Genomic DNA, 143,440 nt, shown 5'->3' with positions numbered 1-143,440 from the left:
CTGGTGAGTAGGACTTGTCTTTCCCAGGCTGTGCTTCCCTGCAGGAAAAGGGGAATGTAGAGAATTCTCCCCGAGGATGGATATGGGACAGAGATGGCCCCTGTGTGTTTGGGGCCAGAGTTTTTATTTGCACCATTGCGTAACTGAGTCTCCATAGAAAGAGATGTGGGTTAGTGGCTTTGCAACGCCACATAGGCCACAGGCTTGCGCGTGGCCATGGTCTGCCCCGAGCCGACGTGTGCTAGCACTGCATTGTGGATGTACTGATGCCTCCCTGGGGTTGTCCTGGAGATTCAGGACAGAAGGATCTGCTGTTGCCTTTGGACCTCGTGCATTGGCAGCCTCTCTTGCGCTTGCAGGGCCTGAATTGACTGACTTGCAGTAAATGTTTCCATTTGTGTGCTCGCTGTCTTTTGCTAAATGATTGCTAAAAAGTATTTGGGCCAAAAATAATCTACACTGGACAAGAAGATGCCAGCAGCATGTGCAAATTGCATGCTGGAGTTACTGTCCCAGCTACTAATTCAAACAGAGCTGCACAGATGTGGATTAGGAAAGTCCAGACTGCTGATTTTAAAATTTCCAGTATTTCTGGTAATGGATGTTTATGTGAGCTGCCTAGTCCAAAGACCCAGGAAATGAACTGGTGGTGGTCTTTGTTTAATTCCTGGTATACAGATGCCAAGTGTTATGCTTTGATTTCCTACTCTGTAAACTCTTCGGGGCAGGGATCAGCATTCAATTACTGAGTTTTGAAAAGCCACCTAACACACTGTGGAACCGACCTGCACAGCACTACCTCAGTATAAATGTTTAATTATAACTATCTTCTTACCCCATAGTGGAGCCTTTCCAGATACCAAGGTAGAGGCATGCTGGGAACCTGCACTGCTCCTGCTGAGGTGTCTCCTTATAAATAGACAGCTTTGGTTGCAAAGCAGCATTTGGGCAGCTCTCATAAACGCCTGCTTTGCACGTGAGGGACAGATTATTTACTGATTTCTTTTCTAGGTGGTATAGGTGCAAGTATATACACATGTTCAGGAGTCTGCCTCTGGTTGTTTGGTTCAGAAGCAAATACATTCCTAGCTTTAATATGTGTTTTAAAACACCAGTCAAATCACATCCTTCTCTCTCCTTTTTGCTTTAGGTCTGTACATAAAAGGGACAAATATCAGGGTTCTGAAATTAGGAAATTAGAAGGAGAAACTGGGAATAGAAAGATGTTACCCCTTCAGTGTGTCACCTTCCCAAGACTGAAATGAAGAGCAATTGCTGGCTCTTACCATTCACAAAGTAATTTAATTCTGTTGCCTTGAATGACTTCTGTTGTAGTTTTAAACTGAATTCTTAAATCATCCCAAAAGTGATGTATGTATCATTCGTTAAGTTTATATAGCATAAAACTATATGGAGTAATGGAAACATCTATAAATTAGACCTCCAGAGAAGACTCCCATTTTAATCAGGTTACTTACTTGGATTAATCCAACCCAAATTTAAAACACATGGGCTCATGTACTAAACTAGTTGCACTTTCAGCACTCCAGGGGTCTGTCTGGGAGTTTATCGGTGCATTGCTGTAGTCTGTTCCAGCCAGCTTTGCAGAAGCAGTTTGGTGTTACTAAGGTTGGAATAAGCTGATGTCAGATTTTTGTCCACAGTGCATAGCAAGTAGAGGTCAAACACTTGTACAGCCGGTGATACTATGACTTGTTAAGAATGTACGCAGCAGGTCGCTTTTCAAAACATCTTTTGAAAAGCAGCCTGTGAGAGCAGTGCCATGTAGGAGAGACATGCATCTTCCTCTGGCATCAGCAAATGGATGCATCCTATCACATTGGACTGCTGAGCATGTTTAGTCATGTTACTGTAATAAGCTCTGGGAACAGGAATGGGTTCTGCCCTGTTGTGCTTCGGGAAGATTTGAATGAATTTGACTGGTTTGTTCCAGGGAAACTTGTGTTTCTATGTGCTGCTTTTGTGCTCGGTACAGAGAAGTAAGGAATCAAGTTTGTTTTTGTGGCTGAAGGAGTGTTTCTTTGCATTACAGGATTGCTAACATTACAGTACCTAAATTCTTATTCTTTAGAAGAGATAAAACTAAAAGCATAAGTCCCAGAATTATCAGTGTTTCTGGTGCTGGTAGTGTACAAACCTGTTTGCTTTTGGGACTCCCCTTTGCCCAGATAAACTTGAGTATTAGGGACCTTTCTTGTGCTTCCAGCCATAGCCGTCAGGCATCTCTATTTTTTCTGCCCTGGTGAATCATCCTCCAACATACACTCATGTAAATTTTAAACACGCCTTGGTGGGGGTTACCATCTTCATCCTTATTTTTTTTTGTCTTATCCTGTTAGCTCTCAAGGTATTTTTCTGAATTTGCTGGGGGGTTTGTGTGTGTGTGTGCATATGTCAGCGGCAAGTCTAGATTGAGCCAAGCACTGATCCTGCAGACACTTTAAACACAGATACAATTCTGCTTAAGCAGATTGTTCCTTTAAAGTCAAAATACTGGCATGGGCAAAAGTTAGGGGAAGTGTTTCGGGATTGGGGCCTGCCTTAAACTTTAAGAAAAAGTATTGGTGACACAAGCCAGAATCTTTAACCCCTGTGAGCCACATCTCCAAACTCACTTCACCAACTTCTTCAGGAAACATTGCTCAGCCCAAGGAATTGCCACAGCTCTTGCAGCCTGAGAAGAGCCAGTTTTGAAGAGAAGTGGCCAAAAACGTGGCCATGAACCCAAACTTCTTCAATACACAGTGTGTGCAAGAGTTAAATGAAAGTACTCCAGCAGCTCATGTGCTCTCTGTGTGCGCATACTTTCCTAATCTTGACATGGGGTCTGAGCTGCAGGCTCTGAGGGTGTATGTGAAGTTGGCTTGGCTGTCACCTTTTCACTCCCTGGATCTGGCTGTGGCTCAGCACAGGGACGCACCCCGCCGCTGGGATTACTGGCTGCAGAGAGCCTGCTACCCAATATTCCCTGCATGGGACAGGCTGGGCTGAGAGGTGCCCTGGCACACCTCTCCTGCCCTCGTGGGGAGCAGCAGAGGGAAGAAAAAGTGCTCCTTTTCTGCACCTGGAAGATCTCTTGCACCCGTCTTGTGTACTTGGGTCGACCTGGATGAGCTTTCTGCTCCTCTGCTATCATCATTTGGCTGGAGAATTTCTGCCTCCATGCATGGGTCGGCTTTAAAAGGGGAACAGCTGTACAGAGTGGTTTCCATGATGTTGGGCTGCCCCTGCACGTGGGGAGAGGAAAGGCAGAGCACGTGTTTTTCTCCTCTAGATGACAAAGTCCTAAGGGCAACTTGGTCTTTGGCTCTCCAGGAAGGGAAGCTGCAATTCTTTGAATCCACAGCACGCTGTCAAAAATCACTGAGCATTTCTGACTATAGGCTGGAAATGAAAGCTGCCAGTCTTTTTTTCCACTTGAGTTTCTTCAGAGAGGCTGCCAGTGGCCACCTTGCCCCACCCTGCAGACGTGTGGGCAGGAGTGGGGGTGGCCGGCAGGAGGGAACATCACCAAAAAGGCAGAGTGATTTGGCTCGTGGCCACACACAGGAGCAGGAACAGCTGCCTAGATGGCCCCCGGAGCCTCACTGATGTCAGCAATAACCGGTGCTCCTTAAAATGCAGCACCGTGTGTGGGGGGTGACAGGGAGCAAGGCTGGGAGCAGCTTGAGAGGGTTAAGCAGTACGTAAAACCACTTCCACAGTTCTTTTTTTCACCCCCCCCCCCCCTTCTAAACAGACCTCTACTTTCTATAGGAATGGGAAGGGTTTGGGTGAGTTCACAAAACTAAAACAAGTTATCAAAAGCAAAGAACAGAGGGAATATGCATTTTAAGACTTGCATGTGGCTGCAGTCTGTTTGCTTGGGTTTTTTCCTTTTAAGAGAAGTGTGGCTAGGAACAGTTTGTCACTGTTGGATAAATCTGTCAGTGCTGTTCCCTCCTTTGTCCCCTATGTTGTCTCTGGGAATCTCTCACACTGTGACAGATCATACTGTCAAAGATCATACTGTGTTTGAAAAGTATCTGGCTTGCCTTGGGATGCTGTATGAAATACAGCAGGATGTGGCATCCTGCAGGGAGCATGTCATGTGCGCTTGCTTGGCCTCCTGCGCGTGCTTGAGCAGAGGAAGGGAATGCACATCAGAAGAGCACAGTTGTTCACAGCTTCCTTTCACTCCCCTTGCTTGTTCCAGAGAGGCAGCACTCCATGAATGGAGTCAGAGAGGTGTCACCCATGAGGTTTGCCAAAGCTGTCTTTCCTGGTGTGCTAATAACCAAATTCCCTGATGGAGATGCCTCTGCATTGTTAAGGGTGGGAGGGGGCTCTCTCATGACTTCCATGATGTGGGATGCACAGTGCACAGTGCAAAATTACCCCTGTCATAGGTACTGAACTGGATGAATGTGAGTTCCTCTCAGACCAAAGATGGCTTTTTCCAGTTTAGTAGCTAACATAGCAGTTTCCAGAAGTCACAAGAGAATCTGATGTGTAGCTGGAAGTGCTGAGGGAAGAGGATACCAGCTTTTCCAGACCTGTGCAGCTCAGTCACAGAACGAAGTTGGACTGGACATGAAACTGGATTCCAGGGTGACGTGGTGATTGCAGTCTCTGCTGGCTTTGCCTCTTCCCACAGCTGGGGAGTTGATTCTCCCAGTAGGCCCGTGCCAGCATAGTCCTGCTGCTAGTCTTGTGGTGTTACCCCAACACAGAAGTCGTGCTTTGAATAGCTTGCAAAGTGGTAAGCAGCACGTAAATCTAGGCGACAGGGGTGAGCCAGCCTACCCGGGCTTCTTGCAAAGCTGAATTTGCAAAATGCTGTCTCCATCAAGGGCCATGTAATAATAAGTTGCAGAGATTCTGTCTTGAAAAACAAATAGTGAAACACAGGCATTGGGGGAGGAGGGTGTTGTGCTCTTTTATAAGGCTCTTGCTTTTTGTTAACTCAGGTTAACTTTATCAGCTGGATTAACTTTTCCGTATCATTCCAGAATTATTGTAGTAATTAGGAAAAATTACATAGGGTCATGGCCTCATACGTGGCCAAGTAAGCATCTAGTCACATTCTTTTCAACTGGGACAGTGGCATGAAGAATTTCTTTACTGAAGGTCACAGAAGGAGACAGTAAGAGGTGCAGAAAAAGAGCCCAAATGCTGTGAATCCAGTCCTGTGTCTCCACCATTAGATCATGCTTCCTGTCTAGGCTGATGAACCCACATAAAAACCTCGGTTCACAAACAGATGACATTCAAGTACTACCAGCATTGTAAAATACGGCTAGGACTAATATATTTGCTCTGACTTTCATCTTGAGTGCCTAGTGGAACACCTGTAAGTATTTACATTTTAACATGAGCTTTTGTGCTTGTGAAAGCAGACAGTTTGACAGCAATGACCTCTCACACAAAAGCCTGAATAAGTGATGAACTTCCAACAAATCCATGACCTGAACTCTGCTGGATGCATATTGAAGGCGACAAGTTAATATGGCCTGTGGCAGTACCAACAAGAGGCCTGGCTCTGTGCTGGGCTCTTCTGGTGGAGGTGGTCCACAAATGAGCTGCTAACGACTGTCCCTCTCCAGAGGCCTGGAACTAAGCATGCCCGGTTCACTGCCTGGGTGAGAACCTCAGGCAGATGTTTGATGCAGAAAAAATTTAATTTTTTTCCAAAGGTTTCTTGTCCTGTTGGTCTGACCCTGGATGAAGGACTTGGGTTTATGTTGCAGAGGAGGCAGAAGGGTGGATGTGTCTCCTCCCAAGCAGAGCACTTCAGAGTTTGCTGTGTTTGAATTGAATTGAGTGGTAGGTAGTTAAAACTTCAATTATGGGCATCTCTGGAGTTGTACGTGTCTCTCCTGCAAGCACAGTAACCACTGGCCGTCAGACAGGGATGACAGCCCTGGTACAGTAACCTCTGAAATCACCCTGACCTGAATCACGTTGAAGCTTTGGCTCTGGTGACATTTCCTCAGGACTGCCCTGTCCTGGAATGAGCAGTTCCTGGTACCTGCTTCTCCAGTGAAGCTTGGATTCAGAGCAGAGAATGCTTCCTCGAGCTGACAGAAATGCCTCTGGATCTGTTGCAGGAGGTGCTTCAGTTCTGTGCTAAATTCTGTAGAGTAGGTCATGCTGTGTTTTTTGGTTTTTTGCCTACAAAACTGAAAATCAGTGGGAATCCTGATTGTGTCTTAATACCAAGTCAGACCCAAAGCTTGCCATGCCCAAGATGCTGGTCAATATGGATTTATCAAAAGAGAGTATGGCAAGAGGGCACCTGTTAGTGATGCTTTCCTAATGTAGCCTACCAGCAACATGCTTCTGGAATCCCTTGAGCCAAGGGGTATTTGTGTAGTTAGAGTATTTAGTTTCAGGAATCCTTTCTTTGTGAGCTTGTCCAGTGGCTTTTTGACCCTGTACTGACTCTTGGTATGTTGTGATGGTGAGTATTGCAGTTTTAACTGCATGCTCTGTTGGAGAGGAGCTGAAAATTTGATTTTCTGAACCTCTCATTTTATGCTTTCACTTAATACCATTTAAGACGTGTACTAAGGGAAGTAGCAGATATTCATTTGCTACCAACTTTCTCCACACCTTTCAGGATTTTCTGGACCTCTGCTGTATCACCTCTGTGGCTTTCCTCCCAGGTTGGAGTCCTAATCTGAGTATCCATTATTATGCAGAAATTGTTCCATACTTCTGATTACAGTGTTCATCAATGCTTTTAAAAGCTTTGGTTTGCCTTGTTAACATCTATCACAGGCACATGCCAAAAATACTTTATTTGCCTAGATATTTATTGCTGTAAGACATATACTTGGACAGACTTTAAAGATTTCCAGGTGCTGCCATGATTCTGCAGCAGCTTTTTTGTGAAACTTTCTCCATGTTGGCAAGTCACAGTCAGAAGATGATGATTGGTGAGGTTGTTTGTAGGTCTGGCTCAGTTACTTCCATCCTGATTGCTTGAGGACTGCCTGTTTAAATGGTGCTTTTCTTCCTGTTTTCCTTCCCAGATATACTGCTGGTTTCCATGAGCAATGTCCCTGTATCCCCCCACTTAATATGCCCCCCTGCTTCCTCCCTACAAATGGCAGCCTGAAGCATGCCCTGTATATTTAAAACCTTGGTGAATACAACTTACCAGAGACAAGGGACATTTGTCCTTGCTCACTCTGCGTGTTTCTTTAGGTTCCACTTAAATGGAGAGATATTACCCACATTAAAGTTTGCCCACTTCCTATGCTTGCCTGCTGATTTGGGATGATGACTAGGACTCATCCATCAGTTTATTCTTGGCCGGTATCAGAGGAATTGTTTTGAGTTGACTGAAGTAAAATTAGCAATTCTGAAGTAATATTCTGCAATTCTACTGTTTCTCCATCCCCTTTTTTGTATTTGCTAGTTGTGAACCCACTTGTCCACCTGTAGAACTAACTGGTCCATGTTGGTGGACTTTGAGATTTTATTTTTTGCAAAGGAAACGATTTTGCTTAATTGCTAGGCATAGTGCTAGTATTTACTTAGTTAGATTGCTTTACAAATCAGTGCTTACAAGGCTGCCGGAATGCAGCTGCTTGTGGAGAGTGAGGAAGGAGAGGTTTGGATCAGGTCATGCTAACCCCTTTCTTCCTCTGTGTGCTGCACATTCTTCACTGCTGACATGGCCTAAAAAGGAACCTTGCCTTTTAAAGCTCTACCTTAACCTGCCCACCAAATGAGGTGTACTGCTTGATTTGTGTTCAGCTGTTGAAAACTTTATTCCAAGGTGCCTGAATTGGGAACTTGGTTGCAAGGGTGACACTAGTGATTTGAAACCTTCTGGGAGGGAAAGCCTTCCATAGTGGGAACTCACTGGTTCCCACTGTGTTACTTACTCTATGTACTAAGCCTCTCAGGACTGATGAAATGTAGTGGTCTTAGGAGAAACAAGCCCTGTTCATCAGGTAGTTCTGATTTATGATGAAAATCTTTGAAGGTTTCTGTGTGTAAAACCATTCAAAATAAGCTCTTCAACACTTAATACTGAGCTCTGTAGGCTTTGTGAATTATATAGTATTTGAAAGTAGCAAGCATATGTGTTTGGAGAAAGGGGGCAGGGGCTATTCTTTTAAACTATCAAGCTGTGGTTGTAGGTCTGATTGTTGGATTCAAAGCTCCTCTTGTATTGTTCTGCTGCTGCTCTATGCATTTAGTGGCTTAAATTTAAATTTCATATCGTAAAGGTCATATGAGGAGCAAGGAATGAAGCCCTAGCATGGTTTATGCTTTGCAGGTGTCTCTCTGCTCTTGGGTGTTAGATCAGGAAAACCTAAAAATAAACATAAAATAAAGTCATTGTGTATGTGTAAGCAGGAGGGCATGTTTATGTTCCTTTAATTAGAAGTGTTTTCTTGACTGCTTGTTTTCTTGGGGTATGTATTCAAAATAATAAATATTTTAAATACCTTAAAGGTATGCCCTAAAGTGCTTGGCCAGAAAGCTGATAAGAACTTTTTGTATTTGTCCCTCTGTCTTTTCAAAGTTCAGTTTTGGCTCAGTCAGTTCTCTTAGCAGACTTACTGTGCCAGTGATGTAGTTGTGCTGGAAGAAGGAGGTGGGAGAAGAAGAGAGGATGACAGGACTTCTGATTGCAGTACAGGTAAAACAGATTTTAAAAGCCCAGGCAACCATTATTAAAAAGACCATTGCTCAAACCATCAGAACCATCATGTCTTCCTAGTCAAGCAAGAGCCAGGATGAAAAGTGGAAGAATCAAGTGGAATGCCTTTTTGCCAGTTTATCTTTGCAAGGTCCTTGAGTCAAACGTGGATGCAACAAGATGCATTGCCTGGTAGGATGGATCCTTGATCCTGGAATCCGTGCTGCTAGGCTAATGAATTCCTGCAGACAGAGCCTAATTCAAGTTTGCTCCATGGGTGGGGGGTGATGAGCAATGTTTGTTGTATCTGTCCTTGTCTATAGGAACTGCATCTGCTGTGTATGTTGGACTTAGTATCTTTGCTGTCTCAGAGTTGTGGTGTTGAAAAACCAGCACAGTCATTTTGCATTTTTTTAAAGATGCTTCATTTTTAACATGTAGGTTCTTAGCTGCCCTCAGCCTACTTGAAGGTGAGAATGAGCATCCCCTCCATGGCTACTATCAGTTCATGGGTGTCTCTGCTGTGATTCCAGTAACTGTTAAGAGTGGCAGGCTTATGTTAATAGAGTCACTTTCCCCCTCCTCTTTTCCTTTTCCCACTTGCCTCTGTCTTTCAGGTACATTGTGGTGTTTGCTTTTAAAGGTTGTGTTTGACACCACTTGTATTCAAGCATCTTCCCTCTACCACTTCAAGGCAAGTATTCTTCCAGGTATGTGACTGCAAACAATGCAAAGGGAAACATCTCAATGGAGATCTGTTCTTGATGTTTTTTATCTCTTTGAAGATGCATTTTTTAAGAGTCTTTTGATATTTAGGTATTTCCTCCCAGCTTTCCCTTTTCTGGTGTGTCTTTGCCTTGGTAACTAAAAAAAAATTCATAATAACATTGAATTAGTGACTTCAGAATGGATTCCTTGGCAACTTAAATGGGCATTTGACATCATAGGATGGAGAAGTGGTAAAACCAGCTTGAAGAGGTTTGGTTGTTGGGGTTTTTTTTTTGTAATTTGTTTGCGCCTCACCTCTAGCAGTTCACTCCTGCTGTGTAATCTTCTGAGATGCTGATACAAGTGTTTGTGGGGTTTCACTGTAAGCTTTGTCTCCAAAACATTTTGAGTAGCCAGTCTTCTTTAATTTTTTGTGACTTTGAACAATCATACCTCACCAACTTTTGTTTGGATCAATAAAGGGGAGGCAATCATAGGCTTTCCCTGGCATGGAAATGAGCAGCTGAAGGAAGGGAAGAGCTTCTGGAGAGATGTTGACCCTCAGTGCAAGCAGCACAAAACTATGTGCTGTTTTTATCAAGAGGTTTGAGAGTTTTGGCTGCAGAGATAGCCTCATCTTCCCACCTTATCACACATTCTTTGTTTTTTCTCTTGATGGAAATCTTGTTACTGCTTTAGCTGTGTAAAAAATTCTGTAAATCAGGTCTCTTTTAGCTGTTCTTTCTGTTTTCAAATTAATTTCCATCTTGAGAGAGTATCTTTCTTAATCATGCTTGATATTGTGTAAGGAAATCATGTTTCATCATGTAAGATTGTGGTCCAGGTTTTGTTCTGACTGGACTGGTACAAATCTGGTGCAGCTTTGCCAGTGTTGGTGTCTCTTTTGTGAAAGAAGTCAGTTTGAGTAGCCGGGGACAGAGTATCAATCACAGCCCAGAAATACCAGCTTAAGAAAATAAGAGTGAAGACTGATGTAGGTTTTATTGGAATGCCCAGGCTTCTATTATAAGATGTGAAACTAAACATATGCTAAAAGCCAAGTAAGTACAAAGACTGCAACACCACATTTCCAAGAAAATTGTCTTGTTGCAGAGGAACATGGACTGTGAAAGGGCCTTATGGCATCTGCACATTGAATACAGGCTTTATCAGTAGCTATCTTTGGTTACAATAGTCTCACTTGTTTTTAGATTTCTGCAGGTTTGTTTTTTTTGTTTTTTTTTGTAACTGTTTGGGGGAGTAGTATATAAAACAGGGCAGCATGTAGAAATCTAAAACTCCAGCCAAAAGACACCTCCTTTTTGTGTCTATGTGTTGCAGCTGTCTATCTCTTGGCAGCAGGCAGCCTGTGTAGAATGTGAAGTTTTAGCACTAAAACGTGGAAGAGAGAATTAAGGAATTCTGAACTTCAGTCATTCTGTTCTAGTGAATTTTAGCCCTCACCATTGCTTAGTTATTTGGAGACTGTAGGGTTGGTTTTTTTCCTTTCGGTAACTCATGTTCACAGTAACAGGAGTGTCTCATATAAACTGAGACAGGTTGCTAACTCTTCACTTTCCTCAGTTCTGCAGTTTAGTAATCAAATTAATTGGAGCCAGTTGCATGGATACCCAGCTGGGAGGAAAGGCAAAAAAGAATGCATGCATGTATTTTGTTATAGGTAGGAGAGGAGTAAAGGAGAGACTTTGCTTTTTCTGCCATGAAACACTTTTGTATAAGCCAAATAAATGCTTTGTTACAGGGATGTCAGTATGGGACATTTTGTTTCTGCATAAATTATGGATTACATCATAACACCTAGGGCATAGTTACACCTTTTAATCTCTCCTTGTTCCACCTGGAAAAGCAGAGGATTTTGTGAGATGAGCCAGTGTAGGAGCTTCCCTCAACACTGAGTTTTTGCATTTTGGAGGAAGCAGATGCATGCTTTTATACCAGGCAAGCAAACTGAAAAGGGGAAAGTATAATAAGACACTGTGAGACTTTCCACTAAAACGTATTTTTTTAAAATTACTTTGTGCCTTCAGTTTTGCAGATGTTGTCAGAATAGAGAATGGAAACTGTGTACTCAATGCTCTGAGAAACACGGTTTGGGTGCTGATCTCCATCTTCCTTGTCGACTAAATCCATGCCTTTTGCCCAGGGTTTTCATTATTCCAGCCTGGCCTGAGATGCGGTTTTCCTTTTAGCCGAGACATTTGTATTGCTGTGGTTGTTACATCTGCCCTGGGCAAGCAGAGAAGGCCAGCACAGGCAGTTCCATGTGCTGGTGGCACTGCTGCCTCGCTGGCACCGGCTGGGCTGCTGCTCTGACTGAGAAAAGTACGGGTAAAGTTGTTCAGCTTTTTAGTGCACGGATGAAACCAGACTTTTCTCTTCGTAGACAGTGTTCAACCTTTCTGAATCATGTAAGTTCTGGTGTGCAAAGGCCGGGTGGTGGTGCTTGACCAGGTTTCATCTTTGTTTTTTGTTGTTGTTGTTGCTGCTGTTGTTCACAACTTTAACACGCAGCTTTAAAGGCCTTGCTCTTGGGGAGGCTGGTATTGAAAGGAGTGGAAATCATCCCGGGGAGAGGAAAAGGACAGGCTAACCTTGGCACCTGGGGCCTGGCTATTATGTTGCACTTCCTCTGCGGGGCGGCGCGGGGCGCGGGGCCGCCGGAGTGATGTTCTCACAGCAAATGGAGGAAGTTCCTCCAGCAGTAGCAGCACAGCGCTTCTGGATCTCCTCTCGCCTGGGGGATGGGGCAGGGTGGTGAAAGAGGGCTATACAAAGCACCGAGGGGAGGGGGTGGGAAAAAAAAAAGAAGCCAAACAACAACCCGGATCCTTCAGCTTACGTGCAAAGCTCGACAAACTTTTCGGAAATGTGAATACTTCGCGTATTCACCGTTTTGGGGAGGGCTTGGGGAGCACGAGAATGTTTCTTTCCCCGGCGCTGCTGGCGGCGGGGAAGGTACCACGGGAAGGAGCCGGGAAGGATGGAGGGGGGCGGCCGCTCCTCTCTCCCTGGTTGCTGACTAAACAGTTCTGTCAGCTGGCAGTCGGCGCGGCCTGGGGATTTGCGATAGAGCTCCTGGAGGGTGGGGGCGGCTGCGCGGGGGAAGGGAGGGAAGGGCCGGCCCTGCTCCAGCCGCTGCTGCTCCCTCGCCCTCGTGGCAGGGAGGCCTGGCTCCCCTGGGTACGGCCACGGGGAGTTTTGGCGGTGATGCCCGAGCGAAGGGGATGTGCCTGCATCCCTGTTTGTCTGGGCAGCGGTGCGGTGCCTTGAGTAGCAGCCCCAGCCCACTGGAAGCCTGTCCTGTGCAGGAGCGTGTTCCTGTCCCGCTGGTACCCGCACCTCCCTTGCCAGCTGTGCCAGAGCCCTCTGGAGTACGTGCCTCTGCCAAAATTGCCAGAGCCGGCTGCTGAGGTGCGGGGAACACGCTCCCATCCCAGCTCAGAGCAGGTTGTGGATGCTGGGGCAGAGGGCAGCCCTGTGGGGCAGAGCTGTGTTTGCCCCTTGGCCAGGCTCTGGCTGGCACTTGCAGGGACAGTGCCAAGCACAAAGCAGGAACAAGGCTTGGGCAGTGCCCTCCCTGTGCTCTGCCACAGGTAGAGACTGCCCTATCTAAGCGTGTTAGGAAGCAGACAGTGAATCCTGGCTGCTGTTCAAGTTTAATGTTTCCTTTCTCGGCCTTGAAGGCAGATGGAGCCCAGGGTAGCCCTTGCACAGAGCAGGAGGTATTTACAATGATTCTTTTAGGTCAGTAATGTTCAAATCCTATTTTTCTGCTCCTCTTGTTTTGTTTTCCATAAATCGTGTGCTGTAAAGTTGGAACAGCCTTGGAACAGCTGCGGCTTTTCACCCATATGCTTCCCTCCCCTCCACCCCCTATTAGGAGTAAGTGAAGGATGGGTTGTATGTGAATCACCTCCATACATATTTCACTTCTCCTGTCCCAGCAGTGCAAGACAGAGAAGGACCCTGTCCTGACAGGCAAAAAGGGTGTGTGTCTCAATTGTTTGAGGTCAACTGAGTTAGCCGAACACAATTAAAAAAAAAAAAAAAAAAGCTCTCTTGATGCTCCTTAAGGTACAGCCTACCATGTCCAAAGCTGTGTTTGTGGCTGTGCAAGACCAGTTAATGTGCTAACCTGCATCTTAATGAACATTTAGGTAGGTTTTTAGTAATGTTAGTCTGACTCAATGGAGCTACCATGGTTGTAGTTGAGAGTGAACCTGTCCAGCCCAGATGGACAAGCTTGCTGGAGGCTTTAGTTTGCAGGACAGCACCAGACACTGTTTCTGACGGTCTAAAGGTGATCTGCCTTTTTTTTTTCCCTTTTTATTTTGCCAGAGTGGAGTGTGCTGTGAAAGATGAGTGGAAGGCTATAGAAAAGTGTTTATATTGTGATGTGGAAATCTACAGATCTCGCCCAAGAGCTGCTTTGTTGTACCTTTGTACAGCTCTCATCACCTCAGTGCAGTTCTGAGCAGGGTGTGTTGTGCCTGGCACTCCTTCACAGCACACCTGGATGCCCTTTTATGCACGAGTCAAGCAGCAGCGTGGTTTTGTAGGGCCTTGCAATCCTTTGCTAAGTGGCCATACGGACGAGCTGGGCAGCTGGACTGCTGTCAGTTTGCTCTCAGCAATGTAGGTGTCTGTGAGCCGGTGTGGGAAGGTTGTAAAGCACTAAAGTATCTGAGTGACACTTCAGTCTCCATTCTGCTTTAAACACCCTGCTTGTGACAGGCCACAAGAGCAAACTCCTTTGTGAGAATGTGTTTAAACTGATAAAACTTGAATCCTTAAATATTTAGCTTTCCACTGTGGTTACTGTAGGTAAAAAACGCTTCTTTGGTGCTGAGGATTTTTTTTTTGAGCAGAGAAAAAAGTCTCCAGGAGACAGGAAGACACTGAGAGGTTAGTGTAAAGCCAGATGTACATCATCTGTATTTTAAAGCAGGCAGACTGTCTTCTGAAAATGGAATTATTTTGAGAAGAGAGGAGTATATAACAGTTGGAGTGCTTAGGCATACGGTCTGAAATACTGAATAACCACAATCCTCGCTAGCTTCACAAGGAACGCTTCTGGAAACGGCTCTTGATGCATTGGGTACAAAGCACTACAAGTGAGGGTAAACAGTTCTTTAAAATATTTTGGCACACTGAGAAAACTTCAGAGAGTGCTACTTGGAAGCCGAACACTTGACTTTTCGTGGATAAGATCAGTTTAAATAGGTGTGTTTTTCTTCCTTCTGTGTGTATGAGAGAGGGGAACAGGAGGGCAAGTAAAAAAATCAGAGAAAAAGACCTCGTTGCTGACTGGGGAGACTTGTTTGACCTTCTGAGCCCTGTGCACTTGTCTGTGGTTTGCAGCCAAAGGTTCTCACTTTGAGAGCGCCTTGCTCCTCGTGCTGAACTATTTTTTGACGCAGTGAATGAATGCAATATGTTAACACTCCTGTAAGTCCCAGAATTGCTTGGCTGCCCCTTGCCCTGCCTGCCTTGCGCTGACTGAAAAGGTACCATTGTTTGTTCTGCAAACAGTGGGTGATGGTTGTTTCCAAGGTGACAGCAGCACTGTTGCTGCCCTCTAGTACAAAAAAAAAAAAAAAAAATTGTCATTAAACACCTGAGAGCATCCCACTGTCACCAGACAATGGGAGGGAGGCAGGAGCTGTCTGTAAGAGCTCTCTGGGCTGGAAGTTACAATACAGATGGAGAAAATGCCAGTAGGCTAAGAAGGGGCGATGCACACATTTAGTCTATGCTACAAAATATTGCTCCTAAATAGTGCACGGATACAGCTGTTGAAACTGCTGATTGTTTCTAAGTCTGTCTCTGCTGGGAAGAAATGATGATAAATTTAAAGTCTCTGAATAATACTGATCAGCTGGTAGTTGTAGTTTGAGTTTACAGTAGTAATATTCTGCTTTTTCACTTAATTGATGTTTTGAAGACTGTTCAAGCCAAGGGTGTGTGGACTTCTAGAGCAAAAGCTAAAAGAAAACACTCAACAGTTCTGCTAGACTTGGAGGTTTTCAGACTGTTTTGAAAAACAATTATTTGGGGGTAAAGTATCTATCCCCCAGAAAGAGAACCCTGGTAGTTATTTCATTCCTTTTGGATATCCTTGAAAGGCCTGTGGTACTAAGAACAGGGACTTATTTTGAAGTGTCTAGGTGGATGGATTTGAAGAATTTTTTCAGTCTTCTCCCTGAGCTGCATGCCCATCTACTCATGCAGCTGTTTAGTGGGAGTGGGATAAGTTTAAAGAGAAAAACAAGCTAAGGCTTCTTTTTAATTGGTCATGGATGCTGCTAGCAGAACTTTGCCTCCCCCTGCATCAGGTTTAGTACAGTTCATACGCAGGTTTCAGTAAACATTAACCACTTTTATCAGGGCTCGCAGCATGCTGAATGGTTAGCAAAGAGCATGTACTGAGAGAAACAGAGAAAATGAACAAGTCCAAGGTCAAAAGGATGGTAGATTTTCTTTTATTAAAATAAGGGGTGGAGAAGGTTGACAACACTTCGTAGAAAAAATAGGCCTGTGAGAAAACATTATTCTTGTCCTTAAGCTTTCATCTGGGTGAGAGTATGTGGGGGTACTGCAAGGAGGATGTGCATCTTGAATTTTTCTTCTGCTCCAGTGAGATGACCAGAACAATCAGCCCTCCTTGCACTCTTGCTGACTGACAGCTTAGCTCCTCGTGACTGAGATCAATCCAGAGCAGAGTATAAGCTTTGCTATTGCTTGTTGCATATTTTTAGGGGCCTGTTCCCACCCAGCATCCACAAAGATCCCACTGACTTTTGCAGTGCACAGCCAAACAGAGATCACAGTTCCCTCCCTTCTGTGCCTGCAACAATACAAAGCCATCCTGGTTAGGAAGGGTGGTTAAGGAACTGTGGTTTAGCATTTTGCCTCACCTTTCTTTCTCTTGGATGTTTCTTTATTGCATTTGAGGGCTACAGTGCTACTAACTTTCCTGCAGAATGAATTGCTGTAGTGATTAAAAAATAGTTGATCAGCTTAACAGTGAAAATGAGGTAATTGTGGCTAAATTAATGAAATGATTTTACATTGCGGTCTGGAAAAAAGGCATTTTGAAAAGAGCATGTAATCTGCCCTAATGAAATTTGTTGAAGCATCTGATGCCACAGTTCAAATTGTAAGTTATTTTTAATTGTGCAAATCAGCATATCCTGTCCCTCCTAGCTCCATTCAAATAATACTTTGCAACAGAAGCAGCAGCATTCACCTACGTATTTCCTAGAAAACAGCATCACTGAGAGGTTGTACCTCATTGGAAAAACACAGATTTAGTTAAATGATACATCAAACACAGAAGAAATCCAAACCGTGTGTGGCTAGTCTGACAGTAGTTTGAGAAACACCCTACACTGCATGCCCCTCAAATCAGAAACGTGTGCGCACAGTTAAAAATCTCATCTTTGTGGTGACACAGATGATTCAGTGCAGGAAACGAGAGGAATTTCTTTCAGCAGTTAAGCATTTGTGGGGCGGGGGTGTGAGGAGGTCATGATGTTCAACACACCCGGTTAGAAACCTTCAGGCTCCTTTCCCTACTGCGTTTTATTGATTCAAATCAGGGCTGATACTGGAAGCATCAGCACGAGAGGCAAATTCCATCCTGTTTGTCCCACCTGGATCAGATGGGAAGTAAAAGAAAGAAAGGAAGAGACTTTTTTGTTGGTTTTAAATTTTACCTACAGACATTAGCCATCCTACTCAAAACCATCCCTTGTCATGGGAGGTGCAAGGACTCACTCTCGCATCCTGCTGGAGCTGAGCTGTGGGGTGGCTGGGCCAGCACATGGAGGAGGGTCACCAGCAGGGCTGCAGTGGTGGCCCATGTCCTTCCTTCTGCAATGGCTGCATGGTCCCAAGGCAGGCACCGGGACAGCTTTACATGCAGGCTTGCCATTACAGCTTCTTGAAAGATGCCATAGTTCATCTAAATATAAAATACGGACTGTGGTTTCGGTCTGAAATATTTGTGGGATTTTACAAAACCTCTACAAACAAACAGTGTAAACAGTAGCAAAAAAGTGACACATTTCAGGCAGGATTTATTTTTCCTTTTTCTTTTGCAAGGTGATGCGGAGACTTGTATTCTGTGATTCAGTGTTCAAAGGAAGGACATTTCTCAAATGGATTACATCTTTGTTCATCTCTTATTCAGAGACTTCCTAAAGAGCTTTATATTAAAGTTTTTCAGGAGGCTGGGATGTAATTTTCTTTTCAGCTCTGTTGATGTTCTCCCACAGTTTCCCAGTTTGTTGCCTTCTCCAAATTAAAAACTAACAAACAATTTCCTAGTAAGTTGATCATGTGTTGTATTAGAAGCTTTTGTAAAGCCTATGGAGGAAAACCAAATCATGTGTGCCACTTTAATTCTAGAATGCCGAGGGCAGCTTTCATGGGAGCATGTACAAAACATTACATGTATGTGTAGACTTTTGTGTTGCCTGGAAACTGACCAACGAGTAAAGTCAGACAGTTTTTAGATTGCTTTGATGCGTCTGTAAAAACTTTTGCAGTTTTGTATTTGCTGTAGGTCTCCAGCTGATAACTGGCATTAATGAAGTGGCTTTTTCTACAGTTTTATTGAAATTATTTATGCAACTACAGTGCAAACTTTCTTGCAAAAGCAGTCATTTGCAGTGCACAGCTGGTAAGCAGAAGCATTACTGTTCATTCTCCAGTACCTTAATAGCTATGGCTCAGTTCTCAGCACTGTAGCTTGCTGTGCATGCTCCCAGTGTTTATTCCTCAACTCCAGTGGACCTGCAGGATTTGGCTGCTTTGGCACAGAGGTGCAGGAATGGCTGTCTCTCTCTTGAAGAACCACTCATCCTGTTTTGCGTTTTTTTGGTTGGTTGCTTGCTTTCTTGCTTGGGTTTTTTTAAACCTCAGTGGAAAAATACTTTTACTGTCAGTCTGTGGGACCACAGTCCTGTTCACCTCTGAAATGGTTTCATAATAGGCTCTCAGAAGACCATTAGGTGCACTGGGGATAGGAAGAGTTACGTGCATCCCCTTTTTAGATACCCTTGCAAAGGCTTCAGTGCCAGAGGACTCTATTAATAATGTCTTAAAACACACACTCTCTTGATAATACAATGGAGGGACTCATTCTGTCAGCCACAAAATTTTTGTCATCTCTCCTTCAGCTGGGTTTGCCTTGGCTGTGGAAGTGTCAGTTCTCCCAAACTGTTGAGATAAATTTTTAGGAGAAAACTTCTACTGGGTGAGATATGAGACCTCTATGCTACATGGGTGCCATGAGGAAATAAGGTGCACAGCCTCAGGGCAGCCAGGAGTGGTTGGGGAGAGTTGTTTCTTATTTCCTGTCAATGTGCGGGTGGGACTTAATTCTTTTGGTGTCTTACAGGAACTGCCACTGACTCTCCCACTGAACTTCAGTTATGGTGTATGATGTGGGGTTTTTTTGCTTTATTGCTTAGCTCAGTAGAAGGGAGCAGGTGACAGGTATTCATTAATAAGCCATGCTGGTTAGCTGCTTATCTCCAAAGGGAGCACTTTTGCATAGACTTGCATGGATGTGCATCTTAGGGACAGGTCAGAGTTGCTTTCAGAGATGTCAGGTGTGTTTGGGGCTGATTGCAGTGTCTGGCATTTCAGCTTCAGGAGCCAGAGCTCCCTCAGCCAAGGGCAGACTGGACAGCATGTTCTCATTCTGCAGCAAGACCTGGACATCCGTAGATCTGTTCGGGCTTCCCAGCACAGGGTGCTGTCCAGCTGAACTGTCCAGATGGGCTACACATGGGTCAGAAGCTGTGAACTGAACATCCCCAGAGTGAGGTGGCAAGGGGCCTGGAGAAGGGGCTTAGTGCCCACCAAAGTCACTGCTCTGGGCAGCTTAAAAGCCAGGATTTTTTCCAGTCTTGAAGCACTCGCATAGGGTCTTACATTCAAAGCACTAATGATTTCCTTGTTGGGATTCAGACTCTTTAAATTTTTATTAAAGGAATTGTCTGTGGTGACATTTAGCTAGCACCAGATGTTGGCTTTTAGTTACCAGTGTGGAGGTGGCATAGCTAATAAAGGCAAGGGTAAGAAACTTGTGAGAAACTGCCTGTCACATGCAGCTTTGTGTAGTGCAGCCTGCATGATGGCTGTCGCTTCTTCATGGGCCAGCATTCTACAAGAAAGCTTTTCCTTTTCTTCTTTTTCTTCTATACTCTTGACTGGCCAAGTGTTTTCTAACCACATGTCTTTTCAGGTGGCCTTGCTCTTTTGTTAGAGACTAGCTAATGGAGGGAGACTGCAAAGGGAGCTCAGTGGTAGATTTGGGTTTTCTTCCCTTACATTTTGGTATTTCATCTGAACATAACTTTCCTGTAGATCATACTTCTCCCCCTCAACCTCTTTTGGCCATATCCTCCCTCAGAAATGTCAGCAAGCGATTGTTTCCTTTGCAGAGCTGCGATCCCCTAGACAGAGGCTTTTCCAGTTTTATGAATGCACCATTTGTTGCTGAGGGCACAACTGTTCGATATAACTGGCTGCATCCCACTCTGCTTGGGCCCAGCATGCACTACAGCCAGGCTATGCATAAACCAGATTTTTGTATTAAATGGCACCATTTTGTCCACAGCAGCAGTCTGTCTGTCTTTTGTGTGTGCGTGTGTGAGACTTGCAGTTTTCAGAACAGGAGTTTTGCAGAAATACGTGCTACTCAGCAAGTATATCATGCTATTTTAAGGCTTATTTTTCTTACGGAGCTCTTGATGAGTGATATTTCTTCATTATTTTGTGTAGGCAGGCCAAGGCAAAAGCATATTTTAAAATATTTTATAAAATGGATGCATGGTATAATATTACAAATGTAGTTGTTTTGTTGAGGACATACTCAATTATAACTAAACAGAAATTACATGTGGCACTTTGAAAGAGGATGTGCTCATTTATGTTTTATTGTTTGTCATCAACCCGCTGTTTATCTCCCCCACCACTACCTTTTCTTGATCAGTGTCACAGGGCTAGTGACTGTATAGATGGAACCACTTAAAGATGCGCTGCGCTTTATATTTTTAATTATGTCTAGGAAATGTCATCTTATGCCAAACCTGGCGCTCTTTCTCACCACCTGCCCTGCTTACCCCCCTTCTGAGGTCAGCAGAATTTACTGTTTTCAGCTGAAATGCTGTGCAGGAGGGGCTGCTGTGCAGGGCCAGGATGTGTCGGGGAGGCCGGAGGGGCTGCACATACGCCAGGCACAGTTTCCATCCCAGCCGGGGTTTCTGAGCTCAGTTGTCTACAGCGTGCACACACCTGTGATGTTTGGTTCACAGCTAAAATAGTGCCACAGCAGCCCTCTGGCAGTCTGAGACGTGCATGAGTTGGGGGTTAGTTGTTGTTGGGTACTGTGCTGATTGAATGCTCTTTCTCTGTCATTTCCCTCTCGGTCCTGGAAAGCAGCTTTTGGAAAGTGCCATCTCCATTCTTAGTTATGTGAGTGCAAGCTGTAAGGAAGGGAAGTTCCATGAGACTCTGGTCCCAACAGCTGAATCACAGCTTAGGGTTTTAGTCAACACTGCCTGCCTCATTTGTCCCAATGCCAAGAGTTTCTCTTTAGAAGCACAGTACTCTCTTTTTCCCATCTCTCTTCTCTCATACCTGTTGAATCCCCTCCAACAAATAAGAGCACCTCAAAGGCAAGCCCACCAGTTTAGAAATTACTCATTTGTGCTTTAGTAAAAATATTTTCCATGCTCCATCATCATGGTGTTTAAGAAATGGGGAAAATTGGAAACACCTATGATTTTCCCTCTTGAATGAAGGCAGCACTGAGTAGAGATTAGGATTCCCCACTTCACTCTCCTTTGGGTACCCAAACGTGTCTGGGCATCAGTCAGGCTTGCCTGTAATATCCATAATTCGTCCACCAAAAAGAAATAATAAAATGCACAGCTATGAAACCTCCTTTCTGTGGAGGCTTCTACACATACCCCCCAGCCTCACCATGTTCCTTCATATATTTACTGCCCACATAATGTTACCCGTGGGATGAGGGTGGGAGGGGGAAGCTTGTTCTCTTTCATGTGACTGCAGCACAGTTAATAATTGTACCAGACTTCAGGCGCTCGCGTGACCAAAGGGGTTGATCAGGCTCATAGTCGAACAGTTTTTTCAAGCCCATCTTCATGCCTCAGCATCCCGGTAGATTCAGAGAAGGAGCCAGATCTGCTTACTCTGTGATTGTTCATTTGTTATGAGCTGGCTGGCATATAGCACAGAGACAAAAGCCTCCCTGGCCTGAAAAGCCCCCAAAGAAAAGCAGGATAGTAAATACATCTGTAAAACGGTGTTCAGGTTTCAGATTGCACATGTCTCACATGCTCTTGCTTGTTTGCTCCATCTCCCTGCCCCCCACCTTGCTGTCTTAAAAAAGGGATGGCAAAATATTTTGATAAATGCATCAACTGCTAAATGGTTGATGTGTTTTTTTTTAAAAAAAGAGGAATCTTTGCTCAAGCATATGTTTCCAACATTTTAATCTTTTATGGACTGCATACTTGCTGTGGGAGTGGAAGGGGATGTTTCAGGCTTGCTTTCAGTGTACTTGGGAATCTTTCCCACAGCATGCAAACTCCCCAGAAAACATGTGAAACAACGGCCTGGAAACCAGGAAGTTTCTGATGCCTAGCACTCATTGCTCTGAGGGATTTGCTGTGCTCTGGAGGTCATGGAATAATCTTTCTTCTTTGCTGGCTTCTCTAAGTTTATTTAGCACATGACAGAGGAGTATGTGTGTGCTGCTGAGCTTTTAGGGGGTCCTCCTTTCTGAAGCATGCTTTTGCCTCTGATTCTTTTGTTACTGCATTCCCATGATTAATGTATCTGCTGCTTAAAATGAACTACTGAACCACCACCAAATTCTTGTCACTTGTTACTGATCCTGTCAGAAACCACCCAGCACTGCTTGGACTTGATGCTTTTGTTGATCAGCAGGTTTATTTCTCATCTTTGGGCTGCTCATTAACCCTGTGAATACTGTACACAGTGAAGGCATCAATCTGCTGTGGTGGTGATGGTATGTCCTGGTGCTGTGATCACTGCTGCTGCTCCCGCACTGCACTTTGGTTAGATTTGTGTGGCACGCAGTCTTCCAGGTGTGTGTTTTGAGGTTTGGGACTTTTTTGCCCTTTGTTTTTCCACCCCTTATCACTTTGTGTAGTTAAAAGTTTTTTTGATGAGTTGCTAATGTTAAAAAGCAGTGATGAAGGTGAGAAGTCTGGCACCTGAGGGCTGATGGTCCTGGTGAGCTGACAAGGAAGATCCAGTTCCCTCCAGTAAAGAAACTCTGCATCCAGTTTCAGTCTATGATGAACTCAGCATTTTGTTTTCTGGCATCTACGTTCTGTGTGCCCATGTTTGTACTGGAGTGTGATGGAGCGTGAAAGGAGTCAGAGGAGAGAAGGGGCTGCAGCTTGGCTTTGGATGCCGAAAGAAAAACAACGAACAACCTCGACCAAAAGGAGAGTTAACCGGAACATGCCACAAAACAGGTTCGGCAGGACGCAGAAGCCAGATACGAACCTTCTTCTGCGCTTTAAGGCATCTTCAGTACACCCTCCTCCCTCTACCCTTTCAGGATTTTCCCCCCTCCTCCCCCTTATGAAATAGTCCTGTGCCAGCTGGGTTTGGACGTGGGGCAGGCGGATGGATGGTTGCAGTGCTCGCTCGCCTGCTGCCAGCTGTTTCTTAAGAAAGAGAGGGTGCACTTGTCTGTGCCCGTCATCCTGTTGCAGAGGCAGTGCTCAGTGCGGCATGTGCCTGTGAGTGCCTTCATCCCCTCCACTGGCTCCGCTTCCCCTGCAAACAGTCCCAGCTGAAAAGCAGTGGGGGAGGAAGAGCAGCAAGGAGACAGGGAATGCTGGCGGGTGGAGCTTAGAGGGCTGATCCTCCACGTAGTTAATCATTACTTGCCACATAACCTGTTCCTGTTTTCTAGAGGTTTCACTGGCACTCTCAGCCAGAAGCAGATGAGGAATATGTGAGACTGCTTTCTGAGCAGGGTGGCTTGCCTTGCAGCAGGAAGCCCAGCATCTAATACAAGACATCATTTCTTCTGTAACATGTTTATGCCTAATCATTCAGTAAACATACCATATATAGTCTGTTTTGTGCTTGCTCTAACACCCTGCTGCAAGGCAAATTTGCTGGTACCACACAGATTCCTTAGCTCCTGGTAACTGCCTGACAAATAGGATGTTGCCATATGTAACATAAATATTCCACACAACTCGGTTTTTTTACTCTCCTGCTCGTGGCATGCTTTTCTGACTGTGGCAGTCTTAAGTCTGGCACTTATAAATGGAGAGGATTACACAAAACAAGGTAACGTATCAGAGAATGGACCAGATCCCACATGTGCATTTTTTTGCACAATAAAGGTTCCACGCTTCCCCTAAACATCAGATGTTTGTGTTTACCAATCAATTTTTTGGGGACATATGGGTTTTTTTTCTTTTTTCTCCTCTCTCAACTTTAAATGCCTGCTTCATCCTAGGTTATGGATCCCAAGTTAAAGCTTTGGTTAACTGAGAACTCTCTCTTTTCATTCTAGCATCTTTTGTAGAATTTCTCCCCTTAACTCTTTCTCTTGGCCTTCTTTCTGTTTACCCTGTGCTAGCAGGGTACTAAGCATGGCAGAGGGCACGAAGAGCAGCACTGTGGCTGGATTCACAGCTAATCAGGTCTTACATACAGTTTGCCTTCAGGTTTTTTTGTTTGTTTGTTTTTAACGTTGTGAAATTACTTCAATAACATCTGGCTATTTCTGTGCTAGGCAGAAGTAGCTCAGGAAAATGATATTGAATCCTTCCTACCTACACCAGGGTGGGGTTTTTCTTTTTTGTGCCTTCTACATCTTGTCGTTTGTTGATGTGTGAGAAGACAGCGCAGTGGTGTGGACCCCAGGTAACCTTGCACAGAGCATTCTGGCTGTCTGCTTGGTGATGCCTGTTAGTGCCTGAGTTCAGCAGTGTGGTGACTAGCAATGCCTCCTGTACCACTGAGATGGTTGCTTAATCAGGTGGATTTGGATGCTCATTATGGATGCTCGTACAGGTGGATTTTCTTATAGAGGCTTGCTCCTTATTTAGGCAGTGCTTCCAGAAGGGAAGCCTTTGCAGGGGGGAATGTTTGGGTGTTACATAAATGAACAGGACATGCATTTCTGGGACTCGTCTCTCATTGGCCTGGTCAGAGTGAATTATGTCTGACTGCTTGGCAGTTAATTGGACCATCCTTCCCATTTCCTAAGCTGATAAGCCCCTCACTGTCTGCCTCAATCAGGCTTCTTTGTTTGAGAAGTTACTAATGCTGCAGAAGAACAGAATAACTACTTTCCTGTACCAAGTGAGGGGCTCTCATAGATAAATCGATGAAGATTCACCCTATTTCTTCAGCAAAATCCTTTCACGAGGCTTACTTGTACACCAGTAGCAGTTGACAGGTACTGAAAAGTAGGTATAGCCAATGTATTTCATACGTACCTTGTCCCTTTTTGAAAGATTGATATTTGTGATTAAGCGTTCCTGCCAGCACCTTTATTCTGGCAGATCCAGTAGCTGTGCTGAGTACCAGGGGGGTCTGTAAATATCTCTGCATCAGCATCGGGTCTCGGAAATGGCTTTCTTTTACCACAAAGCCTTCAGACTGGGACTGTCTGTCTTAATGTGTCTGGATGGTGCCTAGCTTAGAGTGGGTGTTGCCAGAAGGTGAGTAATAAATGGTGATTAATCGTCTCTGAGCTGTGGATGTTTGTATGAAAAAGCACTTGGCTAAAGGCTGTGCTTCAACAAGCTCATCAAAATTAGCCACACTGAAGGCAGTAGTATAGCATCCCAAAGGCCTGATTCTCCTGTCTCTTGACTTGTTTTGTTTTTACTTTTGTGGATTTATTAAATCTGGTTGAGGGAGAAACATGGTCCCTTTGTCTTCAAATATCAGTAAATATCAGTTGAGTGATATCAGTGTTACAGATTGCAAATGGGCTGAGTGATACAGAATCAGGGTGCACTGAAAGTAAACACCCTTTTGTTAGACTGCTCAGTAATCTTTTTAATGCAGAGGTGTGGTTACGAACCTTACAGGTAGGCATCCTTGTGTTTGTGCCATAGAGTCTATGATACAAATACATTGGAAAGATGTAAAGCTACCAATTCCGGTGTTAATTATATATTGAAGTTGAAGAGTAATTTTCTATTACAGGAGACCATTTATCCTTTGCAGTCAAGCCAGTAAATTATTATAAAACCTAAAGCCATAGTGATTTTTAAAATAGTTCCTGTTCTGAGTTTTCATCCTTATTTGAGGAATGCATTGCATCTGCGTGATTGTACAGTTATTTCTAAAACTTCCTGAAAAGAGAATTCATCACAAAAATCTTCCTTCTCCCTCCATCCTTCAGCTGTTTCTGGCAGCTTTCAGGGCCTGAAGCACACAAGGCAGGTATTGCAGGGTTTGTTCCTTGCACAAAAATTAGGACTATGACTTTTTGTTCTTAAAAACCTTTCCAAAACGGGGTTTGTTTTGACGTAGTCAGAGAGGATGTACTTCCGAGTTGGTAGTGTTGAGCCCCAGGATGTCTGTGGCATCGCGGCAGGGTGATACGAGGACATGGTCACTGTTGAGTTGGGGTGGCTCTTACTGGTGTTCTGCAATTACTGTGTGTTATGCCTGAGAAATGTAGGAACCCAGGAGAGCTGAACACAGGGCCTGGTCTGTAGGGCAGGACCTGCTGGAGGATCTGAAGGAAGCAACCACCAGTGGTGGCTGGATCACATCCTTTCCTCTCAAGGCAGTCATCAGACCCCAGGCAGGTAGCCAGAGACTTCTCCTACTGGGACTTCTTTTATTAGTGTTTTTACTGCCTGGCAGCATTCAAGGTGATGGGTGGAGCCATTTGCATTTTGGATTTTAAAGTTTCTGGAAGAGAGTTTGTGATGTGTGCCCTAACAGACACTCATTCAAAGGCCTTGCCGTCTACTGTGGGATCAGTGAGCCTCCAGCTTTCTGAGCAGAGGCGATGAGGAAATGAGGGTGAGGAGGTGTCTTTGTCCTAAAAAAAAAAAAAGAGTTGAAAAGGAAAAACTGGAAAGCAGGCAGTTTGTCACTGAATTTCTCGTGAAGAAGGGATCTGTGTACGCAGCGGGGGCCGTGATGGCCCCCGTGTGCGCAGGGACACAGCGGCGTGGTTAGGGCACAGCAGCACGGATAGGCCGCGCTGCAGTCCTGCCCTGCCAGCAGGGAATGCAGAGGAAGCAGAAGGCAGCCTGCCTTCCCTCAGACAGCCGTCAGGGATGCACAAGTTTAGGAAGTGTTCAGCCTCAAAATTAGGGCGACTTGAAGGTGATTTAACTGCTGGGCCTGTAAATGAGCTGTGTGTTCATGTGTGTATAGGACCTTAAGCACAGAAAGGTTTGGGGTGAGTCTGGAAAGGGTCCATGTTTGAGGAATGTAGTTATTCTGGCTTCTGAGGTACTTCTTTTTTTGTGTAGACAGCATGGAAAACGATTACAAAAACAAGTATTGCAAGACACTTACTGAGATGGGAAACTGGTGGTGTTAAGGTTGTGGCTCTTGGGCTTATGTGACTGTGAGAGAATTTAAGCTTTTTTCTGCTTCCGTTCTCCAAACATTTTCTGAGTTGTGAACAATCTCAAGTGGAGTTTATCCTGTGGGCTTAAAGTCAGCAAGCCCAAAAACACATTGAAAGTCTCTCTTGACTTTTAGAATGAGGGTCCATGACAGCAACTGAACTCGAGAAAAGAAGGTACCTTTAATGTTTGCTGCCAAATCCACCAGTTTAGTCTCAGACCTCATCTGCTGAGATATCACACTGTCTGCTTTCACCATTTTGGAGCAGGGGTGACTGGGGCTAACCAGACCAGTTTTCAGGGAGCTTAGTCAGCTTTCAAATTTCCAGGTGTAGTGAGAGAGTCATCAGGGAGAGGAATGGAGAGAGAATGTCAGTAAGTTCAGTCAGAATCTGGGCTGCCAGGAGGATTTCCAATTGGAGATCACCAGGCAGCTTTATTACTGCCCCTGTTTTCTCTTGCATGTGGCTCTACAGAGCTTTAACCATTTGTGCTTAAACACTGCATGTCAGGTGTTTAGCTTCAGGCCACATTTGCTTTTGAAAGAAAAGTAAGTAGTAAAAAAAATTTCTTCAGCCATTTCTGAGAATAAAGATGAGAGAAAAGTGACTTCAGGCTTTGAATTACTTTCATGTTCCCCTTTTTCATAGAAAATAGAAAAAAAACAACAGCAAACTTTGAATCCCTAACAAAGGGGAAAAACATTGACCTGTTTTTCAAGTTCTCAAAGCTATAATGCTGGGGCATTGAGATTTGAGAAAGACAAAGTGGGTGGGAGATTGGAATTGTAGCCATCAATTGAATAAGTTTTTTGTTATCATCGCTGATAACAGCAATGGTGATTTCTCCAGTGTGGTCTGGTCCTAATGTCTTTTGTAATTCGGAAGTAAAAGGGGCTGTGCATGATCCAGTGGAAACCAAGCATCCCCATGTTTGTCTTGCTTGCAGAGTGGGTAATTTCAGCTCTGTAAAGACTGAACTTGATATCCTAGTCCCACATCTTGAGTAAGCACTTTAGTGATGTTGTACATATATCTCTGTATTTGTCCACTCTTTCAGGTGCAAAACATATGTGGGGAATGCGTGATTGTTTCTCTTGCACTGTGATGTACAGGTACAGGTATAGAATTCCTGGTAGAGGGATTAGTGTGAGATGAAAACACTGTTCTTGTGAAAGTGCTTTACTCTGTAGGCACTTCTGCTCCATGTGGAGTAAGGGTAGCTTGAAAGTTGTTGGACAAGATTTGCACTCCTTGCCAAACACCACTGGTCTCCTAAATAAAAACAAGGGCCCAGAAGATTGTAAATACTTGTGCATGTGATGTAAACAAATTTCCTGATTTAGGGACCACTGCTGAAGCTAATGGTTCTCCTCCACAGAATGAACCTATTAGTATCAGTTCATTAGCAAGACTGAGGCCTTGATTTGTAATGAGCCCTTAAATGTAATTTGCAGTAGCCTGTTGACTGTATCTTACTAAGCTGCTGTGGGTGCAAGAGGGAAACAGATTGAGGCTGGAGTGATACTTACCTTTGCTTCCAGTCAGAAGTATTTAGAGCAAAAAAGAAATGTGCCACACCTCTAGGATCTCCAGTCAGCTTTCCTGCAAACCTTGACCAGAGAGAATGAAATACCCCTGGTGGTCAATACACAGGGCAAAGGCTGCTGCTATATTTAAAAATACGTGTATGAAAATGGAACTGGAAGTTACTGCAAAGCTGCATTTGCAGGTATCATGGCAAGAAAATTTTTAGAAACCAGACATGAAAGAATTTACAACAGAGAGTTTCTCAGTATACTCCCTGTCATTTCTCATTTGCTTTGCTAAAGTGTTAAAAGAACCCCTGGTTTCTGTAGTTATGGCTAGCAATAAATTACTTTATGGGTTTGTTTTGATTATATATCAGGTATATATAAAATATATTTTTTTTTGCTTGATTATGGAAGGGGGGACTGTGGAAAGAGAATTTTAAGTTCTTTAACGAGACACTTGATTGAAGTTATTTATTCATGTTAAGCACCCCAGAGCAATATTGAATAGTTCTATCCTCTTCTGTTTTAAAGAACTCCTCAAGATGAAAGAAAATCCCTTTTTTGTTTGTTTTCCAAGAGGGAAAAACTGAATTGAAAAATGGTTTAAACAGTTCAGTGATTCTTATTCCATTTCTAGCAAACTTCTCCCTTGCCCCTGAGCCTGACCTCTCTGCCCCTCTCCACTAGCCCACAGAATTACCATGCAACTAATTTTAGAGGTGGGTTTACACGTTTGTTTAAAAAATGCTGCAGTCTCCATCTCTGGTAATCCACCAGGTGGAAGCAGATGTGTAGAATATCTGTGCATGTATTTGTAAATCTGGGTTTGAGCAGATTTGGTGTTTGTGAGAGGGCAGTGTGTGTGCAAAGACAAGGGAACCCTTGGCAGTGTAATACCGTCAGTAAAGCAAAAATTTGCAGTAAGCCACTAGCAGGGTTCATTGGTGGTTTTTGTTCATGCTGGGTGACAATGTATTAGCCAGTTCTTCTGGTGCGTGGTTAGACATCACTTGCCTTGCTGTTCTGAGTTACAGTAGGGAGAAGGGTATCAGGGAGGGGATGGGGAGAGTAGGAGAAAGTGGTTTCTTAGAGATGGGTGCTCTTCTTGTGCTAACAGAGCTTTTGGTCTCTTAACCTCAAGTGGCCTTTTCTGACCTACAGACTTGTTCATCACTTACTGATGTCTTCCTCGTGTCCATCTCCCCATTAACCACCTGGCATCCCAGTACCTCTCTGCTCTTGCAAAAAGTAGCGCCTTAGAAGTTCGGGCAATATCCCTGTAGTGTTTGGCCCTCACAGTGATTTTGCTTTGAGTGCATCTTGGTTGGGAAATACACTAATAGTGCTAAGATTTTTATTTTATTTGGTTGAGGGATAGGTGGGAGGGCAGGGTGAGTCCACATGGTGTCCAACAGGAAGCTTGAAGGTGGCCTCCTTGAAAGCATCCCTCCAGTCTGCAAATCTTCTAAAGGCAGTCACTTGGAAAGGGCTGTGCTACCCAGATTTGCAGTGTCTGCTGTGTTTTGTGTAACAGAAATGCTGCAGTTGTGTACTGCTGTAGGCTTTTGTTGTCCTTCTACAGGTTTGTTAAAGGCTTCTCCATTACCTGTTGCACTAAACTTCATGTCACTGCCTGACAAAACTGGGCTCTTAATAATTTAAAGTTTACTTACAGAGCAAAGTCTGGACAGTACAATGTATTGAATGTATATTGGATAAAATAATTTCCTTACTGACTTGTACTCTTTGAGCTTTGCTTAATTGTGAGCATGTTATAGAAACAATCAGATTTCCTGAAAGCGAAGATATTTGCATTTTAAGTCTAGAGTTGCAAAACTGAGTCCTGTGGATGTTGGGACAAAAATAAAATGGAGGAGAATCTGAAAGAAGCCTTTTGCATCACTTGAGGCCCAGTGGGAGCTGAGGGTCAGGATCACTCTGAGAATTAATCAGTTCACTAGAGAATATGATAATACAAGGAAATGATGGTATTGCAATAATTTTTTTATTAGTAACAGAAACTTTAAAAATAAAAAGAGAGTGAGAGAAAGCCTGGGAGCAGGAGTAGCCTGAAGGGGAAATGACCAAGATCAGCTGAGAAATGCAGAGAACCGTGATTCAGGAGTTGCTGCTTCACTGCATCTGTGAGAAACTTCTGGCTGTCTTATGAAGGGGGGTGAGGGAGATCACAGTTCTGTGCAATCTCACTTCTTAATGCAGTTTTGAATAACATGAAACAGTTCTGGGCCTTCACTTCTCTTGCAGACTGAGGATTTTAAACAGGGAATGCCAGTCCTGCAGTAAAGTGACTGTAATCACAAATCTGAAAGCAGCATGTGACCTTTCTTGTCATTTCTAACAAGCCAGAACTTTGCAGAAATCTGCCCAGGCAAACTTTGGGTCCTACTGTGCCCCAGTGCAATAATTATAATGCAGAAACAGCTGATGGGTCACGTCTCCAGGCCTGCACAGCGTTATGACTTGCTACCTACATTCCATGTTTAGCTTTGAGAGATCAGATGGTGCCAGCAATGTGAGCTAGCAGTGCCTGAGGACATGCTCAGGGGCAACACGTCCTGTCCCTCTGCAGCTTTGGTTTCTTTTCTCTACTTCTGTCCCATCCTATCCCCTTAAGGTGATGCATTTTACAATAAACACCAATCTCTCTAGGAGGTGAGCTGCCCCTGTGGAAGCATGTGTACCATTCCCACTGTGCTGTATGTTAAATCCAAGGGCCCAAGGTTTGTAAATATTGTTTCTAAAGTATCTGGGGACTCCAGGTGAGCTGCTTGCCCTACTTGCTGGTGGCTCTGGAGCTGTGGTTGGTACATGTGGCACACGGTGGCAGGCTGTTTCAGCATTGTTACTGATGTGATTTAATGAAGCATGAGTGGTATTGGAGGGGGTAAATTTTGTCTTTGTGCATGGGGAAAGGGTCATTGACAAAAGTTTACAAACAAACGAGTTTAAAATTAGGCTTAGTTCAGCCATGTGCGGGAAGGGAGGTGGATATTTTCGAGTTGTGTTTGTTTTGTGCTTAGCACTGTGCAAAAGTTACACCCAGTTCTTGATGTAGGAAAAATTGGATAGGTAAGCAGAAAAGTACTAGCTCATTGCCTAAGACTGCTCTTGCTCTGTTACTCTCCTCATCCAGGGATGCCATGGGAGAGGTGCGGTAGAGACATTTTAATGTGGTAGTTTATTTTGTTGTGAACTTATTTTCACTTGGATTAATCAGAAAACTGAACTTCATGTATATTTTTAGATGTTTTTATGGCAGAGATGCTGCAAGTGAGCTCTGAGTTGGAGACGAGGGAGGGAGGGGGGAGCGGGAGGAGGGAGTCTGGAGATGGAGCCGGTTGTGGGTTCGTTCCACTACATCTTTTCATCTTTCCCTGGTACTGCAGCACCGCAGGAGTAGAGTTACCGACAACATTCTTGCTCAGGTCTCTCATCTCTCACTCAAATAGAGGGTGTAATTTGACTATGTCTCAGCTCCCATGTGTGAAGGCTGTTGATGAAACTGTATGTATGTGCATTTTTAAGTACAAACAAAAACCAAACACAGACAAACACAAATCTCAATTCAGATCTGATCCATGCTCCTGGATCACCATGTGGTTGTTCAAACTCTAGAACTGGCATGAGGCCGGAGGGAGAACACGTGGCCAGAGCTGTGGGGTAAAGTAAGGACTGGCAGTCTGTCCTTCTGAATGACAGCTGTGGCTTACATCAGGTTAAATCAGTCTGTACGCTGCAGGCTGAGGCAAAGCAGAACGGACTAAAAGCAGGTTTTCACTTCTAGCCTTGAGTTTCCTGCAATCCTGCATCAGCTTGTGGGGGTGCATGTATTTCTGCATCCCAGCTGCCATGGAAAATGAGAGACATCTTCTTACAGGACAGTTCTCACAGTCAGTATTTACTGAAGTTTTCCTGATTCGAATGGCCGTGTCCACAGCTCTCATGGATAGATTGTGAATCTGGATTTTTACCTCCTGCTTCTCCATTCCTATCAGCTGTTTCTGGCTGCTCACAGGTTAACAGTGAGGCCTGCTGGGCTGCTTAATGGGTGGCCTGGTGCTGCCTTTGGGCTGATGCAAATAATTTCTATTGGCCAAGGTTATCTCCTCCTGACCTTGTAGGCCAGACTTCAGCCTCCCGTTGGCACGGTAATTGTGAAAAGGAGGGCTTCTGAAAGAATTCCTGTAGGCTGGAATATCCTTTCTGGTTTTGTGAAAACCGTGGAGTTTTTTCATCACTGCTCTGGATGGCAAAGGAAAGCGCCTTAATGTTAAGTTTGCAAATTCAGAGAAGTTTGTTATACACAACCCAACCTTTAGAAAAAAGATTCCTTTTTTTCTAAAATCCACAGTGGAGACTATAAATTTAGTATGGCAGGAGGCTGCTGTACTCAATCCACTTTTGCTGCTGTACTTTCTTGGTTGCTTGCTCACTGCACGCTGTTAGATTGCTGTACAGGACACATGGCATCTGATTTCTTCCTAGCTGTAGCCTTTTGTACCAAAATGTCTTTTACCTTGGTTGCAGTTGGTTCAGTTTACAGGACTAAATGTGTTTGCATGCTTTTGGGATGAACATGGACTTCTGTTACCTACGTAATGGAGTGAGGCAGAGGGATTAGTGGGGAAAATGGGGAGAGAGGGAGGAGTTGAATGGGGTTTCTTTTCTCTTCTGGAGTCAGGAGACTCCTCCCGTAGCAGAGAGGGAGCATAGTACATGGAACCTGAAGACCTTTAAAGTACATGCTGAAATGGATGCTGGGAAGATACAGTACAGTGCTTGGGCACAACTCCAAGGCTCCCAAGGCAAGTAATATTTAAACAAGCTGAACAGCCCCTTTCGGCAAGCAGCAGGAAATCCAGCACTGAGCTTTGTGTTGTTGCATGGTCAGCAGAAGATAAAAGCTCAGGCTATGCAGCTGGGGTTCCCTCCTATCACTGGATGGCAAACTGTTAAAAAAAGATAAAAGAGCAGAAAAGGACAGGGGGTCGCCTAATTGAAAAGCATTCCTTCATATTTTAAGCCATCGAAGTACTTTGAAATACATTGAGCCTGATGTAAGTCAGGAATAGCCATATTGGGGTGTGTTGGAGCTTTTACATTGGTTGGCAAAAGATGAATTTGTCCCTCTGCTTCATCAGAGATAAAGATTTAACATGGGTAGGACTGTGATATGCGTAGGTGCCTCACCACAAGCCCCACAGCAGGCAGGAGCTTCCCAGACATTTTTTTTGGGGAGCAAGGCATGTAATGGTGGGTCTGCTGCTGACTTGGGGTCTCATTCTAAAATTCAATCAGCATTCAGCCATGTATAGCCTTTCCAGGACCCACTTTCTGCAGCTCATCCTTGGTTAGGAACTATTTTAACAATGAGGAAGAGAATTTAATTGAATGAGATTGCTAGTTCAAATCTTCTAATCAGTATTTACTGTATTCCTCCCCTCCGTTCCTCCTCCTTTTTTCCTGCATCACAGCACTAGTGTCTTGGGAAAGAACTAGCTTCAGAGCATTTGTTACCAATTTAGCATCAAGTACGTGCTCAAATTTGGGATTTCTGAGATCTGTGTGTGCCATATGTAGGCAAAATGTAGTACTTGCAAGTTCCAGTAGAAGGGAATAAACACAAATTTGCAGTTCTGCAGATAGTGTTTCTTTAATCTAATGAGACTTACATTTGTGCAGCCTTTTTGTTTTGGTTAGACGGTTAACCGTCCTCCCTGGGGTGCCTAATTGCTTATCATGAACTAATCAGTCCCCTGGGTATATGAAGGGATGAAACACTGCCAAGATAGAGCCTGTGACTTCCCCAGAGGTGTGATAACCCTCCCAATTACCCCACCCTTCAGGGAGCTTGCTTACTGCTGTTTTAAAGACCTTGTTACATCAGAAATTGTCCATGTTTGGAGATTTTAGCAAGTTTAAAGGGGTGTATTTACTGAGACTCTTTTGAACCTGTAAGCTGTCATATTTTTTTATGTCAAATTTATATTGAATATTGTTTCAAGTTTGGTGTGAAAACGCTGAACATGTTTCTGCTTATGAAAGTGCCTACCTTCATAACCCCCATGGCATGCCAGACCCTAAGAGATAAGGAAAGGGCCAGTTTCTGTCTTCAGCTCTTACTAGATAGGGATGGCAAAATCTTCTAGCTTCAGAAACCCCATTTTGAAGTTCACATGAAGAAATGAATGAAACAAATCTGGTGGTAACTCTTTTCTAATTTTTGGTAGAATGATAGTTGCATGTTACTATGTGTGAAATGAGTGGGTAGATTAGGAAAAGTTTTTACCTTACTGTAAAAAAATAATTCATTTAACTAGTGGTTTTGCTTGCATTCTCCTTTCAGTTTCCTGTTTTAACTCATTCATAATATATAATACATGCTTGTCTGCTGTACAGGTTGAGGTAGCTACTGATTGCCTGAATTCTTCTCTTGTATCTTTTTGTATTGAATGGTTGAGTTCCATGAGACATATAAAACTTACTACAAAGAAGTGGAAGTGGAAAACAGCTCCTGCTATTTAGCATCTGAGTGAAAATATGAGTTCTTGTGTTGAGGTTTCTTTGTCCTTTACTTTTGCTCTGAATGAACACGATTTTTGTGTGAAATTTGGAGGATTGAATCTCTCAGTTGGGTAGAAATAACAGTTTGTTCCTTGAAAGAGTTATAACGTAATCAATTAATAATATCAGGGTTTTTTTAAATTTTGCGGTTCTTTTAAAATACTTAAGGTTTTTTTCACTTCTGGTTGTATATTCTAAGTGACCTTAGCAATATCGATGTAAATAAAAATATTGTTATAGTGTATATTGGCTTAAAACTTTAAAGGAAGGCAGTTTCATACTTAGAATTAAAAGAAGGTGGCTGTGTGGGGATGTATGTTTATATGCCTGAGAAAATGTAAATGTGGAAGCATCACTCCTCAAAAGAAGTGTGACTTTCAGTATCATAGGTCTGATGATGATATTTCAATGTTGCTTTGCTATATGTGCATATTTGAAAGTGATTAGTCAAGTTTCCACTGGCAGACTCTTGCTGTCCTCTTGCAGAAATTGGGGTAGGTGCACAGGCCACTTGATCACTTTTGTTGCTGTTTGTTCATTTTTCTCTGTTTGCAACTACTACTTTATCCAGAATTGGATTGAACCTGTACATAGTTCATACGAGTTTGTTTCAGGCTAATGCTTTTGTTAAATATTTATCAATGGAGTCAGAAGAAGGAAATTAATTTCCCTTTTCATATGTGAATTGTTTCAAGAATTGTCTGTATCATCTGTTTCATGGAAAAGTGTGAAGCACTAGCAGTAGAATTGGATTTTTGGAAGGAGAGGGTGGTTTTGGACTAGCAGCAGACGTTTTTGGCTCGAGGAATAGCAACTTGAAACTTCACTTACTGAAGAAACCTGTTCACAATTTTGTCTGTTCTTTTTTTTTTTTTCCCCAGCGTTCCTGAAATAAACTTCCTGCAATTCTTTGCAGTGTGCAGGTGTCCAGACTCCCCTTTACTCATGGTCGCCTGTGAAACCCGTCAGGCAACTGAAGGCTGTACCTAAAATTCTGCTGGCAGTGCAGCACACTGCAGGGGCCTTGATATAGTTACGGTGGACACCTTGTGCAGCAGCCACAGCTGTAGCATCCCCTCGTAGTCCGAACAACTGAGTATTGCTGTCCAGGAGTCTGCACGTGTGGAGGACTGCCTGGAGTAGAAAAAGGAAAGCTGCAGAGATTGTAAGCTGCTGCTTGATCCGTGTGGCTGTTGTGCCGAGGAACATCAAAACTTTGCTGGATGGATCCGACAGCTCGTTGCAAAGTAGAGGGTCAGTCCTGCTGCTTATTTGCAGTTATTAACCTTAGTGGATTTTAATTTTTTTTTTATTTCCTTTTGTTTTATGTTTTTCTCTGTATGCCTAAGAGGATTGTGGCCTTGCAACCAGAATGCTCATGTTCAGGAAACTTAAGGCTGTTCCTACTGAAGGGCTTTGAAGATCAGCAGGCATTTCCTCCAGGGTTTACAGCATTGTTGGAGGAAACATTCCTTGCAGAAGTCTTCAGGCCTATCCGCCCGACTTTGGTCATTTCTTACCTCACCAGCACGTGGATTATGCTGTTTGCAGACTGTCTAAGCTGCACGATGACCTTCATGGATTCCTCATGAGCTTTTACAAGGCCAGGCCAGTGTACTTTGTGAAATCCTTTAGAAATGCCTGCTAGGCTTTTAAAGTCCCAGAGCATAGACTATAGTACAAGGAACTCAGAAGGTCAGCAGCTGGATATGGTTGTGGATGAAGGGGGATGTGTGTATGTGTGTGTGTGTGTGTGTGTGTGTGTATGCAGTTCTTGTTTTGAAAACACATATTTTTTCAGGTCAGATAGAGATATATTGTTCCTGAGAAGGCTTCTTGTACTCTCTGATAAAGCTGAGTGACTTCTGAATTCCATGAGAAATTGATGAACCAAGATCCCTGTGCCCTTTCTTTGCATGTGTGTTGCACATTCATTTTGATGAACAGATGCTGTTTCATTTTGTCAGTGTGCTGGAAGCACCTCCCACAGGTTACTTGCACTGCATCTACTTCAAAATAGAAAGAAAACTCATACTGAAGAGTACCACTGGCAAGTAGCTCTGCTGTTTAAAATTTTTTAAGTGGCTTTCCTGTGTGAATCTCAGCTTGGAGAGTCTTGCCAGCACTATCTATTGTTGTAATTAATTTACCTAACTAAACCAAGAAAGAAACCTTGTATTTCAGAATTTAGAGCTCTGTAAACAAGCTCAAAGGCTACTGGCCAGTGGGTGTAAGCCAGTGGGTGTGCTCACAAAACCTGTGGCACCTTGTTCATAGGTGGTGGGAGAGAGCTATTTTTCTGAAGGCTGGATTTCTCCCTCACCTGGACAGAGCAATAAACCTCAGTCTGATTGATCTTTGGTGCTTTAGCATCTGTGGCAAATACATATCTAGAATAACCCCCTGTAAAATTTAAACCACTAGTTTGTATCTTTTAATTCTGGCTCACAGTATCAGGACAATGTCAGCTGATGGTTGTCTGTGCTTAATATCACATGGAGATTATGTAGCTGGTTTATATCTGTTCCTGGTCCTTAGCACACTGTAGGAGTTGGCTGGCTTGAGATCTGCTTGTGCCTCTTATGGTGGGGGGCAGATGTTGGCTTTGGCTTGTGGGCCTGCAGAGTCTGCTTGGCGTGAAGATACAATCTCAGAAGGAGTGCTACCAGTTATCTTGCTCATGAAAAGCTGGGTAGGCCCTTGGGATATTGCAGCTGGAGGCTGACATTACAAGTGCCTCCTAGCATGGGTGGGAGAGGGAGGGCTGTACAGCATGCTTCTGAGTCTCTTTGCTCCAGCATCTCTCTCTCTCTCCTCCCTGTGGGCTGTGCTTTCCCTCTGAAAAGCTCAAGCTAAAACTCCCTAATTTAAAAATGTATTTCAGGGGAAGAGGGTAGGGATATGATTTCTGTTTCTGAACTTTTAAAATTATCTTGGTTATAGATTGTTGTTCTTGTTGTTGTTTGGAGGATGTGATAGGAGGAATAGTTTCTGTGCTGACCAGAAACAGAATACAGGAAGATATGATGTTAACAAGGTGGGGGAGAAAAGGAGGTGTTTGTTTAGAAAAAGCCTAGTCACTAAAGCCTGTGGGGCAGAGGAACCCTGCTGATAACACAGATGAAACGGTCTGCCTCTTTCCTAACTTTAGAGGAGTGGAGCTTTGTAATAAATGGCTGCCATGTGGCAGCTGTCTGCCAGCTTCGTGAGCCTGGCAGTAGTTAATCCTGTCAGCAAGTCATGCTCCCTGGAAAAGAGCAGTGAGAAGAGCTTCAAACTCTTGAATCATTCTATCTTCAAAATATTTACATGTTAAGTCTGCTTAAAACAAGTTTGGTAATTTGATGTAGGTTTCCATCTTTAAGTAACATTAAAGTGCAGCTGTGTTGGCTTTTAAATAAAATGTTAGAAACATGCTGAGATATTGCAATTTTTTTCTCTCTTTAAAAAAGTCATTTTAGTTTTAGAAGGTATATTTTCCAGAGTACAAAATGTACTGCGTAGAGAAGGGACACTGTGTTGCTATCCCTGTATGTTAAAAAATTACAGGTTGAGCATTTGAGATCATGGTTATCCTGAAAAGCTTGAGGCTTTAAAATTAATCTGTTCATTTCAGTTTGCTTTTTGTATTTTGCTGAGCATGTAATGTTTTTGTCCTTTTTCCAGAAATCAAAACACTAGAACTTTGGCTTTAAAAATTTGAGATTTTGTGCAGTAATGTAGCACCATCAGATTTTACAGGCTCATGATAAAATCATAATGGTTGACAACACTACCACCAGGAAATGGGTTTAAATCCCTGTAATTTCTACTTTTTCTTTTCTCATTTTGCTGCGTTATCTTGTGAAGCACAAAATGTTTTGGCAAGCTACCTGGTACAGTGCTCCAAGCAGAGCGTGCGCTGGCATCTCCTGCAAAGACAGTGTGGTTGGGCTGCAAAGGATGAGTTGGGAGCTCTGCAATAAGCAAACTGATGCTCTCCCCCTTGGGCTTGCCTGTGTTTGCTAGCATATGGATGCAGTTAGAGTGGTGAAACACCATGTGGGACATAGCTACTCCAAGAGGAGTTTTTTCCTGGTCTCTAGCTTATCCTATTTTCAGAATGATTTTTGTAAAGTTGCCTGTGCATTCAGTTCCTCTGTGAAACTCTTCAAATACTCATCTTGGAGGAAGAGAATTGCAACCAGAGCAGCGCACAAGAAGCAGGGCACTAGCACAGAAGATTTTCTGTGTCTTCCTCAGTGTGATTCATCCTGCCTCTGTAATCCCTGCTGAACCCGTCCTGCACACACACGCAGCTCTGGCTACATGTGAAGAGCGAGTGTGAGGGGGTGAAATGTTTGCTTGTTTCTCCCTCCCGAGATTTGCTTTAAACCTTCACCTTGAGTGCTGGCTCCGAAGCTGCCCTTGGCTGAGCTGCTGGCCATCAGGGTGAGGGACAGAGATGGGGACAGGGACAGGCCCTCCCTCCCTCCCCTCCCGGCCTCCCTCCCTCCCGGCTCCCCAACAGCTGCAGGCACCAATTGCCAGGGAGCAGCCCGGCCGCATGGTTTCGTGGCTGTCTTCCTCTCGTTACTAATGTGCCTGCTTGTTTCCGTGATGCTGTGCAGAGGAACAACCAGACGGATTGTCTCCTCTCGGGGTGGGTGCCCAGGCATCTGCACAGCCAGTTGGTATGGCACAGGAGCCCCTGTTTTTTCAGTGACACTAGGGGCTATTGATGGCAGGCTGGGGCTGTGCTGCTGCTGCTGCACAGATGCTTGCTCTTGGCCCACCTTAAAAGGACAAGATATCCCGTGGTTTAGACTGGCCATATATTGTTGGGGATGTCAGCATCTCCGTCACAGCTACCCAGCTGAGCCCAGTCCCTCCTCGCCCGCCGTGCGTGCCTGCAGCCTCTCCTAAGTCAGAGAGAGGGGTGCTGTAACTCAGAGTAATTGAAGGGGGGGGGGGGGGGTCCTCTTTTCTTCTCTGTTACTCAGAAGTGTTTTCCATCTGACTCTCCTAGTGCAGTGCATCTAGCTCACCCATTGGGCTCTCCGACAAGTATCTCATTTCCTCAGCACAGTCTTGCTTAGGCACACAGGTGATGGGACATTAACCTATAGCTCCCCCCACATCCCCTCCAGGATTTTAGGTCAAGTGGGTTTGTCAAGGTAGCGTGAAAAGGAAGAAATCCTCCAAGCAACAAACATAAAAAGCTACATTTTGATTGTTTCCTCATTTTGCAATCCCCTCTTCCTTGTCTGAGATGGCAGCAGCAGCAGGCGATGAGGTTTTGTCTCCCAGGGCTATGCTTCCCTAGGATTGCTCCCCTCAAACAGGTGCATCTCTCTTTCCTCAGCCTGTTGGGCATGGACACAGGCACGGTGGGGTTGCCCACTCATCCTTGCTTCAGCTTCCCCCTGCCCTTCTGCTCTCTTGCCTCACCCTGGGCTCCTTCAGGATGTTTGGGCAGTGGTTTTGGCAGGCAGTGTGATGCCACTTGCCTGACCTGTCCTGCCTTTGCAAGATACTTCCATTCCGCCTTCAGGGCCTTGCTCCAGTCTCTGGCTCTGCTCTGGAGTCCCACCCTCTCCCACAGCATCTTCCAAGGCTGTCCCCTTGGCTAGTGGGATGTAAGCCAGCCCTGGCCCAAGTGAAAGATGCAGCAGCTGGACTAGGGAAGACTGGTAGTGTGGGGAGAGACCCCAGGCCGTGTCCCAAGGAGTGTTGCCCTGCTACAGCCAGTGCCAGCTCAGGGGAGACTCAAAGGGACTTTCTCGTGTCGCCACTTCAGCTAAGGCAAATAAACTGGAGTTAAAGCCAAGAAACACATTGACTTCCTGGAACTCTGCGAGCCGTCCGCACAGCTGTCCCCACTCCCTGAACACATGCAAAGCAGAGCTTATAAGGACAGACAGTATTGCTTTTGTGTCCTTCCTCAGCCAGTGGGGAGGGCGCAGGGGAGGGGATGTGCTGGGTAAAGCCCAAGGCCTGTCTTGTTCCATGTTCCCCCTACGTTGTCGTGATTCCCAGTGCTTGGGGGAAGCCAGACTCCCTTCCACTGGCCTCCTCACAGCTGTGGAGGCAGGCAAGGATGAGGATGGAGGAGTGTTTGCAGTTGTCAACATGGGAAGGAATGGATGGATGTCTGCTTAGAGCCACTTGTTTTACTCTCCTGTTGCCCTGACTTTTTTTGTTGCCTAAATGTGGGGTTCATGGTCCCAGGTTTATTAAGCTGTATTCAAATCTCAGTATCCTTTTTGCTTGAGCAAACTCTTCAAAGCTACCTGCAGTTTTGTGACAAAGGCTTCCTGGAGGGTCAGGTACTCACCAACAAGCTGATACAAACAGCAGAAATGAGGAGCAGCTCACAGATATGTCTTTGGTCAGGGGAAAGAGCGCTAAGATATTAGAAAAGTCTCAAAATTCAGCAGCAGCTGCTGATCGTAAGTGCAGCCGTAGGTTATTGCAGTTCTTGCAGTGCTGTGTGTTCTGTGTGGCACTCTTGTCCCCAAAGAGAGCAGTGCTGGTCAGGAACTCAGTGCAAGCTCAGATCAGACTCTATGAGGTGATTACCAAGTGTGCTGGGCTTTCCTGTTGGGAGCCAGGGGGCCTTCAGGTTTCACTTTCGCTTCACTCTTGGTGCAGGAGCAGATTTTGCCTGAGTTCTCTTTTCTGGCCTAGCACGACCACAGGCTCTTGTGTGAGGGCTGTTCCCACAGCACACAGCACTTGCAAAAGGTGCAGACGTGGCTCCCCTCTTCAAGTTAGCAAATGGAGCACAGAGCCAAGAGGATGGGCATGAATTCATTTTGTATTAAAGCTGCCCAGTAGCTGTGTGCATTGCTGTAAACCAGTTGGACTGTAAAGGTGAATTTTACCCAGGAAACCCCTGCTTTGCTAGTATAGTGTCTCATTGTTATATTAGTACAACTTCCTTGTTTCCAGTGTATTGCACCGATGTAATGCCAGAGTATCGTGGTGATTCAGTGCTGTTCACTAAAGGCATTACCTAAGTTCAAAATCTGCTAGGATTTTGGAGAGAAGCTTCTGGTCATCTGAGCCAAAGTCCTGAGGAGCATTACTAGTCCATAAGTCACCAAAAAGGGATTTTCAAAAGCTACATAAAAACTGAACGCACACATATATCCCGTTGTGCTTGCAAGGAAATAAAGCAGGAGGAGTAAATATGTTTGAATATTTAAAATTTAGCCTAACTGTTAGGTGTTATAGCAACAGCATGCAAAATAGTCTGGAAATAGTCTGGGATCATCTTGTTCTTGTTTAGCGCTTCTTCCCCTGTCCCGCTCCCACCAGAAGATTGTCCAGAACTCAGTTTTAAGGCATGTCCATGAGCATGTGGTTCACTTGTTTATTCCATGTCTGGGTGTATCTGTCTGTATACAAGTTAGACATATGGATGTTGTAGACTCACATGGTTATTTCAAGAGGCAAAGTATTGTACCTGCACTAACACAGGTAAAATGATTGTTTCACTAATAGCTCAGAGTTTATAGAAAGAGTCTGTCTTCTTTGATGCTCAGAGAGTACCCTTCAATAGATGTTACTCCTTTTGGTTGTTGGTTTTGTGTTTGGTTTTGGTTTTTTTTTGTAGAGGAAAATGTTACTTACAGGAGCAAGTTCAAAAGCTTTGGGGTAGCATTCTTAGTTTTTACTGTTAAGTGAAAGAGCAGCCCCCAGATACTGTGGTGCTACTCTCTTTCTTTCTGTGCTTGTCTTCCTTTTCCCATGGGCTGCCCTGTAGTGGTGCTCCAGCAGTGGTGATGGTGAGGTGACGCTCCCAGTGTAATTTTCTAGTGCTGGGGTGCAGAGTCAGCACCAGCACTTCAGTAGCAAGGGCAGAGTTGGTATTAAAAAAGGTCAGTTGGGAAAACTTTGTTCATTTGGTTTTCCTTTGCCTTGAGGCAGTGCTTTGAATAGTGTTAGCTCTTTTTTCTTCCCACACGATGCCTTTTCACCCTTTTTCCTTCCTGCCAGCTTTGACAGAAAGTTATGTTCAAAAGGTAGTGCGGGTGATAGCGCGCATCACTTTTGGGGTGGGAGTGACCATTTGTGCTTGGGAGCGTTTGTGCTCTGGGAGTAAAATCCTCTCCTCTGTGTAGAAGCTTAGTAGGAGACCAGTGCATCAGAAGCAGTTTGGAGTGCAGTGTAGCGATTCTTAGGTATTATAATCTCAAGGGTAAACAGTAAACTTTGTTTATTCAAATGCGCTATCTCTCTTTGAAGTTCTGTTCTTGTCCAAATTTGTATACTAGCAGGTCTGGCCTTCATTTAAATGATCCTTGGGGTTTTTTCATGCCACTTAGAACAAAAAACAGTGGGAAAGCCTTGACTAAGCTAATAGTGTTGCTAAGATGGAAATGATGAAGAAGGCTCAGGATTCCTGTTTGGACCTCATGGGAAAAAGTAGTTTGAAATGCATGGTGGGGGGGGCTGCACGTTGCTAAACCTGTCATTTCTTTTCCCTGTTTCTTCTCCCCCGCTGTGTTCTTTACTAAATACTACAGTATGTTTAATGAAACCAATAAAACTATTTGGCCAAGAGTGTTAATCTTTCCCTGGCCCAATTAGTGCATGGCTTCTACTTTTAACATTAATGTGGATTTTTTTCGGAAGGCAGAACAATAAGCAGCTTTGTGCTGTGTGTACCAGGTTTTCCCCCTTCTTGCCTGTATTGTGCGTTTCTTCCTATCTATTCCAAAGGGAGAGCTCATGTGCAAAGACAGTGGAGCAATCTGGAACAGAGACTTGTACCAGCTCCCAGGGGCCAGGACGTGCTGCTCTGTGCTTGTGTAGCTGCCTCTCAGTTGCAAGTCAAGTGACTGTGACTCTGAAGACTCATCATTTTTTCTCCTTCTTCCTTCTCCTGTGGCCTGTGTTCTCCTTTTTGCTTCATCCATGATGCTCTTCACCAGAAGGCGAGACAGCTGTAGCTATTTAGAGTTGTCTTAAAACAAACAAAAAACCCCAAATAAATAGACATAAGCAAAGTGGGGGGAGTAACTGTTGATCGGTTCAGCTTTAACATACAGTGGAGTCACACTTTATCCCAAAGGAGGAAATAGGTCTAGCAAGTGTCTTCCTGTACAGACTGAATGGGAAGCAACAAGGTGGTGGATTTTTTTTTTGTAAGCTCTGCTTTTGCAGTTTCTCTGCCATTAGCTGGCTGTGTGGGGCATCAGGGGCGAACCACTGTCAGAAGCAGGAGCTATAGGCCCCTCAGGGCTCTCTGTGGGATGGAAGTTGCCCCAGTTTCAAGTTGTCAGCAACCTCATCAAGTGGAAGGAACACATTTCTGCAGAAAAGACAGAGGTCTCTTGGTGTGGCCGTGCAGAGAGGGCTGCATTGTCTTGTTTGGTCCTGTCCCCCCTACCATTTGTCAGCACTCTTGCTTAGTCACTTGCTCTCTGCTTTTCCTCCTTTTCACACAGGATGAATGTGACACTGGGGGGTTTCTTCAAAGTAGAAGATGACTTGAATGCTTGTGACCACTTCCCTGTTTCCTAGAGGCTTTGGTCCGATGTTGAATGTAACCTGAGGCTGCACTGTTTCTCAGCTTATTTCCTGTTTATCCTTTTTCCTGGAGGTCTTTGTTTTCTTTTGGGGAGAGGGAGGAAGGAGGCTCTGTCAGCACAACCTCTACACTGGGGCATTTGGTGTGAGCTGGGAGGGTTTACAGTCCTGAAGGCAGTATGGCATAGGGCATCTGTGCTGGTTGCTGCCTGTCTGATTCCCTGAGTTTCATAGGTGATGTAGAAGAAAATCCCAACACTTCCCCATCCTCAGTGATGCAGTTTTTTTAAGAGGAAAAAAAAAAAGCAAAACAAAAAACCAACCAGCCCAAAGCAAAAAAAAAAAAAAAAACAAAAACAAAAAAAACCCAAAAAACAACCAAAAAACAAGGCTGCAAGAGAAATCTCTCAGTATGTTCCTGCCTGAAGGCACTCTGCCACGGGTTTTCCCACAGGAAGGAGTGATTTGGCCCAGCGTTCTTATTGTTTCTATATCCTATTGCAAATAGAAAGTTATGCTTCTGAAATTGGTGTGTGCTGCTCATGCAGTTGTCTTTGTTTTGGTGGTGCATTTTTGTTTCATGCAAGAGAATGGAAAATACATAGGTAAATAAAAGCATGCAGCAGCAGTTCAGTTGTGATCTCTAGACTGCTTTCAAAATTGGAAATTTTTAATATGCAGAAAATGGTTTTAAGGACAAGATCTCTGACTAAATATATTCCTTGCCTTTGGAGGAAAATATTTGGATTCAGAAAAGAAAAATAACTGTTGGCTCATGGAAACTATAAAAGGCTGTAATAGTATAATACATAGTTTTCCTTGTGAAAAAAAACAGAGAGCAAGGTAGCAGGTTTGTATGAAACAGTAGGTAGGGTTTTTTACTGTGCATATATGCCTGCCTGTTCCACAGGCTCTCTCTTGAAAGTGCATTTCCCATTTTCCATGTTGCTAAAAGCAACACTAGGAATTCTGGCTGTAGTTCTCTGGGAAGCAACTAAGCTGTCTTTAAGTTACCTTGGCAAACACAGGAGTCTTCACAGTTACACAATAGATTTTCTTCCAGGATGTATCAGTGGTGACATTAATGTGCTTAGGTATTGAATGAAAGAGGAATGAATATGTGTATTTTGGAAGGAATTGTGTATTTTGTTTATTTAGGGGTTTTGTAAGGACTAAAGCACTTACTTTTTGTAACAGAAATACTTCAAAATAGTTCAAACTGGTCCTTATTTTTGGTAGTGCTAAGTAGAGGGAGCAAGCAGTTTTAGATTTAGGCCAGTCTTGAAAATAATTCTGTTGCTTATTTTATTCAAAAGTAAGTCAGCTACCACATAAGTGATTGAAATAAGATGGGGGCAGGGGGGAAAGAAATAATTATGTTGCTCTTGAATGAGATGGACCTTTTTTAAAAACAAACAAAATAACAGTAAAGTTACAACAGTTAAAGCAAAGCCAAACAAATAAATGGCTCCCATAATTACTAGAGGAAACACAGAAGGATGGGTGCTTGGCCTCATTTTGGAGCAAGAAATCCCTGTGTCACAGGGATCACTAGTATTTTCTTAACAGAAAAGTACAAAAATAATTAGGGAGAAGTTATTTTGAGTTGTTCAGGTTAGTCTGTTTTTCTGGTTTTGAAAGTGCAGATGGAAGGCAGTGTTTGTTAAGAGGTTAATGTTTTCCTGAGCCTTGCACTACCTGGGCTTAGTCAGGTCCCAGGTTTTGTCTCTAGGCTGCATCTGTGTGCCGCTCCTTAGAAGGTTGGCACCTAAATGTAGGAAGGTTGAATCCACTGCTGTGTCTGGCATGGTGTGAAATGAGGAACCACTTGGCACAAGGTGGGCCCTTTCTTTTTGCCTGTCTGTTCTTGGGCACTCCAAATTGTTGACAGTTGGGGTAACACAGTCATAGATTGTTTTCAAATGCTGTTCAAACAGCATTTGAAAATGTGTTGCATGGCTGATTTGCATGTTATCCTTGAGAATGTAATTTTTTTAAAAGGAAGAAACCCTCTTAACTGTGGTTTGAAGGCAATTGTCTCTGTTCCCTTGATAAAAGGAAAACCTGTATTGAGCTTACTGGTTGTGATTTGTAAATCTGAGATGATGAAATGTCCACGGTGTGTTTGTTTTCATAATGAAATAAACATTTTGCTTTTAAGGTTATAAAGGTGTATTTCTCTGTTAAAAACCTATCAGCAGTTTTCCATTTTACAAATAACCTTTTCCAGAGGCTATAGCCATGAGTGCTGTGGGCAGACAACTGTTTCTCATGTGTTGATCATTCCCCATCACTTCTAAAAATGATGTTTAACTGCCCTGTCATTCTCCAGAGAGAACAGGCACCCTTCCTTAAACCCCAATGATAACATGATAAGTTTGTGGTTTCAGAAAGGGGTGTGGAAGAATTCTCTTGGTACATACAATGGTTACTTACATCTTCAACTTGTGTGGGAACCTTGGGCAGTGGATGTGAGGAATGTGCCAAATGGTCCCAGAGACCTCTGTAGTAATTTTACCACTGCTAGAAGGAAGAAGGTGGCCACCATGAATTCATGTACTGGAGTAAATGGTAGTCTTCCAAGGAGAGAGAAGGGGAGCAGTGCATGTATGAAATTGAATCACCTAAATTCTCTAGGTGCAGAATATTCTTCCAGCTTCTCAATCAAATGTCACAACTGTCAGTGACATGCTAGCTTGCTCCCTCTTCCTCCATTTTTTGCTGCCTTAATGCTGCAGACTAAGCTGGTGGGGGTTTCTTTATTTGCCCAGGTTTTGCCCCTGGTGGAAGCAGCAGCATCTCCCAGCTCAGTGCCAGGGCACTCATGAGAGTGGGTGCTTGGCTGCACTGGTACTGCTGGAGTGCTTCTGTCATCAGACCTATCTGATAGTCAGGGGAGCCCTCAAAACAAAGGGCAGTAGTCTTACTTTCCTAAAATGGCTTCCATAAAAGCTTACTCTCTTTCTCTTCTTTTCTTCTCCCTCATGTAGTGCTAGAGGGTGCTGCTGAAGAAGAGGCTGAAGAGCCAGACGCAACTGTACATACTACACTAAGCGAGGAGACCAGCAATCCTGAAGAGAGCCACAGTCAATCAGGGGAGAAAGATGAAGGTAATTGGTTCAACTAGCTCTGCGACTCTATAAATTAGAGCATTGATTAAGAATGTAGAAACATTTCTCACCCATCCATACACCTTGTTGTGTGAAGAGTATAAGATATGTTGAGCAGAAGCACTGGTGCATACATTTCTTTTCCCATCCCTAACTTTTATCTGTCTGAAAAGTATAAAATAGGTTGAACAGAAGCATGGGCACATAAATTCTCAGCTACCACTGCAGGCTTCCAAACAAAGATTTTCTTGGCTCACAGTAACTTGGCACCACATAACTTAGCCTCAAAAAACCACCTGTTTATAATCCTCAAACTTATGTTCCAAAGACAGTATTATGCAGAGATCAAGTGTTCACAGACAAACGTGTTCCTCCTTGTTCACCCTCACATACTCTTCTGTTGCAGTGCCTTTCTCACAACACATATTAAGATTCTGTGCTTTCTACCAGCGGTGACAGAGCAGTAGACTTACAGGGTCTTCCTGTTTCTTAGGGAAACTTCTTGTAGGGAAAAGGAGTGTCTAATTTGAAAGCCTCTTCCATTTCAAACCTGTAAAGAAGAAAATAGAAGGCCTTTCCTGTGTGTTTGACATGTCTGTTTGTTAAGAAACCAGAGATTCGATTTTAGGTGTATTGGAGATAGAAGCATCCCTGCTGCTTACAGCATGTGATGGAGAAGTTTGAACCTTGACAGCTTTAGCTGTGACATTAGTCATGTATGTAACACATATTCTCCATGGACTACTATGGCTTGGCATACCAAAATCACATATGTGCCATCTGTGGCAGTAAAGAGGCAATATGGGGGATACAGGGTTTTGTTTTGGTTGGTTTTTTGCTACTTTAGCTTATTCTGTATACAGAGCTGGTTTAAACCATGCTTAAAAGGGAACCCAGTACCCTACACTGTGTTACTAATGCCTTAATTGTGCAGTCCTGTTTAAAACACATACCTGCTTGAATGATTGCTGCTTGCCAGAGTGTGCATTCATCAGTACTGCTCTTCTAGTTCATGGTGATCACAAGGTACCACAAATAATTCCATTTCACAGCAAGAGAATATAAAGTAAATCACTCTATAAGCTCCATATTGAATTAAGGTTGAAAACGAAGAAAATGGGAATGTCCTTTGAGAAAAATGTACACTTTGTCCTATGCATTCCAATATGAGAATCTTGTCCTGCTACAAGAACTCCACTTACTATGGCCTGTTGCCTGTGCTCCATGATGATCCAGCAGAGCGTGATGTGAGTTACAGGCAGCTGAAAATACTGTGGGTTGTTTGGGGTTTTTTTTAAGATAGCCTAGGAACTCCTATGTGTGTTTTTGTTTTTAATTCCAGAGAAGCAGCTGGAAAGCTTAAACAGCTATAAGGTATCACCAAGTTCCCCAAACAGTTTGGACGGAGCAGACTTGTCCTCCATTGACGCCATGATGTCAGCAGTGATGAATGTGGGGAAGATTGCTGAAAACGGTGGGAATTCTCAAAATGTCAAATCCCCCTCAAAGTCTCCTGCACCAAATCGGATTGGCAGGAGGAACCAGGTACATAAACCCAAATGCAGGGAGGGCAAAGGGGAGACAAGCAGCAGCCTGGAAAGTGATAAGATGTAATTTATGTTTCTTTGACTGTCTTTTTTCCCCTCAGCAGTTGTTTCTTGCCCCTGCCATTGTTCCTCTCTGTATGTTTTCTGGTATCTCTCCAGACCATAACTTAGAAAACTGGGAATGAGAAGGGTCCACATGCTTGGACTGACACATAAAAAATATTTGAGCATAAGCTCCAATGCCATGCAATGTTGAGCTGGTCTAGCAGATGCCCCTAGCAGCAACAAAGTCACCTAAGAATTGCCATTTTGTCCTGCTGCATCCTTTCTTCAGGCTCTTGCATTCACATAATCTCATGAGGTGTGTAGCTGCCCCATGGATTCAAGTAATTTATGGTTAAAGATGGTTCTGAAACAAAATATTCATCAGGATGCTCAGTTCATATGTGTAGTGTAAGGTGCCCTTAACTTCCTTGTTAATAAAAGCCTGAAGAGCTAGTGCAGAATGCCTTGTATGAATTTTGCAGAGTAAATATATGTAGCTTTTATCGGGTTTTTTCCATTTACCTGTTGATGGCACCAGGTGGTAGCAATATTGATCTAAATAGTGAAAGGAGAGAGTCGTATCAGTTAAGCTGTAGTTATTTATATCCATGTTTTTCTCCTGCTGAGCCAAGCTCCACCAAAGAAGGTGCTGTAGAATATCAAAAAAAAACCCCAAATCCCTATGGGGATTTGACTTTAGAGCTTGAGGTGAAGCACACAGACTTTGTAAATGAATCAAGATGTAACAGGGACCAGAAAGGTTGAGAGGCGTGACTCATGTGATGTTCCTATAGTAGTTTATTAATAGCTTGCTGAGTAGCTGCCCAGTTGACAGACTTATGACTTGTCTTGGATTTTTTAGCATGAAAGGAGTTAAAAGCCATTAGCTGTAGATGCACATCCTTTAATGAGGAATGGGCAGTATACAGACAGCTGTGTTTGTGGGATTCTCTTGATTAGCACCTGGCTCTGAGGTGTATTTACAATGTTCTCACTTAGGGGCTGCTCTGGTTCCTTGATTTCATCATGTGAAGTGAGGCACTGGAGTCCAGACCAGTCTCAGGGCAGTGCTGTTACACAGCTGTCCACCAGTACACCATGTGGTCTGGCTTCAGGGAAGTTTATTAGTGTTGGTGACCTTTATTCCACCTGGTATTTCGGTGGGCATCGAATCAAAGGAAGCTCTAGAGTAAATGTGACAGGATTAAGAGGGATTTTTACAGCATAAAAATAAACAAATACATCGAAAACATAGTAAATTGCCTATTTGTCTTTAGGCTGAAAGATTGTTAAAGCCAGAGGGGCAAATGGCTACATTACTGAGAAAATAGAAGTGAGATGTGAAATACTAAGCGGGTATCAATCTTGTTAGCAGGCTCTAATACAGCAAATTTCCACTTCCAGCTAGTAGAATGAAAGCACTGAATTGTTTTAGTATGTAGCAATGCAGGGACCTCAGATTCTGGTCAGAATATGCCCCTTATTATAATTTCAAGGATAGTAACAGCTGATTTTCTGGGTCTGACTGCTGTTTCCCACGAGTTGGCAGTGAAACATTTTGCCCTGAACCTTTGTCCCAAAGTCTATGGTTCTCTTTATAATGCTGACTTTATCTTGGCTGCCATCTACCCATAGTCTAAAAAGCATGTTCTCACATCAACCTGCATATATGTTAACGTCTCATGCTTTGCTCTTGATGAAAATAAAAAACGTAACAGAGGTGTTTTTTGGGCTGGAGAAAAACAGACAGACTTAAAGCACAGCTCCAAAAGCATTTGCCATCAGTTGAATGCAGAGCAGTTGTGCCAGATTGACTTACTAAAGGGAGAGTAGCTGACAAATGAGCTGCTAATTTTATCTTTCAGTTCAAGAACTGTGTTTTCACCAACTTGGCTCTGGTGGGGTAGCTGAATGCTGTGTTTTAAATTGGTGAATGGGGGTACTCTTACAGTAGGGATGCTAATGTTTTTTGGCCTGGATTGGGTTAGTCAACGGATTTGCTTGAGCTGTGTTACGGTATGCAGCTTGTAGCCTGTCTGACCACTGGAGAAAGTTTGGGTTTTGGTTAATAATAAACCCCAGATTCAATACTAATCAGCTCTGGCTGAGCTATAGTGTGTTTCTGATCTTTGCTTCAAGGTGAACTAGTAATTACTCTGTCTTCTGTTAATTTGCTGATTTGAAGAGAAGGCAGTCTGGAAAGTAGGCTTTGAAATCATCAAGTGCATCATGTAGAACTGCAGCACTCGTTTAAAGAGGAGGGGGACAAAAAACCAGAAGGGGGTTGATAATTTTTCAGAAATAGCCTGGGGATTAAGCATCATCTAAACTGTCAGCACGTATGCAGGGATTTTCCTCACGGCACAGTGTGTTTGTGCTCTGTCTTGAGCCAGCTTTTAACAGGATGCAGTATAATTGGAGCTGAACGTTACTCCACGGTCGGGTTGCATGTAGTAAAATTAAAGTTGTATTAGTTGGATGGAATGAATGTTTGTGAATGACACGTTTGTATATAAAAAATTGGGGGAGGGGCACTGAGATAATGCATTTTAATTTTCTTTAAGTGTTCAGACTTCATAATGGCAGCCTTTCTTGCTTTCTTTCTAATGTTTTGCAAGTGCTAGTACATTAGACCTTGGCCTGTATGTGTGGCCTACAGTGATTACCTTTGGGATGTAGAGGTTGGAAAAACATGTACAAGCAAAAGAATGGGGAGGAGTGGGAGAACCTAATCCTTTCATTTTAGAAACAAAGTCTCAAGACTTGTTTTCTTCAGAACAAATGGTAACAGCTCTTCATCCATGTCCACAGGTCACAGAAGTTATTGCAAAATTATTATGGCCCTGTTTTTGAAAACAAAATATAATACGGGTACTCTCTAGAATGGTTCCCCAAATCATGCAGGAGGGAATATTGCTCTTAATGAGACATAAAAAAGAACTTTCTCTAACTCTGTGTCAGCATCTCACCGTCCTAATGTGGCAGTGAATTTGTCACAGAGACTTGGGTTAGTCATTCACAATGTTCTTTGTGAGTGCTTGTGTCTGACAGCCTGGAAATGGTTGCTTCTGAGTTGATGACTTTGGAATATCACTGGGGAAAGAGAATTGTGTGGAGAGAGGAAATGCATAGACACACTCATATCCATCAGCTTGCAGCTAAAGAAGGGCTGAAAATGGGTTCTGTTTTTTGCTTGTTTTCAAGCTTTTACTAATGATACTTAAGACAACCGCAAAGAACTTCAATGAAAATGTCACTTGGCATACAAATTATGCTTACCCACTGGTCGTGCAGAGATGGTTTTTGTACTGTCTTGTCACTAGAGGTGTGCATCATTCTAATTGAAAACTGAGGTTTAATTTTGAGTGCCAAATCATCTTCCTTTTAATATACAGGCGTTGGTGCATAAGCCATGCCTGACTTCTGGTGAGGTTGTGAAAATGCCCTTTACATCATCCAGTAGCCATCCTTGTGGACAAATTGAGGCAAACAGCTTTGGTTCCTGCAAGTGTGTCATTTCATCCTTGGCTGGAAGAGTGGTGGCTTTGCTCTGTGTCTCAAGGGCATACTTAAATCAGGTTTAGCTCTCCTGGTCGGCTTCATTGTTTGTACTGTGGTTTGACGATCAACTCCTGATTCTCACCTGGGCAGAGAATGATGGGGTTCATAATGGGTTTTTTTGGAGTCACGTACACTCCTGCATTGTCACCTCTTTCTTGCTATGATCTCATCAGATCTTGCGAGCTTCAGAAGGGTGGGGCCTGGCTGGTGTGCCTGGATGGGATGCTTCCAGCAGAAACACAGGATGCTGAAGGAAATGGTGCTGATGATTCAGTAAATGCCACTCTTCCTTCTGAGTCAGCCATGGAGAACATGCAGCTCCTACAAAAGGGCACCAAGATAGTGCTTTGCCATCAAGATGAGGTGGAAAATCTGAAGTTCTGACAACTTGTGCTATTAAAAATCTTCGGGAAAAATAATGATGTTTGCCCATGTATTCTGATGATGTTCCAGGAATTATTTTCTAGTCAGCTAAATTCCTTCTGGCAGTTCGAGCTCCTTGCAATTGCCTTCACTTCCTGTCCTAAATTACTACTGCTGAGTATCTGTGTGCTGTTAAAACAGCTGCTGTACTTCTGTGATAGTTAAAATGGCCCCTGTTTATAAATTCAGAAGTTTCTGAAACTTGCTTGAGGGATCTATCACTTGATAAATGTATAAATGTGAGTTATTCTTTTAGCAGTGGCCTTTTGCACTTGGGATGGATTATGTTTTTCCATCTTCATCACTGACAGGTTTCTAGTCCTTTTACATTGATATTCCTTCTGATTGTTTTGTTCTCTTTTGTCCACAGGAAACAAAAGAAGAGAAGTCTTCCTATACCTGTCCTCTGTGTGAAAAGATTTGCACTACACAGCACCAGCTAACTATGCACATTCGTCAGGTATGCAGATACCAGCTCTTGGTTTCTTACTTTTATTAAGAGTGTTTCCTTTGCCAGGTTGCATTTTGCAGTGGTGTAAAACAGTTCCATATGCAAACCAATGAAATGCTTCCATTGTTTCACTTTTATTTTAGCCTTCTCTTGCATTTTCTTCAAAAAGCACACCCCACAAACCTAACCCTGAGGTGGGTAATTTTCCTCCCTTCCTTGCCTGGCATTCCACCCCCCCCCCCTCCCCCCAGTGGCTCAAACAAGGATGTGTGTCCTGTTCTGCATTGCTTAAGGTGTCCCAAAGATCCGGAAAACCACTTCCATCATGAGGCCTAAGTCCTGTTTTATTATCCTGTTTGAGTACAGATCTTTTTACTGGTCATGCAAATTAAGAAGCAGGAAGACATAATTTTTAAATCAACTCAGTGTAGAAGAGACTCTCAGTCTTGAGAGGCTTTTTTTTTTCTTTTTTTTACTGGATAGTGCACTTTTTTGTCATCTACAGGCCTGTTCTTGCTCCTCCTGAAATATATGCATACTTAATAAGGAGGTTTGCCCTTTTCTCTAGCAGAAGGTTCTGCTTTGGATGCTAAGGTGTGGTTGATGACTGGCTTCACTAGATACTTATTACTTCAGTTTTTCCTCCTGTACTGCAACTGTTACTTAGTTATTTTTTTCTTACTCTCCTGGTGTTTTTTGGGGAGTTTTTTGTATGTGAAGAAATCTTCAAGTCTCTGAATGCAAGTGAGAAAGAGTGGTATATACAGCACTGTAGCTATGGCCATAACTTGACCTTGTAATGCATTCTCATGACCATAGAAGTCTGCATGTACACTCGGAAGCAGTTTAGTTTTGTTGTCTTGCTATGCAGTAAGTTAAAAATCATTATCTTTAAAGAGAATTTGTTTTTAAGTGTCTATCTTCTGCTGTGAAGTTCATAATTCCATCCTCTTTCCTTACCACTCATATGGCTTCAAACCACTGCACAGCTTAAAGTATCCCGAGGTACCAGTTGTCTGATGGGTTGTTGCTGAGTTCCTCTGTATCTTCTTTTGCTGCAGACCCAGCAGAAATGCTGCATTGCAGGCTGTATGAAACAGCTACTTGTGCTGGTGCATTAAGGGGTTAAAGATGAGGGGGGAGGAGGGGGGCTGTAGTTGAGGGAGGAGGGCTGGGGAGGAGAGGTATCTACAGGGCACACCCTCCCTCATTTAAGGTGTTGTGCCAAGTAGCTCTTTAGAGCTGCTTAATTTAAGATGTTTATAGTTCTTGCTGATATTTTACTGGCACTTCAGAAGGGGCATTCAATGAAAAAAAAAATCATTGCTTTCTCCAGCATAACACTGACACTGGAGGGACAGACCATTCCTGCAGCATCTGTGGAAAGTCTCTGAGCTCAGCGAGCTCCCTTGATCGCCACATGCTGGTGCACTCAGGTGAAAGGCCTTATAAATGTTCAGTATGTGGACAGTCCTTCACCACCAATGGAAACATGCACAGGTGAGTGCTGATCGCGTCCCAGGAGTTTAGAAAGGATTACAGCGCAGGGGGCTGTTTTGTTTCCTTGGAGGGACTAGCAAAGACACTTGGACAAAGTGTCTTTGGCAAAGGCCAAAGACACTTGGGCGGGAAACGTGGAGTATCTGTGACCTACAAATGTGGTATAACACACACTACAGCTACTAGGATGCTTAAGTAGTGGGAGGAAATCAGAATTGAGTAGTGGGAGGAAATCAGACTCGAGAAAAATGTTTTTGCTTTCTTTAAGTATTATCAAGAGTTGTTACAGCTTTTTTTTTTTTTTAGTAATAGTAGTAGTATGACAAATGGATAGTATGACAAATGGATTTTTCTCAGGGGATAAAAATATATAGCCCAGCTATATAGTAACTTCTAATTCCGTAGCTTCAGAGTCATGGATTCAAGTGGTTGTAGTGGAACATCTGGGGTTTTGTTGGTGTTACGTACTTAAGTATCCAAGTGCCACCAGGAAGATGCCTTTTTGGTATTTTTATCTTGTTTCTAAATACATACATATTTGTTTGCACTACATACAACTTATTTCACTATAGATCTGGCAAATTCTCTGCAGTCCAAATTTCCAAATGTAGTTTCCTTTGTAGGGATGTAGCAATATGTACAGTTGTCAATTGGGGAAACAAAATGTTAAAGTACATGGATTTTCCTTCCCCTCCCTCATCCCTTGATTCAGTATTCATTTATTTGCATGGGTGGAACATCTCAGAACTGATTAAGACTTCATGTATTCCCACATAGCTTTAGTCCCCATTTCAAAGAGTTTACAACCTATAAAGAAACAGTAAGACAGGTGGGGAAAAGAATATTGCTTACAAGCAAAAGGGCAGGAGTGATGGTTACAGACTGTTTCTGTGTGGAAAGGAAGTCTTGTTTTCCTGGTTATTACTCATAATTTTCCAAGCAGTGTGTTATAGGTAGAATGAAAAGGTGATTTTGATGACAGTAGGAAAGATAACATAGTCCTGCACAATAGGAGCAATACCTACTTGCAGCATTACCTTCTCTGTATAGTTTTACTCCTGTTAAACACTTGGGTGAAAAGAGAGGGAATGCAGTTTTGTGATTCCATATTTATTTAACTTACAGTTGATTGGAACTGGGGAGAGTTAGCAAGAGAGATAAAAAATGAGAAGGGGAGAAGACAAAGAGATACTGGCCTTGGGCACTGAATAAATCACACATCTGACTCATCTGACCAGAGGTGTTGTGAGCCATGTTTGCCAGGTCGGGTCATTACTCTGCATGACGTGGGGGAGGCAGGGCCATGCTGAGTTGCAACTGATGCCACTGTCAGTATCCAAGGGTGACTTGCAGTGGTGGAACTCTGGGATGGTCAGTCATTTGTGTCTGGGTGGCTTGCTGAAGGACTGCTTGTGTGGTTTATTTGAGTTTTTGCTCACTAGGCATGTCTTATGCTCTTCTAGAAGCAGGAAAGAGAGGCTTCACCTGAAACTTGACTCCAGGCCTATAAGAAATTGATGTAGTCACCTTTGCTTATACAGGTTTCCCCATATAGAAATTCTTAGCATGCTTTTGTAGCAAATTTATAGCCAGAATTGCCAGACTCAGTGACTTGCCCAAAAGAAGTAGAAATCAGTACCTTCTGATGAGAAAATAGTTTGGTTTTAATTTTTTCTCTTAACAAGATGATGCCTGAAGTTACCAGCATGGCGTGTTGTATTTACTGACCCCACTAAGAAGGGCCTAAGTTCATGAAAGGAAAATCTTGATATGAAAAGTCTTTTTTTCTGATGGGTACCCGTTGGTTCTGTTAAGCTCCTTCTTGTGCAGGGCTGCCCTGCAGCAGCAGAAGGCTGTTCCTGAGCCTGGTATCTCTGCAACGAGTGACCCCCGACCCATGACAAGCAAAATCCTGAGCACACTGAAACATGCTGGTTCTGCTGAAGGAGAGTAGTGTTTGGCAGACTGTGCCTTCTGGTCTTTTTCAGTGAATAACCTTTTCTTGTTGCTGTAACTGACTGTAATACTGGATCTTGTTGCTGAAGGAAGGCATGAATGTGCAAGTAGGCAGATGAGGATAAATGCAAAGTGAAATCAAATTTTTTTATCTGATGCCATGACATACTCACAAGGAAGACATTCATTTTGCCCACCAGTACCTCCTTCTGAAACAGGTATTTCTGGTCTAAGATGGTGTGAAGTAAATTTCTTTTTCAGGCACCTCAAACTTAGCTGTAGCATCATGTCCAGTAGACTGTCAATGCTGTGGCTGAATCCATCTCACATCTCATTCAAAACTGCTTCTGCCTCAGGATTCTAGAGCAAGGACCTGTTTGCCAGGTCCTGCCTCATGTGTAACTCCTGCAGGCCACCTCTGTGGTGGTGACATGTCTATTCTTCTGTACCAGCTAGATGATACCACAACTCCATCTTTCTCCTCTTTTGTGTGCAGTTCTTTTATAGTTCTCTATTTTTGTGCTACAGTATCTAAGTAGTGACAGATGTATATGTCCAAACCAGCAAAAAAAAAAACAACAAGAAAAAAATTTCTCATGTGCCCCTGGTAGCCAGCAAGGTGGTATCCCTGGACCATTGCACAGCATGGGGTCAGAGAGAGGAGTTACAGGTTCAGCAGAAACTTGTGATGTGCTGGTAAAGAATCAGTGTAACTTGTGAAAGTCCTGCAGGAGTTTCCCAGGATTTACTGCACTTACACCAAATACGCTTATTTTATAGGAGATGAGCAAGGGAGAAGTTGGTCCGTTGGTATCTGAATGGTGAGAAAAATGTGTAGGCTTATGCCATGTCCATCTTCCCTTTTCTTTTTCCCCCTGCCATGTGCTGGCTCTTATTTAGTTGCCCATACTATTTTAAAATCCAGACTTTTAAAAGACCTTTTAGGGGAAAACGTTCAATGGAATGGTTTTGTCCAGGGAAATTCTGTGCCATGGGAGTACTTACTGCTGCTGTTCCATCACAGAATGAAATTTCTGATCTGTCTTTCAACCTCAAAGCAGCCACATCATTAGGCATTCAGCTGAGTAGAGGAGGGAAGGAGACAAGTTTTGGTTGCTTTTTTGGGTTAGAAAATTATTACCAATGCTGTTACACTCTCAAGTGTTGACCATCTCCATCAAAAGTATTTTTTCACCACCTTCACTTTACCAAGGGAGAAAAAAAACTCCAGAGCTCTTACTTGATGCTCTTTTGCATTACAGTAAAACTACTGTGCAACAGATGAACTTTTGTGGTGTGAGTGAGAATGCTGTTTCCTGCACATCTCTTCCTTGAGTTACTGTAGCTGTGCTAGGGTGTTGCATGTACTCTTCACTTGTGAAATCGATGCTGGCCTTCCTGACTCCCACAATACGTGCAACACTTCATTTCTAAATGAGTCATAGCCTCTCATATGAACTCCAATTTCTTTTTGTTGTACTGTTTGGCTCCTCATCAACAAGTTAAGTTGAATGGGCACAGCAGACTGGGGTGGAGTGGGAAGGTTCTCTTGTGCAATACTAGTAAGAAAAAGAGGTTAAAACCTGCTTCCCTTTCTGACCAGTGTGACTCTTGGCCAGGATTTTCAACAGGGAACCTTGAGCCCAGGGTATCTCAGAAAACTCTCTTACTGGCTGCCAGGATGTTCAAGAGTGACCTGAGCCTTCTATGGGGACAGTCACATTTGGAGAGAGCAAAGGTCTCTGAAGAATGCTCAATGTCCAGAACAAAAAACTGTTAATTCTTCCTGATGTGCTGTCAGACTGTCTGCTGCCATATCAGTGCTGCTCCTACCGTTTGTGGAGGGTTGGTGCCATCTGATACAACAGCTGGAAGATCTGTTAGTGCCTGGTATCAGCATCAGGAATTGCTCTGGAGAAGAAGACTTGGAGATGATGCTGAGTTTTTTAGAGTTTTGTTTTTGACCAGTATTGGAAAGAGCAAATCTTCTTGGAAATAGCAAGCCTCGTAGAATCAGGAGCTGATTAGAGATTTGGGAGCATTGTTTTCTTGGGGCTTTTTAAGAATCTGGAGGAAAGAGTTAGATCATGGTAGTTTTGAGTTCATCATTCCTGTAACTGGCACTGTAATGATCAGTACATAAGAAAATCTGCAATTTAGGATATGCCTTATCCTCACCCTTCTTTGCTAGAGAGACAGACCCTGTGGCTTTCTCTCAGTCACAGTGAGTTAAAGTTGAATACTCATATCTCCATCAGGAACAAAGACTATATGGGAGGGGAAGGGGGTGTAGAAATTGTTTCTGTAGCTGTAGAAGAGCTGGGGATTTCCAGTGTACTGTCTCCACTCAAAAGATTGCAACTACTAAAGATTTTCCAAAGGTTTTCCATCTGTACTGTCATAGTAACTCCCTAGGGAGTTTATCTGTGAATAATGCCAACTCTGAGGAGCCCTTTTGCATCTAGACTCTGACACCAAATAGGAGATTTCAGTCTGTTACTCCATCTCTACCACTGCTTCTCCCCAAAATGCAGACAGAGGAGTTAGGCTGCTGCTGTGGTTGTAGTGGTGGTGTGTGAGCATAAGGAAAGGACCTTGAAGTAAAGAAAAAAATTTTCCTTGACTTACTGTGTTACATTCAAATAGAATGTGAATCAGCCTTCAGTGGGAAGGGTGATGCCTCCACTTTGCTCCAAAAGTGTTTCCTTTGGGGGTAGGATACTTTGCCAGCAGTTCCTTTTCCATTTCTGTGACTAAGGATAGTCCGTGCCTATCACTTTAAAGTCACATTTTCCTCCCTGCCAAAGACATGCTCTCCATGCAAGTAGAAAATGTTAATGGGGTATAAATGCCAAAAGGGAGGCGAGAAATGACCTTCCTGCCAGTTTCCAGTGGGAAGCTATTAAAGGCTCTGTGGCAAGTCTGACAGGAGTAAAGGGATAACACATGTGTTTGAGCCACAGCTTCCCCAGTTTGGTAAATGAAGGAGCATTGTCCATGGCTGGTTTTCTCCAGACTGTCCGTATAAGTCTAGTAATGCAAACTAACTGAAGTGTCTCATTTGAAACTAAAATGTAGAAAGTATCTACTACCTTCTTTCTCATCTTCCATTCCTTGCCCCATATGTGACAAAAATATTTAGTATGGCTTTTTATTTACATCCTGCTTAGGTACTTGTGGGCTGTTTATGTAGCATCTCTCAGGAGCAGGTCTCAAAGTTTGGGGATTTTTTTTTTTTGGCACATGTGAAACACCACATGCAACAACCACATGCAGAAGTCTTTGAAACTCAGATTGGAAGATCTGGATCGCAGAAGCTATGCTTTGAAGCATTCTTACAAAGGCTCCTATCAAAGAAGGTATTTCTTCTTTTAATTAAGAAGGCACTTTCATTTCTCAGTCTTACTTTCAGTACTAGATAGTTTTCCCAAACTTCGGATTTTAATACGCTGTGGAGAGATAAACAGCTGTCTTTTTAATCAAGATATGGTAATATTCTGATGTTCAAGTCTTTCTGAAACAACACTTTATATGTGCACCTGTGTGTTGCTGGCTGAGTTTCTTGAGAAAGACAGAAAATGCACATGCTGGAGGGTAATCTGTGAATTTTGACATTTTAACCAGCCATCTTTGCTGGCACATGATGAGCGTGCAAGTCTGGAAGATTGTAATGCACTGCTCAGAAAACGAGTGTTGGATCCTGATAAAGGCATAGGGATTGGGATGCATACACTTGAAAGGTTTCCCTGCTGCCTTTAACAAGAGTCTGTGTGTCATGGGCATGCATGCACACAGGCCACCTGTGACTCTGCAAATGTCCAATGGGCAAAGTGTCCTCAAGATCTGGCTGAATCCATCCTCTCCCTGCATTCCACCTGTGAATCGCTCCCATGTTATTTATGGCATTGGCCTGCTTCCAGTTCGCTGTGTTTGCTTTGTGGGGTGCAGCACAGTAACAGTGCCCAGCCTCCAAGTACAAATAGGATCTCTGTAGTCCAGCACGTGCAGGCTGGCATTTGCTTAAGATGGAAGTTTTGGAGGCAGAACAACATAGCCAAATGTGATGAAGACCTTTTTTTCTTTCCCAGAAGAGGAGAGGAACTGCCTTATTACAACATGGTTGGCTTTCTGGTGGTTTGCAAGTGGAAATTTGCTGTAGCTTTGAAAAACTCAACCTACAAGATATTGAAGCTAAAAACAAATAGCCAAGGAGCTTGCCACACAGAAAATGATTGACACTTCAACATATGAAAAGGCTGTCTCTCATTGTCTTGCACAATAGAAATGTCTCTTTGGTCATCTCCTAAGGAGCTTTTATTTCAATGTAGTAATTGGTAAGCAGTGCTCTTAAATATTAAGAACAAGGCTGTACTACAGGCTTTTAAATCCATTCCTTATATGTGGGGGAATGATTTAACCACTGTCAGCATACTTGTGAAAGATAAGCTTCAGCAAATGCAAGTGCCCTAATTCTTCATCAGGGATAATGAACACAAAGGACTAACTTCTGCTTCTAGTAACTGATGACTGTAGTTGTGGGATGCAGGTGAGATGGGATAGCTGTTTTGGCTTTCTTTGCAGTTAAGAATATTTATTACATTTTTTGCTAGTACATTTTGTAAATAAGGATGGAGAAACAGGTGGAAGGAAGCTTTTTGGCCTCTCCTGTCAGCAGATAATACCCAGAATATGTGTTTGGTACTCTGCTGGGACCCCCATGTTTTGAAGAAGGTTAAATTAGAAAGAGAGAAAGAAAGCCTTTTCAACAACAATAAGGCAGTAAGAGAAAAGTATGTTTCTCTGTGTCTTTGATTCGAATTAGAAGTCTACAGTATTTTTAATTGTTCCAGGAAGAAACTTTTGTCTGTCTCACTGTTGCAGATTTACTTCTGGAAAGACTATATATAGACTTTTATTTAATTAACATGGCTCACAAATAGGGTGCTCAAAAAAAAACCCCTCCACCAGTATCTTCAGCAGTAAAAGACTCTGGATGACCTCCTGTGCCACAGAACCTCTGTGAGCCCTCAGAGCTGAAAGGAGATGCCACGATTTCAGATGTGTTACATGCTGCTTTTAGGCTCGGACAGTATCCCCCTTCAGTTATCATTAAAGAACAGCAAAGGAAGTTAGCACAAAAACATGAATGCTGAGATCTGATTAGAATCAAGCGAAGCAAGGAAGTGCAGAGTTAAGATTTATATGCAGACCTTAATTAGCTCCATTGTTCTTGAGAACCTAAGTGTACACAATGAGGAACATTATTCTTGCATCTCCAGAGCTCCTCAGTACCTAAACATGAGACTTCAGTGCATTTTTCAGTCATAGATTTTCTCTGTGTGTTGCCTCTCTCTGTGTATGCCTCTACACAAGTCTAATCTTGTGCACTGTAAGGCTGTGGGTTCTTATGTTTTGGTTTTCTGCAAGGCAAAAAAAGGGGACAGTCTTAATGAGTTCAGGTTTCTGGTGGGATTTGTGTTGAGGAGAAGGTGGTCTGACGTGGCAGGGTGATGCCGCCCTGCTCAGGGGCAGTAACATGAATCTCCTGCAGAACAGAGCGTATTCAGTGTGGCTTAGTGCTGCTTTGTTACCCGTGTCACAGTTCAAATAAGCACAAGCCACTTGACAGATTAGACTCTGGTCTCAGAGCACATGGCAGTGCAAGACCTTGATCTTTCCACATAAGTACCCTTTCAGGAATATCACCTCCTCTGAAGGTCTAGTATTCTCAGGGATGTTTCCTCCCCTTCTCACCTTGAAGAGCTACAAAATAAATACAAGCCTTAACTTAGCAAGCACTAGAAAATCCAGGTGATCTTTGTGAGGAGTTGAGGTGCTTTTAGTCCTCTGCCATAAACCTGACATGTGATTCTTGTGGACATGTTAGCTCTCAAGGTTAACAAATAACGTGTTGTTTTGTTCGCTTTTCGGTTGGTGGTTTGTCTTGTAGCTTGTACTTTGGTTGGCTGATTCTCTGTAGAAAATGCTGGTGGTGAGAAAGTTTGCTGAGAGAGTAAGAAGGTAATCTTTGTTCAGCCTGTTGTGCATGCATATCAGAAATACTTGCATCACTTCTGTTATGAGCATGTATTCCCTGTCCTCCTATCCCCTGAAAAGATTCCTGGGCAAAGTACCCACGAGAATGAGGAAAAAGTCTATCACAAACTGCATTTGTGGTTGCTGTCATTCCACCTTTAATGTATGTCTTCCAGCTTTACGTTTTTTCCCCCCAGTATCTAACCTGCTCAACCTGTTCTAGTTCAGCATGCTGGAACCAGCAAACAGCAGAACATACCCCCTCTCAGGGTCAGCAAGTTTTTTCCTTTTTCTTTCCTCCCCTCTTTTAAAAATAGGCTATTCCATAACAGTACATTGACAGCATTGGGGGAAGCTTCTGTAGCTGTTAAAAAAAAATAATTAAAAAAGCAAGGGGAATCTGTCTTGTCATTTGGACTTAGCCAGCTCTTTTCACTCGGGTTGTTGAGTCTTGATGCTCATATGCACGATGTACACAGCTTAGGCAAAGACACGGTCTTTAAAGTGGTAGTGCCATTATACAACTGCTAAATAGCACACAATATGCAAATATTGTTTTCTGTTTCTTGAGGGTATCTATAGATATGCCAAGTTGTTCAGACTGGTCTCTTAGTTGAAGTTTGCTAAACACTCGAAGTGATTTTTTTTGTAAATCCTCCGAGTCAGCTTTCCAGTGCTGACTCATGTGGAAAGATATCTTGAAATAGAGAAGGTGCTCAACTTCTGTGTGGCTCATTTTTTACACCAAGACACTTCAGTGGTATCTTTTTTGACAGTTTCAGACAGAGAGGAGAGTAAGGTGACAATTGTTCATGGACTGTATGAATTCCACTTGAGGGCTAAAGTTCTCAAACTCCTGTAGCCCAGTCATGTGGGGACTTTTATTTCCAGTTTGACTAAACAGACACGTAACAAGATGTGAAACTTCTTCCTTGTGCTTCTCTCCTCAGCAAGGGAACACTAAGGAAGGAGGACCACATGTTCAGGAACAGGAGAGGAAATGGGCTGAGCATGTGAAACCGCTTTTGCTAGGATGCCATCCTCAGTGCTGGGAAGTTTGCAGTTTGTGTGTGTGCAGTGATAACCTTTTACTTCCTTGCCCCTTGAGATACTTGGTGGCTGCTGATAGCGGGGTAATGTGGAGAACCTGCTTTTAAGGAAGATGTGCTTCCCTTATCTCGTGCAGCTTCCTTGCGTGTGTGCGTCTGTTGTGTGTGCGTTCGTGTGTGTGTGTGTCGGGGAGAGATACCCTGCTCCATCTGCACAGCGTCCCCAGCAGTGCTGGGGCCCTCTGTTTTCCTCCTTGAGCTGTGTGACGCAGCAAGTTGTTCTGTGCTGTGCCATCAGGATTGCTCAACAGTGGAGTGTGAGAGGGAACCAACAGCAAGAGGGCTTGCCTGGTTCTGGGAAGTAGATGAGGCTTTTGTTTGCTTGGTTAAGAAAAGGGTGTGGTTCTTGAGGGGAGGCAGGACATACCTAGGACTTTTTTGACTGTATTTGCTCTTTAGGATAAATCTTTTCCCTGTTGTGATATACTTTCTCTGATTTTCTCTTTCCCTCTCTCTCCTTCTTCCCCCTGTTACTAAGATTTAAAATGGCCTTAATTATCCTTACCTCTTAATAACACTTGTTTTCTTGAAACATAAATTTCCTGAAAAATCAGCAGTGAAGTAACCAAATAAGGTTATATAGTCTGGTAACTAAAGGACATGCCTGAAAACCACAAATCTCCAAAAAGATTGAAGGAAACAGTCAGAATGGCCCAGACCAGATTTTTTGTACATTTAAAAAATATTACTTCTGCTTGATTTTACTGTTGTTAATACACTTTTTTTCTCCAAGCTTAAGGAAGTATGGTGGCCTGAGAAGGGTCTTGTTTAATAAAGGAGGATCTTGGCCCATATAAAAGTTTCTTACAGCTTGGAAGTCTCCTTGCAGTATTTGGCACTGTTAATTTAGGTCTGCTCTGAACATAATGCAAACTGTGTGTGACAGCTTGGTGAAGAGGTACTGGGAAGCTCACGCTGCATTTTCTCCTCTTTTGCCCTCCCTTATGCCAGGGTTGATGCAAACTGCTTTCTTCTGTAGTCCTTTGGGAAGCTTTGCTTTGGAGGCACGGTTTGAATCACTTCCCTGTCACAGCATCATCAGGCAAATATTTGTCTCCCTTTTTTTCCTTTGAGGTGTTCTGACAATGTCGCTGTTAGGGAATAGGAGTAACTTTGAGCCAAGCTGGGAATGCAGTTGTATCAATTTCAGCCTGTTTGAACTTGCTGAGTCTGTGTAGCAAGTAGTTGCTTAAATGTAAATACAGAATAATTATTCAAAAGTGGTACCCCCCCCTCACTGGATTTGTAGATCATTATCTTTCCTCTCATGCTTACAACTTGCCTTTATTCACAGCAAAGCAAATTCCATTTTTCTCTAGGATAAAAATATAGAATGCTCTGTGTGCATGTGTGTGTATCATATATCCTTAGGTATCATGTATTGGCAGCTGTGTGGCACTGGCTAACTTTGCAGACTGTCCCAGCAGCACTGAAAAGAGATTTGAAATCTGTCATTTGAATTCAATCACCGGTGGCTTTTTCAGCACACCCAGCCAGCCTTGGTGGATCTGAATAACAGCACTTCTGTCATCCCAGCGATGCGTTCTGCTGGGAGAACCTCACTGCACTGGGAGCCAGGTGGTGCAGCAGCTGGTGTGAGCTGGGGAGGATGCTGAGGCCACGTCCGTGTGGCACCTGGGGGATGCTGAGGGGGTGGCTACACCCACGTGCCACCACATGCTGCTGTGTGGAGAGGCTCCCTGGGCCACCTTAGCCTTGGTACACAGCGTGACAAGCGCTGGAGACTCCATGAGGATGATGAGGTGTGCCGCCATGCCGGCAGGATTGCACTGCCTGGCTGCCGTGGGGAGCGCTGGCAGGAGCATCTCCTGCTGGGCCTGCTTGCACACATGTGGCTGAAATGAGTCAGGGCATCCCAATCTGATCCTTCCTGGGACCTGTTTGCCCCACCCTACCCTTTCCCTGCAGGCTCTGCAATGACTTTCCTACCAGCATAGCCATAGAGGCCTCCACTGCTCAGCTTCCTTTGGTTTGTCCCATGCTAGGGTTCAGCTCTAGCATGGGACATTTGGGGCTCTAAGGACTTGCAGGGTCCTAGTTGCTGGCAGCTTTAGTTTTGGAGAAATCCAGCAAAGTTTGCAAATTTCTTGCTTGGCACCACACGGTCTGCCAGTGCGAGTAGCTGCAAGTGGAGGCCGTTTTCCATGGGAAAAAGAAGTCATTTCCCCAGGGTCTGGGTATCAGATTAAAGGTGGAGTTTGGGGCTCTAAGGTAACCTCTAGAGTATATGGGGGTCCTTGGAGTTTGTTTTGAAATTGCTCTGCAGTTGTAAGAGGGAGTTTCCCATGTGATTGGGATTTTGGTATTTGTCTCATGACTTGCTGTGAAGTATGTGTGTGTGTCTGAGGGCTTTTTGGGCCATTTTTGGATTTTTTTGAGGATACAAATATTAAGTCAAAAAGAGAAGACAAACAGAAACTTGTCCTAGTACAGATCATGTCTGATTTGCAAAATTACCTGCATCTTTTTGGTTCCTGTAATCACAACTGGCAAGGGCTGAGTAGATTGCTCTCTTAAGTGGGTGATGTTGGTAATTAACACTGGAAATACGTTGTCAATACAGATTCTCTACATGTTTTAACAAACAAACAACTGACTAAACTCTTTAACCCAAGGGCATAATGTTACTGCACTTTTGACTTAGGTTTCAGTCATATTCACCAGACTCTTAAGGAGGGACTTAGCAGCAGGGTATTAAATGATTGTTCCTAAAAATACTGCTGCTTCACTTTCTCTTTGTTTAGGATTTGCTTCCTGTATGCATCAAATGGCAGGAGCTTTGAAGAGAAGTTCCCTGTGTTCTCCTACATTTCCAGATAACTTGGGCTAAAGTATCATTTTTTTAAGAAGAATGAAACAAAAACAGTGACAAAGATAATGTGACAAAGATAACGTGACTGAAAGGAGTGTAATTTTAAAGGCTGTCTTCTCTTTCTTTGAGACATTTTCCATTTCATGGGGCATGAAGTGTCCCATGGTCCATCATGGTCCAAATTTCAACCTGTCTTGGATGCATCCTGCACTCCTGTTCATTCTGATACCATGGCCCTCTGTCAAAGCTTTAACAAAGCAGACTATTTTTTTCTAAACAGAGATGTTTGGTCATGTTCTGAAGGATAGACTTTTTTTTTTTTTAATATTGAAAAGGGGTTTTATGATTCTTTAGTTTGTTTACTGTTACTTGGGAGGAACAGTGTAAGTGAAAGATCTTGAGATGCAAAGCAGTGAAAGATATAAAGCAATTGAATCAGCTGAATTGTACTGACCAGCGCAGTCCTTCCCAGACCAGCTTGAGAACTTGAGTAATTTTTTTTTGTTGTAAGGGGAAAAACAAATTGTATTGTAAATAAGGTGGAGGATGGAAAGCACTGATTTTTATTCTTTGCCTTTGATTTGAATGATTGCCTTTGATTTGAATGTGTGGCTTCCTTGTCTTCAGATAAGCATCAGATGTATCAGTGGATTTTCCACTTGGTTTTGGTACTAAACTGCCTAGAAATCACGAGGGAGATGAGGAATAATCATGTGCAATACAGTAGAGTATAGGGTACATCTAGTGGTAAAATGGAGAAACTTATAATGATATGTGGGATATGAAGCCAGAACCCGAACTTGACACTGTCAGATGATCTCTCTGGACTGATAATGCCCGGATTCATTGGCCTCCCCACTGCATTTCCACAGACGTGAGGGAGGAGGAGGGTGTTTATACATACACTGGATTCTGTGCTCAAGAATTAATCTTGATTTAGATGCTGGGACTTTCCCAACCAAGCCTCAGTGAAATTGCTTGCTGCTCCCCCTCTGGACATGCTGCTCCTTCTAATCAGACCTACCTGGCATAAACCTCTCTTGACTGAAAGCCAGCAGTGCTTGTGCTGCCACAGTTCTAAGGGAGAAGCTTAACCCTAAGCCATGCTCAGGGGCTGCAAATGCACCCGTTTGTTCCATACCTTCCTTTAGGCTGGGCCTCCAAGCCAGACAGGCCTTTTTACTTTGGGACCTAAAGCACATCAGGAGGCATGGAAACTCAAGGTGCAGCTAGAGTGTACTTTTTTTCTCCCCAGAATTAAGAGGTGAGGGATTCCCACACATGCTGAGGGATGATTTCTATCCAGGGGCCAAAGTGATGCTGATCAGGTTATCTGCATGCAAAGCAGAAGCTCCTGGTTTTGTTCATAATTCAGTGGGACCCAGAGCCAGGAGCAGCTGCATCTTGCATTTGCCTCCTTCAGGATGCTTTGGCTGCTCATTCTAGCCTTGAGCCAACCAGTCAAAACCTGCCCACGTTCTGGTTTTGGCATTGAAACTGTAGGCTGCCCTGTTTTGAGACCTCCAGAAAGCTTATACTATCAATATGCAAATCCCCTTGGCATTATGAAAATACATCAGCCCTTTTTAGAGATCTGGTAAAAACTGGGATGTGACCAGCAGGAGCTGCCTGTCCCTTCAGGAGACCACATGCTCCCCCGCCCTCCCCATGAGTCACCTCCCACAGACACTGTTCCAACACCATCACAAGAGAAAAAGGAAAAAGGCACTTGTGTTCTGCATTTTACTATTACTACAGAAGTCTCTTCTTCAATGTAAAGTAGCAAAATATTCACTTGCTGCTGTACTAGTGGAATAGTTTCTCTCCTGAAATCATGCTCTGCATTACAGTGTGGGGCTGGAAACGTTTTCTGCCCATTTGTCTTAATCAAAAAAAAAAAAAGAAAAAAAAGCCAGGGGAATTCTTGTGCACTATCATCTTAGTCATCCTGTTCATGTGACACTGAGAGGGGAGAGGAGATCTGTGGCAGAAGAGGGGAAGCAGAAGGTGATCCTCAGTGGGAGGATGGAATGAAAGACAGTCAAGAACTTGAAAAAATGTGATTTTGTTGGGAGGAGTGACTGGCACACAGTCCTAGCACAATTGGATCCTCTTGGCTCACCTGTGGAATTCTTTATGTGAGGGGGTAGGAAGAGATTATGAGGAGAGCTTTTTCTCATTCAGCTGTGCTGCATAAAGTGTATCATATAGCAAGGTATTTCACGTTTTTTGCATAGCAGTTCTTAAACATTAAGGGTTTAGTTCAGAGGTGGATCAGACCATGTTTAGAAAAGACTTAGTTTCCTCTTTTCATTTTGTATTTATTTTTTGCAAATTTTTCTGGTTCTTTCTCTGGTCTAATTTCAAATAGAGTTCCAGCACTTTCTTTGAGAGGTTAATCAAGGCTAGCTAGCACTTAGTGCAAATGAGTCCTCCCTAATATTAAGCTCAAGTGTTTATCTCCATCCTGTCATCCTGTGTATCATGGCTGGATTTTAGTGTTCTACCCTCAGCACTTTCCCAAGTGCATGTGTACTTGCATGCATGCTGGGAAGTCTGTGAGGTGCAGATTTCAGGGCTCTGTACCTTCCTGAACTTGTCTGCTGTACTTTGGTTGCTCTGTAGAATGGCTCAGAGCCACAATTCATTGATTTAATTTAAGAAAAGAAATCCAAGTTTCATCTGCTGTGATTCTGGATGTCTTCTGAGCTGCAGTAGTGGTCACTTAAAAGCTCCTGGCACTTGTATCTGCAACTGAATATAAGCATTTCTGTACATGTCCTTACTTTGCCCTTCTTTTTTTCTGAACTACATTCTCACTTAAAGTGTTGAGTGTTTATCTTTATTTTTTGGAACTGATGAATGTCATATCATTTTTCTCTATCACTGTAAGATGCTGAAAGTGAGCCTGACTTATGAGCCTGTCTTTTACATTCTAAGTATGCCAGTGTTGTCAGGCCAAAATATGTTGTTATAGTCACAAAGGGAAAATAACTTCTAAACACAGCTTTGTTCCTGTTCGTCTTGTATCTTGGCAGGCTAAACAGTGAGGTTGAATATTTTCAGTGTTACATGTAAGATCTAATCAAGGCAAACTCTCTAAAGGAGTAAAGCAACACAAATACTCCCCCCCCCCCCCCCTTAATTATGGTTAGGAAATTTTTTAAGTAGAAGAAGCCTCAGTGAAGGGAGTGTTTGAAAGAAAGGTTGTGGATGTGGATGTGACTTGGCATCTGCTGAAGTTCAACCCATGTTGGGTGATAAATGTTGTCTGGAGGCAGAATGACATCCATGTTGCAAAGTAAAAGAGAGAGATGAAGATTGTGTCTATCCCTTTGTACTTCTTGGCTTTATCTTCCCGCTTATCTTGGGCTGTAGCTCTAGTAATCTTTTTCCTCTCCACCCTTAACTTGATGCAGTGAAACTTGCTTAACCTGCCAAAGGAACAACCTGCTGGCTGTAACATGGGCAGGTTGTGACTCTCCTTGAGAACTCTGGAACCTGCTGCTTTGGTTTCAGAATTTTTCTTTTCTTCCTTGATGATCACATGCATAGAGCTATCACAGCAGCTGTGATGTTTGACCTACACAGTAAAAGTCAAAGGTGCAGTGAGGGTGTCTTCCTGTTTATAGCTCAATAGCTTAGGCTGCTTCCTTTCAAATGTGCAAAACTAAATCATGAAGGGGGTCACCACATTCCTTGCTGTGGTATGGATTTCTGCTGTGGCTTTTAGGACATGGCAAAAGCACACACGTTGCAGGAATGAGAACTGCAAGCAGTTGGGGCAGCTGCTGGCTGACACCAGACATAGCAAAGCCCCCATCACTGTGGTTCTGTACCCATGTTAGCAAGCCCTGCCTTATTGGCAAACTTCACACTTCAAGCATAGCTAGACTGCTTTTGGGACTTGCAGAAGCCAGTGTGTTTGCATGCAATAGGTCATGCCAGGCAGAGGTGCTAGGTTGGGCTGGCACTAATCTGGAGGTCCCAAGGGTTTTTCCTGTTGGTGTACTGTGGATGTGCCATTGCATCCCTCTCAAGTAGGACCCAGCTCCATCAAAACAAGCAGAGTTCAGCAGGTGGACAAACAGCAGGAGGAAAGAACTTAGCCCTAAGGAAGCTGTTTTGCATAGGTAGCTGCTAAACAGGAATTGTGCATACTTGTTAATGGTTGGAAAGAGACTTTAAAATAAAATGAGAAGAAAAAGTCCCATGCTCAATGCATAGCAGTTTTCTTGTTATTTGTTTTCAGGATGAATGTGATTTATCTTGACTGATTTTGCTCTCTAGCTATCTGAAAAGTAACTGGCCAAGTAGAGTTAGCTGTGCTTCAGCTGAGCTGCCAGAGGGTTAAGCAGTCAGGCTGTGTGTGAGTGCCTGTGGTGCAGGCACAGACAGGCACAGCAAAAGCCTCTGTCCTTACTATCAAGTAAGGACATAGGAAACTGGAAAGCAGTCTTTACCAAAAAGAAGTAATAAAAACATAGACAAACAATCCAAATTTCCAGGTTTTGCTTTACTGTGCAGTTGAATATTCTGACTTTTTGTTCCAAGATGCTTTCTGAATTTTATCTTCTATCATTGTGGACAGGAACCCCTTGAACAAATAACTGGTTTCTTCTCCTTTATTCTTGTGTGAATACAGACAACTGCAGCTCAGGCTGCTGCTGTTTTATCACCCATGAAAGAAGCTCTAACTAGCATGAGAAGTTAAATCAGTGTCACAGGGAAAAAAAAAAAAAAAACAAGAGTGAAGAAAACAAGGCAGTAGAGTATCTATAGATGCCTTCCCGCAGATTTTGTGAGACAAGGTAGCACTGTGTGGATGAATCAGTTGCTTTGGTGCCTGTGGTGCCAGAGCTACCAGAGGGTCAAGGCCAGGGGAGTGCACAGCACTCTGTATGCTGTGTCAGCACTCTGGGTTTTCTCTGGCTTCTGTCAAACCTGGAGAGAGCCAAATGCTCAAACCTTCAGCATTCCTTCTCCTCTCAAATGGGTGATCAGCAGGGAAAGAGGTCAGACAATTTCAGCATCACTTCCATGATTCCATGTCTAATCTGCTGGACACATCTGCACATAGATGTGACTGACAGGTGTCACCAGTGTCTGTCCACCAGTTGTGCAACCAGTGAGAGTTACTGGGGATCTGGGGAAACAACAGGATTTTTCCTCATGGACCTGATCCTCCAAGCAGCCCCAGCCTTGATGGATGCTGAAAGCAGGCAGTAGCTGAACAGGCATTTTAATCTTGCATTGGTTCTGGTACCTGTGGTGCTTTTGGCTTAAGGCTGTTCCTCCACAACAATCTGCAGTTTGAGACAGGCTATACTTTGAGACAGGGATTTAGATGCCTTATTTTTTTTTAAAGCTTCTGAGCTTAAAAAAAAGCATGATGTGATGAGACAGTCTTCCCAGCAGCTCCAGTGGGGTGTGCTGTGGGTCAGTTTGGTCCAATGTGTTATTTCAAAGCATCATGCCCTCGGCATCCAAAACTAAAACAGATTTTATATCATAACACCAAAGCAGTTATGAGGACGTGCAAGACTTGTCTGGGTTACAACATTCTCTCATGTTAGAACAGGATATTGTGCAGTCATGTTTAATGGCACTGTCCTGAGCTGAGTTGTGGATGTGACTTCTGAAAGATTTGCCCAAGTGCCATTAACATTGTCTCCATTGTGTTTCTTTGAAGTCAGTCATGGACAAATGGCAGCTCCCTCCTGCACTAACATATCTAGCTATTAGGAGCAAAAAATTTCCATTGTATCTAGTAGCATACATTTGATTTTTTTTTTTCAATAGCAATATAAATTTGAAGTGAAGTTAAAGGCCATATCTTTAAAAAAAAAATTAAAATTGAAATTTGAGCTTTGAGTTGTCAGAAAAAAAAAGCATGGCAGCAATACCTTCCATCTAACTGAAGGGAACTAGACAACAGTGGCTTCCTCAGGTTGCAAATACAGAAAACCAAGAGGCAAGTGGGTCAGGTAAACAGATATTAATGATACTGCTTCCTGAGTAATTCTGTTCCTTTCCCTTTTCCTGTGTCTTTGTGACAAGAAATAGTTGTTTTCCTGGGAAAGCAGGTTTGTGAACATGCCTTGGCAGTACAGAGTTTTGCAAGCTGTACCTAGTGCACTGTAACAGTGGGACCAGATAATCCTGACTTCAAAGCTGCACTTGAAATTTGATACTGGGGTCCAACACTGTGTTAAGGATGAGAAGGAAACAAATATATTTAAGAAATGTTGCTCTGGTGTTGGCATATACAGATCTCTTTGAGGTACAGTCTCAAACTCTAGACAGAGAGCCAGTTGAAGATGAGGTGCTTTTTTTGCACTGAGAGAAGTGGATGCTAAGCTGCAGGCTTTTGCTTACTAGACTGCCACAAGAGAGGGAGGCTGGGTATGTGGATTGCTGAGCAGGTTTAGGCAGAACCAGGACCTCATGGATGATGGAGAATGGGCACGGTGCTCATGGAAATAGATGTTAGCAGGGCAAGTGTCGTGCTGGGAGTTGGGACATGGGGGAAAGCTTGTGGGCTCCCTGCTGCAGCCCCTCACAGGCCCAGGCACTGCAAAGGGCCTGTGCTGGATCATGCCCCAGCTGTTTTTTAGAAGTTCAGGCCAGTTTATGGGATCTCTGATGGTGTCCTTTAAAGGCAAATCTTAGAAGTGGTGTTGGCATTAAAATTTACATTGGACTTCCTGCCCCAGATTTGCCTGCTGATGGTGTCTTCTTCCTCCTCCTGCTCAGGCACATGAAGATTCATGAGAAGGATCCAAACAGCACAGCAAGCACCACTCCCCCCTCACCGCTGAAGCGCAGGCGATTGTCTTCGAAACGGAAGTTCAGTCACGATGCTGAGCTGGACAGAGAGGAGAGGACACCTGCAAAAAAGGTTCTTTATGGGGCATGAAGCAAAAGATGTTCCTGGTTACCTCCTAAATTGTCAGCTGTTTGGTTTGTGCAGTCAGCACAGACTTGTTGCAGCTCTGTATATGAGTTGCCTTGCTTATCCTGTTGTAGCCAACATAGTTGTCTGGGATTGAATATTATTTTCTAATTTCAGAGATTGAAATAATTCAGTTTTTAAAATTCTTTATTGCTTACATTTTTGAATTTGCTTCTGATTCATAAATAATAATTGTTGGATGACAACAGGATGTACTATTCTTCGGCTGCTGCTTTCGCCTAGCTTTTCTTTTCCTCCCAAATATTTTGTAGTATTCTTGGAGGATGGTGATTTAAACTTAAAAAAACCAATTTTACTTCAAAAGCAGCAGCAGCTTAAGTCTGCTTTTGCCTAGATCTGGAGGGAAAAAAAAATCTACAGTACATTTCCCATTCACAGTAGCATAATCCTACCTTACTGGAGTTGCAAGAGTGACCAGAAAATATTTATTTGACGGCTAGACGTTTCCATTAGGGCTTTGTTTATAAAATATTTTAACACATCTCAGTCATTTGTACAAAATGCATGGTGTCTGCCAAACTTAACTCTCCACTTACTATCTCTAAATGGCAAGCTAGTAGCAGTTCCATTTTGTACAGTATCCCTCGCTCTGTGCATGCTTTTCTCCCTCTAATCAGAAGAGAAGTATAGAAAACATGCAGAAGTTCATTGCTTCTCCCTGAACCACTTGACTTAGCAGTTGGCAGTATCTCAGTGGCATAAATAATTTAGGCTGACAGCTCCCCTGGCTTTCTGAAGGGGGAGGAATGCTAGTTCAGTGGTATATGAACACATGGGTTTATAAGTTCTTCAAATCACAGTTCCTCATTAGAACTGATATATCTGTGACTCAGCTGCACACTTTATCTTCTTCCAAGCCTCCTTTTCTATCATGCATGTTCTTACACATGTGCCAAGGCTCTGGCACTTACCATCTCTCTTAAGGAATGCTTTTGTGTTTGCTTGCAGCAAGGTTACACATGAAGCCTGCAACTTTTTGTAAAAGACTTTGAATGGATTGCAAGTTTGGTTTGTTGCTTATGAGTTGGTCTAGTGAGGTTTTTGTTTTCTTTTCCTGAAGGTTCTTGAGGATGGCCATTCCGGTGAAGGGGATAAGAGGGCTGACGATGAAGTTTATCATTGTCCAGTGTGTTTCAAAGACTTTTTTTGCAAGTATGGGCTGGAGTCCCACATGGAAACACATCCAGATAATTCATTGAGGTAAGAGATAGTGCCCAGAGTGTCTCTGGTCACCAGACAGCTTGAAGAAGCCTGCTGTGGAGGGGCAGGAGCCCCTCAGCCCCCTGCACTCTTAGCTGCCCTCGTTTGTGATTTTGAGTAGGTTTTTAAATGGTTTGTCTCATCTTGTGTCACCAGGGTGCTGTAGGGCTTAATTTTATTATTTTTTGCAAATGCAGGAATCTTGCCAGTTAATAGCTGGAAATGTTTTTAGAAAAAATTAAAGCCCTTCTTCATCCCATTGAAACACATCACTGTTACATAAAACTGTAAAATGCCAACACTGCAAAATTTTAACAAGATAAACTGAAGACGCTTTTAAAACTTGATAAAAAAACTTGATAAAAGTATTGAGGTGTCATCCTATGAGATGATTCTGTGTGGAGAAGGCAGCAGCTGGACAGAAAGGGTTTTTCAGTCATTGGAGTGAGTGAAGGTTAGATGAGTTTCTGGTTTCAGACTTTCAACAAAATGTTTTATGCTTTTCGGCCTTTTGAGGTTAGGGAATGATGTGGATTTTGGCTTAAATGAGCTTTTCCTAACAAGGAAAAATTATTTATTAATTGTTCGGGAAGGTGCTTGAATGTTGTGTTTTGATTCAAGTAATTGCCTCTGGGACTCCTGAAAGTGTTTTATTTCCTTTTTTTTACCACAGAAAAATGTAGAGCCAGATACATCAAGATATAAAAGAAATTTTTCATGTCTAGTTGAAACCTGTAGAAAGGAGGATTGTCTGTTTTCAGAAGCTTGTCAATATTTTAAACTTATTTTGGGACATTTGACTCTAATGATCTTTTTGAATGGGTGAAGAATTCAGCATCTTGAAATATCAACACTCACTTCTGGATACAGGCTCTTAATAGAATGACATGGACCAGAGGCATCCCATTCTATTAAATTGGATTAATTTTATTAAATTTTCCCTCTCCTAAATTTTTGTTTAGAAAACCTTTGTAAATACATGTAAAATACTTTTTAAAGGCATTGTTAATGTTGCAGTTACTGGGGAAAAGAGTTGAAAGCTTGGTCCATTCAATAGTAGTTAATTAAACATACTTTGCTGTTTCTGAAGTAAATTAGGTAAATTTTCATTATAGATCAAAGCTGAAGCAGTTGTTTTCCAGTAAGAGTTCTGTAACCCCTACGAAATGGAGTCTTGAACAATTTTGCCTTACACTTCATGCTTTAGAGAAAGCAGCTGACATATTAGGTCATTACCCTCATTTTGAAACTTCTCTGAAGATAGGACCTCTTTGCAAAGTTATACTCCATGGACCTGAGTGGAGAGGTGGATTTTCTTGCTTTGATAAGATAATGGAATAGATATCCTTCTAGCTTTACAACTTTGCAGTCTGCTGTGGCAAGGCAGAAAGACACAGTGGCTGTGCAGACATGCTGTTCCTCTTTATGCAGCTCTTGCTCTGGCATTAGACTTGCTTTGGGATAATATTCTCCTGAAATGGATTTTGCTACCCTTGATTCTGCTGAGCAGCAAAGACTAGAACATGTCCCTAAATCAAAGTCACAGTTGTCAAGCTCTATGAGTATGGTTTAAGAGTAGTGCTGGGATGCTTATCTTTATAGAATTGTCTAGGTGATAGTAAGGGGATTTTGTCAGGTATTTGCCTTAGCCATTTGAGACGTGTCAGTGAAGACAGGACAAGGAAGTTGTGGTCCTTTCTGGGCAGCTAATACATTAAGGTGCAACTTAGCCTGCCCATCTGGTTTAAACCACACCTTTTGTCCTAGTCTAGACAAGTCAAATGACACTTTCTGCCTGGCCCAGCCTGACAGAAAATCCTCTAGTAAGCAGAGCAGTTTGGACTGCTGTTAAGGTGACTCTTTCATCGCAAACAAAATGGGTTAAAATCCTTGGCCAGCAGGGGCTGTAATCCCCTGGTTCCCAGGGTTCTGCAATACTGTTTATAGGATTCAGCAAGACACAGAGAAAGTAGCATGCCTTTCTCAGTCCTGAGTACAAGTGATTGAAGTCCTTTTGGTGAGGCTTAAGGGTGTTTTTTTGAGTGAAAAAGCCGAAGAAATGAGAATATTTTGCTAGAGTAGTAGACCAGGAGACCTGTGTATACGGGTGTACTTGTGTCAGGGATGCAAACTGCTGAATGTTAGAAGGCTTTCATCAAATCCTGTTGTTGCCTTATTATAGAAGACAAGGGGAAGTAACTCTTGTTAAAAGTTCAAACAAGTGAAAAAGCACAGTAACTGTGTTGTGAGCAAAGGGCAGGGAGTCTAACACCCCCAGTCTCCTTTTATTGCCCATATTGTAAAAGCAGAGTCACTTGATGAGGACCTGTGAGGAAGGATGTGTATGCCAGAGCCAGATACTCTGGGTCTGGTGGTTTGTTTGGAGCTACTGCAGTAGGCAGTAGCCCAGGACAGACTATTTTGTCATGATCAAAAATAAGTGATGTTCAATCTGCCTAGCCAATGCCTTTCGTTGTAAAGGCACAGGTCAAACATCCCATTCCTTTTTGCTCCCCCAGCTCCTATATAAAGGATTGCAAACTGGCTCTGAGGCAGTGCACCAGTGTGCACTGTCTTGATGGTGGCACCAGCCTCCCTGCAGAGATGCATCCGTGGCCGAGGCAAGGTGCCAGGATGGGCAGGAACTTCTGCCTGGCTTCTCTGTGGTTCTTTAATCCCACTATTTCAGTGGTGCTGTGCAAATACAGCCTCTTGCCCCCAGAGCTGTCTGAGTCTGTCTGTCCCCACCACCGTCTGCTAAGCAGCAGAAAAGGTAAGGCTGTCTAGCAGCCCTGGGATTAGTATGTGAGCAGCTAATTTACAGGGTGGGCCATCACCCTTCCAGATACTGTCAAATGAACAACTTTAAATCACAGGGTTAGCTGTTCAAAGTCAGATGAAAAGACACTCCCCATTGTCTTGCCCAAAAATGCTTTTTCATGTAAAACCCAGAGCAGTGAGCACCTCATTGTTTACTTGCAGCAGAATAAACAATTCTTAATCCACTGATTGTGTGAGAGGGGCTCCTGCTTGGGAGGGTATCTCTTGATTATGTAAAATCCTAAATCGTGCATCTTTGTCTCCTAATTACGGTAGGAACTGCCCTGGTCTTGGGAGTAATAATAGGGCCCTTTGTCCCATTGACAGTGGGCTGTGGCACTGCATCTCCTTCATGGCATTACACCCCCTGGTCAGTCTCTGTCCCTTTGAAGCCCCGTGCCCTGCACCCTAATTAAAGACATGAGCTGGCCCCCGGCAAGGTTGTCTGCAATGCCCATTAGCAGTGGGAGGTGGCCCAGGAGTGCTTTCTGACCCCCTTGGCCTCTCTACCTGTATTATTTAAAGAAGTCTGCTTCCCTGCAGCTGGGGCCTCAGGACACTGTCTATTTTGGTGAGTTTGTGTCTGAGTGTTGATATAATTAGCAGAGAGCTGAAACGCTGCACAGCCGATAGGGAAAATGAGAAACCTCACAGAGCAGGGGAGTTTCTCTGGAAACTTTAGTGGCTCAGAGTTGCTGTCAGACGTGAAACTGTGCTTGTAAAGGTCACCTGACAGCTCTGAGCAACGTCAGCAGTGTAAGCAGAGATGTGAGGATTTCCCGGGGAGAAGCCTCTCCAGATGCTATGCTGGGTTTCTCCTCTTTCTTTTGGCAAATACAATGGAACAAGCTTAAAGTAAAATGTGTGGCTTTTTTAAAAAAGTACATGAACTATAAATTCCTCTCTTGGATTTCACTGTAGCCAGAGCATACCCTTTTTATTTCCTCTCCTTCTCCTCCAGGAGGTTTAGTGCAGTATGCTGTACCAAGAGCTAAAGTATTTTTAATTTTTCCTTCCTCACAGCAGCAAAGAGACAATTATGCTGCTCTCATGCCTAGGTATCTTCTTGAGGAGAGGAGGAGGGAGCTGGTTATGGTGTTGCAGTTACCTCCTTTCTTAGACTCATTCTGATATTATTTCTCAGCCAGGACAGTTTTGCAGTTTGAATGTGGTAAAAGGTTGCTTCTTAATGAATATCATGAGGCTTTCTGATCACAGCTGGTTCAGTATGGCATTGCCTGCAGTTACAAGATTTGGTTTTGCTATATTTTTGTAAGATACAAGAAATAAGACATTGCAGTGTGAAAGTTACTCTCTGCCTGTGTCACACAGCTGACCTGTGACCAGAACCAGTTACCATGAATGGATTCAGGGGAGATTAAGTTTTTGACCTTCTACAGAGCCTGTCCAAACAGTGATTTAATATATTAAGCTCTGTAACTTGAAAATCCTGGCCATATTTTCACAAGGACAACAAAAACAGTTCTCTTCCCCCAGGGTTATGTGCTTCTGTAAAACCTCCATCAAAGGACACCAAAAGCTGTTTACAGCCTACCTTGTTCTTCAAAACAGCCTGCCCAGGTTTTGCTGAAATTGTATAGAGGTTGAACACTGCCATGGAAAGCTATTGTTTTGAACATCTCCCAGGTCTGTAACAGGCACAGTAACAAAAGAACTCAGGCCCTGGAAAGAAAAGTGTTAGGAGTCTGACCATTAGGATCTGTGGTCATCTGCCTCTAGTTTTGCCAGGGTAACCACTGTGAGGTCTTGTTTTTGAAAACACCTATGGGTGAAAAATGCTGTTGTTGTTTCTTGGTGTTACCTGGCTTCACCAATATGGAGTAGACAAATGCCATAGGAATGGTCTTCTGGACTCTATGGGTAAATGGAAGATATCTGTTATGTGCAGTTTGCAATTCAGGCAGGCAGGTCACCAGGTTTCCCCCTTTGCCGGCACATCCACATTCTTCAGTGTGGTGGGATGCTGCCAGGCACCTGGACCTATGTCTTTATTCATTTTAGACAATGTGCATGAGCACCTCCATTTAAGTCAAGGCAAGAGGAAGTGGGTTTTGGGTGAAAAAGATACCAGCTACTTAGAATATGGTATGTTTATTGCCCAGTTACCATTCTTCAAGGCAGTTCTGCACCCTGGCTTTAGGGAGATAAAATAGGAAAGAAATGAATGGATATTTAAAGTATGGAGATTATTTCAGTCATTAGCACCAGTAGAAAAGACTAGTACAATATTAGATTTTTGAAGCAGTAGTCTGACCATGTAAAAGTACATTAAACTGAATGTTAAAAGGGAAAAAAATAAAACAGCCAGAAAAAGACCCTAGTGCCATTCATGTTTTTGCAAATGCCTATCTAAGCAAGTTTAGGAATTCACTTTCTATCTGTTCTCTCCTTATATAGTAGGGATAATCCTTCTGACTTCCTTATTCTGAAGCACACTGCTCTCTACATGTGGCAAGCCTTTTGTGGGAAGAGAGTGTTAGTGATGCTACAAACGTGCAGGAGTGAAGGTGTTTGAAAACTAGATGTTGTTTGCAATTAATTTTACTGTGAGACAGAACTATGGGTATATTGTGGGAAGAGGAAGCTTCTTCCTGCTAGTTGACACTGCTGTTATTGGAATCAACTTGAAGGATCAATGACAACTCATCTTCATTCAGCATTGTGAGGTTATATACTACTTTTCTCTCTGTCACAACTGTTGATGTGCACATAGCCTCATTCCTTGTTAGCATTTCAAAATAAGAAACAGTATGCTGTTTTTATGAAGATGGATAATTCTGAGGTTGTTGTATCCTACATGTTTGTTGAGAGGGATGGAGGGCACTCCAGCATAGACATGTTCATGGACCTCCTTGAGCTCTGCTTTTGCCATACTATATTTTGGGCCCAGCACTCCTTTTTTAGTCACTGAGATTCTACCAGCAAGGACAGTTTAGGCAGAAATTGCTGTGGAGTTATTGAGAACTAATACAGTTAATGCTACAAAACTTGTTACAGCCAAAGATGGAGGTGACAAGGGACAGTGATGTGACACTGCCAATTCAGCTCTCAAGCTGTTTGCTCAATGTCTTTCTGATAGAAACTAGGAACCAACTCCTAATCTCTTGCTGGCAGCATTTTCAGTGCAGGAGCAATTCCACGAGACAGCTGATGACAATGAAGTCCAGCTCTGGTAAATTCTGTGACCAGAAATATGCTGCAGTACAATGCAGTTCTTGGTGAGGCAGAGGAGAGGGTATGCAAGCAAGCTGGTGAATGCATCCTTTTACTGAGCAAATGGAGAAGTAGAATCAGTGGGTTGTCTTGCAAAAGCAGAACAGAACTGCATGTTACATGCCTTCTGAAGTTCCTGTTCAGAAAAGAGAGCTGGGAAACATCTGAAGAGCAGTGCGAGGCCAGCGCTGGCCTAGAAGTGGTCAGCTCACATCAGGGAGCTCATTGTGTGAGGAAACTGGGAATCCAGAGCAGCTGGATAAAAATATTGGCTGGTGAATGGACACAGAGAGTGATGCTCTCATGTGAAACTGTGTGCTGTGTCACATGCTGTTAAATATCTTAGCTTGGCTGCCAGAATAGAAAGTGGGTAAATGCAAAGCTGACTGTAGAGGAAAGCTGCTTGTAAAAGGGCATGCAGGAGGGAAAAGGGGCTGAGCCAAAATAGGTTGTTAGCACGCCTGCCTCATCCTAAGGAGCAGGATTTGTTTATTTGCAGGCTCTCTCAGAGTGCTGGGTGCTGCTCAGCGTGTTGTCAGTCATGTCTGCATGCTGAGCATATCTTAACCTGCAAATGTAGATAAGGGCAAGGGGCTGCAATCCAGATTCAGCTTCACCTATTTGTGAGCCCTGTTCTGATCAGGTGGTTACAGGATAGAGAAACCCCTAGAGATGTATTTCTCCTTATGTTACTCATGAAAAGCGGTGGCCTTTTTTTAACATGGTGGACACATAGATTTCTTTTTTAACTCTTGCTGTTAATTTAAAAATTACAGAAGCACTTGGATTTCATATTTGAAAGATGTGTTAGAAGATAGGAAGAGCTTTTCATTTTCTTACCTTGAAAGAATACCAGAAGATTCACATGAGTTGGTGTGCACAAATAACTGTTACTCTGCATGTTGTGCAGCTTCTAATTTTGGTACCTGTAGAGGACTATTCTGGTCAGGTTTTTTTGCCCTCCAGATATGTTTGCCCTAACTATTAAACCCTTCATTGTTTAAGTTGATCTTCATCTCTTTCTCTGTGATTCCGTCCAGCCAAAGTGTTGATACTTCTGTTTTTTAAAACTTTGACCTTTATTAAGCAAAAAAAGTCATTATGAGAAAATGACTACTTCGTGTGAGTGTCTGCAGGCCATCTGCCATTATCCCATTATTTTGTCTTAGTTGCATGTTAATTGTGTTGAAGTAAATGGTAGAGTAAGCTACTGTTTCACCAGGGCAGAGGTGTTTAAATCTGGCACTGTTGAAGTGTTGTTGGTAAGTGCAATTCATTCCAGTGTTAGGAAGAAGTTTTTACTCATTTTTCTTTGCTCTCACACAAAGGAAGTTTAAACACGACACAGCATGGCTTGCGCCTTTTTATTAAACCTTACAGCAGTTAATTTCACTGGAGTTACCCTCATGGGGGAGTCACTGGTGCGGACACTGGCTCTGCTGCATGCTGACAAATTTCTAAAGCACAACATCACCCTGGTTTATATCGGGTCTGTCCTGGCTCCTACATGATACTTTTCTTGCCTGGACCACAGTGCAGCTGTAGGAATGTACATAACGCTGTGCATCCCTCTATTAATAGAAGGGTTGGTACAGGGGGTTCAGCCTTGGCTGCACCCAAGGGTGGCTTCTTTGAGGGAGAGGATTAAAGAGAGCGACAGAACATTGGTAACAAAATCTGACGGCGAGTGGGGCAGTGGAAGGGGGGGTAAAAGTTAAAAAGTTAAAAAAGTGCCTCTTTTGCCGAGGCTGTGAAGCAGCTTGCACTGAACATCTAGCGGGCTGTGTCCGTCCCCTTAGGCAACGAGGGAAGGGGAGGGGAGCCTCTGCAGCTGGCAGGGAGTTGGCTCCTGGTGCTGCCTGCGGTTCCAGCACATCCCCACAGCGGTGGGCGAGGTCGAGATGGCAGAGCAGCCGGTCCTTTGGGGTCAGACACGCTGGGGAGCTGCGGGGGAGGGAGGCAGGAGCGGGCATTGCAGGACAGCAGGAGGACCCGGAGGGAAGCAGGAACGGGGCTCGCAGCACTGCTGCTTTTCCATCACTCATTAGTGGTGGCTGTTGGATGTTATTTCCCAAGGCCCTGGGTGTGGAGGGCAGGAAAGGTTGTTTTTTGGTTTTTTTAATCCAAAAGGAGATGAGTATCTGGACCTGGGTGGGGTTGCACAGGAGCAGAAACCAGTTGGCTCTTTTTCATCTCTCTCACTGCCTTGTCCCTGAAGAAGTGAAAGAGAAGTAAAGGAATCATTTCCTGAAGGGGAATATGTCTGTAACCTGCTAGCTTTTCTTTCAGAGATGGTGAAAGCCCTTGTATTTAAAACCATCCCTTCTCCATCTCCCTGTCCTTGCCAGGCTGCGGGGGACATTGCCAGTGTGGAGGCTGGGAGCCTGCTCCCACCGCCGGTGTGGACATGAGTCATCAGCAGGGAATCACCCATCTTTCTCTGCTACCCAGTTGTGTTATTTTTAGGTCAGCATAGGAATTTCTTTGCTCATGAGAGCCACATTAATTCTGCAAATAACTTTAAGAGAGAAAGGAGAATAATAACAACAGAGATAGAAAAATACACGGTACTGACTGGGAATTTCAGTGGGAGGAGTTAGACAACTTCATAACTTAATTGTGTATTAATGACTTCTGTCTCAGGATATGTTTCATTCTTTTTGTTTGTTTTCCTTGCTTCTGTTTGTGGAAGTTGCTAAAGAGCACAGACAGGAAAGGAACAAAGTGGTACCAAGCTTTTTATTTTTGATAAGGCCTAAAAATTTAAGACTGTTTTTACTTGTTAACATCCACAATATGGACAACTTTGTATTAGTGAGCTACATGGGTGAAAACTTCAGGTTTCAATCTGTGTGATTTCAGAAGTACAAGCAGAACAATGGTACATGTCACTTGCTCACCAGCAGTCTCGGGTAATGCAGAGCATAGTGTTTTGTTTAATTTCTTGGTAACATAACAGTAAATACAAATATTTAGCATTTTCGTCTTGACTACTGAAATATAAAATCTAGGATTTAGTGGTTGTCTGCCTTACTCTTAATCAAAATCAAGACTGATTAATTTTGCTAAAAATTTGGCTCTGTGTTTCCTTTCTAAATGTCTTTCCATTTCTTAAAGAAGGACAGCTATTTCCTCTGCAGACAAATTGGAGTTGTCTCAAAGGAGAGTGTAATGCAAGGTAACAGGCACTGCTTATGTAAACTTTCCTTGCAGAGGTGCCACTTATGGAGTGTAGCAAATCCTGCCTTGCCCCCTTGAACAAACAAGTTTTGCAAAGCACTGACTATTTCTTAAAGCCTGTTAAAATGATTTTATATCCTAATTAGCATTACAGATTTCAAGAATATGAAATTATTTTAGAAGAAAGCTTTTAATGGTGTGTTTTTACACAAAGATGCATACACTTGTGTGCATTAAGAAAATTTTAAAAAGAAAGAAAAGGTGCACTGGTGTAGTAATTATTAATCAGACCTGCCTGGTGTGATACATGGCCCAAACACCAGGGGCAGCCTGGTTTTTGCATTGTTATATTTTGGTTCTATGTTTTAGGAGTTCTGTTTCCTTACCTGCTTGTTTTTTATACCTCTGCCAGTGAGCCAGAGCCTTAGTATTATATTTGCATGTTACAGATATGAGCAAGTCCAAAACATAAAGGCAAATGAGAATTAAAGTAATTTTAAAGGGGCCTTAGCTGCTAAAAACATTTTTTTCCTTTCTACCTAAAATTTAATCTCTATACTTGGAACTGAACAGCTTTTTTCTCCTTACTCTGTAATCATATTCATAGAAAAATTGAAGACTGTGGCCAAGGCTAGCAATCACATGATAACACAGCAGCTTTTATTAGATACATCTGGAAACTTACCTTGCAAGTAGAGTGCTTTAATTTCTGCACAGGTGTTGAGCCACTGCTTGGCCTGTGGTGCTGACAACCTCAGAACCTGTTCCCATCACTGTTCTCTGCAGCCATGCCATCCATGTTTGACTTGGAACTAACTGCACATGAGCAGACTTGGGAAATTTTAAGGAGAGGGAGGCCTCTCTGTTGGTTTTTTTTTTTGTTTTGTTTTGTTTTGGTGGGGTTTTTTTGTATGTTTGGGGTTTTTTTGTTGTTGTTTGGTTTGTTTGGTTTTGTTGGTGTTTTTTTTTTATGTTCGTCTTGAGCAAACTATTACCATATGTTTCAGATGCTTTATTTGATGTGCTGGTCTTTTCAGACTTCCCACAATTACTAATTTTTTTTAAAGCAGTTTAAGCAAGATGAAAAAATGTTCATATCACCTAGGATTCCTTTCTCTTTTCCTTCTTAAACTGTGGATCTAGGTTTAAAAGTACTGTAGACAGTGACACTACTCAAAGATAGAAAATAGTACTGATGACAAAACAGAGAAATTAATAGTTACACTTCCTTAAAAAAACCCTAATGCTTCCAGTTAATGCACTGTTAGGCATGGCAGCTTACTCCATTTTAAATTAACCTAAGACTTAGTGCAGTGATGCTTGCCTTAACTAGTTAGGTTTTGACACTTATTAGCTATAAGCTTTTCTTGGAGGTGCTAGGAGTCCGTACCTGGATCACAGAGGAAGGCAGGGCATCCACAGCTCCTTCCCATGTGGTTCTGTAAGCTGTGCCACCAGGGCAAGGTGCAGTGCATTTATATGCCCTGAAGAGCCTGCAGCTTGAGGTGACAGGCAGGATTTATGAGGATGTTTCTTTTTTCAGCCAGGTGCTTCTTTCTGACCTAATAAAAAAAGATCTTAATCTTTGTCCCACATTCTTTTTTGTTTGCTGCTTCTTCACTCACAGCAAGGAAAATAAAAGATAAGGAAGAAAGAGAAAAAAAAATACGCTCAAAAGAAGGGAAAGCTTATATTCCTTTTATAAGATATATTACTTAGGTTTGGGGGAGAGGTGGTGGTTCCCTTTGCATGGAAAACACCATTTTTAACTTGCAAAATTTTACTGTCCTGAGGCTAGCAGTTGATACAGGTGTACTGTGAAGGACTTTCACATGGGTGTTTGCTCTGAAAGATTAACTCTCAAGTGCAGCTTTTGATGGGACACCCAAATAAAGTAACACTGAAAATCAGCGTGTTGCAAGAGGGAGGCGAGGAGGAGTGCAAGATGAATAAGGCACACCTCCCTGCTCTGTGGGATGTGTGGCTGCTTGACAAGGATCACTGGCTCCTGCTCAGCCCAGATCCTGGGGATACAGTGCCAGGTGTCAGTGCTCCCAGTAGCTCTGTGGTGCCATCACTGCACCTGCCCTGTCACACACAAGGGGATACAGTTGCTGCACTGGGCTCCTGGGCCCAGAACAGGCCAGGCACATTGGGACCCCAGAGATGCTTCAGGACGCCCTGAGGTCAGGGTCTGTGTCCTTGCAATGCTTCCAGTGGTGCAGGAGAATTGTTTCCAAACCCTCCTTGTTTGTATATTGACATACCAGGAGGAACATGTCAGAAGCACTGCTTGTTTTCATGCAAGGTATTTTCATCACCTCTAAAAGCAATTAATTTCAGTAGCCTGCAAGTTCTTCAGGTGACTACTCATAATTTTTTAATGTTCTTTGGCCCCCAGTGGTTTTGGTGGTTGTGTTTTTGTCTTCACTGAAGATGAAAGCTTTGCATCACAGAATAGGTGCTGCCAAGTGAGCTGGTGGAGAGCCGTGGATACTGATGCTGAAGAAGTACTATGTGTTGGCCATCCCACCCCACCCCCCTGAGATTGTTGTCACACTTGGCATACCTCTTTAAGTAAACATTTGCTTTGTAAATGGCATTGGTTTGGTATTTAATGGAATGCAGGAACTATGTCAGCAGTAATTATACAGGTAGGATGCAAGTGAATTGACAGGAGAGTTAAAACAGTATAAACCTTCAGTGCATATTTATGTCCAAGCTTTCTGGGTACTGTGATAACAATGGCCATGTTATATACACTTCACACTTGCTTCTTTCACCACTCAGGGACTATGAGGCCAGTTGCTTTGTGGGTGACTTGGTTATCTTTTCGTTTTCAGAGAATAAAAAAATGGCTGTGGGAGTTTATGTAGTGATAAAATGCACAACAATGGGAGTTTGTTAGGGATAGGGCAGGGAGGGGGTGGTTTCAGGATTTTGTCAGAAGCCATTTCTAATTGCAGGATGTTTTTTTAATGACTAGGCACATGTCCTTTTCCTTGATGTAGAGAGCAAAGGCAGTATGGGGAAAACCAAGGCCACAGGCAGATGTGAAAAACTCCTAGTGCATATAACATTCTCAGTGACAAAATCTGACTGCCTCATACCCACTGGTGTTTTGCTTCTGGGAAACCCACGTTTTGGCTGGGAGCTGGACCTATAACCACAAGGAACTTGAGGTTGAGTGAAACTGTGTGTCACTTACTGAATGTAGACTGGACATGACCTGTCATGCTGCAGAGCTCACATACCAAATATTTAAAAGGCAGTAGGCTTTGTTGACATGTTGACCAAATGTTGCTGCATAGCCCTTCCTGCCTGCAGCATAGCTTTGATTGTTTAATGCAGTGTTTTATGTGAGAAGCCCTTGTTTAGCTGAATTTGGGATTTGAGAACTTAAGAAAAACAAGAAATCACAGCAATAAAGTGTGGGTAGGAAAAGACAGTGCTTCTGCATTTTTCTTCAGGGCAAACTGGCTGTGAAGGGGGTCCAAAAGTGTCAGAAGTGTTGAACTTGTTTCAGGTCTTCCTCCTCTGAACGTTTCTCCCATTCAAGGAGCACTAGTTTTCCTTTTCAAACAGTCTATTTCTCATAACAGCTTTAAAAAATACCAGTGAAAGTTTATGGAAAAGCAATGTGATGATGATTGACACACAGATATTAGAGTAGATGCAGCAGTAAGTTTTAAGTAGTGGATATGAAAGGTGCTGCTTTTACATTTGCTTTCTATTTAGGTCAGATTTAGCCTCTCCTTGTCGCTGATTTTTTTTTAAATGTTGTTTATTTTAACAGGAATTTTCAGTAAAAATAAAATGGTGTAAGGCCATTGAAATATTTTTTGTTGGACAATGTAAATATTTTCAGAATGCTGTTATCTCAGCTGCCATTCTCCGGTCTGCCCATGTGAGATTGTCAGTTCTCACATTCTTTAAACTTCCAGTGGACTTACTAGCCAGAAACTGGTAGAAAGTGACTGTGACCAAAATGGCCTTTTGTGGTGATACACTGTGGCTTTATTTTGCATTTAACAAGTTCTTGGTATCATGGGGTGAGAGGAAAGAGGATGTCCCAGTGCAAGAAGAATGCTAGTTCTTAAGCTTGCAGCAGTCAGTAAGTAATTTCTGTTTCATTCCTCTCCTTTCCAGGTGTGACATCTGTTGTATCACCTTTCGTACTCATCGGGGCCTACTGCGCCACAATGCAGTCATCCACAAGCAGCTTCCCAGAGATCCCATGGGAAAGCCTTTCATTCAGAACAACCCTTCAATTCCAGCAGGCTTCCACGATTTGGGATTCACGGACTTCTCCTGTAGGAAGTTCCCCCGCATTTCTCAGGTACTCTCTGTTCTTGGTAGATTTAGGTGCCAGCTGCTACAGTGCTTATCTGATGAGGTCGTTGAAAGATTCATCCTGCATGTAGAATATTTTATGGAAGGTACATCACCACTGTTCATGTAGGCTTTAAACACTTCATGCCTCTCCCTTTTCTTTTTTCATCTAAAGAATATTGACACTGGGTAATGTGCCAGTAACATTACAGTTATCCACTGTAATGGCTTTTTCACCATTACAGTGGATAGCTACCAGTGTGAAGATGTATAAAAAATTCTGAAGGAAAACTTTGATCATATTAGATCCTTACCCCTTTGAGCATACCCAAAAAATCCTACATCTGAAATCAACAGGGAGTACACATGGTAAGGAAGACATTATTTATTTTAGTTTACTCTGACAAGGATGTAGTTGGGATATGAAAGTTTTTAATACAAAAAACTTTGAGCAGTCGCCTTACTAACTAAAGAGTGACATCTTCAGTGATTCCTTCACAAAACACTCCACAATGTTGGTCATGTAAAGTTTGAAGGACAGTGGATGGGGAAAGTCAGGGAGGTAGTCTGTAAATATTTTTCTGAGAGCCATAAACATTTCTGTTGGATGATATGATTCCTCCTGCTGTCAAATCTTGCCTATCCTAGATTGGGTCTGGATGAAGCTGCATTATCTATTAGAAAATCAACAGCACAATCCACCAGGACCATGCTTAGTTTCTGCACTTTTCTTACTCTTCCGGGGTTAAAATATTGATTTCCAACTCTTCTGACTGCAAAGTGGTAGACTTGAAATTTGCTTCTGGGCCAGGGGAGCATGTAGGTCTTTCTGTCAGTCTGTTACAGTTTTTGTATAAAACTTAAAATATCAAAAGAAAGAACTTTTTAAACAAAATTTATTTCTTTTGTAATTAATGACAGACATTTAAAGTTATTAAGGGATTTGAATGTTGGTATTTTCCTTTTGTAATAATTTTGCTTGCACTGTGAGAGAAGTTTTATAAAGTATTTAAAGTCTGTAAAGATTTTGCCAGCCCTCTACTAGTATTTTTCTTGGGAGAATAAATGTAATCAGACTTCCCTAACCAAAAAACCACTCTGCTTTAAGCTCTGAGTTTCATTGATCTGCTTTTGGGGGATTTTATTTTGGTTGGTTTACATTGGTTTAGCTTCTTGGATGTCTTTTTTTTTTCTTTTTTTTTCCTTTTTTCTTTTCTTTTCTTTGCTCCTTGTTTCTTTGTAGTAGAGCTAAATGAGATAGCCTACTGCCTGGTTCCTTGCTGTATAGTATGCTGAGGCTCCTGTCCTGTCAATGACACAAGAGAAGTTTCTAATAGGGAAATTTAGGATGGAAAAGAATTTGAGAACCTGAATAGCCTTCTGAAGGAGGTTACTTTTGTAGAAGGGAACTTGTGGAGAATCAGCTCCTAATTCGGATACACCCCTTAGGAGACTAAAGGCTGTGAAGTGGGAATATCTTCATGCCAGGTAGGGGAGGGCTGCTCTAAACCTCTTAACTTAGTCACTGGAAGAGAGAGTGAACTGTTTGTGTTTTGCAGCAGCTTGTGATGCCTTTGCAGTTTGAGATTCCTACTCTAAATATTTTTGCATGTCTTGCAGGTCTGGTGTGAAACAAATTTGCGAAGGTGCATCAGTGACTTCCATCGATTCATTTGCGAGATGTGTAACAAGGCATTCCCCATGCTTTCGGCACTCAAACTGCACACAGAAACTCACGTGGTGGATCAGGGAAAAGACAAGCACAAGCCACAGTCCACAACCCCACCCGGTGAGAGCCCAGACCAGAAAGTCTTCATGGCATCCTTGGGCCTACAGTACACCAAAGACATCAAGCCTGTCAAGCAGGAGGACAATACACAAGACGAGGTCCAAGAAATGCGGCTCAGAGCTCTGAAGAGTAACCTACCTCAGGAACCTGGCAGCACTAGTCTGCTCAGCCTCTCTCCTCTGGAAGCTGCCTCCATGGGAGGGTCATTTTCAGTCCTTCCCCCTACAAAAGAAAACATAAAGCTTCTCTCACTGCAGCCTTTCCAGAAGGGTTTTATTATCCAGCCTGACAGCAGTATTGTGGTGAAACCCATCTCCAATGAGTCTGCCATTGAGCTGGCAGATATTCAGCAGATCTTGAAGATGGCTTCTTCTGCTCCTCCTCAAATCAGTCTTCCTCCACTTTCTAAGGCACCTTCTGTCCCCGTGCAGTCTATTTTCAAGCATATGCCACCACTGAAGCCAAAGCCTTTGGTAACGCCCCGAACAGTTGTCGCAACCTCTACACCTCCTCCTCTTATCAGTGCCCAGCAAGCCTCCCCTGGCTGCATCAGCCCAAGCCTCCCACCTCCCCCTCTGAGGCTGATCAAGAACTCAGTGGAATCTGCCTCTAATTCTCATCTACCCCAGCCAGGAGCCAAATCAAGTCCTTCCTCACAGTTGCTCCTCCAACCCAAAGTAGAGCCGTTAACTCAGCACGAAATGAAGACACAGCTGGAGCAGGACAGCATCATTGAAGCTCTCTGCCTCTAAGTATGGAAGCCAAGATCAAACAAGAAGTCACAGAAGGAGAACTCAAAGCCATCATTGCAGGGGCAGCGAACAAGAAGACCCCAACCATGAGGAAAGTTTTGTACCCCTGCCGTTTCTGTGACCAGGTGTTTGCCTTCTCTGGTGTCCTGAGAGCTCACATCCGTTCTCACTTAGGTATTTCCCCATATCAGTGCAACATCTGTGACTACATCGCGGCTGACAAGGCAGCGCTGATCCGGCACCTGCGGACGCACAGCGGGGAGAGGCCTTACATCTGTAAAATCTGCCACTACCCCTTCACAGTGAAAGCCAATTGTGAGAGGCACCTGCGAAAGAAGCACCTCAAAACAACCAGGAAGGATATCGAGAAGAACATTGAATATGTCACCAGCAATGCTGCAGAGATGGTGGATGCCTTCTGCTCGCCAGACACGGTGTGCAAGCTGTGTGGAGAGGACCTGAAGCACTACCGGGCCCTCCGCATTCACATGAGGACGCACAGCGGCTGCCAGAAGAAGAAGCCGTTCGAGTGCAAGGAGTGTGGCACGGCCTTTTCGGCCAAGAGGAATTGCATTCACCACATCCTCAAGCAGCACTTGCATGTGCAGGAAAAGGAGATCGAGAATTACATCTTAATGGTGGACTGCAGTGCCCAGGAAAGCCAGACAGACCCTTCTTTATTGGAGGACAGCACTTATATGGACCACAAGCCCATGACGCCTTTCCTGGAGCCACAGAACGGCTTCTTGCTGGGAACATCATCTCACGTTTCCATCAAACGTGAACCTGTGGGCAACTTCCCCATGGATTTTGATGAGCCATTGGATTTCTCTCAGAAGAGCAAAAGCCTGAGTGCTGTGCAGGTGAAGCAGGAGAACCTGTTTGGTTCATCTCTGTCCCTTTATGACTGTTCCATGGAGCCTATTGACCTGTCCATCCCCAAAATCCTGAAGAAGGATAAAGATGATGTCCCCTGTGAAGCCAGGAATCAAGAGCTGGCTGCTTCTGGGAACAGTGATAAAGCCTATAACTGTCTGCAGTGTCCTTTGGTTTTTGGTGCCAATGGGAGCTCAGAAACAAACCGGGGTGTCAGACATCCCCAGCCACTGAAAGGTTCGTTGCATTTGACTGTCCCGATCATTTCCCCAGCTCTCCCTGGCAATGCTGCCTTGCTGAGACCCCTGAGGCCTAAACCACCACCACCTCTCTTGCCAAAGCCTTCAGTAACTAAAGAGCTGCCACCATTGGCTTCCATTGCACAGATCATTTCATCTGTGTCTTCTGCTCCCACTTTGCTGAAAACGGAGGCTGCAGACGCCAGTCCCAAGGCAGTGAGCAGCTCCGCTGGGTGTGACAAATCAGGGAATGCCAAAGCTAAAGTGACAATCGTGAGCACCATTCAGAAAGACTCCAGCCTGCCCAGTGACCTGTCTCAGGCTTGTGATCCAGAGCAGTCTCCCGTTGCTGATGCTGGGTTGACTAAGAAAAGAGGTAGAAAGAAAGGAACGAAAAATAAGCCCAAACTTATCAGTAGTGTGGATCTGGAGTCAAGTGGGGAATTTGCTAGCATAGAGAAGATGCTGGCTACCACAGACACTAACAAATTTAGCCCATTTCTGCAGTCCACTGACAATTTCAAGGAAGAAACTGGCAGAAATGGAACAAGTGAGGATGAGAAGGAAACTGCCAAGGATAAGCTGCTGAGAGGGAAGAGGAATGCTTACTCAGACTGCCTGCAAAATATCCCCTGTCCTTACTGTCCTCAAGTCTTTCCATGGGCGAGTGCCCTGCAGCGGCACATGCTCAGTCACACAGGTAAGAGTGCTCTGTGCTCACAGTAGGTTGTAGCTCCTGAGGTTGTTCCCCATGAAGGGCCTCTCCGTGGAGGAATCTTCCTTTCTCTGATGTCTGAATTGTATTTTCCTTTATTATTTTGCTAATCCCTAGCTGTTGCTGTTGCACAGTGGTGGTGGTAGATTTTTCAGAAATGGAATAATCTCCATGTCTTTGAGTATCAGAGGGTAAATAAAACCATTAATAAGCATTTGATTTCAGTGGCATAATTTAGTGTAGCTGGAAAGAGGCTCAGGTTTCAGTTGTTTTGTTATTATTTTCTTGTCTTGAAGGGGAGCATGTTGAGTATTTAATTGTGCCTTACGTGGTTTATTTTTCTGCTTCTGATGGCTGTTTGTTGGCATCAGTAATGATAAAAAAGATCTCTAAAAATGAGAGACAATAAGTGTAGAACTGTGGCAGGAAAATAAAATCATATAGTGCTTAGCATTTTTTTTTCCTTGTGGTGGCTTTTATTTAACAGATCAAAGGAAGATGTGAGAAACTGCTCATCCCTGAGCATTACATAATAGCCTGCCTCTAGGAAAAGTTTCTCCTCAGAGATAGACAACTAAAGGTGGGCACATGCCCTAAGGTGTGGAGATGTGTATGGAATCTCTAGCATTGTGCTGCTGTGTAAGTAACCTCAGACCTGGTGTAAACAAAAGGAGGAATTGGGTAGGGAGATTTATTCTAGGTCTGGGGTTATTTTTTGTTCTTCACTATAAAGGAAATACTGCATTGAATGCTGTGCTGATTTGAAGTTCCCTCATTCTTCCACCCACACTGCAATAAAGTAATTAGTAGATTCTCATCCTGCTCTGGAGGGAGAGGGCAAAGCTCTACTTGCTGTTGTGCCCCTCAAAGTCAGTCACAGTTGTTGATATTATTTACTTCATTATGCATCTCAGCTCCTGGCATAAAGAATAAAAATTAGGGATGTTTATAAGAAACATAGGGGATTTGAGTATGGCCTTATAAAAGTTAGCACTTTTTTTGCTGCTTTTTTTTTTTTAAAGAAAATGAGGTTTCCTGAAATGACTGTGGTAAAGAGGGAAACCTGAAGAGGTAAAAGAGGTTAGCTAAGGGGTTTAAAGGGAATCTGAGCTGTGGAGCAGTCCCTATTACAGTTTGCTTTGGGTGACACAAGGACATAACTTGAAAGATATCAGTGCAACAGTGAGGCTATTGTTTTCTGGTCCACAGAGACCAAATTATTTCATCTTATTAAGCATACAGTTTACTTTGTGGTGAAGGAGACCGCTTTACTCATATCTCAATTGTTTTCCAACACCCTGGTCTCCAAAAAAAATACATAGTTACTGAAGAACTGTCCATGCGACAGAAGACAATGGAGAAGCTTTTCCCAGACTAAGAGGTTTGACCTGCTTATTGATGGCAGACTTCCAAGGTAGCAGCACTGGTGTAAACCCTTAATGAAGACAGGAAAATTCACTCAGCCATGAATTATACTGGTAAAACTTGTCTCCCTTACAACCACCAGGCTTGGAAGGGGGAACTGTCCTTTTAGAAAGCCTGTGCTAGAATCCCCACGAGGAGAGCAAGCAACTGTGGCTATAACAGGACTAAATCCTCACCACAGATACAGAATTTTGGTGATACTACAGCAGTGGCAGTAATGCACATTCCAGCAGCGATCTGGAATATCTGGCACTGATAATACTGAGCTCTTTTCTAATCATCATCTCGGTGTTGAGAGAGACTTATTGCTGGAGGACCACCCCACACCAAGTTTTGGCTGGCCTTGGGGCATCTGCCTTCAGATGCATGAGTGTTTTCTTTCTAAACTGGTAGTTTCCATCAGCTCCCCTGTGGCAGCAGTGTCCATGGGGCCTGCTGGAGGGGAGGGGGAAAGCTAAGCTGGGAAGGTGGAGGAAATTTTGGCCAGGGAGGTGGTGCCAAAGCAGGCCTGAGGATTGCATTCAGGTGGAGCAAGCCCTGTGTTTTTGTGGTGGGTGTCAGGTGTTGGTAGCATGCAGGGAGTTTGGCAGCTCTGTGATAGGTGCAGCAGTTTGTTGGCTGTATCTTCTGGATGGGCAAACTGGTTTTCTTGTGGAGAAATTGACAGTGTTGTAGTACAGCGCAGTGTTCCTATCCCCACCTATTGCACAGGCAGATAGCTTGTGACTTGTCAGATAGCTCTGTTTTTTAAAATTAGTTAAGAAAAAAATCTATTAGCTAATCTTTGTAAAGAGAAAAAGAGAACTTTATTATTGTCTGTGTTTGATGGCTGCTCCCTGACCTGGGTAGAGAAAGGATGAACAGGTTAACGTGAATGGAATAGATGAAATTCCCAGTGATCTGCTTCCAAACTGCATATGTTGGATATGTAATCCATAGGCAATCACAGCAGGCAAGCTGACTATTTAACACTGCTACAAAAAAAAAACCTAACCCCAAAGCAGTTGTTTGATCTAAAAAGCAGGACCTAGCTCTTCTGTGTCAGTTTGGAGAAAAGTTGTTATGGAGGTAATTCATGTAAGTGGTCTAAGTTAGGATGGGGAAAAGGTGTATCATTCTGAGCATTTAAGTGCTATCTGTATATTATGAGTTTTGAACTGCTGTATCCATACAGATGTAAGAACGTTTTTGCAAGTCTGTCATTCATGTTCAATAAAATTTCAACACAGAGGCCACCTTCCATGTGGTGTCAAGATCCTATTTCTCCTTTGTGAAAGTGCAAAAATGCACATGCTACCAGTGACCCACATCCCTCATGCAACCAGAAGTGTCTCTCAGGGAAGCTTTTGCCCTGCTGAACCTTGCCTCAACACCACTGTGTGTTTGGTGTTTTGTTTTTTTTTTTAATTCATAAACATTTCCATGAAGAAGCATACACCTTCCTCAGTGGCTTTTTATTTTAATGGTGAGCTCACAAGTGGGACACTGGGAATTTGGCATAGCTTGGTTTTATACAGTGCCTAATGCAGTAGCTGTGTTTTGTTTGAACATGCTCGAGCACTTGCTTTTAATACTTTCTTTCTTTTGATGTCTTTAATGTATAATTTACTTTCCTATGTTCAACACAGTTTGCTGCTTTTTTTTTTTTTTTTTTTTTTAATTCTCAGAATTGTGACTAAGATGTGCCCTGCAGGTGATGCAGTTGGCTTTTGCTCCTTTTTATAGGATGCAGATCAGACTAGGTACGGTATAAAATTACAGTAATGGTTGTTTTTAACCACCAGTTTGTTATAGATAACCTAATCTGTTTGCAAAGAATCACTTGAGAATATTTTCAGAGGGTTACTGGCAGATCTTATTTGGCCCAAGATTAAATTTTGTAAAAAGCGAGATTTAATGGCAGAGGAGGTTTTTTGATTTTGTTTTGTTTTGCTGCAACAACAGGAACAAACCATACAAAGGAATATCTATAAACAAAATAACGGAATAAATAAATAGAAAACTCTTACATCTAGCCCATGAACTTCAGTGTTTCCTATTGATTGGCGGTCACAAGTCACCAAAAAAAGGACTTTGAGGCAGTTTTAATCTTTGCTTTTATGATTTAAATCAAAGTAAAATTGTAAACATCTTTATTTTGCAACATTTGTAATTACCATGGTGAATAACATGTTTCTGCTAGCAGTGGCAGGAGATACCTTGAGGACTGATCTTATAGGCTTTTATTATTCAGGTGACCCTTTATACTGAAAAAAACATTCTTCAAAGAGTTGGCTACTATGAAATGTAGGCAGACTAGGCTAGTCCTGCTGTGCTGCTAAACAAAATTTACAGTCAGTCCCAAGTCAATATTTAGGCACAGATGTATTTTATTACAGGCCATGACTATTTGTATGGAAAAATTTAATAAAAAAATCAAATCACATTGACTTTTTAGGTTACCTTCCAGTGAGTAAATGTATTTTATCAGAAGAGCAGTTGCCTTTAAGGGACAAATACAGAAGGCAGAGAAAACTGCTTTTCCTGAAAATTCTGGTTTTGTGCCTTTAAAGGTGACATTTTTGGAAAGCACTGCAACTTCAGGTGGGAGGATTGGAGTTTGCACAGTAAGTGGAATTTTTGTTTGGGTTTTGAGACCCCCAGCTAGGACATCTGTGTGGAAAGAAGTATATTTTATCTGTTGCAAATATTGGTTTGTATGACAAATATTTGATTGATACAAAGATTTTAAGCACTGAAAATATGAGAAAATTGTGACCTGAGATGCAGGTTGAGTTTCAAGTAATTAATCCTTAGCTAATCCTGTCATTGCATGCTTGAAAAGAAATGTGGAAAGGAATTGGGCTACCGTGAAGCAAAAGGATTTCTCCTTGACTTTGAAGTTTTGTATTTGCATTGTGAATGAAGCCAGATAGAAGTGCAAAAAACAGTGATATTTGTAGCCATAAATTTATGGGTGAATTAGCAGGCATCTAAAAGGAAAGAGTGACTTGAAAGCCTACAAAAAAGCAGTACCGTGATGCATCTAAAAAGTTGTGTTGACACTGGAAGAAAATGAAGAGAAAGAAGCAGCTCCTGAGATGTCTGTGAGATGCAGGGAGTCCCTGGTACGGGTTGAGATGTTAACTAGAACAGAGCCAACTTTCAGAAGATGAAAGTGAAAGAGATACCCACAATGTTGTATCAAAGAGGCTGCTGGCTGTGGCAGGGGGTGGGTGGTGTGCCTGTGCTTTCAGGGGTTTTGGGTGTGAGGTGGAAGGTGTGACAGGAGCTGATCTCCTTTTACAAGTAACTATCCTCTCAATCTGTTTCTTCATCACAAAGATGTCTTGCAGGATTGCTGTCCTCATTGCACTGCATGATCCTGGCTTTTCTTTCAACTTTTCCTGTGCTTAGTCCCTCCCCTGTTCTAGTCATTTAAATGAACTATAGACATGAAAAACTTTCTCCTAAGAAAAATAATTTATTGCTTATTCAACATATGGGCCTTGATTCCACTGAAGTCAGTGGAGAGATGCCCTGTGGCTTTGATGGAAATTGTGTCCAATTCACATAGGTGATAGGCATTTCCAGAGAGAGCCTGCTGTTGAGGAGCTTGCAGTCAGGATATTGTGGTTGATCACCAAGCAATAGCAGAGGCAAAGGAAGAAAACCAAGGAAGTTTCTTATAACAGAGCAGGATAAATTCATACATTTTATCTTGCGTCAGGCCAGAAGCCCTTCCCCTGTCAGAAAGGTGGTGACATTTCTACCAAATCTAGCAGAATTTCCACAAACCTGGAGTTGCCAGCTGCTACCTGTGAAGAAATGTGCTTATCCCCCAGCCTAAGGAAGAGGATGTTGGATCTTACAATGGTACACACAATTTTTCCCAGCTGTTCAGAACACCAAGGCAAAGTCGTACTTGGTTGGGCTGAACGCTGCAGGCAAGCAAAGCGTAAGAATGTGAGAAGTGCCCTTCCATATTGGAGCAGTGGTACTCTGGTCTCCACTGGTAGCAGGAGGATGTATTCTTTAGTGTGAGCATGTGGACACAGCCACTTCCTCTGGTCTGTTGCTCTTAAAGCTCTATCAGCATCCACAACTGCTTCCTTAGAGTTGCGTGTTTGGAGATGCATCCCTGCCCACTCCCCTTACAACCTGTTTATGGAGCTGCTGTCTGCAGGTCCTTCCAGTTGTTTTCTGAGCCTGCTGATGCAGTCTGATTTTAATTTGGCTGCTGCTGCAGGCCATGTCAGTGATCCTGGAGAGACATCAGCAATGGCTTTGAGTCCTCCTGCCTGGATGTACCTGCCAGTACTGTAGTCAGCATCACAAAGGTACGGCTTAGATTGTTTTACCTTGTGTTAATCTGCACTGAAGCTCGCCTGCCATCATACTGCCCCCTCTGTCTTGTCAGTAGTGAAAGAGGTTGGCTGTCAGATCATGCTAGGCTCAGTTGTAGGCAGGTGAGTGGCGTTCAGCCAGAAAGGAGGAGCTGACACAAAACCGAGGGTGAGCACAGTCACTCTGTGCTGACCAAATGGGATGGGTGCAAGAAGGAAGCTCAGCAGATGGTGGTACATGTCCCTTGCCTGAAAACTGCTTGCACAAGGGAGCTGTTGCTCTAAGTTATTCACACCTCCAGTACAGACAGCGTCACTTTGTGTCACTTTGAGCTGGTTTCATGGGAAAATTGTTGGAAGTAGCAAACTTGAAAGCAACAAGGAGTTGGCTCTGCCGGTCAGGGTAGTTAAAATTACAAATGAGTTATTACTCTCAACCTCAGGGTAGCTGCTGATCAGATTGCACAGAGTGTGCACAGGATTTTTCTCTTACATCCCCATGCACCAGTTTGTTTGGGAAAGTCTGCTGTCTTGCCAGCCTCTCTCATCCTTTCTGCTTCTTTTAATACAGCAGGTTGCCTTGCAGTGATTCAAATGTGGTAATACAGGTCTCAGTACTAGTCTGGCTTTGCAATCTGCCGTGCTGGGGACCTGTTACGACATGGTTTGATCTTGCCTATCATGAAGAGACTAAGTTGCTTCGTTACCATGCTAACAGCCTGTAACTTCAGAGGGCTGTAGCATGGTGTCTGCAGTGTCACGTGGGCCCATCCTGCCTATGCAGACAACAGATGGCTACAGCCTGAGAGAGAAAGACTCGTGTTATGACATGATCCCCTCCAAGAACAAAAGTCTGCAGGAAGGGCTCTGAAAGTGCTCACCTCTGACAATTTTCCTGGCAGAATAAAACTGAAATGTTCTACTTGAGTCAACTGAAGACTTTCTTTATAGTCAGAGGAGTCCTAAAGCAGCTCAGCTCTTTGGTGGTGTGGGGAGGCAAGCATTTCTAAAGCTGCTAGACGAGCACTGGTGCAGCACGTAGGGTGGGTAGGACTTGGGTGCAAGGTAGATGTTCTCAGCAGCCGGTGCTGGGCTGGTCAGAGTGGTTCGACCTGCCCCCGGCAGACAGGGCCTTGGGCCATGGTTGGATAACACAAAGCACTTATTGGCAGTACTGGCTCGACCTGTTCCCAACTGTTCATCCCTGCAGCTGTAGCTGACCCAGCTGCCCAAAAAAATTTAAAGGGCAAGGGGAGGGACTGGTAGTCATGAGATCAGTTCCCAGATCTGGCTGGCAGAACAGCCCTAAAGGAGCACATGGATGGAGCTGAGGTGTGGAGCTAGCATCATCTTCTGGGAGGCACTGGGGATAGATGCTGTTGAAATTGGCTTTGTTGTCAGTGCTTTGTGTCTTCAAATAGCAGCTTTAGGCATCGAGGAGGGAGCCCAGTTCCAATAGTGCACACAGTTATAGTTACCACATGCACTTTATAGCACAGCTTAGCGTTTATAACTGGCTTCACCAGGCAGTGGTTAATCTCAGTTCAGAATCATTCAACAGCTTTGGACTTGTGGTCTCCCTCCATTGTCCAAGAAAAAGGAATTTCCAAATCTGTGGAAGTAAACTAAGAATTTGAAACCATGCTAAGTTTAAAATGAGGTGGTTTCTTTGGGTGGGTAAGCAGCATGCTCAGGGCTCACATGCAGAGTCCTTGTGAAGGCTGTCCTTGGAAGTGAGTGGTCATCTGGATTTCACTGTATGCCAGAAGGAAAGGGAATGAAGGGAGATGCTTGGATGGTGTTTGGTCAGCCATAAATGAAGCAAAGCTTTAGGATGAGGTGTAAGACAGGAAGTGCAATTCAATAGAGTGTCAATGGGAACAAGTTTATAGAGGGTTTCTTTTGGTCTTGTTTTAAACCAAAACAAAACAGGATGGTGGTTTAGAACAGGATTCAGAGATGAGGAGGCTGTGTAAGTGATGGGGCTTGCTCATACCTTTGCTACATGGGGAGGAAGGGAATGGTCTAAAGTGCCTGAAGCAAACTGAGGGCATTTCCCCCAGCTCACAGCAGTCAGATGAGCAGAGAGCTGTCCCGGCAGAGAGGCATACAAGGAAAATGTGGAGCAGCTTAATTAATTGCCCACTTTCATCATGTTAAAGCAGCCCTGCCTTTGTCTCCTTAGGGCTGTCTTAATGCTCCCCTCTTGCAATAAAATACAGTTGACAGAGATGTAGGATAGGAATGGGGTAAGGGATTATCTCTTACATAATGGAGAAAGAGAACTTAATAAGGAAAGATCCCTTTCGTAAAGAGACTTGCCCCTGATGTGAGAGGGTCGAACACAACTGCTCTGTGTTAACTAGACAAATATTTACAAAGTATACTCAACAGTGAATTTTCTGATTAGCATTTAGCAGAATTCATCTTTGCTCTAGATATCTGCACACTGTGATCCCTCCAGAAATCATGTGAGCCCTGGGTATAGTGGGGGACTTTTTCCAAACTGTTGTAGCTGTCTGTACCTCTGAACTACATTTGTGGGTATTTCTTAGAGGACAAAGGGCTTGAAATCGTGTTTTTAGTGTCAGGCAAAGTTTAAGAGCTGCTCTAGAGCCAGAGCCCAGGGTAAAGCAAGAGTCATTTGCTGCTGGGGTTAGCCTGAGTGCTAGAGCTGTTGTATGAAGGTACTGAGGAGATGATGTATAGCCTGCTGGCTGTATTGGCAGCTCTACATCAGACTGCCTTTCTGCTGAATGGTGCAATCCATCATAAGCTCATAGTGTGGGCTTTGCCCCTGCTACCTTAAATGCAGATTTCCCCATGGTAGGTGCAGTCAGAGCTAATCCTGAAAACTTTTCATTATGACTTCAGCTGCTCTGTTAAAGGTACTGGGGAATCATAGTGTGTGTTAAAGACAGAAAGTGTTTTTTTTCCCAGAATTGTTTTTCTTTTTCCCTAGACATATTCAGTTTCATTTACTGTAAATAGTCCTTTTCTAGCTTGAATATTTTCATTTCACAAGGCATGAAGACACAGTCGAAGCTCTCTCAACCGTGTGAGGGATGATTAAATATTTAACTTGAGTGTTGCAGGTGATGTAATGAAGATGGCTGAATTTTATTATTTAGAATGTTTACAATCAAAATGGATGAAGATAACACCCAAAATTTTTCAAGTGGGTTCTCTGGGTTTAAAAGATGTTCTCCAGTTCACGAGTGGAAGTAGAAGCAGCATTGTGTGTGTGAGTCCAAAAAATCCCAAATTTGCTAGAACTGCTACCACCTAGTGGTGGCTGCCTCTATTGTAAAATATAAAACAAGCTGGGGTTATTTCAGTTAATGTAGGGAAGATAGTAAATCATCAGCTCATCTGACTGATAATGCCAACTGCTTGTACCATATCCATTTCCAGTGGTCTGTTTACTCCAATTTTGAGGATTATTTATCTAATGGGTTTTCTAACTCTTCTCTTGGGATGTTAGGAATGTTTGTCAATAAATACTTGCTTTAGCACCAAAATGTTTTTCATTACCTCCTGTTTTGTCTACTAACTTTGAAGTGTCTCAAGCTCTACTCTCTATTCCTGACCATAGTTCCAGGAAAAAATAAAACCATGTACAAAAAGAATCATGCCAGCAAGCTCCCCACATTGATCTGTATCTCCTCTTTCATCTGAAATTTTTCACATTTGGTGTCCCTCTTCATAATTTGGTTTGCATATGTAGGAAAGCAGTTCCCTCTTCTTTCTTGCCACCAATAAAAGATGAAGTGGATTCTTCTGACTGGGCTGACAAAAGACTGCTACTTGATTTGTAAATAGACTTCAGCAAAGCAGTCTTGTCTTTCCACAGTTTGAAGGAAAAATGATTTTGGCTACATCTATATAGTGGTTTCTTTCATGCAGGTGGAAAAGTTTTTGGATTCTCAGATGGCTTCCTTGAGGTTTAGCTTATGAATACATCTCATGAGAAGTTTTTTTTTTCCCAGGAGCTGACGAGGCAGCAGCTGAGTTACCAGTGGTTTTTTTGTCACCTTCTTCCCTATGTCCGTACTTCCCTGCTCTTCTCCTCTTTCTTCCTTATCCCGCACATCTTTTTTGACTCTGGTGTCAGAATTGAGATCTTCAGATAGTGTCACCTTCTTCTCTTCATTTTGGGGGAGTGACACACTGGTTGCACATGACAAGGTGTACGTGTGCTGCTCCCATGGTTGCTGAAGAAGTGGCAGTGGGTGGAAGCCTTGAGAAGTGGATTTCGCTGCTCTTGTCCTCTTGATTCACCAAGTGTAAATTCTGTGGGATAACAAGTGGACTGGAAAGCATTTTACAGCCTCAGTAAGTGAAAAATGGGAGAGGGGCAAAAGAAACAGCAGGCCTTTCCTGTGCATCCTGTTTCTTTCACTGCCTGGAATCGAGTGACTGCTCTGCAACATAAATCAGCCAAATTCTGGAGATGGGAATTATCCATGTGAGAGGAGCTCTGTCTTGTTGGAGGGATGTTTGCCCAGATTTGAAGGCTCAGTCAAAATCCTCCTCCTTGTGTAAGATAGAAGCCTGCTGGAGCTGTGTGGCCAGCAGGGTTTCTGTTGCTACAGTGGGCATGTAAGAAGGCAGAAAACAGTAGTGCAGGCCAGGCCTAACCTCTGCTGGAGTGGATGAAGCAGCTGCCAGTGCAAGACTACCCTTGCAGCCATTTCTTGCACTGCAGGAGAAGTCTCACACTGGACCTGGCCAATTGTCTTCACAACCATTGTGTTTACCACACACCTTCACAACTTCCCTGCTGCTATTCCAGTTCATCAGAGGCAGAACTGGGCTGATTCTCACCCATCCCCAATACCCAGGATTTGTGCAAAGCAGCTCACTTTTTCACCAGCTGCAGAACCAACTGCACAGGTTGGAGATAACCACAGAGCAGCTCAGCTAGTCAGGAACTGCTGCTTTACGTGAGGTACATGCATGAAGTTTCCTAAGGGGCCTGTGAAACTCCTTCTTGACAAGGAAAAGGGCAGGTGTGGTTTGTGCAGGGGAGAAGGAAGAGCGCTCCCCCAAGCATGTACATGTGTCAGCATATCTCTGGCTATGTCACCACCTGAGCTTTGAATGTTCCTTCAGGGCTGCCTGGCCCAGAGGAGCTTCAGAGAGAAAGCCTCTGTACATTTGTGTTCCTAGGATCTGGAGTGGGCTTTGCCCTTTGTGAAGGCACATTGTTTAAACTTAAGTGTTTGTTTTTCTTTATGTAGACCTCATCTGTTTGCCTATGCCAGTACATCACTTACCTGTGGACCACCTATCCCTTGAAGTGTTTTTCTCTTGTGCACCAGAAAATGTAGTTGTAGGCCACATGTGCAAGAACAGAATAACAGCTTGGAAGAGGCCCAGGGCACAGAGGAGAGGAAAGAAGGAGATAGAATTCAAGTACAATTCACTGAAGAATGAGTAAGAAAAATGATCTATTTTTCCAAATACTAGAAGCAGAAGAAGAAAAAGTTCTGGAAAAATTGGAAAATCATGAATGATGTATGTCATTGAATGTTGAAGTTGGAACTTCTGTATTAAGAGACAATGGTTTTGGCTTGCTCTTACCTTGAGTGCCACCCATGCACATTCTCCTCACTCACCTTGCTTCTGATGTTTCATGTTGAAAAACAGGAAAGAAATCTCCCTCTGCATCCACTGTTTTCTGTTTGGTCAATAAAGAGTTACAGAACATCCCTCTGGGTATGATTAAGAGGAGCTTTTTCCCATCTTGGTTTCCTTGTGCTCTTCACTCATCTCCATCCTAACAGAGCTCACATGGTTTCCTGCCCCTCTCCCTAATGAACCCCCTCTGTGCTGTGCTGTGCTGTGCTGTGCTGGCAGCCTTTCTTCAGCCCAACACACATCCATCCCATCAGGGGAGCATTTCCTGACCTCACAGGGGATGAGACAGGGCAGCCCACGTCTGCTTTCAGACGTCCCCATCCTCACATTCTGTGGCCTTACACACAGATTAGGGCTTGCTTGCGTGTTCTAACGGGCAGATAATTAGATGAGCAATGAACTTTGTGTAATCCACTGTCTGTGTAAACAGATCTGTTCTGATTAAAAGGTGAGATTACTTTTTGTGATAGGTCACTTCTCCCCCTTAAACTCCCCCAAGAAAAAGCATACCAAGAATTGCACACTATTAAGTGATCATTCACTATCACCAGAAACACTGCTTCACTTTGACATTTGTTTAGTGGCCATTTATTATCACTAGTGAGAGGAGATGGGCCCAGTGCAAATCATGTTGCAAGGCTACATTCAAACTAATATGTGCCTGAGAACCATCTTCTTATCTTCTGTTTTTACTCCTTGCTTAGGGAAAAAGCCTGTAATAGAAAATCTGGGCAGTTTGGAGACAAGCACATGTTGTACTGTGTCAAACAGAGAGCTTGCACTGCTCTCCTAGAGTTTCTAAATCCCTAGAGTTACTCAGCAGCTATCGTTCTTGCAGATGAATGTTGAAATGCTGGCTGGGTTGTGGGCTCCTTTTGCTGCTTGCTGTCAATAGGCAGGAGGCGGGGTGCAGGACTTAAAGGAAAGTTTCAGCTTTCAGAAACCACCACTTGCGAACTTCGTGTCCTGGAACAATTCCTGGGAAGTGGCACTGGGGATGCAGTTACATCAGCAGCAGCTTTGGCCTCCAGAGCCTGACCAGCTTATTTCCTATTTACTAATGCACTATTTGTGTGGAGCTTGGAAGGAGAACAGCTCCAGCCCTCTGTTCTCCTTAAGCACCTTACCTGTTTCAGTTTTTTGGACATTTGTTACATCTTTAGCAACATTAATGCGGCAGACAGGTAAGTAAGCAGAGGACACCATTAAGGACCACATCTTAGGTAATTTTTGTCTTCTTGTGAGGTAACTGTGAAACAGCAAAGCCTGTTATGTTTTGATTCCAAGCGACATATCAAAGACTCAGGTGTGGACAAACTTACACATCTTCCACTTTCATGGTGTATACCCAATTTTTTAAGCTAACTTTTGTGTTACTGTCTGCACTAAGTATTCACATTTACTTGTACCAGGTGGTTGCATGAGGCCTTTTCATTTCCTTGGAAAAACATTTCTTGCTACACAAAAATTAGTTTGATAAATATGTGGGTTGCATATTATTTCAGTCTGTGTTCATGTTTTTCATACACAAGTTTATTAGTAATACATCCATGTGCCTCTGGAATGGTCTATTTGTAATAGTGACCTCAGCTCTTCTTTGGTGTCTCAGCATATTGTGTTCTCTGGTTAAAAGTGATTATATTAAAAATTATTGCAGGAAGCTGCTGAGTTTGTGAGTCTGTTTTGGAAAAGAAAGCATTTTGTGAAAGAGTTTGTATCATCTTGTTAATTGGGTTCTGTGGTATTTTCATCTCTTTTCAGCTGTAAGTTGCTGGCCTAGGTCATAGACAAGAGAAATAGATGTTGGGATGCTTGATCAGAAACGATGCTCCTGGGTCCCTGTGCAGACTCACTGCTGGTAGTTGGGAATCCCACTGAAAGTTTCTCTGTGTTTCCTTGCAGAGAGCCAGGCGGATGCAGAGGCACTAGCTACAGGAAACAAAGCCTTGAACCTGAGCTGTGGGGAGAAGGAGCAGTCAGAGGAAATGACAGAGCTGCCAGAGAGTGAGCACGGCCCCAAGGAGGAGCAGAAAGCCGATTCCCTTCTGGCAGAAGAGGATGCTGAAGAAAAAGTGGATGGATATGAAGAGGGCCCTGAGGAAGATTCTGTAAGTAACAAAAGTCTTGACCTCAATTTTGCCAGCAAATTAATGGACTTCAAGCTGGCAGAGAGTGACCAGAGTGCAGGCAGCAGTTCTCAGACTGAAAGGAAACATGCCTGTGACATTTGTGGCAAAACCTTCAAGTTTGCTGGCACTCTTAGCCGTCACAAAAAGGCCCACATTCGTGAGGACAGAAAGGATGAAAGGAGCAGTGAGGATGAAAGCAAAAGCATTCAGGATGATGCAGGAGCTCCCTCGATGCATGACTCTGGTCTTGAGCAGGAAGAGTCTCCGTTGGACTTGAAGGTAGTGGAGTCTCCTGTGGACTTTGAGGCAACAGGAAAGGAGAATGAAGAGAGCGAAAGCATCTCTGAGGGGGAAGGCACAGAGAGAAAGTCCACTGAGAAGAGCAGTGATGACAAACCAAAGACTGATGGGGCTAAGAGTACTGCAAAAGCAGACAAAAGAAAGAAAGTCTGTACTGTGTGCAACAAGCGTTTCTGGTCTCTGCAAGATCTGACGCGACATATGCGGTCTCATACAGGTAAGAGGAGGCTTGAGGGCAGAACAGACCATGAGGTGTCCCACCAGACTGAGGTGTCTGCTCTGGAGGTGCACGGTTGCTGCCGGCACTTGAGGTTGGAGACACTGCTTTTAGTCCTAAAGGTATCTGCAAGGTGTCTTCTCTGCCCCAGTCCCCCATGCTGCATAAAAAGCCTATGGAGGGAGCAAGAATTGCAGCCACTGCTTTATTTTCAACTCCCAAACTCTTTTCCCCATGATTGCTTGCAGAGTTCAGAGGTTAGGGCAAGTGTGGAGATCCCTGGGCATCTTCTGACTCCTTTCTTGCCATGCGTGTGTGGCTTTACTTCTTCCAATATTTGACCAGCAGTGGAGAAACTGTATCAATGAGACCTAACCTCTGAGTCAAAGTTTAGAGAGAGAGAGAGAGAAAGAGTTTGGTTTTGTCTGATCATCTGAGCCTAATATGGGTAACATGCTGATGATGTGTGCGACCTGCTGCTTGGGTGCAAGGCAGAGATCCAGTGGTCACTTGGGCAGGGAAGGTGGAACACTGGTAGTGAAACACTTGCCCAGTGACTTGACTGGGCAGTGGGATTGCTTTATGTGATAGGCAGATTGCAGCAGTGCCTTGCAAATGAGATGAAGCCATGAACCAGCTCAAAGGTGAATTAATCATTCATCCTTATTAATTATGTATTTTACCTGCCAGCAAGCTGCTCTGACATGGGAAAACTGGTCCATTTTGACATTTTGTGTCTTTTGAAGGTTCTCTCTGCTGAAGACAAGATCTTTGCCATTGACAAAATATTTGTGTTGTAATTTACAGTGATTTTTAGAAAACTACACCAGAGAGTAATGCCTGAATAGCTTCAACCCTTCTAAAACATAAATATTCACCTATTGAGTGCAAAACTGACCTGTTTTCTTCTGCCACTGAGCCACAAGTGAAACATGACAGGTCCCTTTCTAGAGCCTATTTTCATTCAAGTGCAGAAGCTTCAGGAAAATGCTGATATCCAAAGTACTGAGCTTTACCTCCATGGACCATGTGTGCCCATGGACATTTCCATACTCTCTTTTAATTGTTTTCATTGCCTGCTGGGTTATTGTGGGCTTTGTCAATATGTTTTTTTCCTGTTTGTTTCTCTTTCTTATTTGACACTTGAAGGATGTTTTAACATAGAATAGGTGTGGAACAGGAACCTGGCACAGTGCTTTCTTCAAATTCATAAATGTAACTATGGCCTACCCCTACTGTCAGATACACATATTTTCAGCTGAGGAATTTGCACCAATGCTGTGGGTTGACTCTTCTCCTTGTCTCCTTCCCACTTGTTCAACTATATTGACAAAATACTGTCAGGTTGCACATTCCTTATATTTCAGTTTTAATGTGTGAGGTTTAGTAAAGATACCTGTAGGGTTTTGGGATTTGTTTACTCAGAAGAGGAACATTTGGGACACACTGAAGTGTGCAAGAAACCTCTGCCTGCCTACTGCGTGTCTCAGTCTGATGCTTATTGGCACAAGATGGTGTCTTGATGGAACTGCAGCACTGAAAAGTCTTTAAGAGGCACACTTGGAAAAGGAGGACAGGTTGGGGTGGGACTTTTGTTTCTTCAGGGCAGACAGCACCTTGGGGCCGTGTGCGTGGTTTGTATTTTGGGAGAATTTTGTCTGTGGGGCTGTGGTTGCTTTGTTTTCCAATGAATTCTTGCTGAGGAAAGTATTCTCTCTCTCCACATGTGTCTGGGGCTGACCTGCATCTGGGAGTCCACGTGGTGGGCTGATTTCATAAAGGTTTTTGAGTTCCAGAGATCGACTGTAAACTTTTTCCAGAAAAGTTGCTGACTAAATTAGGCAGGATGCTGGTGAGCACCTGGTGCTTACAGCCTTCCTCCCTCCTCAGTGCAGGCCTCGCCAAGCTCGTAGACAGTTCAATGCTCCATTTGTGCCGTGGGCATTTACCTGTATTCCTGCTTGCACTCCATCAGCTAGTTTGCTAGTACAGAAGCAAATAATCTGCATAAATGTTCAATTTATGAATTTCCAAAGTGCAAAGTGTTTCATGCTGCTTGAAACAAGAGGGAGGTGCATGTGTGACCTCACAGCTGACTTTGTGTTGTCATTCTCTTCCAGGTGAGCGACCTTACAAGTGTCAAACCTGCGAACGGACCTTCACTCTGAAGCACAGCCTGGTCCGTCACCAGCGCATCCACCAGAAAGTCAAAAATGCCCGAAACCATGGGAAGGAGAGCGACAAGGAGGAGACGCAGTCGCGGTGTGGAGAAGACAGCGAGAACGAGTCCAGCCACAGCGGCACCAACCCCATCTCCGAAAGCGAGTGCGACTCCGCCGGGGGCGTCGGTAGCCACTCGTCCCTGGCGGGGAGTCGGAGCGAGCCCCTGGCCGGCACGGTCACGGACTCCCCCTGCGGAGAGGAGAGGAGCGGCGCCTGCCTCGCCGAGCCCGCCAAGAGCGTGCAGAAACACGCGGCAAAGGACCAGGAACCGCGGGGCAGCTCCGAGCACGAGAGGCCCTCGGGTTTCATCCAAGACTTGCTGGAGATGCACAACGCTCCGTCTCCCATGAATCACATCCTGGCCTCTGCCGACAGCGCGCCTCAGCTCTTGGGGGTGGAATGACTTGCTTGGAGGTTGGACCCGTCTCAGCAGGCAAACTGAAGCCAGCAGAGCAAGGTTTCTGGAGTCTGGTTTTGGAAGAGCGACCTTACAGCTATGGGGAAGAGTATGGCAGACTGGACGTGGTGCCATATGCCTTTCAGTATAATAATGCAAGAGACTACAGTATATACTGATTTGAGTGCCTTACTACTTTATTAGATCTTTTGGTATTATAGATTTTTTTCAAAAATGATTTTAATATTTTAAAGAATTATTTGGAGAGGACCCTTTTTCATTTAAGCATTAATGTTACCTTTTGTATTGGTGTGCGTGAGCTTGTTCTTGTATATCTGTGATAGTCGCTGTGTTTGTTCTCTGAGCTGGAAATGGGGCAGTGGGGTGGGAGGCCCTTGGATACCATAGCCAATAACTGGAAGAAAAATGATGTGAATTTCATATGAAATAGTCAGAGGAGATGCCGAGGAGACGTTGATTTATTGTTTTTTTTTCTCAGTAGATGTTCTTGCATTTGCCACATGGTGGAGCATTAAGCCTGTTCCAGGCACGAACAACGTGGCAGTTGAAGGTGTTCAAAGTGGTTCAAGCCAAAAGCAGGAAACACAAATTAATTTCAACCTCATGCTTGTTTCCACTTTTCAGCATTAGAAGTGTCTTCTAAATCCTAGGGGTTTTTTCTGGCCCTCACGGACTGAGCGTGTATACAGAGAAGAGTTACATAGCAACGTAACCTATGGAAATTATGCACCCGCTGTTACATATGTTTGATTTGCTTCAGTATATTATTATTATTATTATTTTATTATTATTTTATAAATCCATCAGTTCGCTTGTCTCTGCAGTCAGCAGAAGCCAATGGGCAATATTTGCCCACGGAGATGCGTAGCGCAGCTTGGATCCCGTCTCGGAGTGTTCTTGACTCATCAGCTTTCACCAGCTCCTCCTCCTCCTCCTCCTCCTGTTGTTGCAGCTCTTCTACTGTACTTTACATGAACCCCTTCCTCCGACCGGAGCGTCCCGTGGAGGCCGGCGAGGTACCGTGCCTGTGCGGGGCACATCTCCCTCCTTCCCTCCCTCCCTCCCTCCCTCCCTCGCGGTGGGCACGGGCGGCAGTGGAGCCCCGGCTGCGGGAGCGGAGCACCGGGAGAGGGGCACCGCCAGTGCCGCAGTGACCTCGCTGCCCTCACCTCGGTGACGGGCACTCACTCACAGAGCAAAGTTATCCCGTCTTCCAGTGGAAAGCAAGAGAGAAATGCGAGCCTTACCCTCGTCTTGCTTCTGTCGTGTTCTAAGAGCAAGAAAATACTACTGGTGATAAAACTACAGATATACGACATGTTAAAAATAAATAAAATTAATTTAAAATAAAAAAAAAGAAATAAATTCTTCCTGAGATTTTGGGGTTGATGCTTGAAGACTTGAGGTGTGTGTCTAAATTTCATATCAGTAATTTAACCCCTTTAATGCTGGCAGCTGGAATTTCTCCATTTGGCTCCTGTTGCCGGCAACAGGTGACAGACACTCCAGCCTCCAATATTGAAGGGGTTAAACGAAATGTATCCTACTGTAGCTGCGCATTTTTAGGAGTGCCCAGCATTTTTGTTGTTCTTGTCGTTGTTGTCGTTATTGTTGTTTGTTAATTGTCCTTCAGTCATGACCTCTGGGACAGACAGAGCCATAATAGCATTGCCGGAGCCTCACTGTGCTATTCCACCACTGCAGCCCCCCAGCCCAGCCCAGCCCGCACTGTGACCCTCCCTCCTTCCCACCACAGAATCGCTTTTCCTGCTCTCACCAGACATGGAGGAAGTGGGCCTCGGACCCAGTCTATATTATATAATATATATATCTATATATATCTATATATTAAAAATTCTCTGAAAAATTTCTGGAGACTGAAATCTCACTGTCCAGAATTCAAAGGAAGAGAAACATTCTTGAGTAATATTCTTGCAAATAGAATAAGAAAAAATGGTTGAGGTATATGTGATTTCTATTTTTTTTTTTGTGTTTTGTGGTTTTTTTTTTTAATTTTTAAATAGGGATGTTTGAACCAGTTCAGAAACGAAGCTAACGCCAGATATAGATAAATCAATCACAACCAATGATTCATTTGAAACTCTACCCAGGTGCATTCTACTTAATTAAAACCAGTTCACGCATCCCTTAAATTGTTATTGCTATTATAATTATAATAATAATTATTATTATTATTATTTTGGGTATTTTTTTGTTTTTGTAATTTTTTGTTTGTTTATTTTGGGGTTGTTGTTTTGTTGGTTTGTTTTGGTTTGTTTTTTTTTTTTTTTTTGCAACTCTCCACACTAAACTGCGCAATACTGTGGGGGAGAAGCCATTACTAAACTATATGCTGCAGAACAATGTAGCAAGTAATTAATTCCCAGCAGCCTGCCGGGACATCTGCTAGCAATAATCACTATTGATTTAAAGCTTTATTTAGCATTTATCTATATCCTAGTAGAGTATAAGGTCTTGCCACATTTTATTGACATTTTTATTAGTTGAGTTTGACTGAGAACTGTTGCTGTTGTTGGGGTTTTTTTTTGTTTCCCTTCCTCCCCCAATATTAAACTGTGAAATTTATAATGTGTTTAAACTATGGGTGAATCTTAGGCTTTAGTTTGCATGTTCAGCTAATTTGTCTCTATACGATTTTCGTTTGAATCTTTTTATTTTTTTTCCTCTCTCAGGGCTTTTACAAAAAACAAAAAAACAAAAACAAAACAAAAAGAAAACAAAAAAAATCTTCTAAAATTCTTTTGCCTGAGTTGCAATGGACTTAACATGGAGATAATTCAATCACTACATTAAGCACTTGACTGTGAAAGCGCAAAAAAAATAAAGGAAAAAGAAAAAAAAAGAGAGAACCTTGTTTGAGGCTGTTGTGAAATAACTTTAGGGGGCTATGTGACAGTCTGATTCCATTTTCAGAATGATTCATCTTCTCTTTACTCTCTGTGTGTCTCCTTTCTCTCTCTTCTCTCTCCACGAAGGAAGTTTAATCCTAGTGATTTCATCCCATGCAGGAAACAGTAATAAATGTGTAGAATTCATATTTTTCTAAAGGGAACTTAAACTGCTGCTACGAATTGTGTACAAGACTGGTTTATGCCACATGAACAGAGAATCACACATAGTTTTGGTACTTTTATTCCTCTTTTTTCAGTTGTACAGTACTTCCAAATTCAAAATAAAAAGTAAAACTTGTTCTGTATCAAACCATCTAAGCAATAAAATGTTATATTTAAAAATTATAGGTTATTAAATGGGCGTGGCTCTTCTTGTGGGTTTGTGGTGATGCTCTCTGCCTTAGCTCTGCTGGAGGACGACATGCAAGCTGGAGTTTGTCTGTGCCAATGGATCACTGTTTCTCTTCCTTTGGTTGATCTGAATTTGGGCTGGAGATGATTGCAGCACTCTGAAAACTTGTGTTCATTTTGACCACCATCTTCTGGTAGCCACGCCCCTTTGAAATGCTGCTTGTCTCCCAGTGCAATTCCTCAATGCAGCGACTGAAGACAGCAGAAAATGATGATTTTCCTGCATAGGCAGGGTCAGGATCCTTTTTCAATTAATGGTAGCCCCATGGTCACATAGGTGAGCATCCTCTCAGCATGTAGTATACCAGTCACTATTTTATAAATTAAGTAGGTTTCTGCTACAATAGTTTCCTTCTTGCATAAATGGCCGCAAACTCTTCAGGATGTATTCAAAAGCCATGTGCATGTGTCATAAACAGAGACAAATCCTTTGTTTTAGCTTGTCAGAGCTGCCTTAGCTGCATTTTATATGCCTTCCTATAAATAAACCCCATTTCACAGGACAGTGAGCCAAAGAATCATCTGAGTTGTGCATCCAGCTCACGAGGCCAGAGAATTGCAGTGAAGCAGAGCATCCACATCTTCCTAAGTCCTGCTGCGGTGGTGCTTTCTGGCAGAGAAGTGAACCAGGTTCAGAATGAGAGACAGACTGGAGGGCTGAACTGCTGCTGCTTTCCTCCCTCAAGCCTCCTGCACCTTCCCCATGGAAGTTCAAAATGCCTCACAGCACTTGGTCTGCTAAAGACCTTGGTCCCTCACCCCCAGGGAGGGACAGGTTAAAACAGAAGCATTCAGCCAGCTCAGCCCCAAACCAAGGATATCTGATGAAGTGGAGCTCTGAAGGCTCTCTGGGTGAGCTCATTGGGTGGAAACATCATTTCTGAGGGAGGAAACCTGCAGAAAATAATTTTCCCTCTCCCACCCACTGACCTGAATCGCCTCTCCTCTCGTGAGACTGATGGGAAGCTCGCATCCAAGTGGCCTGGGGACCTGTCAGGAGGTGTAAAATCAAATGGGATGAGTTTATGTGGCTAGGAAGTGATGGTGACTAATAACTTACAAAACAGATGACTTAGAAAGCACTTGGTTCTTGGTTCTTGGCCATGGAAGAGTATAATTGCAGCCCTTTTCTCCTTCTACCTCAGTTTGACAGCAACTGTTGCTGAGTTGGGAATTCCCCTGCTCTTCTGCCTTGGACAGGGTAACACCCTGCAGACCAGCTGAACTGTGCTCCTTGCTGGCATTTCCCTTTCCCTCTTCCTGCCTCCACTCCTTCCCACACTAGCACCCATGGCAGTGATAGCTGGAGCTGGCCTGAAACACCAGGTTAGCAGAGGTGGGGAGGTGTCTCCGTGTGCCTCCTGCAACTTGCTGCTTCCTCACCTCATTCCCTAAAGTTTTTTTTCCCACCTTGGCAAGGGTGAAGCTGAACTTGATTCCTGACATGGACAGGGAGAATGGCACAGCCCCTCTTTGAGGCACTGCTGTGCTTCAGGCGTGGAGGCCACATGCTGGCCCAGAGCATTAAAGTTTGGGGAAGACCCAAGTCCTCTGCCACCACAGGGATCCTTGGCAGCAAGGGGCACCAGGAAAGTGGGTTTTTTCCTGCAGTGGGGAGTGTGAAGCTGTGGGGATGGGCAGGAGATAGCTGGATTGGGTGAAAACTTCCCCAAAACAGAATGTGGAGCCTGGTTGGAGCATCTTTTCTTTTTTTTGTTTTCTGCTACTGAAATGCAAACAAGTAACGAGAAAGGAATAAAGTTCCTTGCTTTTCATTATGCAGCTGTCTCAAAGTAGCCAGCATTTGTGAGATGGGAGGGCTGTACACCTACACCAAGATCTTCAGAAAGTGAGTGCAATGAGACGTGATTTGCTGTTGACACTTAACAGTGTTTTGGCCTGTTCTGTTGGAGAAAGCCTTTCTCAAAATTAGTCACAATTCAACTAGCAAAGGCAGCAAGGGGCAAAAGTTTACTTGATATCTTTCCTTCTTCACAAGTCTCCAGTTTGGGGAATCACACATGCCATTTTCTTTCAGCATTTCTGTAGTTATGATTGAAAATGTCACTTTTGGAAACCCTGACGTTCAGGATTACATGCAAAGGGAGACTCAAGACCTCAGCACAGAATAACCAGCACTTTTTGTACGTCAAAGAGGCACCATTTTTCATCACCCACTCTGGCAAAGCAAAAAAAAAAAAAAAAAAGGATGGAGAAATTGGATTCTTCAATTGGAACATCTCTTAACTGCTGGACTGTGGAAAAAGGGGCCACACCAGGACTTCCCAAAACCTGAGTACTGGAGTAGCCAGCATCAGGAAGGGAAGTGAGTAAAACCTGAACAAGGCACCAGCATCTTTGGGTGTCGTGGGTCAGCTGAGCCCTGCAGCTGAGGAGGAGCTGCACTGAAGTACTTTCCCCCTTTCATCCCCTTCCTTGGCAGTAATTAATGTGCAAGGGAGAGGCTGCATCCACTCTGCAACAGCCAAAGAAGCTGTGAGGGAGATACTGGGATTTGGGCTCCAATCTGCTTGGAAATAAAGGAATTGACTTAGATTTTGAAAACCTCCTCCATGTCAGGGAAGAGCTGAATGTTCCATGAAAAATGGTCTGAGGTTGGGAAGGGGGAAGAGTGTGTATGAGGAAAGGTCTCACCTGCTAGCGGGATGGCTTGATCTGCATAGACATCTGCACCCTAGGTTGGGTGACATCTGAGCTGGGGACATGGCTGTGTGTGCTCCGCAGGTTGGAAGCACCCCAATCACTACAGTGATCCCTGGATTCCAGGCTGTGCTCTGGAGTTCCTGGCTTTGGCCACCAGCCCCACACTGGACCTGCTCTCCTTGCCCATGTCCTCATGTGCACACCCAGGGAATGAGGGAAACCAACATCCAGGAGCAAACTGTTGTCCCTGTCTGGAAACTGGTGATGCCAGTACCTGCAGATTTGCTGGCGGATCAGGATTTCCCTAGCCTTGGGCAATTAGTGCCATGCTGGATCACAGGATTAGAAAAACTGGAAACAACCCTAAAATGACAGGAGGTACAGCACAGCTGGGGTTCCTGAGCCAAAGCTCTGCTGAGAGTTTGTATGGTCAGTCTGTTCCTCTGGTTTTGAAATAAGAACATTAACAGGAAAAATGGCTTGTTCATGGAGCCCCTGCCAGAGCCTAAAGCATCTCCTGCAGGTGCAGGGTCTTGCACTCAGCAAATTCAGACCTCTTGGCCTTTCTCAACACAGCCTCCATGGTGTCCTTCCTTGTCCCCTCAGCTGAGGATTGTGTTTTTGCAATGCAGTTTCAGGGGATGCATTTTTAGGTGATTTAAACTTTTCTCACCAGTCCTGAAAGGATAATTTGTGCCAAGTAAGTCCAAGGTGTTTCTCCCACAGGATGAATTGGTGTCAGACACAGATGGTGTGTCCTTGATCCTGTGACAAGTTAGGGCCTCCCTTGTCCAGAGGTGTGTATGTATTTCTCAGGAAATATGAGAGGACAGGAGGGGAAGGGGCAGGGAGAGAATAGCACAGGTAGGAGTGCTTTGGCACAGAATTATTTGGTGTTTTTAGGATTTGTCACCAGCTGCACCACTACAAAAGGTGCAGAAGCTGCAAGAGCACCATCCCTGTGGGCTGCCAGGCCTCATCAGTGGCTTCACCTGGGCAGGGAGGCCTATTTAAAACAAGGGGAGGGGTGAAGGTTGGGCTGTGGGCAAGGGGAGAGTTGTTTGTGAGCAACGTCAAGTTCTGGATTGTAAAAAGATGTTTATGAGGCTGTTTTTCCAGAAGTATCTTTTTTAAAAAAAGGAGTCAATTAGTACCTGGGAGAAAAAGGGTGGAGAGGCAGCTTGCCTGCTCAAAGGCAGCAGTGAAGACACAGACTGCTGCATTCTGTGCTGTCACTGCACAGAATGGATCCCAAAAGATACAGGAGCATCTGCCTTGCTGTTGTTGTATGCAAGTGTCACCTCAGGTAAGTGATGTGTAACCCACACACATGTGCCAGGAGGCTGCCTGACAGATGACAAGCTTGACTGAACTCTCTGGGGAGATGTAAACCTCCAGAGTATTGCCAGGTAAGGGGCTCTGATGCCTTCATTTCAAGATGTGTCTGAAATCACCCTGAAGAAGTGAAACTAAATGGAGTTGAGAAGCATTCTTGAGGCTTTTCAAAAATTCTAGTATTGCCTATTTTCATTTCTCAAGACCCCTCTCAGAATACTAAAAAAAAATCCTTACAAAAAGGAAGCAGGAGTTTTTAATATATTAAACAGTAGTAAAACGGCAAGACTTCTCTGGCTCACCCAACCTCACTGCGTAATGCAGTAGAAAATGTTGTAGCAATCCTCCCAACTAGTAAGAACTGAAAATAGCTTTCTCCTTTGCTGTGCTTGTTTATTTCTCCTGTGCCAGATCTGTCTCTTGTTTGGCAGGGAAAACTGCCAGGAGTGTATGAGGAAACTCTGGGCGATGGTGTTTGGAATACGCTGTTGTGAAAGCACTTGAACTTCTCTAGAGCCTTTCAGCAGAGGGTTGTGAAGCAGTTTACGAACATCAGTTAATGGGAGGCTGTAAATAAGAGAAATCTGCTGGAGAAAAGGCTTTTCATCACCAAAGGCCTGATCTGTTTTTACAATCTCGGAGGCAGAGGTTACTGTGGTGGAGGCCAGCGCCACTGCGGGCTGACTTTCCGTCAGCCATTTTTAGCTGTAACCACACACGGAGCACGGCCCTGCTGCTCATGAAAATGTGCCAAGGTTGGGACAGAATGTCAGCCAGAGGGGTCGGTGGCTCTAGGACAGGGCCTGCCCTGAGCACTAGGGTAGGAGGAATGGCAGAAATAAATGCTCCTGTGAACGTGTGCACACAGGTCCATGGGCCCTTGCCCTCAGACATGGAGCTGTATTTGGGTAACAAAAGCAATTGGTGTGTTAGCCTTTCCTCCCATCTCCTGTTACCTGATCCTGCAGAGAATGACAGCCTAGGTTTGTTGTTTGCAATGAGCAGCATCTGAATTCCAAGGAATCTGCACCCAAAATAAGTATTTCTACTTTATTTGGGGTGATGGCAGTGCTAGCTGTGAGATGCAGGCTTGCTTTGCCCAATATTCCTCCCAAGTTTTTGCAACTCAAGCTTTACTGCATGACCTGTGCTTGGGAAGGGCAAAACCTGGCTGTAAACAGACTGTAACCTTTGTCATTGCTGTTTAGTTCTACCAAAGCCCAGCCCTGCTCGATGCATGGGGCTCCTGGGCAGCAGCTGGGGAGGAGGCAGCACATGTACCTCCCATGTCCTGCTGCATGCACTAGTGCTGAATGGGATCCAGCACTCCCAGATTTGTACACTTTGCCAGAAAAGTCCCTTTTTGGTGGCAGGATATTTAACACCATTTAATCTGCTGCCTTCAAGATGCCTGTATGACTGAAGCTTTACAGGCTCCAAGGTTACATGCACCAGGTCCACAATATTCCACAGTCAGAGAAAATCAATGCATCAACCTGTCTGCATACACACAGCAGTCAGTGTAAGTCTGCACCACAACACAGTGAGCCTGACCTTTGATCTTGTGTCTACATCACTTTGGCAGCATCTTGGAGTTTAAACCACAGAGGCTGCCTAGCACAGCTACTCAAGACCCAGAACTCACTAGAAAATGAGCTGGGGCTGTAGGTGATGGAAAGGGAGGGATCTGAACAAGTGAGCAACCTGGGCACCCTGTGGTAATCCATTTTGGAACAGGATGCAGAGCCACATGCTGCCTTTAACACATTTGATTATTACTTTTTATGAATGCAATAACTTTTTTTATCAAACCTCTTTGACAGTTTTTAACTTTTTCTGAACCTTAAGATTCTCTTTAGCAGCTACAAAACACCTGCTTAAAAATTAAGGTACTTAATTTGAAAAATACTTAATTGAAAGTGATAGCAGCTTCTCCACCAGTTCCTTCAGGCAGTGTTTTACTGAACTGCAGCTGAGGGATGCTTTGCAGTTTGTCAGCAGGTCCTTGGTGGCCTGTACTTATTCCCACTGCACTGCATCAGTGACATCTGGCTCCATTCAATTCCATAAGTTCAGCAGAATGGGAATGACAGGGTGATGGTCCCTGGGGACTGCCAGTGATCACTAAGGAAAGCAGTAACCACAAGGAGAGCTGCAGCTCACTGAAGGAACAGTAAATGACACCCAGCGAGATGCTTTGCACGGGAGCAGGAGTTCAGCCTCAGGAGGACCTTGAGGGAATGTCTTGCCCTGCATGAGCACAGAGAAAAGCTACTGAGTGATTGTTCTGGCTGCATGACTGTGACTGGTGCCTCATACGTCACCCTAGGTGTACTTTTAGCTGGGGTGATGGTAATTGAATGCTGCAGAACTGCAATCTGCCAGGCCAATAAGGTGGTGGAGAGGAGATGGTCCCTGAGTAGTGTATTTCTAAAATATTTCTTCAGTTTTTTTCTTTGCTATGGTGCCTAACAGCAAGATGTACTTCCTGGTTTCCAACTTGCTTTATAGCAGCAACAAGTTAGGATTAGTTGGGCAAAATGTCATTTCCAGCTGTGAGAAGTAATTCCATGCTCTATGAATGAACCACTATTACAAACAACCAAGCATTAACCAAGCCTTAAATACAGGCTCTGAGGAAAATATAACACACTTCCAAATCAAATGTTTTAGGGTATTTGAACTTGCTTCTAAATATAACCTGTTATTTTGGTGGCAATGTTTGCCATACTGTGCTCAACAGTCATCAGATGCTATTTAAATTCTAGCTTTTCCTTTCCAATGGAAACCTGCAACAGGGCATTTTAACTGCCCTCCTTGCTCTGTAGACTTCTCTGAAAGAAAACAGGGTGTTTGTTCATTCTTTCTTTTACTCTTGAAAACTTATGGGTGGAAAACTTGCCACCTGATACTGGATCAAATCCCCTCTCAGGGCAAGGTCCTGTCCCCTGCTTGCTTCTGCAGGGCTGTGGATCCAGGCTCGGCCAAGGGAGTTCCTTCAGTGTTCTGAACAGTCTGGGCTCTTCGATTCAGCCTGCATGAAAAAGCTGAATGGGAACCTATCTGTGTCTGCATGTGGTCAAGGTACACATGAGGTTAAAAGATCTAATTTAATTTAGCTTTTAAGGAAAACTGGCTGTGGGGCCAAACACCAGGTGGCAGAGGCAGTGTGTCACTATAAGCTCCACCTCTGCAATTTGGCTGACCCTGTAGGTGGCCACAGCCCTGAATTTTTTTGGAAGTAATACCAGACACCAGCATTTACAGTTTTTCTGAGTTCAAGCTTCACATTTGTCTGTTATTTTCTGAACAGCACAGAAAAGTGCAGTGCCCAGACTTACTTCAGTGGCCAAGATAAAGCATGGAATGATTTAGAAAGTCCAGACACAGTTGCTCTGACTCCTCCCTTTAGAACCTGCTCTTTGAGAAGGGGCTAAATCTCTCTTTGTACTTGTCTGCTATGAGAAGCAGCTGTCACAGGCTTAGGAGATCCCTCAGCTGGCAGATCTGGGAATTGCTGGCTGTAATAATTTCCACCTAGTGAACCTAGTACTGTATTTTATCTCCAGGGTTAATGCTCCACCGCTGCAGCCTCATCTCTATGGAAAATACACGGTGTAGCTCCATTCAGGCCCAGCAGGGCAGGACTGAACCTCCTTTACTAGAACATAGATTGTGGGGTCCTCTTGAAAATCGGCTCAGACCATTGTGAGACCAAGTGCATCAACTCCAAGTGTTCTCTTTGCTATGTGAAAGAGAGCTCTCAAGTGACAGATTCATTATGTGAACTTAGGTGGCACAGGGAAAACAGTTGTGATTTCCATGCAGGCTGAACAGATTGATAATGATGAGGAAAGGCAGATTAAATTTCAGCTTTGCCTTACCAGCTAAGAGCCTGCAATGTTGTCATGCTGAAATTTTACTGCATCATGGTTAATATAAATTTATAGCCAAGACTATTTACATGAGGGGACAGAAGAGACAGCCAGACAGATTTTTAAGACCTCATCTTGGTCTTGGTATCTGTTCTTTCTGAGCCAGCTATTGCAATCTATCTATCTTGATCTTTTCAGTGAAAGATGAGGCAGGCTTCAAATTCTAGTAGTTTTTATGTGTTCTGGGACCTAAAAATACATCAACACATCTGCTTCTAGTTTTCTCCTCTTTTACCCACAGATATAGCTCACAAATACAGGGGTCCCAGCATTCTTTATTCTTAAACCTTGTCTTGTTTTCTGTTGGCTTTTTTCCCCAACAAGCCTTACCTTTTTCTGTTTGGATGCAGAACACCTGCTGGAACTGCTATTTTCAGAGTAACTGCATGGAATGTGAGCATTTGCTTGGTCACACAACAGCATGCACATAAAAACAGGAAGGATTTGGCCTTGTGCTTCAGCAATCTTTAAGCATCTTAACAGATCCTTTTTATGCTGCCTATGGTTTAACATGAGGTTATTCCTTCTAGAAATGTAGGGCACTATGGCTCACTTTCAACCCATCAGAATTCAGGAATTTACTGAGCATTTCCCCAGGGCCCTCCCTTAAAAGAATTTTAATCTTAATTATTAGTCCATTGTCCAAAACATCACAGAAACTTGCTCAATATTATTTCCATTCCAATTACACATGTAGAAAGGCAGATTTTTAAGAATGGCATGTTTTTACACTCTGCATATTTGCTACTACCGATTGCTTATCAAGGAAAAGGCCTTTTTTTGGTGCCATACTCATGCTTTATTAAAAAAAAAAAAGCTACACAATGCTAAGAAAAAAAAAATCAAGTATACTTTACAAAAAACCTGCAGCTGTTTTCAAGAGATCTGATCTCACTTATAAATGCAAGTCAGGAGGTAAGAAATTAAATGATAATTTAACACTTCAGTTGCAATACATCACCTGAACTTAATCATCCAAAACAATCAGTCATTCTTAAGTTGACTGTTGATTGTAGCTACATAAACAATCATCTGTATCAACTGATTAGAAAAAATCCCTGGGAAAATTTAGAGATAAATGGAAAAATATCAGAATAATGTTACTTAGCCCACCTATAAATTTTTGCAGAAACTAAGAAATCTTTCTGGCTTTGCTCTCCCCTCTGTATGTTAACTGCAACTCCTCTGCGTATTTTAGAAATGGTCAAAGTGTAAAGCTGCTAAATTCTGGTCAGTGAGGGGATTAAATTAGTACAGTATGGATCTATGTGTACAGTTGCCAACCATTTACACTAGTGCTGTGTCTTACTATCTCCGTGGAAGTGTATTGTGCAAGTCCCAAATAACTTCAAAACACTCTTGAAACAGCCCTTATGTCACTCCTATGAGGTAGGTACTGTCCTTCCTTTGGAGAAGAAAAGAGAACAGACTCTCTACTGCTCAGTACATCAAGCACACTGAGAAACAGCACAACCAGCCTACTTTAGCATTTGAATGAATTCAGAGCTCTCACCTGCAACATTTTGTTTAGCACCATGCATTCTAGGAATAACCAGTAAATGATACTTTTGATTACACCTTTTCCAAGCTAAGGAAGACGTTGAGCATAAATGTTTTAGAGCAAGCAGAAGCACTGCCACCTCTACTCTGTTCCATCCAGCTCCACAGCCTACACCTTAATAATTTTGTACATGGAGAATGAACTTCAATCCTTGAGTCTGAGAGCAGCCACTCTTCTTTCTCTGATTGAAGGATACTGGGGAAAAAATGAACTGCTGCCAGAAAGCAGACAGCAAACAGAGGGCTACAGGTGTCACATGCAGTTCAAGGGTAGCCTGAATTAATGCTTTGCTGCCTCTGTAGATGTGAACTCTAAAGCTGTTTTTCCTACCCCAAATGTAGAATTGTTAGGTCTTCACAATTTTTTAAGTTAAGGAACTGTGAGAAAGAAATTCACAGAGGTCCTTCACTCTAAGCCCATAGTTCATTTGCTCTCTAAAACCATTTTATGATCTTTTACTAATAAAGAAACCCTAGCCCACAGCTTCTTTCACAGTTGTCACTCCTCTCAGCACCCCCCAGGAGCAGTTGTGTGGCAGTGTAGTAAGCTGGCTGAGAACTGGTAAGAATGCTGGATTATACAGATGCTTGTGCTGCCAAATGGAAATGGGTGGCATAGACAGGCAGAATTGCTGCTGTCTCATCTTTAAGAAGCAAAACTACATTCTACTCAGCTGAGAATAATAATTATATCCAGCAACATACCTGTGACACTAAGTTATCCCTGTTTAAAAATTGGGTATAAAATTCAAGTACCAAAATAAAAGTTTATAACCAATAGGATAAAGCAACAACTCTATGTCCCCAATTTAAGAAAACTGAGTGTAATAGACTGGCTTATTCACTAGAAATAATACTAGAGATGCCAAAGTTCAGTTACCACACTGCATGCTGGAATGTTACTGCTAAATTTCAACTACAACAAATTAATGAGAAACAAGTAATTAAAAAATGTTATGACATTCATCATGAGCAGCAGTGGTCTACTGGCTCCTGCTCTTATGAATTGCTTCTGGCTAAGAAAGTCACTATGAACCATCTACAGTGAATGCCATGTTGTATCATCAGAAAAACAGCCTTGGTACACCTGGACTTTCCCACTACTGGTTCCAGTGCAAGCTGCCTTCTCTCTTCTTTCATGCTTAAGCATTTGGAAATCAGCCACTGACTACAGAGAAGAGAGCTCAGTCTTCAAATACTTCTTACTTGTAGAAATAAAACTAGGATATTACAAATTAATATCCTCTGTTCTGATCCTTTGTCTTTTTTTCCTGGCATACCACTGTATCATCACCACCCCCTCAAAGAGTACCTTTAAATCTCAGGAAGAATTAAGAATATACAGTTCAAGATGACCTATTACAAGAAGGTGAAAAAAGCCCCTCTTGATGCCAGGTCAGACACACAATCCAAGAGAGGGAACCTCCAAGTTCAGTGCATCAGGTGCTGCAATCACTATGGGGCTTTAGCATAGGAAGCATTTAATCCATAAACACTCTGTTGAATCAATGCAAGCTGGAATACAACCCTGCAAATCTACCACAGAACCAGTCAGGTTATAATACTAAAGGCAAATAAAGCTGTTCCGCACAATTTGAGTGGAGACACCCCTTATGAGGGCAGCATTCAACTGTTTCCTAAATTATCTAAATGACAATTAAGCAACCTTAACTGCAAAAAATATTCTGCCTGGACTAGCTGTATTTTCAGGAAGTTGAACAAAGCATCTTCTCCATAGCAATGTGAGTCAATAACACAGTTCATTCTGGTCAAGTGTGTAACAAAATAGTGCCAGCACAGGTAGATTCAGAGCCTAGATGCTTCAAACACACTGTGGAGGGATTTGGAAGGAGCACTCAGCATTCACTGGCTCAAACGTTCAGTCCCTGAAGACCAAGTGTGGAACTAAAAGGGCATTTTTCACAGGTGGGGATGACAAAAGGGAGGAAAAGACAACAGAGGCCTCAAATCTATGCCTCTATCTGAACTCAACAAGCCTTCAGATAACATTCAGAGATAGGAAGAGAGGCAGCTGAGATGCAAACAGTTCAAGCCTTGCCCAAGCAAACTGATGTTCTGCAAACTGGCTCTTTTCCTTGTCAGTTAATTCCTAAACACAGTGGATGTGGATCAATACCTCAGTACCTGGTAATCATGTAAGCCACAAAAGGAAATCTTGCTTTGATTTTGCACACAGCTTTTCTGCTCGACTACTGAACCAACAGGCAGCTACTGATGAGTACACATCTGTGTTACTAGTTAAGAAAGACTAGGTGAAAAAAACCTCAGACCAATGTACTGACCAGTGTAAAGATGTCTCAGATTTAAAAACTGTAAGTGGTGAATTAAATAGTTCGCAAATAAAAAGAAGTATTTGAATCCAACTGTTTTTCAAATTCAGTTTCAAGTGTGTACAGCAAATCCTTGTAAAGCTTTAAAAAAAATAAATTGGCCTTTTGATACATATGACATTCTAGTTCTTAAGAGAGAGAACCAAGAACTCAGTGAAAAGTTGTTCTGGCTTATTCAACAGTTTCTTGAGTAAAGATTGCAGAACTACCACTATAATCTGAATACCTAAGATGCTGGCACAATTCAATAACTAACCATTTAACAAATTGGGTAAAAAAAAAGAAATTTATGTAGTAATACCAATTCAGCACACAAATTCCATGCTTCACAAGTTCTGCTGCTGTGCAAGAGTCTTCCTAAGATCTATGCAGCTAAGTTCAGATTTTTAGGTCACTGCATGCCCAGATCAAAACAGCAGCAAAATATCTACCACTACAAGCAGCTATACCCAATTGTGCCTTTAGAATGAAGACTATGCAGCAGTTGAGATGATCAGTGCCTGGCCACTGAGACAGGACCCCACACACAAACTTCTGTGCGCGCACCTTGTAAAGAGTAACGTTACTGACTGAATAAGAACAATTGCATTCAGGTTCTGATACAGATATGATACAATCAAGACAGATTAAAGTCACCAGACATTCAGATTAGGGAGAGGAGAGAAATCCTTCAATGACAATGTACAGATGACAAGCCAGCATTACAAAGAACTCTAAAGGCACATTTCAGGTAACACGTTTCTGTTAAGACCAACCGCTTACACACGCAGGCACAAATCTTAATGGCTACCTCCCCCGACCCCCAACAATTAAAAAAAAAAAAAATTAAAAGAGAAGTGCATTTTCAGTAATATTAACACCATTCAGTTAATCTGTTCAGTCCAAATGTTTAGCAGTATTTTCCTTATGGTGGTATGGGTTCTCTGCACTACTCCAATCCAAAAAAACCAAACAGGCAGAATTAGTAAAGGTTCAACTGTTGCACTAGTTAACATTACTCATCAGAGCCCACTGGTCTCTTCTGTGCCCTCTTGTAGGGCAACCTCCTCGGTGAAGCTTTATCTAGATTAAAAAAACAAACAAACAACAAAAAAGAGATAGTTGCATCAATTGCAATTGTTACATGAGCATGTATTTTTCTCCTCCCAAACACAAGACAAGCTGTCCTTTCAGTGCAATGCATCACCACAGAGAAGCCAGTTCAAACAACTTGTTAAGGCTTTTTAACTATCAGCACCGTAAATAGAAGGTAACAAAAAATACTGTAACATGCAACAACAGGATAAGGTTTGTCTTATTTGTCAGTTACTAAAATGCAAAAAAACCCAAAACAAAAAAAAAAAATCCTGTCATCCCTATGTGAAACTCCATGCTATGCTGCTTAGAAAATTTTCATGTTCAGTAATTACACTTTTAGAAAGTTAAATGAATCATTTGGGTGGCCACTGCCTTGAGTTTACATGGCTGAAGAATGTGAGATTGACTCTTCTTTAGACAGCTCTGTCTTGCATGTACTATTTCCACATTCAGACAACTAACAGCAGAAGAAAACTGTTGTGGAAAACTGCACTTTTCTAGGAAGCATCCACATGTGACTGAATGACCTTTAAGGCCCCTTCCCAACCAAAGCATTCTATGGTTCTATGATTATTGCAGAGAATACTTTCAATAACCTTCAATACTCTACATGAAATGCTGAAGCGATTGCTATGTGCATCTGGTGACTAATTTTCTCAAACAGAACAATCTCCAATAGCCTCCCTAGTTAGAGTTTGTGCAAACACAAGGAGCAGCCATCATGCCCTTCCAGGCCAATCAGTACAGTATGAAGTGTCAATAATAAAAAAGTCAAAAATATCTGATATCTTAAAGGCCATTATTTTAAAGAATTCTAGTGTAGAGTTCTATCTGAAACTAACCTGGAGCTGAGAAAACCGCAATTAAGAACAACTTAACCATTCATTTTTTCCTAAACTTCAAGTGTTCAGATATGAATACTTATTTGGCTTAAGAAAAGGATGGGGGTGGGGCCCAAACATTACCAGAATTTGAACCTTTTTAAAGTCAGCTTGCTCTTTAGCAAAAAATAGTATTTAGACCTTCAGTTTTTCTTGTTAGAGGGAGGCTTTTCCAATTCCTGTGTCTGGATTTTATACTATTCTAGTCTATAACAGAAGAAAGTGTACAAGAAAGCTTTTATCTTCACATGTAAAGCACTAGTCTTTAAACCTATGGGGTGCAAGTACTCTTAAAAAAGGTAAAGGAATTTAAAAAGCCCAAAGTCATTAACTCCTGGCACAAGTTCATACCACAGCTAAGGCCTCTAGCCTTCTGCACCAAATGAAGGTCAGAATATGCTTATTTGATCAAAACAGCAGTCCCTGCCTAGTAAGGGTAGCTCCTGCAAAGGGTTTTTGAACTCTCTGCATCTCGTGTAGATTGCACTTCACTGAGGCTTTCTCAGCTCACAGCAGTGACTGCTACTGATGGCAGGAGTTTATCAGCCTGATACAACAAGGTGAGCAGGGAAGGCAAAATGAACATCTGCCTTTTAGAAAAAGGATTCCAGGAACCGTGAGAGAAGACAACAATACTTCATCAACATTCTACTGAAACTATGTTCCTACAATATAACCAGAAATATCTCCAGAAAATACATGAAAACATTAGTTTAGAAGTATATAAAATGTATGCCATTGCGTGCATCTGTTCTGCATCTTTCACTGCTCAGGCTACATCACCAGTCACAGCATGCAGGAAGCTGTACTTCTATCCATGCTTAATTATTACACGGACAACACACTAAGCACTTTTCAGCTCACAAAGAGTCTGCCTCACCTCTTCTACTTTGCACTGAAGCCATGGGAAAGCAAAAGAGAAGAAAGAGTAAGAGAAGTTAGAAATAGCCAGAGTCTAAAGAAATCAGATATTGGGTTTAGTGATGGCACTTCAGGTATCAAGTAGAACTTTTGGATTTGTGAAGGACATCAATAATAAGTATTTATGTGTCTTTAGTTAAAACACACTTCTAATGCTTACTTAAGACTTTGGTCTATAGGTAAACTTCCAAACAACTTTCAGAAACTCTGAGATGACATCTACTTTCTCCTATTTAAACCATCTTTGCAATCCAGGTTTTGGGTAGAGATCTTACACTGTTGAAAAATACTCTACAGAACAAATCATAAAAGTCACCAGTAGTCATTATCTTATCAACCAATAAAGTTGGTTATACAAGGAATGGGCTGCTAAAGTAATAATCTCATCCTTAAGTACAGTGCTTGAGACAATTTGTAATTCCCTAGAAGATACATGCTACTCTAAGAAATTGGTATCAGCTACTTACTCACTTACAATTAAAGTAGTAAAGTTAGGTTTGTTATGGTCTAGTCTGTGAAAGGCAGACTACTTACTTATTTGATTTAAAGTTTCTTGGGGAATCCAGCTCATATCAACATCGTTCTGATTTGATGTTCCCATCTCTACTTTCTGTACTGGTCTTTTCCTCTGAAAATTCAAGAAAGAAGAAAGATTTTTTTCTTTTAAGTAAGACTTGGATAGCACAAGTATGAGAAATTACTAAAAAAGCAATATTTAGTGAATTACAATTATTTCACTAAGGTACAAACTTAAGGCTAGTCAATACACAGAGCTGTCTTTCCCAGTAGCAATTTATTCCCCTAAGCTTTGTATTACCACTTCTAACACCTTACAACATTTATTCCACATAAAGGCACCAATTATTTCCTGCACACCTGGGCAAATTCATTACACCTTTTGCTGATGATCAGTCAAACTTTGTGATCACAGGTTTTATTTTGCTTTCTCAGATTAGCACAATATTGTCACATGTGATCTGACCTTGCAAAATAATCAACATTATGGCAAAGCTTTGCTAAGAACTAAATAAAGGACTGACAGCTGTTTTCCCCTGAAGTCTGACCTGGATTAGACTAATAGGCAGAAATAGAGAGCATGGGGAAAGTAAGTACTGGATCAGCAGATACAGACACCCAGTGATTACAAGGTATTCCAATTCAACCACTTCAGTGTGGAGCCAAAGGGCAGACCCAAAGGGCACAAGGCTCAGCAACCAAAGTATCTTCCATTAGGAACATTTTTAAAGAACACTCTAGCTTGCCCAGTAACCTCTAAGGTTCTAAAAATAAATCTCGCACCTTTACCATCATATGCCAGAAGCAATCACTGAATTGTTTTCTTTTCACATCAGAAAGTTTTGTATTAACAAGTACACAGACAAACATGCTACCCACCTTCCTAGACTCTAGCAACTGATGCAGGCCAACAATGACCAGCAGACCAAGTCCAGCAAGGAACATGTACATGAAGATCCTTTAAAAAAGTTTAAGAAACAATGCATTAACTAAAAATGTCAAGTTTTGAAGACAGCTTATGAAGAGGCATAGAAATTAAGCCTAACTTTGGGCGCACATCCACTGAAACTTTCTCAAGAACTTCTGTAGGGGGTAAGAGGGGAAAATACCCAAGGAATCTGAAACTAAAGTTCTAACAACTATAATGCAATTATTCTGACTTGGATTTTAAAAACTGTAATCATAAGTATAATTCTGAACAACAGAATGTTTGAAAAATGCTGTATAAATTAGGAAAATGTTATAATAAATAAATAAATACTGAAATTCACTAACTTTAACAATTCTTTTGCACTATCACGAAGTTTCAAGATATTGGGTCACAGGCAATATTTAGGTCTGTGACAGCTTTCATCACTTAAAACCCTTGAAAGTCTCTTATATGCTTTTAGCATGCTATTGCAAAACAAGTACTGCTAAGACACTAATAATTTGCAACAGAGCTTTGAATGACTTTGCTTATCTTGCTTTGTGTTCCACTGTTACAATTCTATCTACAATATCAATTTTCTTAATCTGTGCATTCTGGTTGGGTTTGAAGAATTTTATCTTAAGTACCTGCTGATACTTAGCAAGAAGTAAACCTAAGTTATAGCTAAAATTGATTTGGGGATTAAGGAATTTACAAGTAAAAAGCTTATTCCAAGCTGAACATCTGAACTCTCATTTATGATAAAGGAAATTAGGGAGTTAAACTGAAGAAGATACTTAATTTCAATACCTGCTATAGGGCAATTATCTGTTCACAGGACATTCACACAAACTGATTCTAGTATCTGAATTGTTTTGAGAGCTCCTTTTTCAGCCCATCACACGTTTTCACGTGACCATCTGTTCTTTCATTTATACCATTGTATTTGAGAATTACAAACGAACACAACAGCTATTTCTTTTGGATCACCTTTTTTAAAAGGAAGCTTGCTCAACAGGCAATTTCTACCTGTGCCAGGACAATTCACATATTCAGTATTGTCTGCAAATATTTCTGAACATGAACTTTTCTAACTCACAGCTTCACTTAAAATTCCATTCCAGTGCTACAATATTTAATAGCATTTTCGCACAGCATATGCTTGAAAGATATTTGGTGTGTCAGATCTACCTAAGTCTGAAAAAAATCACTCCTGGAAGATACCTACTACAAACAGGGTTTAGAGGAAGTCAGTCATTCTTTGCTGCGCTCTCTGGTACTCCAAATACATTTTTTAGTTTATGTAAACTTAGATTACACTGCAGTGTTCCAGAAGAAAGTTATTCCAGTCCTGACAGCAGGACCCACAGCCTGATACTATGGACTCCCTGCATCTTTTAGCTCTTAGGAAAAAGCACAGTAGCATAACAGAAGCTAAACAGCTTTGAATTGCTATGTAGCTGAATAACACCAGGCTTAAGCCCTCTGAGCTAAAGCACATCTGTCAACTTCTCACTGACACAGTACCAGTCCTGAAGATTCCCACTAACAACAGAGATCTTAATTTTGGGAAAAGTTTGTATTTTCAGTCTGTCAAATGCTGCTACATCATACACAAAACACAGCAGACCTAACACTCAATAAAATGACAATATAAGAACTATTTTCAATGGCACCACCAATAACCTGTTCTACCAGTGTACCAACTAAACCAGGATCTCCAGTCTCCTTACGTTTCTCCATCCAGCCCATCTTCTTTTTCAATAATTGTAACAGTTTGATTGAAGACAGCATCTTGAAAAACGTTGCCCTAGAACAAAGTTTGCACATGACATTTTAAACTGATTTCTTCAACACATACACAAACGTTTACCTTTTTTCATGTTCTTAGAGAAACTCTAGAAAGCAGCAACTCCTGCACAAGACTTTCTTAAGGTTGCAAGTTATGCTACTTTCACTCAAGACATAAAAGCACAAATGTTCTGTTGTCCTCTACAGCTCTAAGACACCCCAGCTTCCACTGCTGATACAACTTTAGGTGCATGTAGGCAATCACTTGCTGTGCTTATGTACCCACTGATTTGCTTAAATACTACAGAGGCATTCACTCTCTGGAGAGGTACTTGACTAAGCAGTTCCTTCCTGACACCTCCAGATGAACTAGCATCGGGCTTACACTGGCATCTCTGTAGTTGAGATTGATAACCAGACCGAAAGGACGACCACCCATAGGCTCAGCAGGGATGAAGGAGTACTCAAACGTGGCTTGTCTCTGTGGTGGAACTACTGTGTTCAGAGAAAGAGCTGTGAAGTTCTGGATGTAAAACTGGTAGTCTTGAGGGTACCGGAAAGAAGCATCAAGAGACTCGACAATGAAATCCTCTGTACCCTTATTGGTGAAGCCCACCAGAAATTTTACAATGTTGTTCGCTGGAAAGTCTGAAACACACACACAAAAAAAAAATTCAACCATGAGAAATCTCATGCACCACACACAGTCAAACAGAGAGTATCTAGAACAGACTCTGTGGTTTCACTGTTTCAGGAAACACTGATGTAGTCTAAGCAACAGTAAAGAGAATGGTGGATTAGCAGAGGACTCTTACCTTCACCTTTCACAAATAAGATGGTTGTATCAGCACTGGGTGAGGCTTTAGGTTCTCCTGACAAGTCTTCTTCCTCTTTTTCTTCTGTCTAAGACAAGAGACTTTTTCAAAAAACTCTATAATGAACAGTGAAGCTAAAACCATGCTTGGTTCATGAGAATCCCATGTGTCAAAGCAAGCAACAGTGGCAAGTATTTGTACCAAATCCTGCTCTTGCAGGATTAGCACCACAGTCTGTTCTCCCTCTAGATTTGCTGAGCATCCCTTTCAGCATTTATCTTTCTACTTGTTATATTTTACACAGTGACTAACCTGAACCACATTTAGCTCTATTGAAGGGTTTGGAATCAAAAACCATCAGTAATGTTTCTGTTTGGGGATGGAAAGAAAATAATAGAATCTAAATGTTAAGTGTTCACATCTAAGCTATTTCCAGTTAGAAAACAAGCATTTCAAAATAAAGACAGCCATAAAACAAATGAGTTGTTTTCGCTACAGGGAGTGTTTACATTTTCTATTCAGCTTTAATTAGTTAAGTGTTATGTATGCCTGGAAATAGTTAGGCTATTAGAACTATGTAAGTCCATGGACTCCTTCAAGCTCACCTTGTGATGAATCCCTTTTTGACAAATGCAAGCATTAAGAGCTTATTTTCCATTTGGGGATCAGGGGATCATCACCATCCCCACCAAACAAAAACCAGTATTGAACAGTCTCAGCTAAGTGCTGAGAAGTCAGTTGGATCATTTGACTTCAGTGCTAAAACAACCTCCTGAAGCAGTGGAAGTCCTACTGGATCAGTCATACACATACTATGAACTAGGGAACCAGAGCTGAGCATGCAGCATCTTGATTCCAAGACACTATGAAAAACCCTTTTATTTGAGTGACAAATAAAAGAAACTGCCTAAAAAGCACCATGTTTTGTACCTGAGCCAAAAATAATTAAAAGGAAATTACATCCAAAAGTTTATTTAATAATATTCTGTCAATGTTGACATAGTATACCTTCTTACAACTTAGCAAAACTGGTCAACCATAAGCTCACCAACTTAATAACAGCAGTAAAATCTCATAGAATCAAGCAACACTTTACAAAATCTTCATTTTTGTTATGTATGTTTTCTCCTACTAATGTCCATCAGAGATTTGAAAAAATTTTGCACCACTCTAAGCACACTGCCTAGCAAGCCTAACATGCCACTGCTATAAGCAGATCAGAAAACTACGTAAAACATTTCACTTTTCTGTTTTTGATTTTCTGGGCAATTTTTTTAGTTTGTGTTGTAAACTAAGCTGTATATTTTTTTTAACAAGGGTTTTAGAATTCACTCTGAGCTTAACTAAGAACTCTGTCACCCTTAGAAATCATTATCAAAGAAGTCAGAATGAAGTCATTCTATCCCCCAATGTTCTTCTCAGTTTACCGAGGTGAAGCTTCAGATAGAAAAGGACTACAGAGGGCTCCTATGAGAATGTGGTTCTCTCACTTGGTGGTTTGGGTTTTTTTGTTTGGGTTTTTGGTTTTTTGTTGGTTTTATTTTTTTTGTGGCCTACAGTTTTGATAGTCAGAAATCAGGTTGCCCCCACGTGGCTTTTCAACTGGTAATTCAGAAACAAAAGATAAATCCTTCTGACACTTCAAACTGAACACAAGCTTAATCAGATACATGGAAGTAGCCACCTGAAAAAAGCAATGTAAGTAAATTCAATTATTTAAGTTATCCAGCTTCAAGCATTTCTGGTCTAATTCATACTTTTGAAGTAACATTCATGCACAATTACCAAGTCTGTTGGCTCATCTTCTTCAACTTCAGCTTCATCATCCTCATCTTCAACTATAGTATCTTCCACAGCTTCCTCATCTTCTGTAGCATCTTGGGCTGCAACTAATAAACCTGCCAAAACAAAATGCAAATACAATAAAGTCTTTTAAAGGTCTAGTTAATCAACAAAAAAACTGATGTTTAAGTATAACTCTCAAACTAATATTTGAGGAACTTCTTAAAAACCTGCCCAATACAGTGTTTTGAAGCCTCAGTTGCAAAATACTCCTATTCAAATGATACTTGTGTTGATCTTTCAGCCTTTTTCCTTTGCTAAAAACTCTCATTTACTAATTTATCCGCCACTAAGTTCAAAACCAAAAATTTACAGCTGGATGACAAAAAGTTCAGCATTCACACAGCAACGCCTAAATTTGCAGAAGGCAACCAAGTTACATTAAATATGTGAAAATAATTCAGGGTTGCAATTACAAAAGTGAATATAAGGCATTCCTATTGACAGGAAATTATTTGTAACTACTGTTTCTTTTAAGACTAGCACGTCTAATAACTTTTTAGCACACTGGTAACAGAACACTTTGAAAGGTACCTAAAAAGTTACTTTGTGGGGTTTTTTTGGGTACTTATTTTCATCCAAGTTTTGAAACCTAAAGAAATCTTTCTGACTACAATCTCCTCAAAATCACGTATAGCCATATATCCAACAGAACCACACCACCAGTCAGAAAAGAAACGTGACCTAGAGCAAGGCTCCAAGACAAGTGCAATCTGATAGTCCACTGCCTCTTTGCTTTCGTGGAGCCAAGCCTCATACATTCAAACACTGGGCAAATATGATTAATAAAAATACTGGCCACGGGACAAAGTTCTGTCTGTTTGCAGTTCAGAGCGCATGCAAGCAAGGCTGAGATCTAAAACACGTGCACAAAATGACAGGTTTGGTTTTTTTTTTAAACAAATGTAGTGTTTTCTGAATATGAAAGAGTAGAAATGAATGGATGACTGATTTACATAGGTCTGAAAAAAAGACCTAGCTGCTATAAATACAAAATTTAAAAGAAATATTTTAAAATTTTCATGGGAAACAGGAATCCTTGAGCAGGACAAGTATATCCAAGGACTTAAGAATTGCCAGTTAGTGCTAGAGAGAGCAAACCCAACCTCTCCTCTCAAGTGTCTTTAGAAGGCACACTCAAAGACTTTTGCTCGACCATGTGCAATACTTAACCTAAGCCTTAACTACAGTGATTTTATTTGATGTTTTAAACTTGTAAGTGTGGAAAAAAAATTAATTTCTACAAAAATTCTTACAAATAAAGGCGGGGGGTTTTAAATTAAAAATGAACAGCATACAGATAGGCTGTAGGCGCTCTTTGCCATCTGCTGCCCAGCACACCCTCAGACCCCTCACGGTGTTTCCGATGGATGTCAGAGGGGCTGATGATGTGGCAATAGCGGGAGAGCTCTGGGAAAGGACTCGCACACGGCGTGAGCTGCAGCCCACTGCAGGAGCTGGGCGAAAAGCCTTCCCAAACTTAGTAGTAGGGAGGCAATTTCCAGATCGTGAATCAGATAACGCCACAGCGTAAACAGAGATTAGCGCTCCTCGGTGTCGCCAAGGACACTCGGGGGGTGGCGGCAGACGAGGTGGGAAGGCAGGGTGGCAGCCAGCGCATCTGCTAGGGAATGTGCAACCAGCACCGCGGGCGAGCGGGGAGAAGGACAAACCGGCTGCCGCCGCCTCAGGAGGGGTTCTCTGGCTCTCCCGGGCCGCTGTCACGGCCGGGTCCGAGGCCGGTGCCCGCGGGGCCCTGCCCGACACCGCGGGTGGCTGCGCCGGAGGGGCCGGAGCGCGGCCCTGCACCCTCCAGGAGCCTCGGACGAGCCCGGGCCCCGCGGGCACCGCAGCCCCGGCAGCGGCGGCCGCCACGTGCGCGGGCGGCCGGGGCGATGAATGAGCGGAGCCGCCGCCGCCGCCTCTCGGCGGAGCTTCCGCAGGCCCGGCCGGAGCGGCTCCCCCTCCCCGCGGCGCCGCGGAGACCTCCCCACACACCCGCACACACCCACCGGCCCCGCTCCCCGGCAGTGACGGCCGCCCGCCCGCCCTCACCTGGGCCGCCGCGGGCGTCCCCGAGCAGCAGCGCGGCGGGGAAGACGAGCAGGGCGAGCAGCAGCAGCTGCGACAGGCGGCTCATGGCGACGATGAGGACGGCGGCGACCCGAGCCCTCCCGCGCACCCTGTCCCAGCGCTGGCTGCCGCGGCGGGATGTCTAAATGGCGGCGGCGGCGGGCGCTGGGGCTGGAGCGGCAGCTGGAGCCGCCTCCCCGCGCTGCTCCATCCGGGGCCGTGCCCACCCCGCTCCGCCTCCGCGGACGTGGCTCGGCCGGGCAGGAGGCGCGGCGGCCACGTGAGCGCCCGGCGGGGGCGGCGCTTCCTGCGCTCCCGGGAAGGGCCGGCGGCACCGAGCCTGCCGGGAGCCTTCGGACAGCGCTCTGTGAAATACAAAGCTGTGTTTCGTGACAGGCACATACAGGCAACGTGTGTATTTGCGATTGTGGTACGTGTGGAAACCGACCATGGGACAGTTATAAAGACGAATTCTACGAATAACTGAGGAAAGTAAAGCATGGAAGAAGGCCTTTGAACCTATCTTTCGTTCGCAATTAACCTTTATAAGTCTTAAGTTGATTTAGGAGCATTTGAATTAAAGCGTTAAGGATGTTGCTCTTTGGCAGGAACTTTCTGCTTGTAGTTAAGCCTTAAAGAGTTTTGCAATAATAACCTTTTGAAGTATAATTTTAGAATATAGCTGGTATCCTTGAAACTATAGCTTTAGAAAATATAAAAAGGAAACATGCTTATCTCACGCCTTAACAAAACAGTGAAAAGCAGCTTGAGAAAGGAAGATGAACATCAACTCAAAGATTAATAGTTTCAACCACGGGAAGCTGGACATCACTGTTACGAGATTTATAGTCCTTGCAATTAAAACGTGGGCCCACATCTGGAGAGCTGGACTTCACCAGATGGGATGCTTCTTCCTTCTTTTGGAAACTGGACCACCACCATCTGGGGATACTCCTTTCTGGGATACATCCTGAGAAAAACTAAATCACAATAGTGTATAGAATTGTGACATAAAAATTGGGAATAGAAACTGCTGAGAAAGCTTATGAGTACCCCTAGAAATACCTGTAAGCCTGAACTATCGGTGTGTAGTTGGAGGGAAAACTTCCCTCACTGTACCCAGTGCTGTATTGCTCATACTTTACCATATTAATTAATAAATTGATTGCTGCTTGAATTGCCAATGCCTAGTCAAGCTCCTCATTTATAACAGCTCCCAGAGCAGGGTCCCGCTCCCGGGAAGGGCCGGCGGCATCGAGCCTTTAACAGCACTCCCGGCACGTCGGGCGGTCTGCCGTCCTGCGCGGCGCCAGGGGTTAGACTTCGACGGTCCTCGTGGTGCTGCAGAATGTGGGATTTGAGGATGTAATCTGTCAAACAGCAGCCAACAAGCAAACTCTGTGTGATATCTGGGCATTATAAAGACAAATTAGTTGTCGGTAGAAGTGCCTTGTTGAGGTTTAGGCCTTGACATGCTACAATGATCTCAGACCTGGGCAGAGCCTGCGAAGAAGGATGTAGCAATAATAGTGAACGCTAAGAATGCAGGATTTACAGGCCACAAGGACATTTGGCAGAACTCTCAAGATAAGGACGATAAATGCAGTAACTGTGCTGAATTACCTCTGTGTGGATAAAAGGCAATTCTGGTACATGGAGATCACAGCCACTGACTCACGGGCCACCGACCCCAGAAACCCCCTGACTCCTAAGCAGAGAACGACTGAGCATGTGGATTAATTAGCATGAGAAGTGAAAGATTCATTAACTAATAAAAGATCGAATACGACTTAATAAGAGAAGTATGTAACTTGTAGATAATGAACGTTAATGCCTCTGTTTGCTAAATGTATAAATAATGAAAAGTTTTGATAGGTGGTGTGCTTGACTTGTGGAATACCACTGAGCAGCCAGGCTAGTGCAACTCTGGAAAAAATTATCAATGTCTCTCTTGAGTGTGAAATTATTGGCTTATTGCACACCAGGTAACAAGTCCAGTTTTTTTCTGGACAACACTGGATCCCTTCCAACTCAGAATATTCTGTGGTTCTATGGGCCAACATACCTCTGGACAGACCAAGGATAAAGCATAGTACTGAAATAAAGGTGCTATGGAAATCTCAAAATTCCATGTTGCTCTAGAATAGCTGGTTTTGAGTCATCTATTTGCTGGTTTAATTGAAAGTTTCCCAAAGCATGATAGGCAATGAATATGATACTGATACATTGCCTTTATCTCAGTAGACCTTTTGTTAAGTGCAATGCAAGGGATGTTAAAAGGGAGAGCTTTCCCAAACCCTACAGTCAAAACATTCAGTGAAAATAAAAATGCCAAGGCCCAAACCAGCCTCCCTCCATGCTTTCTCTTTTCTCCCACAGTTTATCCAGCAATTTGCATACAAGGTAAAATGAAACAAGAGTAGTGTTAAGATACATTCTATATTTTGAGGTAACTTTAATTTGTCATTTGGGCATATGCAGCTTGCTGTCATGACAATGGTAAATGTAGTCTTGAGGCATTCATTTTTCAATTTCCCTCATTTGATTTTGAACCTGCAAATTACACTAAAAAAATTTATCAGAAGTAACCATTCTAGCTCAGCTTAATCTTTTTTTAACATGCTGACAATGTTACTGAAATGCTGTTAAGTATTGACTGAAAGTGACATGTAAGTATGAACACTGGAAAACATTCATTGCTACTGGTAAAAGTATTTCTAGTCAGGTAATATCCACCCAAAGGTATAATGTTACTTTTTCTGTAAAGATCTTTCACCAGGTGGTGATGTCTTTATCCTAGTCGTGGTTTGGTTGTTTTGGAGGACTTTATTTTTTTGGGGGGGGGGGGAAAGCAGCTAGTTATTTTTTCTTCAGGAAAGTAAAAGAATACTGGCATGCTGTAGGAGGTTTCCTATATAGCACTGCCAGATCTGAAGCACTTCGTGTCTTCTACACAGTGACTATGTACTTTAAGTGCTGCTTTTCCATCTGAGTTAACTGTTCTTGGTGTTACTAATTAATTAACCTGTGTGGTGCTCTTACTGGGTTTGTATGTTGTGGAGGCATAGAAAGATGTTAATTAAAATTGTATCTGAAAATAATTGTGGTGCCTTGACCAGCTTCAGCAACCAAGCCAAGACTGACTCCGATGTTACAGCTGTACCTGGAAGCCATTTAGGCTGCATTCTCTTGTGCTAAGCATTCTACCCACATTAAACAAGTATAATTTGAAAGAAAAGTCTCTAGGAAAACCTGAAACCAGCTGCAGAGATTTTTTTTCTTTTTGCATGAACTGCTCTGTGAGTTTATTCCCAGGCATAATAAAGTAAGTGTTGACAATATTTGCCACTATTGTGGCATTGAGCTTTGACATCTGTTATGTTGGATGCTAATTCTAAGACTGGTGTTCACTCAGAGTTCATGTTGCCCCTGGGAATGTGATTGCAGTCATGTACAAGAATTGTATCCTGCATTTAAAAGAGGGTTTTCCATTAAAAATTACACGTACAACTGTTAGGAGGAAATGTGCCTTCAATTTTATAACAAGTGTTACAAAAAGAGTGAGCATTCCTAGTGTATGATCTATAAGTAATATTTACCTTACATTTCCATTTTGAATTTCTTAAATTAATCTCCCAGATGTGTTGTTTCCCCTTTGAAGATATCAGCAAAAGGCAAATAACTTTATGTAGAGACTTATTACTTTTGCAAAAATAATTACAAAAGCAAGTAATTGCTTTTGGCATGGCCAAGGGTTCAATAATCAGCTGGACTACCTCTTCATTATTTACTCAGTACCTTCTAGGAGAGATGAATTCAACAAAGCACTTTTAGGAGCAGTGTCACACGTACAGTCCTAACCTGTTTTCTGCTTCTAGTTTCTCACTTTTGGATGGCACTTCTTGTGTCAGGAAAAAGCTGGCTGAAATATAATCTGACTAGGATAGAGAGCTTGCTTGTATTGTAGAAGGAAGTTTTGTTGGGACAATCAGGAGGATCCCTTGCTCCCTGAGTTTTCATGGAATTTTACATGTTAGCAAAATGTTTAGAGAGTTTATTTTTTTCTCAGCTATTTTTCTGTGGACATTGCTGTAGGTGTTAATACCTTGTAGTTGCTATCATGTGCCAAGAACTGCATCCTTCTCAGTTCTCTTCAGGTTCAGCTTGATGCAGTAGTTTTGATAAGTAACCCACTATTCCAGTGCACCCCAAAAATGTAACTTATTATTTTTGCTTGCTATTTTCTTCTGAAACTTTTCTGGGGCTCACAGATAAGGTCAATTTTTTTGCTTTCAGAAACTGTCAAAAGCTCTAAAATCTTCTTCTAATAGTTGGTGATTTTGTCATCACCCTTCCATATTTTGTCATGCCTGTTGAAATCAGAAGAGATAACATTACTTTTTAAAAAATAATCGTACTAAGATTTATCTCTTCATTACTTTCTGTAGTTCAGAGAAAAAATTATATGAATATTGAATTCTCAGGCTTTTTTCCCCCTTAATTTCTATAGTACTTTTCAAAATACAAACAGTTATTGTATGTGGTAGTTATTAATAATTCCAGTGAGAATCTCCCACTTAGACCTGTCAAGCTGACATTATTCTTTCTCACCACTGATTTTAATTGTGGGGAATCAACATATCTGAAATTGATGCAGGCAGAAGGAGGTCATGCAGCAACCCCCATCCCTGGAAATCCTGTCAGCTTCTTCTGACTGGGTGTTAGTACAGAGACAAACCAGTGTTCACAGGAGCTTTTAATGAGATCTGCTCAATTTTTGCCTGTGGTGGTTCTTTGAAGGCTGGTGCTTTCCCAAGTTTTTTTGCTGGGAGGAATTTTAGCTACCCTATTGCAGAAAATTGTCTCAACCACACACAGATTCTGTATTTTATATGAGAAAAAAAAAAAAAAGGAGAAGGATACCTCTCTGGAGATCTCTCTTAGAGAAATACATGGGAAATTGTGTTCCACAAACTTGACTGAATAATTCGATTTTTTTTGAGAATTGGAAAACATCAAATGAAAACTGTAATAGTGTAGATAAATTTGTAATTGTTAACTATGATTGCTTAATCAGATTTGTCGATTCCATATGCTCCATATGATGGTAACAGGAAAGGAACTTCAGAGGTCCCTTTGGCCTTGTCCAAGGTTGCCCAGCTTAGGATTCTGTGCAACACTTGGGTTGGGGTGATGGTTTTGTAATATATACAGCTTAAAGCACATGGAGTATTTTTAGCCACCAGATTTTTTATCTTCCCTCTGCGTGAAAAGTAGAAACAAAGTTGTTGACATGAAAAGATAAAAAGCTATTTTTATTCTACACTGCAAGTTAATTATTGCTACTAATTCAGTGATAGGATGGCTATTTGGTGGATTTGTGCACATGGATTTCACAAGTCCAGTGTTTCTCACCTAGGGAGTGCACTACATATACTGCAGCAGTATTTGCTAGCAGCATTGAGTATATCCAAACAACCCCCAATCTCTTGGTTTTATTATTGTGAGTATTGTCACATATGGTAAAAGCAAAATTCTATTTTAAGCCTAAAGTACAATAGTGAAACAAAATATAGCCAGTAAGAGAAGGTGTACATGTAATTGCATTTGGAGTAATTAGTAAGTAAGAAAGCCACCATGGCTAAGAGAGAGTTGTCAATGTTAAAGGAAAAAAAAACAAAGGAAAATTGAAGATATATTTCTAGATGTTACACTTCATGCCATGGAAAATGAACAAAGCAGATCTGTTTTCTTTGTGAGTGACTTCTACATCTCTATTGGATTGCATCTAGAATATTGCGTCCAGTTTTGAATGTTTCCCAACCCATGCAAGACACATATAAAACCATCTGCAAGCTTCTGCAAACTTGAAGAAAGAGAGAAGCTAACATACTATGCAACATTTATATTCTGATCCTTTCATTCCTTTTCCTCTTGAAGATGTAAAAAAAAGTTCATTATCTTTTTATTCCCTCATTTACTTGAAATAATAAATTGCAAAGAGTTTCATCAGTGCTTGAAATTAGATTATTGCATAAATATCTGTGTTATACAGAATTCCACACTTGGATTCAAATCTAGTAAAGGACTTCAGGAGCACTATCTTACCTTTAAAGTTCTTAAAGTAGCTTTTTTAACAGAACCCTCAGCTGGAATCTGTGGAAGTTTGTCCCTAGAAGGGAAGGGGAACTGCTGCACCTGGCTAGTGGGAACTGCTGCACATGGCAACTAGGATTGTACGTTATAGATACTTTCGGTGCTTACAATATCAGACTGAATTATGCTGTAGCTGTCTGTCATTCTCTGACTATATCATATCTCTTTCCATTGGTTTTGAGCTGCAGGATGTGGTTTTCCTTGGTCTTTCACCCTCTGTTGCTGCAGATTTTGGTTCTTCCTTCTGAACTCACAAATCTGTTGTTGTGTTTTCTTCATCTCAGCTTGCTCATTTTCAAGTTCAGCTTGCAGGATTTTAAGCCAAGGAGCCAGCTTGTTATATTTAGATAGTGGCTGTTGACTTTCTGCCAGCTTGTCATCCCTTTCTCCCTGGAATTTTGTTTCCAAGGACAGGAGCCATTTCTGTGTGCATCCTCCTTTTCCTCCCTCAGCGCTGCAGGATGCTGGCCAAGGAGCCAGGCCAGGGCTAAGGTTTACTATCTGTGGATACACTGTGTGCATTCCCTCTTATCTCTGCAGATGGAGATTGTGTAGCTGACACTGAGAAAGGCTGACTTGGCCAAAGGAGGAGACCTGTAGAGATGGGAAGCTCCTGTTTTGGCTCAGAGGAGTCAAACAAAGTTGTATCACTGAAACTTCGAAGGACACAATGGTCAAAAGGTAACTTTTGTTGAATTAGGGGTGGTTTAAAGATTAAAGCATCATCCCTGCATGTGCTAACAAGCTTAATGAAGAACATCTATATGACTATCACTGCATGTGCTAACATCTTAATGAAGAACATATATATGACTATCACTCCACCCAAATCATGCTGTACATAGAGAGGGAGAAGGACAACAAGATTGGGCTGTGTACAGCGAGCTGCAAGTAGCTCCCTGTTCTGTGAGTGGAGAAACTCCCTTCAGCGGGATCATCTTTATCCCTTCATTTTATCTCCCTGTTTTCATTCTTCCTTGGCAGCAAGTAATGCCCCAAAATGCTGGAGTAAAAAGTCCTTACCAACTTTCAGCATTTCCTGGGGGAACAACGCTTTCTATCACCAACTAATTAGAAGAAGGAGAGGTCACATGACAGCATTCTATTCAGAGAAAGTGGAAAAGCAAATGAGGAAAAATGTGAGTAAACTTCACCCATACTGTTACTGTAGTAGTGGAGTTGTGTCATTCTGCTATTGCAAAAGAAGAGGTTGCATTCAGTTTATGCAAACTAATTTTTTACCAACTTCAGT

At 43.0% G+C, this 143,440-nt stretch overlaps 2 protein-coding genes across 5 annotated transcripts; one reads left to right on the top strand and one right to left on the bottom strand.

Moving 5' to 3' along the window:
- Positions 1 to 36,268: 36,268 nt before the first annotated feature.
- RREB1 (ras responsive element binding protein 1) lies at positions 36,269 to 111,413 on the top strand. Its single transcript, XM_036378862.1, is given in 12 exon segments — positions 36,269 to 36,409; positions 47,665 to 47,784; positions 49,127 to 49,329; positions 53,731 to 53,820; positions 55,148 to 55,311; positions 74,002 to 74,146; positions 75,282 to 75,421; positions 88,805 to 88,994; positions 90,608 to 91,514; positions 91,517 to 93,343; positions 106,654 to 107,397; positions 109,518 to 111,413. Coding segments are annotated over 12 exon segments (5,067 nt in total). The 5' UTR covers positions 36,269 to 36,378; the 3' UTR covers positions 110,024 to 111,413.
- Positions 111,414 to 113,175: 1,762 nt separating this feature from the next.
- On the bottom strand, positions 113,176 to 136,247 carry SSR1 (signal sequence receptor subunit 1). 4 transcript variants are annotated; one of them, XM_054514008.1, is made up of 11 exons: positions 136,015 to 136,245; positions 133,903 to 134,015; positions 132,118 to 132,205; positions 131,688 to 131,950; positions 131,245 to 131,321; positions 129,481 to 129,559; positions 128,620 to 128,713; positions 128,045 to 128,059; positions 126,205 to 126,268; positions 114,292 to 114,351; positions 113,176 to 113,971 (listed from the first exon to the last, which is right to left on the bottom strand). In XM_054514008.1, exons 1-11 carry the CDS (start codon positions 136,097 to 136,099, stop codon positions 113,947 to 113,949), a joined length of 963 nt encoding a protein of 320 aa, XP_054369983.1. In that variant the 5' UTR covers positions 136,100 to 136,245; the 3' UTR covers positions 113,176 to 113,946. The 4 variants fall into 4 exon arrangements, with proteins under 4 accessions (XP_054369983.1, XP_036234753.2, XP_054369980.1 ...); XM_036378860.2 differs by having other exon boundaries at positions 113,176 to 114,351; positions 136,015 to 136,247; XM_054514005.1 differs by lacking the exon at positions 128,045 to 128,059 and having other exon boundaries at positions 113,176 to 114,351; positions 136,015 to 136,246.
- Positions 136,248 to 143,440: the final 7,193 nt, after the last annotated feature.

This window comes from Molothrus ater, chromosome 1 (genome assembly GCF_012460135.2).
Source record: "Molothrus ater isolate BHLD 08-10-18 breed brown headed cowbird chromosome 1, BPBGC_Mater_1.1, whole genome shotgun sequence".
NCBI lineage: Eukaryota > Metazoa > Chordata > Aves > Passeriformes > Icteridae > Molothrus > Molothrus ater.
Note: the sequence above shows the minus strand (reverse complement) of the source record. Positions and strands in the feature narration are given on the sequence as shown.

What these genes read in the sequence shown, in the direction of transcription:
- SSR1 (XM_036378860.2), bottom strand. Translation starts at nt 136,099, where the DNA reads ATGAGCCGCCTGTCGCAGCTGCTGCTGCTCGCCCTGCTCGTCTTCCCC. An exon ending in GGACGCCCGCGGCGGCCCAG is followed by an intron (nt 134,016 to 136,014) that starts GTGAGGGCGGGC and finishes TTGTTTTGGCAG; the next exon opens with GTTTATTAGTTGCAGCCCAA. An exon ending in TCAACTACAGAGATGCCAGT is followed by an intron (nt 131,322 to 131,687) that starts GTAAGCCCGATG and finishes ACTTTGTTCTAG; the next exon opens with GGCAACGTTTTTCAAGATGC.